Below are 144,179 nucleotides of genomic sequence, written 5' to 3'. Positions count from 1 at the left end.
ACGACGGACGCCAAGTGATGGCATGAGCTCACTTGTCCCGTTGTCCCTTCGGGACAGGTGAGCTAAAAAGAATAATATGATTAAAAAAAACAAGTCAACATCAACAAAAACAAAAATATCAAGTCCAAAATATTTGATGAAAACTATGTATTCAGCCCAATCATGGACAGGACATAACTATCCGGAATTGTTTTAAGTTAATTTTTGAATAGAAGAGATTTTTGAAAGTTAAACGAAATATCGTTTTTTACAATCTTACCTCATAAAAATGTGTGTACATGAATAGAAAGATTGCAGTTTTATCACTTTATTGTCTTTACGATATAATCCATTCATCAGCGCTTTATTATATTATGATGTTGGAATCAGGTGAAACACAAATTGTTCCCGTTTACAGAAATGTTTACCTTCATAATTTGTCATCAAAAGGCTTTTATGATTATATTTTTTGCCTAATGCATAGAACATTATGTATGACGTTTGAATAAAACAATAAAGAAAGATATTTGAGGGCAGCGTTTGAATAAAAGGTAAACTGCATGCCACTCATGATCTGCATTTGATGTCAAATTTTCTGGTTAAAAGCTAAAATAAAAAAAAACTGCACCATACGACTTTTTGACGACCAATCTTTAAATTCAGGTTTAATAATTTTTCTAAGACTGTGCCAATTTTTAGTAGTATACCCTGATGTGAAATTAAAGTCCTGAAATAATCGACTTTTTCCTATTCCGTCACCGCCCTATGTTATCCAATTATTTTAATTTATATTTATCTTCTTTTTCCAATTATTTCAATTTCAATTTATCTTCTTTTTCCATTAAGGCTGTTTTAATTTAATAGCACCAGCATGGTGTACCTTCAGTTCAAAACTGATCTTTATCACTGCAAAATTTCCTTAAAATTGCCAATTCAAGGGCAACAAGTCAACAACAGGTTGTTTGATTCGTCTGAAAATTTCAGGGCAGGTTGATCTTAATCTGATATTTCTAGCCACGGCAGTCTTGTTGGTAGGCAGGCAGGATTGGGAAAACATTTTTAAAACTAAATACCCAATGGTGATTGTGGCCAAGTTTGGTTATTTTGCCTAGTAAAGAAAAGATTTTTGTAAAAGTTAACAAAAGACAACGGTCGATTGACGTCAAGTGATGAGAAAAGCTTACTTGGCTCTGATGGGCCAGGTGAGCTAAAAACTTACCATAAAGTTGAAGCCAACAAAAACAAAAAAATAATAATAGTTTTATTAATAATACAATTTTAACAGAAATATTATACACATAAACATCAACTTAACTTTAAAAGTACCTGAATGGTAGACCCTAGTCCATTTTCTATGAACTAGTACACATTTTAAGTGAAGCCTGTCTCCGAGTGCATGCTTATCTCGCTGAGATTAAGACTGGCTGGTGGCCGTGTCTGCTTTTTTCTCTTTGCTCTTTGGTGGGGTAACAATGCGATCTCCTTGACAAATTCCCAGTTTCAAATCTTCCATGAGTGTGAGGAAATTAGTCTAGTTTATACACTAATAGATTCCTTTAAAAAGGTGCTTAAGGATTATGTACTCTTGTGTTGATTCAAAGCTGAACATATGGAAATTTTATAGAATTTACAGCATTTCCCCTTGTACTCTCATATTTGGCAATTCAGTGACTGATAGATAAAGGACTATTGCCTGCAGTGCTAGCATTGATTTTATTAAAACAAGTGTATTAATCTTTTAGTTGGTTAAAACAAATATAAATATAGCCCAAATCAAGTACACATTTTATGATGCGCTCGACTTAGGAATATCCAAAAATCAACGCCACTTTGCTTATTATATATTGAAATGATAGGGAATTTGAAAAAAAAATGTCTGTTATAACCTAAATTTAAGTGATTGCCGGGATTAGGGTTGCCGGATGGAAAATAAATATATACACCATTCAAACGAAACATAATGACTGTGGTTGCAAAAATCAAGGTTCCTGAGTTACTTTGATAATCGAAGCGAGAGGCTTTTAACATTGCAGTATAAAATACAGGCTAAAATGGCTGAAACGTCAAATTTGCAAACTTCGTGTTGTAAGTTGGTTAACAAGGTCATTACAAAAACGGGTTGGTTTAAACAGTATTTATTGATGAAAAATTACAAGATATATATTACAATGTGACTTAAATTTTAAATATGGGATTCGGAAACAAGTTTTGAAAAACTTTTATAAATCCCTCTCCCTTGATGCAACAGGTTGCCGGGATAAAACTTGAAACCTAAATGTCCAGAGAATACAAGTTCAAACCTTGTATATGTAGCTGCTGAACTATAGGTTCCCACGTAAAGTTAAAATGCTTCTATTTCAAGAAGAATAAACTCACGAAAACAAGACAAAATCACTTAATTCGCGTTCATTGTTTTGATTTCGACCGCATGACAACTTTACGGAAATATCAGAGTGATTATAAACAAGTACTCTGTGACGGGCAACCGTGTTTTAAAGATTTAAATGATATCAAGCCAGTCTAGTTCATACTATTATCACGTGTTACAATTCTCATTTACATATTACTTATTAGCAGAAGTACTATTCATTTCTGGCTTTGGTGATTCAGCACGTTTCTTTTTTAATTTAAAGGTAATTGAGAACTTTTTTACACAATAAATGTAGCACACCATATACAAGCCAGTGAGTCGTCTATGTTTTAAATTTTATAACTTAAATCAATTTCTAAAAATCTTGATTTATTTGCCACAAAGTCCCCTTTTTCTATTATAAATGCAATGAAAAAGTAAACAATAATGATTTGCACGAAGTTTCCCCTTGATATATTTAAAAAAAAAATCTCTGTTGTCCATTATATTTGTTGTTTTGATACTATTGTCGTTTGAAAAGTTTGTACATAACTGGTTAGAGAAGGGGTCGTAAACATTAACCCTACAATAGTAATCTCAGGTTACTTACCCACTTTGGGATACATCAAATCATACTCCCTCCAGTTTATATATCTGTGCTTTTTAAGCTTAACAATCTTATTTTTTCCTTCCATCAATGTTTGTTTCAGCTGATCTGGATGTATTTCACGGTCAAATATCTTTCTTATGACAGGTTCTGCTACAATTTTCAGTAAGTGGCATAGTTTAATATACTTTGTGTCCTCTGAAAAGAAATCAGGTTTTAATGGCTTGTTAGAAAAATAAATAAGAAATTAGACTAGCACAGTATTTGGCCTCAAATAAATCATGCTGGTTTTTTTTCAAAAATGACATTTTTGTTTAAATTTTGAAGAATAAAAGCAAGACTAGTATACTTTTTTTTATTTTTAATAAATGTCATCTTTAAAATGAAAACACATGGAATGGACATCGTTTAAATGTGAATAAAACTGTTTTCTCATGCATATATTTAATTTACATCAGAGATGACGGAGATCTGAAACAATAAATCAATGAATTAATAACTTATCTGGTATCCCGTAAGATATTATTGTTCTACGTAGGCAGCCAATTAGACACTGTACATCATTGTGGGTCCTCTCAATATTTGTCCAGTTTGAATGTCTGTCTACGACCAACAGGGTATTGACGCCATAATGAAAAAAATCTGCACACACACATTGGAAAGGGGAAAACGGGTAAACAGGTGATGTTGCTTGAGCACATGGTTGTGATGGTGCCATTCGATTACATTGATTACACTCATAATCTCATTTCGTAAAGTAGTGATACATGGGGTTATTACAGACTGACAACTCTCTGCTCTTGACATCCTTGATGTTACACCTTGGTGTGCTGAGTGGAGTATTGCCAATACATGTTTGCGGAGTGCAGGTGGAATTACGATGCGATTCTTATATACATAACTATACCACCTACTGTGTAGTTGTCGCCTCGAAATGGAAAAATTCACAAAGTTCAGAAGCATTTCATGACGGAATTCAGGCATTCAACTCTCAATTATATGAAAGATTGTTAAGTGTTTATTGACGAGGTGCAGCAAGCTGAATTTTCTCATCTGAACATACATCACAACGAACGTCTTTCATAATTGAGGACAAGAGATTATGTTGAATAGTCTGTAAAGACAAGGTATCAAATTGGTTGCAGTCTTCTTTTATCAATGCTTTCTCATCAATTAACTTCAATTCCTTTGAATAGTTTCCTGTTTGGTTCCACGAAACAGCATCAGCAGAACAGTATTTTGCTCCAGGGACATGCATCATTCAAATGTTTTTTCCTTGAGATTTGTAGCCTGGTATTTGAAATCTGGCCAAGTGATCTGTCACCAACAATTTTTAGTGATTGTTTTTGATCGACGGCAATAATGAGTTCTTCAGTGCAAGGGATTTGTATAACCTTTTGTATAACAATTTCAAACGTTTGCTGTTATGAGTTTATTTTTTTTTCCAATTTTGGGTAAAAAGACCGATTTCATTAATTGTATCTATTTCAATGCCAACAATGAGCAAATAGGAAAGTCAGGGAGCCTATCGTCTCAGAGTTGCATCTTTTAAGGCCGATATCAGTGAAAGGTTTAAAATTTGTCAGTCACTATTTTCACTTTTCTGTGACCATAATTGATGGTCAAGGTCATACCTATAGATAAACAATGACGTTTCTGGTCAAACTTTTAAAAAATATTTAAATGACTATAGAAGCATACCTTTGCTATCATTGATGCTGTTGAAAATTTGGAATTGCATACATGGCAATTAAAGAGGTATGAAAAAGTGTTAAAATTGGACTATTTCGCAGTGAAGTTCCAACCTTTTTTTTCATAAAAGCTTGAAACTCTCTTCTTTTCATTGGGCTACTCTTCCCTTTTATTAACAATATATATATATATATATGGATACATCTGTTGTAGGGTTGTCACTGACTCAGACGTACTTATGAATATAATTATTTTCTGTGACTGTATCTTACATTAATTTGTAGGATCCTTTACTATAGATAAGTAAGCTGATCTGTAACAATAACATCTTCATGCCTTATATATCATGTACTGTAGTACGCCGCTAGATTAAAACTGACGTGGAAAGGTAACACATGCCCACCGAAAGCTCTTTTTATGAGAGCCTAGGTGGTCGTGTGGTCTAGCGGGACGGCTGCAGTGCAGGCGATTTGGTGTCACGATATCACAGTAGCATGGGTTCGAATCCCGGCGAGGGAAGAACCAAAAATTTGCGAAAGCAAATTTACAGATCTAACATTGTTGGGTTGATGTTTAGACGAGTTGTATATATATATATATATCATAATTTTTGGTATTTAAAGCATATATTTGAACTCGCTGTTGTAATAAGCCATATAACCTATGTCATGTTTAACAAATTTTTAGAATGGTGCAAGCGTCTTAACCGATGTTCGGTTTGATTTTTTTATTGTATAAATTTCAAGATTAAAATAGTTTAATCTAAGAAGACTTAAAGATGATTCATTCAACATCATCATCTGACTGAGGAAGGATATCTGTTTTCCGAAATATTTATAAATAATTCCATTTATAGTTACCTTTTTGTATTTGGAGTTGTTGTGACACTATTTTAGGCGTTTATATAATTTATATAATAACTCGTAACGATCCAGAGCCTTAGTGGGGAAACTCGTTGACTACTATTCAGACGTTTTATAAATATAAATATATCTATTTTATATATAAATACATGTAGCTAGTATGATTAACTGCAAATGTATCTCTTTTTCCTCAGAAAAGGTAAACAGCAGAAGACAAAGGACATATTCCTGTTGTAAAAAACTGTTTCATCCTCTATATATCGGTTGAGACATATTATTAAAATAGACTTTTTTTTTTATCCAATTTGGAAATTAATGAGCAACTCAAAGCACACAAAATGTGATCACATGTAGAATAGGAACTGCTAACAGCTTAATTGTTTTTCCAGATCACTTTAAGTCAGTTTTATTTTAGATTAGTGTTTCTTAGTCTTTAGTCGTCTATGTAATGTTTTGTAGACGTTCTCTTCATTTCATCGATTTTAATTTTTTGTCATGGTCTTTTCAGTTTACATCTTGCATGCTAATTAAACGCCACCCCTAATATTTTTTGTTCATTAAAATGATTTGTTAAAGGGGCAAGATTTGCAAAGAAAAGGGGTAAAAAATAACTCATCCAAGCTAAGACACTTCCATAATCAATTCAAATTTAAATCTGATACATTACAATAAGCAAATGCAAATGTCTTTTAGACTTTTGTAATTTGGATACATGACTTAGTAGGAAATAAATCAAATATGAAAGTTTGAGCCATATTTGGGATGAATAAATATGGCAGTTAATGCCACTTGAAGAATAAGGACTACCTCACACAAAGGAACATCTATTTATAAACAGTAATTGTAATACTTCTACATTTCTAAATGAACACAAAGTATATTACCTATAATTAAATGTGCTCCACTTGCTTTATCTGTTACTTTAAATGAGTAGTATCCTTTGTCATGTATTGTTACACTGGGAATTTCTAAGTTATGAATTCTTCCATGAACTGTTATTATTCTGATTTCAGAAGACTCCAGCTCCATTCCATCTTTTTTCCATTTCCCAGTAACATTTTCCTGACTAACCTCACATGTAAATGTTACTGTCTCACCTTCAATGCATTTTTTGTCTTTAAACGTATTTATGAATGTAACTGAAAGAAAACAAACAAATTCATGTTGTACTAAAATACTGACAAAGAACATATTTGTTTTCCTAATGATATTACGTGCTTCTATAATATCTTATAGGCGCAAAATATGAAATTTTAATTCTTGTATCTATATGAGTTTATTTACAACCACTGGTGATGCCACTGCTGATGGATTTTTCTTTCCCCGAGGGTATCACAAGCATATATGTCATAATAATAAATGAACTGTTAACAAAACTTTGAATTTTTAAAATAATAAGGTTTTTCTACCAATGAAATAGATTACCTTAGCTGTATTTGGCGAAACTTTGGGGAATTTTTGGTCCTCAATGCTCTTCAAATTCGAACTTTATTTGGCTTTTTAAACATTTTTTGATTCGAGCGTCACTGATGAATCGTTTGTAGACGAGACGCGCGTCTGACGTAAATATAAAATTTTAATCCTGGTATATATGATGAGTTTATTTACATGCCTTTGAGTAAACTTCTAATATTTAATTTTTTTTACAATACAGCTTTTTAGTCAATAGATATAGGAAGATGTGGTGTGAGTGCCAATGAGACAACTCTCCATCCAAATAACAATTTAAAAATTAAACCTTTATAGGTTAAAGTACGGCCTTCAACACGGAGCCTTGGCTCACACCGAACAACAAGCTATAAAGGGCCCCAAAATTACTAGTGTAAAACCATTCAAACGGGAAAACCAACGGTCTAATCTATATAGTGCATAGATTTACCAACAGTATAATTTTATCAGATACTTCTTACAATCATTAAAATAAAAGGGTGACTGGGAAATAGAAGTATGTTCACTCTTGATTCATTTCAAACTAAAAGACGAATAGAAAGATTTGGTATTGATTTGTTCCATAAAAAAGAATGACCATGGTAGATAGAACTTGTCTAAGAGAAGCCCTTATCCTACTTTGTACACAATCCCTTTGATTCAAACAAAAAATTTGACAATATCTAGATGCTTAGCTTGTTTCATGATTGACAACATATTTGTTGGAGGACGTGTTTTGCAACAAACTCTCGGCATTCCAATGGTGACTATAAATTGTGCGATTCTTTTTATTTTATTCCTATAAGGCTGACTTCATACAGTCACTTATTAGGAACCAAAAAATAAGAAGTTAGCAATATCCTTATATTTTACTCTCCGCTATATAAATGATGTTCTCTCACTTCACAAAATGATTCAAAATTTGCTGAATGCATCTATCCCATCTAAATAGAGATAAATGAATCAAAAATTGATACAACAGATACAGTTAGGTCTACCTCATATCTTGACTTTCATCTAGAAATTGACGATGAGGGTCGGCTGAAAACATGATTTTACGACAAAAGAGATTAGTTCAATTTATATGTAGCAACATTTCAGCAGTGCCTGCATACGGCGTGCATACTAGTATCTCCCAATTGAAACGATATTCGAGGGCTTGTGTTTTATATCATGATTTCACTTATAGAGGGTTTCTGCTCACTTGTAAGGAAACCATTAAACCAAGAGTTACAAATAATGCAGTTGGAATCATTCCTTCGTAAATTTTACGAACGCCATCCAAGTTTGTTGACCGTTATGGAATATACGTTTCACAGATGATATCGGATATGTTCATTTTGTCGTAACTACAATCCTGTTTCCTTTTCATGACTGCGACCTACGGAATTAGTCTATTTACCAGGTTTTGTAATGACACGAGCAACACGATGGTTGCCACATGTGGGTCAAGAATTAATTACCATTCTGGAGAACCTGCGATCACCCCAGTTTTTGGTGGGGTTCGTGTTGCTGAATCTTTAGTTTTCTATGTTTTGTTTTCTGTACTATTATTTGTCTGTTTGTCTTCTTATTTTCATTTTATTTTCGATCCATGAGTCAGAATGTCTCTCTAGTATATTTCTTCCCTCTTTGTCTTGTTCTGACCAGCAGTAAAGCCTTTGCCGAAGTAGGGCGTCTGTTTGTTTGTACGAGATGAACATGTGCACAGTCACATAACTAGTGAGGACGGGGATATTATATGTTATTCAGGTCTCAGACAGGGTATATACTGTGACATTCCTGGCTTAGAGTTTATACCCTTTCTGAGACCTGAATTACACATATATTACTGATTACCCCTGAATTAATGTTATTTTCCAGTGCAGGTTTTTGTTCACAACACATATAAGTTGATAACCCTAATATGTTCGGCATACGTGAAGGATTTTCTAATTTGCTGTGATCATAATTTTATGGTGTATGTAATAATTTATAATAACACTTTTAACATTAAATTAAAGTATTAAACGTGTAAATTGCGTGTTTTTGTATTACAAATGTATTATTAACTGAAGCACGTCATTATTTTCCCTCTGTGAGCCTCTGACAATCTGATAGCTTTTGACTACGTCACATAGTAACCGGTGTTGTGATGACGTTTTTGAGGTTCCAATTGGGGATAAAAACGTCGTATATACCCCGGCAGTTTCCAGAATATACACTGACATCTCTGTGTTGTTATCAAATCACAAACCTCGACACATTTGTAATCCGTAATATAAAACCATATGCCTTGTATAGAGCCAGTACCACGCTCTCCTCACATTACAGACTATTATCGGTGTTTAATTAATGCACTGGGAAACCCTAAAAAGTGGAGAGGGATAAATATAAGTTGCTAAAACTTGTATCCCAATCCTCTATCAAATAAATTTGTTTAAACTAAATCCAATACATCAAGATCAGACCTAGAGTCAAGTACATGCAAAGAAATCAATAACATTTTAAATACATTGCTTCTTATTACATCTCAATTACATATTTTTCACATATAATTATTACATCACATTTACATTCGAAATGTTATATTTCAACTACTTTTATCATCAGACAGTTTTATGACAAACAAGAGCTATATAATCAAGAATAAATTCTCAAATAAGACGTCAGACTGAAAAAGATATCAATATATATGCACTTTGAATAGCGAAAAAAATGTACAACATTTATTTAAAAAACAAATCATACTTCAAATGTCATTCTTCCATTTAATCGTCATTTATTTTGCTATGCTGTTTTGTATGGGGAAAATAGATCCAGATTTATACAAACTTTGTTTTATTAAAACATTTGGTTTTGAAGTTCTCCTAAAATGTTGATTTTAATTTTCAAGGTTTTCTTATGAAACCATTTTACAGTTTTCATTTATTAAAGAAGAGTTAATTTATAAGGTCGCATTTTTCAAGTATATTGACTCCATTCTTGTATGTTTTAACTGCTGTTTTTAAAATTTGAAGAAATTGTTTAAAAATTATCCGTATGTACAGATTTTAACGAATGTCCATAATTATAGTTTTATGATATAAGGCAAAAACGACACTAATGATTTCGGCCTAAAGTTATTTGTAGAACTTTTCTTACTGACCAGCTGCCCCTAGGTAAATATTATTATGCACATTTTGTTAAATTGTTGGATAAAAGCAGGAAGATGTGCGTGCTTTATTTTTCACGAAAAAAATATTTGACTGTAGATATTTATTAACCTGAGAACAATATTTATTGAAAATATTTTAATAATTATATATATTAATAAAAATATAATTGCATATTGGTAATCCGTTTAATTATCTATTTATATGTCATAATGAGGATGTTACAAGATTAAGACACAATTACATCCCAAATAACCATATAATTTGTATACCCTTTAGACAAAAAGACAAACTCGGAAAAGTCATATACTTGATGTAATGTATTGAAATTGTTTATCTTTAAAATGTCATAACGGAGCTTTATAAATATTAGCACGATACTTTAACTGATGCAGATCTGTTTAATAGTGTCTTATGATGTGTGGTATTTGTATTTGTTTATCAGTTGTTTTAAAACTATGAAACTGTTCAGACGACTTTATGATCTCTCAGGCAAAAAGTAGCTCTTTTACAAATAATAGATAGGGGTGCCCCCGGGCATCAATTGACCCCCCTTTTCAGATAATCTAGATTTTAAAAATGTATATATGTCGTGTACAAGTTGCGTTTTTGTACAGGTTATAACATGTACAAAAATATTGTACATGTTATAACATGTATAATGCAAAAATACAAGTCATAACATGTACAAAAGTACCTCATACATGTTATAACCTGTACAACATATTGCTTAAAAATGGTTCTAACTTGTACAAAATTTAGGATAAATCTTAATGAAGTAAAATACACACTTAATACTCACCAATGCATAAAGAACAACAACAATAAATAGGCAATAACGTGTCTCTTTCTGTAGAGGACAATGATCACATAGTTACAGAAATATATGTTTCATGACGTATGTTGGCAAAATGTACTTTCATGTGATTGCATGTTTTATGAAGTCTATCATGGCTTAAATAAGTGTGACACTATTTACTAAAAGCTTGCATTTCCTCAATGACAATTACATTAGATACTAGTAAATGTAACTAAATTCTTCCCAAAATTTTAAGAACGATGCCTTATAATATTGGGTAATACTCTTCCCTCTCGTTTTATAGCATGCAAAGACTAAAACAATGTCTTATATGCTTACCCTGTAAAATCAAGAGGGAGCTGAAATAGTTTTCATTGCACCACATTTCATTATAAATATCTTTGGATCTACTCTTCAACATTTTTGGCCTTCAGCATGACTTATGTAAATTTATAACTCAATTTTTTTTATAAACTATAAGATTATTTCATGAGACGAATGTCATTTTTATGTTTTAAATCTATATCCTCTACTTTGAAAGCATGTATTTGTGTCCTTTGGGTGTTGTCTGCTCCTTGAGCGGGTGTTATCTTTTAGACACATACCCCATTTTCATTCCCAATTTTATTTGTAGACACATCTGTCCTGGCTATCCTCTTATGTCTTTTAGTGTCAACTAGAATGAAAGTATTTTACTATTGCCTTCAACACTCACATTTACAATTCATCAAATAAAGATATGTCCATAGATAGTCATAAGAGAATCATAAGACACGTCCTAAGATATACATGTATCTTATGAAAAGTCTTAGGAATGCTTCGTAATACCGAACCCTGGACATTTACTGTATCAAAAAAGGACAAAACACTCTAACATGAAGGAATAATAAAAGAGTTATGAAATATTATTGATGTCAATAACATCTGTTGCGATAATAGAAACATATCCTTATTTTGATATTGTACAAGTTAAAACCATTTTTAAGCAATATTTTGTACTGGTTATAACATGTATGAGGTACTTTTGTACATGTTATAACTTGTATTTTTGCATCATACAAGTTATAACATGTACAATATTTTTGTACATGTTATAACCTGTACAAAATCGCAACTTGTACACGACATATATACCTTTTTGTAGGTCATAATGTACATAGTAACCGTTTCCCAATTTTGAGTATGAGTGATTCAAGGACATGCAGGAGCGGACAACAATCACACTCTTGCCTAAACCTATGTTTACATATATTTTCAATCATATGAAAACATATGTTGTAATTTTTCCTGTGTAGATATACTGACTGGTGTTGTGGTGAGATGATTAAGGTCGTGAATGTTCACATGACAACATGTAAATACGTCTCGGCAATAAAGTTTATCATCATGTTTTGGAGATTTTGTGGACTCACAGTACCACTCTTTAATAGCAGATTTGTTCTCTGCTGTTTTGAAGCACCGTGTAAAGACAAACTCGGTGAATAGTTTCCTGTTATTGACAATTCCAGCAACTCTTAAAGATATATCTTGATGATATTTGTTACGTCAAGTATCCAAGATTCTGTAAATATACTGCTAAAATTTACCATTTGAACTTAATTTCGATAAAATCAAATATAAACATAATCATTGTCCTTTTCTAAATTCAGATATTTTTCCTATGCCAAGTAAGGAATATGACAGTTGTTTTCCATTCTTTTGGTGTTTTTTTTATATTTTTATTTTCCAATTTAACAATTGACTTCCTGTTATATTTCTTTTTACACCAGACACGATACATAGCTGAACTAGCTGCCAGTACCAAGGAAATCTCTAAGATTTGTAATTAGTCTTTTATTTTTATTGTTGTTTGGGATAAACTAGCGGCTCTCAAGAGCCTGTGTCGCTCACCTTGGTTTATGTGCATATTAATCAATGGACACAGATAAATTCATAACAAAATTGTGTTTTGAAGATGGTGATGTGTTTGTAGTTTTGACTTCTCTGAACATTCTTGTTGCTACAATTATCTCTATCTATAATGAAATTGGCCCAGTAATTACAGTGGAAAATATTATCTGAAAATCTACAAAAATTTATGAAAAATGTATAAAAATGAATATAAACTTTGCTGAACATTCTTGCTGGTTACTGTTTATCTTTATTTATAATATTATTCAAGATAATAACCAAAAACAGCAAAATTTCCTTAAAATTACCAATTCAGAGGCAGCAACCCAACAACGGATTGTTTGATTCATCTGAAATTTTCAAGGCAGATAGATCTTGACCTGATAAACAATTTAACTCCGCCAGATTTGCTCTAAATGATTTGGTTTTTGAGTTATAAGCCAAAAACTTCATTTTACCCTATGTTCTATTTTTAGCCATGGGGGCTATCTTGGTTGGTTGAGTTATAAGCCAAAAACTTCATTTTACCCTATGTTCTATTTTTAGCCATAGGGGCTATCTTGGTTGGTTGGTTGGTCACCAAACACAATTTTTAAAGTAGATACCCCAATGATAATTGTGGCCAAGTTTGGTTAAATTTGGCCCAGTGGTTTCAGTGGATTTTTGTAAAAGATTACAAAATTTACGAAAAATTGGTAAAAAATTACTATTAAGGGCAATAACTCCTTCAGGGGTCAACTGAATATTTTGATCATGTTGACTTATTTGTAGATCTTACTTTGCTGAACATTACTGCTGTTTACAGTTTATCTCTATCTATAATAATTTCCAAGATAATAAGCGAAAACGGACAAAATTTCCTTAAAATAACCAATTCAGGGGCAGTAACCCAACAACGGGTTGTCCGAATCATCTGAAAATTTCAGGGCAGATGGATCTTGACCTGATAAAAAAATTTACCCACATGTAAGATTTGCTTTAAATGCTTTGGTTTTTGAGGTATAAGCCAAAAACTGCATTTTACCCCTATGTTCTATTTTTAGCTGTGGCGGCCATCTTGGTTGATTGGCGGGGTCACGCCACACATTTTTAAAAAAAGATACCCCAATTATGATTGTGGCCAAATTTGGTTTAATTAGGCTCAGTAGTTTCAGAGGAGAAGATTTTTGTAAAAGATTACAAAATTTACGAAAAATTGGTAAAAAATGACTATTAAGGGCAATAACTCCTTAAGGGGTCAACAGACCATTTTGATCATGTTGACTTATTTGTAGATCTTACTTTGCTGAACATTACTGCTGTTTACAATTTATCTCTATCTATAATAACCCAACAACAGGTTGTCCGATTCATCTGAAATTTTCAGGGCAGATGGATCTTGACCTGATAAACAATTTTACCCACGTGTCAGATTTGTTCTAAATGCTTTGGTTTTTGAGTTATAAGCCAAAAACTGCATTTCACCCCTATGTCCTTTTTTTAGCTGTAGCGGCCATCTTGGTTGGTTGGCGGGGTCACGCCACACATTTTTTAAACTAGATACCCCAATGATGATTGTGGCCAAGTTTAGTTTAATTTGGCCCAGTAGTTTCAGAGGAGAAGATTTTTGTAAAAACTAACGCCGGACGACGACGACGGACGACGGACGCAAAGTGATGAGAAAAGCTCACTTGTCCCTTTGGGCCAGGTGAGCTAAAAAGGAATATGTTCACTACCACGTCCGTCCTGTTTTTGTATGATGTTTTCCTGTTTTGTATCCATCTGATAAGTTCATCTTTTTGAACAGTTTGCTCTTGTAGTATGCATTCTGTTACATTTTCCATATAAGGAAATACCTGTTCCAAGTCAGGAATATGAGAGTTGATTTTAATTCACTAAATTTGTTTGAGTTTTTGATTTTGACATTTGATAACGAACTTGCCGTTTTTATTTCCCATAGACTAGAGATCAGTATTGTTGTTATCTTACTTGCTAGCAATCATACCACATCTACCTTTTTTAATATTAAAGTCGGACGAAACTTTATACATTAACTAAACATATACTTGACTTATAATCAAGAAAATCAAAACAGATTTAGAATTGACGAAACACCGATTTAAAGTTTTGTCATTCTTGAGTGATTGTACCTTATTCAAGGAAAATGAGACATTTACATAAAATGGTTCTACATGGATTCAGCTTTGCTAAGATTATTTGTTTTCAATGAATTGCATCAACACAACTAGATTTGTTTTTGATGTGGGACTGGCTTCATACATTATTGAACATTTGCATATTATTATATACTCAATTCAGTATACTTGGATGGTTTACCTTCAATGTTATGCATTCTTAAAATATTTTTTTTGACGAAATCTATAACTTTACTAATTATTATTAACCAACTTACTACAATACTAGAACACACCCGTGATATCGCGGGTCCGTGACTGAAATAAAGTATATAACTATGCGCAAAACTTATTTTTGTATTAGTATTGTCATCTGATAAAGTCATGCCGATTATAAGATAGTTATCACAGTTTTCTCTGCTTTCAAATCTTTCTGTTTGAACCCGCCCAACTGGAACTTATCAATTATTGGTTATATTAATTATTTGGAAAACAAAAGGTCCTGGGATGGAGTATTTTTTTAATCAACAGCATTGTCCTATATTAGTTATAAATAAAGTTGAATTCTTTGATTCGCTGTTTTACGTCATGCCAGCTAACAAATTGAAAACTGTACCTATACGCCTTATTTTTAGTATTCGTATTGTTATCTTATAAAGTCTTACTGATTAAAATACAACAATAAGTTACAATTTGACAATTTAGTAGTGTCAACCCTGTGATTATGACCCGTGTGTATAGCATATTATATCCTGAATACACCGTTTGGTGGTGCGCCTGATCAAATGCGGAACGTACAGATAAGGTAAGAAGTAACATATGAATATACTATTGGAATCGGTATAGGACTCGACCCGGAACTTCTTAATTATTGGCAATATTAATTACGTGGAAAACAAAAGGGCCTGGAGTGGTGTAAATTTTAATCTACACCTTTGTACTATATTAGTTATATATAAAGTTGAATTCTTTGATTCGTCGTTTTTGATGATGACGGCTGACAAATTGGACCTCGTAATTTTAGTATTATAGATGTTTAGAAATTCCCATGCTTTATAAAAGGAAAATTTCAACATCTGGTCATTATGAACGGAGAAATTGCTACCGCCAGTCATTACGAAATCCGAAATAACAACCGTGCATTACGAAATCCCAGTCATGCATTATGAACAGATGAAACGGGACATCGATTAAATCAAAATGTCGTTTATTTCTTTAAATAAGTGTGACATTTGTTTATTTTTTTTTAAACTTTATATCATAATTTTGATGTTCATTGTTTTGTAACGACTTGAAAAGGAAATATTTCACAGCCTTTTTCGAGTACGACTTTCGATTATTACTGTTTCATTTCCGTTGTTCAATACTCAGAATGCAGACTTTAAAAATAGTTAAACTGTCTGATTTATTCTTCCCAGGTACTTTATATTTGCTAGATGAAATGAATTTTAATAGCAAAAAATTAAGTACTTGGATGAGAAATCAGAAATTACATCTGATAGTCACAATGTTGACTAAAATTAAATTAAATTTAATCGCTTTTGACATATTTCGTGGCGGTCAGTTGTTTTGGATTAAGGAAACCAGATTCGCCGGAGAATGTTCTTGACCTTCGATAGGATATTTTACAATCCTAGTCAATTAAGATTGAAGTCGAGTGCATCGGAGTTCGAACTCACAACCTCAGTGTTGACTTGCCGGTGATTACAGTAGTAGAACCATTGAAACAACTTGGTCACCGAGGAACCTAAAATGTATACAAGTTAATTTATAATTCCCAATAAAGATAGTACCTAAAAGCGTATTTGGCTGAGAAGAGGACAGCCAATTCCTTCAAGGTTGATGAATAAAAGTCAATTTATCAACTAAAAAAAATACTTCTGGTGCAATGAAAGTTTATGACCACCTCTCGTTGCTAATAATTCTACGCATCTCCTCGTCATGTATGATATCACTATTCTTATGTTGCAACATCTGTCGGAGCTGATCAAGGGTTTGACGCGGAGATTGACGCACACGTTTATGATACAGTTGGTCCCAAGCGGAAGCAAAATGTTCAGTCCGGTAGACACGAGTTCTTCGATCATATTTCGGAAGCATAAAACAGAACTCATCACTGAACCAAATTCCCCGCAAGTTGCGGAATGTCCAGCTCCTCAATCTGTTGCACTATCGTATTTTTATCCGTCTGTTTCACAGTTTAAAAATAGGTCAAAAATACGGCCTCCTGGTCTAATGGCTTGTTGCGGCAGTCGATTGTGGACAGTTTGTGAGCTGACTCTTCTCAACCTTGGTATCCTAACTGCAGCCGCAACGGTTTGATTCTGTAGATGACATAATCGGGTGAAGCAATCTTGTCAATGAGATGTAAGGTCATGTCCTTCTTAGTAGTTAGTCTGCTGGTATCTGTGTTAAATTCTCGAAATTGTGATCTGGTCAACTTTTTCAGTTTTTGCTTCTTCACTTTGGGACACTATATTGACAAATATACGTATTTTCGTGAATTTTTCTTATTTCCCGTGTTTACAATCAACCGTCTTAACTGTCAATACTGAGTATTTAACAAATAAAAGCTTACGATGGTTTGCTATCTTTGAGTTGAAGCCTGACTACGTATATACTGAGCACCACAGAAGCACTTTTTATAGAATGGCACATTGCATCTGTGGCGATTCCTTACTTCTAATTACTTTTTATCAAAATCAAGAATTAAATTTGGTAAACATATGTTTTCTATTGTTTACACCTCAATACGAATTAAAAAAAATCTGGTATTTCCACTTTATTGATAATAAATGAGTCTAGTAATGTCATCGTGTGAAGTAAAGGGTGTATACGAATCAAAATAATTTTAATAGTTTAGTTTTAAGATTAATTTTAAATTAGTAAGTCTGATCAAATGACGAGCTAATAGATTGCTTATAGACTGCGTTCTCTTTCACATGTTACACTTGCCTCATACTGCAATAGACAAATCAATTTTATCACAATAAATGAAGAAAAAAAATGTGTGTGTGTGAATATTTGTTACCATCAGGATCCATTGCATGCATTTCTTCTGGTTCGCTGTTCTTTTTCGTTTTGTCCTGAAAAGACCAAAAAATACTTTAATTGTTAGCAAAATAACAGAAAAGATTACTATGGGTATAATCAAAAAATTTTGAATATTGGATTGAGTAACTGACAGGGAGGGCATTTAACCTTCACGATATTTGTTAAATGTCCTAATATTTTATACGGGTCATATTATTACAACTCCATGGATGAGATGACCAGGATAATGACGAACGAACGTACGAAAGCGTAACTTGACGAATCATACGAAGCGGGAGCGGTAGTTTATACAAATTAATGAATTAATCCAACATAAAATCGTCAAAGTGAAAGAAATTGCATGGTTCTGCATGTAGTTTAAAGAAATATTACCTGTTTATAAGCTTACTCAAATCATAAATGGCTTAATGTTTACTACAATAGTAAAAGGTGCACTCGATATGCAAGACTCTGTTTTAAAAATTTAAGGCCCAAAAGTGTTTTTGGGGGTTAATGGTGAAAGCATAGATATCAAAGTTTACCATATTGATATAATTTATTTTTAATTTTAAATCTTCTTTTCTTTTCCGAAATTTATCTATCTTGCCCCTAGACAAGCCAGATAAGGCCGATTGATCAAATCAGAAATAAATTCCTAAATTTTATTTTTTTAAGTATTTTGCATGTCGTAAAAGGGGTGCTACAAAAATAGATATTGAAGTTTATTACTAGTGTATCGATAATTTTAATAAAAACTACTCGTATATGATATCGTTACATACGTAACACTTTTAAACGTCTTTTATCGCTAAATCATGAAAACCATTTAAACTTGGTATATATAATGCATTTTTCTATATTATCTTGATTGCATCCGAATAGAATTCAAACATATACTCTTGTATGCCTAGGAAATTACATTATTAAAAGTTTAGAAATAAGATCCAGATGTAGACAAAATATATGAAGTAATATGATATTTTATTGTTATAATATTTAATATAACAGTTATACAAAACACATGTTGTGTTAGGCTCTGATCCTGTTCATAACGTTATAGTATGTATTAGTTTTCTTTTTTGCTTCTTCCAATCATATTGTGTTGTAAAATGATGCCCTTTATGGGTTCTTGATTAGATTAATAAAATTCTTATCTTATCTTATCTTATAAATCATTACATAACAACACCTTTTGGTTTTAGGTACGTTTGTAAACATACAATTACCGCTCCTAATACGTTTGTTCTTCGAGATAGGTTCGTTCGTCAATATCCTGGTCATCTCTATTAGATGTTTCCAGATTTGCTACGTATCAGGTACGGTTGGTACGTAACACAACCGTTGGTGCTGTTTGGGAGGTTTCACTTAATGCATGAGATTAATGTATGTATCATGATGAAAATAGAGAAACCCAATTGCATATCAGTGATAAAAACCTTAATCTTTTATTTTATTACGATTTCACTGCTTCTAGAAAACCTTGCACGTGATTTTATACGATAAAATTTATTTTGTGCAAAAGAGAATGAATCAAACAGTCCTTACTGGAACAGAGTTGCCTCGACCTTTATATTCTAAATATAGATTTGCGTTTCTGTATGGCTATGTTTTTGTTTTCTGTATAATAGTAAAAGGATTAGAATAAAAAATGTTTTCTAATACTTAAATATTAATTAGAATAATTGGAAATTACTTATTAATAATATCTAATATCTTACTTGTACCTTACTGGTGTCGTTAATGACTACATAGACAGATCCAGGGGAAGGGGGCTTCCCTCCCCTCTGTTTCGTGGCAAAAAATTGGTTTATTATATTGGGAATCACTGAAGCATGGATGGAGCGCCGCCTCCCCCCTTCATTTTATGAAAAGTTCTGGATGCGTCACTGAACTAGTACACGTGCTAATGGCAAACATGAGTACGTTGATTTCTCATTAAAATATTTTTTTACTAATTAATTAAGCTATCTTTTCGATCATTTGATCAACATTCTTTTCATAAAACGCAACCCACATTGTAAAACTATCGATTTATCTTTTTCCTTATATTTTGTTACTGAACTTTTTAATAAAATTGTTGATTATATTAATTACTTAAAGAATGAATATACATTTTATGACACTATCGAAAACCATTTTTTGAGTCGAAATATTTATCATCACGATGTTACTTCATCGTGTTAGCTTATTATTATTATGTTACTAAACATTGTTATTACATTAATAATTGCAAATATTGTCGCAAGTCAAATTGTGTATTGCACGTGTCTGCGAGTAGTATAATATAATCAACGAGGGGTAATGTTAAACCAATATCCATCCATTAATCCTTTTGTCGTACAGCATTGCCAAAAAAACTTCATACAACACCGCGAATTTGTTCACTGATAACGGCAATAATTTAACGCTATATTTACACTTAATCTAATTCAATATGAATATGTTTTTCTAACTCTTCGTAATGTTCTACTGGAAATACTATGTTGCTTTGTAATGTCTTTTGCGCTATTTACACTGATTTATGGACTCCGAATTAAGGATCATTTTCATCGGTTGGTAAATGGTTCTTTGTAATTTGTTCAGGTTTGTATATACTTTTCTCTAATTCTATGGAAATTTATCCTTTTTCGAACCCATTGTATAAAAAAATTTAATCAACGTGTGGTTGCTGGTGATCTCAGAAGATCATTGGATGATTTAAAGGGTCATGACCTTTTTGGCTGACTGGATGAACCAAAATATGATAACAGGTGTTAATGAAATTGACAACTTCGTGCAATGTGAAAGGCACTCGAAGGGGATTTTTCGGTAAACAAAAAAGAAAATGTCTTTTTAATCATTAGAGAAACAGATTCTTACATAGTTACTCGTGGATTATCGGATTTATCCAATCTCGATAGTTAAATTATAAATTTTAAAGTACTCGCCGAGGCGGCTCGAACTTTAAAATTGATAATTTAACTATCTCGATTGGATAAATCCGATAATCCACTGGTTTCAATGTAAGAATCTATATGTATCATGAATGCAATCTAACTTAAAATAGTTTTAACTCCAGTTTTTCTGAGTTTTCTCTCCCGGCTTACTGCGAAAAATATATATGAACAGTTGTGTTTTAAAAAAGGGCATGTTTCTAAAATTTATAGAGCATATTGATTTCATGAGGGTTTATTTTATAAAGAAAAACTTTAAGCCCGACGGTTAAGATAATTGTCCAAAAAGGAAGGACGCCAAGTAACTTCGATATCAGCCATATCTCTATGCATAATTGTTCAAATTGAAGATGTAAACGACCTTGTATTTTTTATAACTTCATTCCGGACGTCTGAATTTTTTTCTATCTTTATTCAATTCTTCAACATATATATACAACAGATATATTACATATTACACAAAATTACCACAAGGCAATGTTATTAAGTATAATGAAAAACATGTATAATCACTACAATAATTAGATATCAAACGGTTTGTCACCTTCGGTTTCTAGTAATTAAACAATAAACAATACAGAGTTAATCAGTATGTCTCTGTGGACTTTATTATAGACAAGACAAGACAAGACAAATACTTTATTAGAGTCTCACCTCAAAATTGACATACATTTATACATTTATAAAATTACAGTAATATTTAAAACAACATGAGCCACTCTAAAAAAGTTATATCTTATATCTTTATCCCGTCACAAGTGTACACAGGCTTATACGCTCTTCATAGAAGAAAATTTGGTTTTATATTAATTTTGTCATTTTTCTTTTGTTATTAAGGTCAATTTATTTTGTTCAAATACATTTTATTTGATCATGTTTTCTATAAATTTACCAAAATATACAAAACTTTAACATTTTATAATGATACATAAAGTTATTACAAACAAAATTTATAAAGTTTTAAATTTGTTTTGTAATTAAGCTTATTTGTATCTATGTAGTTTCACGGGGAAATAACTCTTAACTATAAACCTTTCGTACCGACGGTTACTTGCAACGGTTGCTTGAAAGCATAATCGAGTGCACACACTATTGTTTCCTACGAATACAAGAAGAAACCACATGATATTAGTCCCAAATTACAGCCAAAAATTCTCAAAACAGTTCTGCATATGATTCCTAAAACATTTGATGATATAAAGTGTATACATCAATCATTTTCAAAAGTTAAATGACGGCTCCCACTTCGTACTACGGTTGGTACGGTAGCAAATCTGGAAACCTCTAATAAAACCTTTTCAATATCTCTCGACACCGACTAATGACACCTACAGTTTACAGGTAAAATGGATGGGTCGTCTCAAAGACAAAAAAACATCACGATTCTCATTGCGTAACATATTGGATTGGCGGTTATATACTGAGTTAACTATATAGCTTCAGAATATATATTAACCAAATAAATAAATAAATATATATCTCTATCATATAATCTTCTTATTTTGTATGTATTTAGAAATAATTTCATGTTGAATTGATAAAAAAAATTATACTGCAATCATTATGCATCCCTTCAATTTAATGATTATGTGAGTCTTCACCAAATATTTGCCGCATGCTAATAACGATCAATTTGTTGGTGTAATAGGTTTTATGAAATATTTCAAAATTTGTAAAAAATAATTACTTTCAAGACTGTCCGTCCGTCCGTATCACACTTGTGAAAACGACCAACTTGATGTTTTTTTCACCGATCTTTACCTTAGTTGATGTACATATTCAATTTCTGGAGCGAAAATCACATAATGATTGTTAAAGTGAAAGGAAAATGTCACATCTATTTTTCATCGAAGGACTTCTCCGCTTCAAGATATCTGAGAGTTGATGTTTTTCCTTGATGAATTTAAAAAAAAAATATGACTTCCTGTTTCAAGGTTACAACATTTAAGAAGTGCATTTTTTTTGGTATTAAATTTATATTTTAAGTTGTTGGTTTATACTACAGGGTTTGTTTAAAACATTTCAAACTCTTTTTGGACAAGGAAACAACATACCGTGTCCCTTCGTCGTAGTGTCCTTCCCCCGTTCCTGAAAATGACCTGTTGGTTTCTTACAAGACGATAACATTGTGTTGATTTTTTTTAATACACTGCCATTGATATATTTTGTTTTGTTTTCATCGGGTCAATATTTTTTTCTCTATGTTCAATTTCGGTATAAAGTTTTGGCTATAGAATAAAAAAGACAAATGAGCCAAAGAGACAACAACCCGACCATAGAGCAGACAACAGCAAAAGGTCAACAACTGGTCTTCAATCAGCGAGAAATTCCCGCACCGGGGGTGTCCTTCAGCTAGCCCCTAAACAAATATATATACTAGTTCAGTGATAATGAACGACATACTTAACTCCAATTTGTACACAAGAAACTAAAAATAAAAATCATACAAGACCAGAGGCTCCTGACTTTATTACTGATCAAATATTCACTAAAATAAAACATGATATGTTCTTTTCATTTTTCCAAATTCCAACAGGACAGCTAGAAGCTCAACGTCTTAAAACATGAAATGTGACTTAGATAAATTAAAAAATCCATGTCATTTGGACTCTGAAGGAAAGTTGTATCATTGTCAATGAAAGCAACAAAATCAATAATGATCTCCCTTTTTTAATTTTTGAAACGACCCCTCACATTTTACCTGTCGTAGTCGTTCTCAACTGTAGGTATCGAGAGATATTGAAAAGGTCTTATATAAGTGACTACGACATTGTTATGATTATAACCTATCGTCAGTATGAAAGAAATTAAAAGTGGTTCATATATTCATCCGTATAAAAGCGGCACATGTATTTTATTTTATCCTTATATTTTTCATCATGCCGGGTACAAGACAATTGAGTTGCTGCATGCATAAAGAACTTAGAATATTACTTAAAACAAAATGTCAGTATAATATTTCGACCCCACTATTTGAAGTTAACAAAACATTTATTTAATTCTTTTGACGAAAGGTTTGTAAACTATACAAATCATTGTTTTTACGTTCGTAGTAACATAGTAAATTCCATTGTCGGTCACCCGTGTCAATTCACGTGCACACTGACTACATTGTTGTTGTATTTAAATCTTTCAGCCAATGAAATTAGACGTAACAAGTTGTTTGTTTATACCCAACTGCGGCCAGGCTTCGCGATAGGTCGTGCGACATAATCAGACAAACAAACTTTATTATATTAACTCTCTAAGGAACGATCGTTTTCACTCGTCAATTCAAACCTTCGACCTCACACCTGCAAATATAGAACACACGTACTTTAACGTTGAATGGACTGATTAATGTTCACGTTGCTGGTCAAGATCGTCTAAAGCTTCTATCGTCGTATTCGCATACATAAATAAATAAATAAATAAATAAATAATCTTTATTTTAAGAGGATGATCCCATTAGTTAAAACTAATCTTCCTGAGAGTCCTCAAAATAATAATAACATAGTTATAAATACAAACAGTATAATAAAGTTATATTATACACAATATACAATTGTATTGAAATAATAATGAAAATGCATATTAATTTGCACAATTGATGAAAAATTTGTAACATTTTGTTTTAAAAGATACAAGTGTATCACTCATTTTGATTTCATTTGGTAAACTGTTCCATATTTGAGAACCTGAATATGTAAATGTTTTCTTTAAAAAATTTGTTTTTGGTTTTGGAAGATTTAATAGTTTTTCATCAGCTGAACGTAAGTTATAGTTTTGATTATTGGTAAAATGAAAATTTTCTTCTAAATAGTTAGGAACCATGCCATTAACTGATTTAAATACAAGTATTGCCTTTTGGTATTGAATTCGTTTTTCCACATTTAACCAGTGTAAACTTTTAAACAATAAACTGGATGATGTCATTATGTCAGCTTCTACTATAACCCTAGCAGATTTCTTTAATAATTTATTAAGTTTATTTATTTTACTTTCACAACAACTTCCCCATATATTGCAACAATAATCAAATAATGGCAGAATATAAGCATTAAAATAGATAATACGTATATGCATAGGTAAATATTTTCTTATCTTTTGTAATAAGTTGATTCTATTTGATATAGTAATTGACATTTTATCTATTTGCTGATTCCAATTTAAGTTTTTGTCAATATATAAACCAAGTAGTTTTTCACAATCTACATTTTCTATTTGTTCATTTGAAATATTTATATCTAAACTGTTTCCAGTTAAACAAAGCCTTTGTTTTGAACCAATAATCATTGATTTACACTTTTTGGCATTTAATTTCATACAATTTTGCAAACACCAGTTTTCAATAACATGAATATCATTTTGAAGGTTAGAAGCTATCTGAATTACATGATTCTATTAGACTAATAACAATGCTATAGCTTAATGTGCATGTGAAATTCATTTTTGTTATAATTTTCTGCAATTAATTGGTAGTAAAGTTTAAACTTTAAAATCTTAACAGTTAAAATATTCAATTTGAATATCTCCTCTAAATCAAGGGACGACATCAAAAGTTTAATGTAGGATAAAAAAAACTCAATTCACATATTTTTTTTCATTGACACACCCAAGTTGCTTATCCTGCCTTCTCTTTTACTCAATGGACTCGATGAATTAACGTTGTACTTGAAAAATGAAACTGTATACTTTACTACAAACACTTTTCATATTGTTTGCAAAGTTTTAGGTATTCTTCATAGAATAGTGATTTTTTTCTGATTCCATTAACTTGAAGAAAAAGAAAAAAAATCCGAAATTGTAAGTAAATTCATAACATGTAACACGCTTTGTCAAGAAAAAATGGAGATGGACAATCACGGCACAGCGGATAATTAAATGAAGTTTATACAAACGATATAATTCATGAGGTTTTACTATTCTCGGTTGAAAAAACGAACGTAAAATATATATTGTAAATATTAAACCGTTGTTTTTCCCGTTTGAATGGTTTTACACTAGTAATTTTGGGGCCCTTTATAGCTTGTTGTTCAGTGTGAGCCAAGGCTCCGTATTGAAGGCCTTACATTGACCTATAATGGTTTACTTTTATAAATTGTTATTTGGATGGAGAGTTGTCTCATTGGCACTCACACCACATCTTCCTATATCTATGTAAATAGAAACAAACAATGTCTGTATTCATTAAATCATTTAAATGTATTTATAAAAAGGTGAGTTTCATCTTGTACATACATTTAGTCTTCCTTAATTTCTTGATATTTTTTCATACATTTAGTCATCCTTAATTTCTTGATATTTTTTTATCAGTTTATCATACACGTTTCGTTTTGTATTTTATTTCAACAACATTGTTATGCAACTCTATTGTTACAGTATAAATTTAAAAAATAAATATTCACTCATTCCTAATCGAAAACAGTACATTTTTATGTAATAAAGAAGATGTGGTATGATTGCCAATGCCACAACTCTCCACAAGAGACCACAATGGCACAGAAATTAACAACTAAAGGTCATAGTACGGCTTTCAATAATGAGCAAAGTCCATACCGCATAGTCAGCTATAAAAGGCCCCAAAATGACAATGTAAAAACAATTCAAACGGGAGTTGTTCCTTATAAACTACGACATTTCCCACAAGTATTAATATCTATTTAGTTCCAAACATGCGAAAGAAATAATCTTCACTGAATTCCTTCAGGTGCACAAATGATACGATTAGTTATTTTGTTTCTATCTTTGGGGAACAACTTCCTCCTTTTATGGTAGCTACTGTGTGTATGTTTTTAGCATGAACTAAATGTCAGTGCAACCCATCATTAATTATTGTAAAGCAGGATCAGTATTATGAAATACTTTATAATTGACTACGACATTGTAAGGATTATAACCTATCGTAGGTATGAAAGAAATTAAAATAAAAGTGGCCCATTTATTCATCCGTATAAAAGCGGCACATGTATTTTATTTTATCCTTATATTTCTCATCATGCCGGGTACAAGATAATTGAGTTGCTGCATGCATAAAGAACTTAGAAACTCAGTAGACTATTTCGACCACACTATTTGAAGTTAGCAAAACATTTATTTAAATCTTTTGGCCAAAGGTTTGTAAACTATACAAATCATTGTTTTTACGTTCGTAGTAACATAGTAAACTCCATTGTCGGTCACCTGTGTCAATTCACGTGCACACTGACTAGACTGACTACATTGCTGTTGTATTTAAATCTTTCGGCCAATGAAATGAGACGTTACAAGTTGTTTGTTTATGATACGCCAGAATGTTATCAATGAACTATCAAATGCTAAACTTCACTGCATATCACTGTAAATACCCTATGGTGGGGACCATCTAAACAGTTCAGATAATCATTCATTATAGTTACCTGTAGGAGATTGTTTGACACCAGGCAGAAGTTAACGAACAATAGCTAGCGAACAATAAGGCGTAATATCGAAATACCAAAAAAACCAGAATAAGACAACAATATTCAAAAAGGCAGAAAATCCGTCAGAATATAGCAATTTTAACTCAATTTTGAAATGCTTTTTATCCCATCCATTGATAAAACAAGTCACATCTCTTTTTATGCTAAAAACAGGGGGTCGGCCTATTCCGGGATATCTAGAGAAAAATAATGAGGAGTGTCACGGGGTATGACTATATAGGTCTTGTAGAGGAGAAACAGGCGCTTCTTTTGCGGCTAGTGATCGAAGGGCGCTATGTTAAAAAATGTGAAACCAGTGCTCAAAATTTGAAAAAAATGACGAAAAACAGGGGTGTCGGTGTAAACCAGGGCTTCTAGAAAAAATAATGAGGGGTGTCACGGGGTATGACTATATAGGTCTTGTAGGGAAGAAACAGGCGCTTCTTTTGCGCTAGGTATCGAATGACACTATGTTCAACCTTTGAAATATGTGTTAATATCTATAATATATATACGGTAAAGCTACTATCTATATTTACTTTGTATACATATGATACATTTGTATAAGTTCAAATAACTTCAAATTATATAGTTCAATATATACATGCAAGATAATTTCTATACTCATGCTGTCATCTGTAATTATAATATACTATGTATAATTGATGCTCCTGTAGCTCAGTTACTGCGTCTGATTAATAAAGTTTGAAAGTTTGAAAGTTTACCACTGGCAGTTGAAACGGGTAGGTAGGTAGATACACCAAGCTAAAAAATTCTTTAAGGTAGCACAATACAAAGCTTTTTTTCACTTCCAATCTCCAACCTTTAAAATGCTGTTGATTTCTTAAAACTGCATATAAATTGATAAAAGAGGTAAACATAGATAAATAAAAGATCGATCTTTTCAATGAATGCAATATTTTTGTTATGCTATCATTATGCAATTAATGGCAAAATCTTGGTCAGTTCACTTGAATGAATTTAGCTCTGTCATCTCTATAGTTACACAAGAAATTTTAACGTTATCTTAATCAACACAGCAATATCTACAAAATATTGTCCCAAATTATTGATATCGTATTCCATTCTCTCATAAATATGTAATAAGTGTAAACAGCCTAACCACATAACAGAAGATAATGTATGATTAGGAGTAAAACTTGATCTAAACATTCTATACAAAATCTGAGACACCCTTTTGTAGATAATGGCTCTAGGAGCTACATATCATAAAATCAACCCTCTCGGGGGATCCATGAAGTAACTATTTTCAATTGAAAGTGGAAATTTCTTGTAAAATTTTGTAGACACAGTTACCCTTATAATTGATTACATAATTGATGTATTTTACTAACATTGCATTAATTTGAAAGTGAAATCTGTAGCTATCCATAGATACCACTTTTATAAATTTTCAAGCATTATAAAAAAAGTTACAGCATTTTAAAACTGGGGAATTGAAGGTATAAAATCTTTGTATTGTGCTATCTTAAATGAGCGTACTTGCAATTATTGTACAGATAAATGTGTTGAGGATGAAAAACATTTTCTGTTAGGGTGCGAATTTTATGCAGATTTAAGATAAAATTTAATGAAGAAATCTTGTGATATTTGTGACACTTTTAAAGATCTTCATTTACAGGACACATGCTTTTTTTTAATTGTCAAATGATGCAATTTCACCATTTTTAGGTAAAACTTTATATCTTTAATGTTATATAATATGTGTTATATTTTCAAAGTGTCTCTTAAGTCAGCAATTTGGCTGGGTACCAATATTCAAATTGTATTATTTAATGTTTAATTGTTATCTCATTCTGACACTAATAAATTATACTGATTCTGATTCTGTTAATGCGTATTTATCATGGAAAATATGGAAAATTGTTTTTTTTTCTTTTCTCGCTTTCGTCCGCTCTGTTTATTGATAGTGTTATGCATTCAAAACGGATTAATAGGATTTCCCATTGGATATTTTTTTTTAGACTTTTAGCATTTCATAAATTATATTTAATTTAATTGCTTCTTGACATTTCGCCTAATTTGCTTACAATCATTGTCAACATTTAAGTTCGCTACACAAATAATTTGTTTATAAGATTCAACTAAAAGACATGTGGTAAATGCATGATCATCTTATAAAATCTATCCGAACTATTTTTGCGAAGAATTTTACTTTATTCTGTGCTATGAACCGTCTCGAACATAAATATATTTCAAAATTCAGATGCTTCGATTTAAAAGTTCCAGTAGAATTGGGAAGATGGTATAACATTCCAAAAGATGAGAGGACATTTTAGTCTCTGATGCATGATTTTTTACTATTAATTGGTTTTGGCTTTTAACTAGCTGTCAGTAACTGCGAGTACTCTCAAATCGTATTTTCTTTTTAATTCGACCTGTTGATACTGTTTATAATGCTTTTTTGTCATTTTTTATTTATATGGATCTTGGCTGTATACCAGCTTTGATTATTTGTAATATCTTCAATTTTTCACTTATTCTTACAACATTTGTATAAACTTCAAGATTATAAAAAACCGTTTTTTTTCTAAAGTGAACATTGATTGGTTAAATATTTCTCAGTGTGTTTGAATTTGTTTTATAGCCTTTTGGTCATGACTGTTTGTCTCTAATATTTAATTAACTGTGCATTTGTATTCAGATATCGCAGATCAAATTTATTCGTTCTTTGTGTAATCATACGTTTTTTGATTGAGTTAAGTCTGCTAATTGATATTTTATCGTATGTTTTTATATGTTGTGATGTTATGCTATTGTTTCAGAAAAAGGGAGAAGGTTTGGGCCCATTAAAACGTTTAATCCCGCTGCAAATGTTTGCACCTGTCCTAAGTCAGGAATCTGATGTACAGTAGTTGTCGTTTGTTTATGTAATATATACGTGTTTCTCGTTTCTCGTTTTGTTTATATAGATTAGACCGTTGGTTTTCCCGTTTGAATGGTTTTACACTAGTAATTTTGGGGCCCTTTATAGCTTGTTGTTCGGTGTGAGCCAAGGCTCCGTGTTGAAGGCCGTACTTTAACCTATAATGGTTTAATTTTTAAATTGTTATTTGGATGGAGAGTTGTCTCATTGGCACTCACACCACATCTTCCTATATCTATGTAATTTGTGTTTAACTGCAATTGGCAATGAATACCATTATTTATTTGAATGCAATTCTTTATTAGTAAAAAATATTAGAAATCAGCATATTCCAGAGTATGTGAAATATCCGAGTGAAGCAAAAATGAAAAGACTACTGTCATTGACTAATATTAATGTACTTAAAAACGTATCTTTATTCATTTCAAAGTTAACTAAAATATTATAATATAAAGTAAAGTAATTTTCTATATACATGTATTTCATTTCTAAGTTGTTTTATTTATTTATTTAATTGTATGTGATTGTATTTTGTAATTTACCTCTTGTTTCACATGTCAATGTGACTGAGTGTTTTTAAAATAAAGCATATTGTATATTGTATAAACATGAAGTGAGAAAAAAGGTTATTTATTTTTCTTTTCTTTTTTTTAACAATCCAGTTCATATATTTATTTTCGTATAAACTCTGAACAATAAGTGTATGACAAATAATATAAACATACACAAAATACATTTCACAAACAAAACTATAAGAAAACATTAGTCATAAAACATAAAAGTAAAAAAGTAAAACAATCTATCTATATGATATATAAATATGTTTTTATAGATAAATCAAGAGTCCGCTGTCCTCAGATCAAATGCTTGTTTAAAAAAGGACCCTAAGCTTTCTACTTCTTTTGAGGTTGATGGGCAAAGAAGATATTTATGTTTTTCATTTTCTTGCCAGGACATAAAATATGTATTAATTCTTTTCCTATAAAGTTATCTCTGAGTTAGATTTTTTTCCTACTGTATAAAATAAGATGAGCTTCATCCTCCATTTTATTACAAGATGTGCATAGTCTATTTGGGCGTATTGCATTTCCGCTAATTTTTCAAAGTCCCAATACTACGTTTCCGCAAATTAAAAGTATACGTTTCAGCAATTTGTATTTATTACTTTTCCGGAAATTTACCTGGTAAATTGCAAATTAAAAATATTTAAATATATAAAAGATAAGATTTCCACCAACCATTTGGGCATCACTTCGGCTCCTGACCCCGAGGAAAAGAAAACAACAAATGGTGCCGAGTCTTTTCGAACGAGCAGTTTTCCGTTAGCCATCCTAACAATTTTGTTTTTATCGATGTGTTATTGAAACTGCAAACAACATCTTAAGATGAGAGCACTAACTGTCAAGCGGCACCTCTTCGCAAATATGAAAAGGAAAATATGGACTTCCTTCTTGAACAAAATTCAAAACTTGTAAACGGTCAATGTACTACATTGGACTTTGTAAGACGTGTTGGGTACACATACATGTATTCTGCCAGAACTGACCTATGACATCTTATCAAGATACATCTGATAAGTGCTGACTTTTGAACAAACGTTTGTATACATTTTAATAATGAATTTTACTTGCATGCTGTGATGACCTTTAACTTAATACATATGTATGGCTTTGCTTGCAATGCAATCAACAGGTATTCCTTAATTATTTGCGGAAAAGTTATAATTCATTTTTTCCGGAATAGTTCGTTTTTTTTTCGGAAAAGAAAGATATTTATTTGCGGAAACGTAAACTTTTTTTTTGCGGAAACGTCATCTTTTTTTTCCGGAAAAGTAATGCCAATTTGCCGAAACGTAAAACACCGGTCTTTTTCTCTCGTTTTTTTTAAATGTGTTCTCTTTTTCTATCATAATATTATAGTCGCTAATTCTCATTTTTGTTATATTACTTCTTTTTTCAAAACATTTACAGTGCAAGTAATTTTCCATTTCCAAATTTTGCTTTAACTTAAATATAAATACAATTTACTTTTTTTTATCTTTTTTTCAAAATATTGTTCAAATATATTTGTTTAAACTTAAAGAATTGTTTTTAAGGTGCTTTTTTTATAACAATTTTAAGTATTTTTTTCTTTTGTTTCCCTCAAGAATGGATACGTCCAAGTTTAACTCTTTCAAAACACAAATTAATCAAATTTATTGCACCTTTGCTGTTAACAATTTACTTAATCCCCAGCTTCAACTTAGTATCCCTTAAATTAGTTATTGAGTATTTAGGGAAACTCAAAGTTATTATATAAAGTATATCTGTAAAGTTTGTTATATTTATAAACTATATTAGAACAGTTCTACATAATACAATTTTATACCGGAATACGGTACGGTACGTTTCTTAGCCTATACTGTATATTTATATTTTTAATATTAACCGCGGAATTGATGAACTTTCAATCAACTTCTTTTGTTTGATCATAGAAATAATCATTTACTGTTAAAAATGAAGTTGTACACATAATGTGCTAAAAAGCAATATTCTAATCTCATCATCTAAGACTTCTTATTTCACAATTCAGTGGTGTAAACAAAACAAAAAAAGTTTAAAATTTACAGCACATTTCAGTCAGTATGTAGCTAATGGTAATATCTTTGGTTAGCTTGCTTGTTAGCTGAACCGTGAAGTCATTGTTAGGTAAGGTAAACTACCCTCCTTTAATAGTAGACTAGCCCAACAGATAAAAAATCTATCTCTCTGTAGGACTAAGCTACTTTAAAAGGAGGGTAGTTTACCTTACCTAACAATGACTTCACGGTTCAGCTAACAAGCAAGCTAACCAAAGATATTACCATTAGCTACATACTGACTGAAATGTGCTGTAATTGTCGACTGACAGTCATGCTATCAGTATCATTTTTTTTCTTTCTTGCTTCGTGTTTAAGGTTGCACTGTGACTTATAGAAGAAGAATATCAACTAAAGCGCTGTACCTTTGCTTATTTATCTTTTTTTTTTGTCGTGCTTGTACTAATTTGTTCCATTGACGGATAACTTATATCCTTTGTTTTGCTATCAGTTTGCTGCACGAAATGGTAATTTATGACCATGCTCTACCTTATCTGAAATAAGGCTGCTTTTAGTCGACGAATTAGGAATCAAAACATTATCTCTTAAGAAAAATTTCTGATCGGTACTTACCTCGTTAGCAATCATCATCCAAGGCATATATAACATTTCTGATTGATGCACCTTCTTATGCTCTTCGCAGCGATATTCCTTTAAAATTATCAAGTCTTTATAGGACTTGGTATCAACATAATAATGGCCTTCACTGCATTTGAAATGCAGTTCATATGATATTTTCAAATCATATCTCTTTATTATGGTTTCTGTTAATGTTATAAGACCTTCTCGGATCTCGCTACATACGCTTCCTAAGTCTTTGTTTACAGTGGAAAATGACAAAAGCTGAAGAGCAATTCTATCGGAAGACATTGTTACCAATAACTTTTCACATCTAGACGTATCAATGTTAAATGTACAAATTCCGCGGAATAATTCATTCTCCAGTATGTTTTTTTCATAATTTGCGACAAACCAAACGCAAAAATGATTGAAAAAGGCGGGTGGTAGAAACGAAAATTTCAGACAAAGCCAGGAAGTTCTTTTACAGTTTGGTTGATCAACACCAATATTTTTGCATACTTCTTCGAAAGTTGCATTTGGCATCATGCATGGCATTATATATGCCGATGTTTCAAGTTTTACTAATATGTCAAATTTTTCCATTACTTTAATCAAATGTTCACTTTGTTCTGAAAACTTCCTTCCACACTTTGCCTCGAAAAGTGCTTTTATCAAGGATTCAGATATGCAACCGGTTCGTAAAAACTTCGTCCAATCCGGAGTGCACTGCAGTGTACTATCAATTTTATCTGACACTAAACAGCGAAAAGCATCTACCAACCATTGTGGATTCAAAATTATGAAATCATGTATGTCGTCAAAAAAAATAATGTTTCCTATCGTATGCTGGAAACGAAGATATAAAAGCACGCCCTCCTTATCTAGTATATTAATATCACGGCGTTTAGCCAATTTCAACATTTCAGAAAAGTTGATAAAACTTATTCCTTCTTTCTTGTAAGCTTCAATCAAATGTTCTAATATAATCCATTTTAACGGCATTAATTGGCCCCAATTTTCCATTTTTCGCGCTGTTGCTGATATTTTCAGTTGTAACTTTTCAAATTCCAAATTATCATCCGTTTTATTTGATAACCAAATAATTTCTCGTAAATGATAATATCTGCTTTGATATCCTAAAACTTTGTCTATCTGGGTTTGTAGTTCTCTTTTTCTGTCCTCAAACGACTTTCCCTACAACACGATGAAAAAAATATTCTTGATAAACAAATCGGTTAATAGGATGGTTATAATAATTCGGTTTACTGAATTCTATTTTTTTCTTAAAGAGTAGTGATATAAAAAGTCTTTAAGAAGAAGTGGCCCGAGATCACAGTTATTTCGTAGTGCATTTCTTTAAGACAATAATTCAAATTAAAAACAATCGCACCTGCTCCACCTCAAAAAGAATTTTTTTAGTGTAGTGTACTACTATTAGGACAAATTATATCAAAATTATAGAAACTTCTCCCAGCTCTATCTCAAAATATTGACAAGTCTATGTTATGGGGGTCCAAAACCAGTTTGACAGCTTCACATGTTATAACATCTTTACTTTTTTTTTAAATAAACCAGATCACTCCTTTACATAAAGATTCAACACCCAAATTTTTCTAACATATAATTTTATCCCTGTTCTCTATATTTCATGCATCAAATATCAAGAAATAAAAGTGGAAAAGTGTATACAAAAAAGGCAGATTATACGTCTTATTCGTTAGACAACGAAAACCAAAGGACGGCAAATGAAAATTTTTGATTGGGATGTGGTATTTTGGTTATCAACTTTCAAAAACTTAATTATGATATGATCACAGCTAGACATCTTAACGAAAGACCTGCGTATTGTTACAGAACTCAAACTATGACTACATTTAGTATAACTTGATCTATTATTATGTGTATCGCTAGGCCTTTTTGTGTCAATAGAACAATGAACAACGCAGCACCGTTTCTAAAAAGTAACATATTAGAACAGCTGTCATTGTTTGAATGTTCACTAACGAAATCAACCAAATGTTATTAACCTAATACACAAAGCTTATTTCCATAAACATAGATCAAGTGCGAATATGGATAACACCACTTTAACGTTCTTGAGTAATCTTGATCCTTTATAACGTAATATGCAAGCGGGGCATAATCTGTGTCCTCTGGTAAAATCTCTACGATTTTTTATACTTTGACGGGACGTATTATGGTACACAAATGTCCGGCGTCTGTCTGTCTGTCTGTCTGTCTGTCTGTCTGTCAATTTTGCGCCCGTCCCAAGTCAGGAGCCTCTGGACTTTGTTAGTCTTGTATGATTTTAAATTTTAGTTTCTTGTGTATAATTCGGAGTTTAGTATGACGTCCATTATCACTGTACTATTATGCATATTTTTAGGGGCCAGCTGAAGGACACCTACGGGTGCGGGAATTCTCGCTACATTGAAGACCCATTGGTTGCCTTCGGCTGTTGTCTGCTCTATGGTCGGGTGGTTGTCGCTTTGACATATTCACCATTTCCTTTCTCAATTTTATGGTGTTTTTTTTCACATGTCGCACTGTATCTGAAAAAACGATTCTTGATTATGACTTGAAACTTTAAACACTTCGATGTTATAATTATCTCATTATCTGTATACTTTTTGATGTTGATTCAAAATTTGATTTTTGAATTATTGTGTATTTTGTAAAAAAAGGGGGAGGATTTTTTTTACATGTCGCGCCATATCTCAAAAACGATTTATGATTATTGCTTAAAACTTTACACAGGTTTTTGTTATATTAATCTAAAGATCTGTACACTTTTTGGTGATGATTCAAAATTTCATTTTTGAGTTATTAGTACAAATGTATTTTGTAAAAAAGGGGGGTTATGTGTTGTGCCGTATCTCAAAAACGATTTTTGATTATTGCTTACAACTTTACACTCTTCTTTGTTATATTAATCTAAAGATCAGTATACTTTTTGGTGATGATTCAAAATTTCATTGTTGAGTTATTAGTATTTTGTAAAACAGGGGGGGGGGGGGGGGTTTACATGTCGCGCCGTATCTCAAAAATAATTTATGATTATTGCTTAAAACTTTACACTCTTCTTTGTTATATTAATCTAAAGATGCGTATACTTTTTGGTTTTGATTTAAAATTTTATTTTAGTAATATTTAGTTTTTTGTAAAAAAAACAAACAGGGTGGGGGTTTCACATGTCCCGCTGTGTCTCAAAAACAATATATGGTAATTGCTTAAAACTTTTTCAGAAACTATTTATGATTATTGCATAACACTTCCACACAAGACGTCAGGCGTATCATGCGCTCATGTCATGGCGCAGCTGTTTATTTGTTGAAATAAAACCGCTTGATGTGTTGTAAGGTGGTTAGAGCTCCAGAGTGACAGGTTAATAGATGTGGCTGACTTACAAAGAGCGAAGAAGACGAACAAGGGTGTATACAGCAACGGGCACCGATATATCTAGTAGAAGCAGTGACTATCACGGCGACAATTGTATAGGCATAATGAGAGTTGCAGGAGCTCAACAAGGAAGATCCAAATGGTTATAAAACTTCCTCATATGTTATGGGAGTTTCTTCTACTTTCTTTCTTAAAAATGACACCACCAAACCAGATTTGTCACTGGATTGGTACTAATGTTGAATAGCAATATATCTAAGTTTTACCGTCCCCTTTTTCTTGCGTCCGTACAAATTAAGCTTATTGCTTTTGTCATATATGTGCACAACATTGTGTTTGTAATCAGTATTTTCCATAGATTTGATATGCAGTAGTCAAATATTTGAAGATAATTTGGTGAATCCATGGTAAAAACCTGCATCTATATGCTTTAACCTATTGCAAAAAGGGGGTTAAAATATCACATATTTCCTCGAAATGTGGTCAAAAGAAGTATTTCAATCCTTCTGAGTGATACTTTTTCTGAAACTTTTTACATTTATATATCAAGACATAAATAAAAATCCTTTGTTATTCGTTTCATTATTTGTAAAATTGCGTCCAACAGATCGTGTGATAAAAAAGATGTTTGTAAACATGAGGCCCCGCCGAATTTTTTTGTCCGTTCTCAGTCAGGAGCCTCTGGCCTTTGTTAGTCTTGTACATCTTTTTTAATTATAGTTTATTCATATGATTTGGAGTTTATTATGACGTTTCAAAGAACTAAAATTGAGAATGGAAATGGGGAATGTGTCAAAGAGACAACAACCCGACCAAATAAAAAAAACACAACAGCAGAAGGTCACCAACAGGTCTTCAATGTAGCGAGAAATTCCCGCACCCGGAGGCGTCCTTCAGCTGGCCCCTAAACAAATATATACTAGTTCAGTGATAATGAACGCCATACTAATTTCCAAATTGTATTGTACACAAGTTCATATTTGTATTTAGGTACCAGCTGTTACCCGGCTCCGGGTGCGGTGTTTTCTCGGTATGTTGAAGACCCATTGGTTGCCTTCGGCTGTTTTTCTGCTTTTCGGTCGGTTGGTTGTCTCTTTGACATATGCCCCATTTCTTTTCTCAACGATAAGGTATAGTTGTTAATATCTGTTTCAATTGGTGTCTATTGGAGTGTTGTCTTATTGGCGATTTTCCCACATCTTATTTTTATACTATAAAGATTACTGAACTGAATGAGTTTTATTGCACAATCACTTTCATATTTGAAAAAATCTCCATGGCCAAAATGCAGGATCTACTTTCCCTTCCGAAGCACCTAAGATCATCCTAGTTTTTTTAAAAGGTTTCGTTTTGCTGCGTTTTTAGTTTTCTATGTTGTGTTGTGTTGTGTTCTATTCGTCTTCTCGTCAGATTTTGTTATTCGCCATGGCTGTGTCGGTTTGTTTAAAACCCTTTGAATATGATATTTTTTATCTCTTTTTTTAACCCTCTTTGGACAAATGCAGACACTTACTGTACATGGTAAATGTATGCGGAATCAATCTTGTGTACAGTTAAAATAAACATTTGCAATATAATTTTGCTGAAGCAAAGTTATGAGAGTTAATCAGATCTGCAAACCCTTTTAGAGAATCGTGTAGCAGTCATGTTTACTCGGGTAAGACTGTGTAGAGATCAAAGATATGTCGAATATGGTCACATAGAGATCGGGTAAATTTGAGTTGGTATTGGATAAAAAAAATTAATAAAAGTCACAGTGATCTGGAAGCGCTCTGGTAAAGTTCGAGTTAATATGACAACAGGTTGGCGTTAAACAGGTAATGATCGGCTTTTAGTCGAGCAAAGGTCGAAATGATCGACTACTGATCGGTAAAATATGTGTATTTCGACCAAGTTCAATCTCTACACAATCCTTTCCCTACCTATTCGAATGCTTCTCGACGAATTTCCGATCTCTTCTCAAGTGACTGGCTTCTCGATCCTTACTTGAATGTTTTTGATATATTTTGATTATTCCTACCATCTCGCGATCCCTAGATGATCTTTATTCAACTAGCTAGACCAAATGCACTATACTCGATCTTAACCCGATCTCGACCAGACCAGATCGACTTGCTCGTAAAGGGGTCAAGGGATAGTCGGGAATTGGTCGGGTATGTACAATTTCAGTATAAGAAAACGTCTGAATGTGTTATGCCCCGATGTTGATTGAGCCAGACCAGTCTCCCGATCACTTAATATGTCTTGACCGGGCTTGATCGAGTTGGTCTGATCGGCAGTGTGAACCGAGCTTTAGATACTAGTATTCTTTAGTAATATTTTTTTCTCGATATTCCGAATGACACTCATGTTCTCTATTCTATCCCAATTATCTAACAAGTCAAATATTAATAAAGTCTACCCCAGAAATAGAAGATAACAGGGTTTGCAAAACGTTTCGAACTGCTGGTCCGTTATGCTGTTTAAATTTAAATTATCATGTTTATACTTGAATAAAAAAAAAAATTCCTTCATGTCATCTTCTATAAAATTGAGAATGGAAATGGGGAATGTGTCACAAATAGATCTCAACCCTCCATCTATACATTTTGTACCTCTAACAAATGTAGAAAAAACAAACGCATAGTAAAGCTCAGTTTAAGTAAAATCCGAGTCCGATGTCAGAATAAGTCAAAAAGGAAACAAAACAAAATGACAATAAAACATAAATCAACAAAGGACTTGCACTTAAAATTATCATGTTTATACTTGAATTTAGAAATAATTCCTTCATGTCATGTTCTATAAAATTGAAAATGGAAATGGGGAATGTGTCACAAAGAGACAACTATCCAACCATAGAGCAGACAACAGTAGATGGGTCTTCAATGCAGCGGGAAACTCCCATATGCGGAGGAGTCCTTTAGCTAAAATAAAATAAAATTGAGAATGGAAATGGGGAATGTGTCAAAGAGACAACAACCCGACCAAAATAAAAAAAACACAACAGCAGAAGGTCACCAACAGGTCTTCAATGTAGCGAGAAATTCCCGCACCCGGAGGCGTCCTTCAGCTGGCCCCTAAACAAATATATACTGGTTCAGCGATAATGGACGGCTTACTTAACTCCGAATTTTACCCAAGAAACTAAAATTAAAAGTCAAACAAAACTAACAAAGGCAAGAGCTCATGACTTGGGACGGACACAAAAATGCGACTGGATTAAACATGTTTTTTGAGATATCAACCTCCATCTATACTTCTAGCAAATGTAGAAAAAATCAAACGCTCAAAACGGATAGTAAAAATAAGTTTAAGAGACTTCCGAGTCCGATGTCAGAATAAGTAACAAAGGAAACAAAACAAAATGACAAGCTCCAGGCCTGAATTACACTGATTGATTATCCCTCCCATTGCTCGTTTCAACAATGGTATTATTTATATTTGTCGATATTTTACACTGAACAAAATGCAAAATATGTTCCAATAATATTTACGTTGTCTTAGCAACCGTACAATCTTTATTAAAAGTTGTCTTACTTATACTGTTTGTGATTAAAAATTTAAACCATCATATTTTCAGTATTGCCAAACATTATTATTTTTTTAAATTTTGCTGTATCCGGACCACTCTGATACTCTGGCCTAAACCAAATATTTAAAAGTAATGGATGTTCGAAATGAATGACAAACGACAACATTGTCATTTTTTGAATGAGAAAAATGAAAACACTTTCGTTTTTCGTTTTGGTTTTTAAGAAATCAAAAACGAAAAATGAAAACATTTTCGTTTTTTGTTTTTGATATTTCAAAACGAAAACGAATGGACGCACATATACACGGACCTGTTTGAACATCTATAGCATTTATCAATCACCAATTAAGGGGACAGACCTTTTTTCAGGAAGATAACTTTTTAAAATCATTTTTGCGTTTGTAAAAGTAAGTTTCATCAATGTATTGTAAGTATTTACCTGAATCTGATGGGAAATAATCTATATAACATACGATCTTAGAAAATATTTATGAAAATGGTTGACACAAACGTACTAATGATTTGTAGAGCTTTTCCCCTTAACCTAGGTCTACCCCCTTAAAGAACATGCATTGTGCCTACATAATCATTACCTTTTCATATTTATCTGTTCCAGTAAAAACTATAAAAATAGGAGGGTCCAATAGATTATTTTTTCCTGATTCAACTGCTTGATGGCAGTGGATGGTATCAAACCAAAATTCAATATACTCTGAAATAAGAAAGTACCTTGTGAAACATGTGTTTTTTTTATGTTAACAATAATTAATAACCACAACCAAAATCAGGATCATCCACTAGCCTTACATATCATTCACATAAATAATGACACGTTACTGGGTTTTTTTCACAGTATGGTATCCAAATAATATGGTTAGTTTAAATTCATTTTAAGTACCAGTTTTCAGATCCCATGAGACTTTGTGCAACTTACAGTCTTTCAATGATTACATATGATTTCTAATATCATATTATAATTTTGTGTACTTTACAAACATTCAGAAAATTATCTACCATTTCGTACTTGCTTTTGCGAACGAATCAGGTTTAAATGGTTTCAATCAGTACACGATATTTCGTGGTTAGATAAATGTTTGTCATTGTTTGCTTTATTTTAGCTGTATCAATGTATTTATATTTATAATGAGATTTTTACCTCCAACTGTTTGAAATTTTGCAAAATTCTGCTTAACGTCTTGCTTCAAAATATCGTCAGCCATATCGGCAACTACCAGGTATACTGCACTCTTTGTCAAAAATGCCTGATGTGTTGCATAAAATTCTTTCTGTCCTGCAAAGTCCCATAATCCACATAATGCATAATGATTCGAGGATTGTTTTGAAGTAAACCTCTTAGATTGCACATCAGACATCAAATCCGAAACTGCAGAGAAAGGCTCGTGTTGATGTTCTTTCAAAGTCTTCTTGGTTTTAATATCAATTATATTTCTGTTGCCTTTCACATTGTCCTCCCTGTCGTTTTTCATCTTATCAGTCTTTTCTAATTTTTCAATATCGACTTCTGTGTCGTTTCCTGACACATTGTGCAGACGATTGATACCTGGCACATTTTTATTACTTTTGTCTAGTTTTGAATCTAACGGTGAAGATAATGAATTATATTCATGCTCATGTTCTTTGTAGGTGTTCTTTGTGTCAACAATGGTCACATTTTTGTTGTCTCCCAAATTACTTAGAACATTTTGTGTTATTCTGTTAAAGCTTTCATTCTGCCTTTCAGGGTGATCGTCAGGTTGTCTGGATTCATAATTTGATACTACATCGTTATAAACACTAGAATTTTCTGTTGAGACATACTTTTTAGGTGGCTCTTTTTTAATTGCTTTCTCAGTTTCCATGCTTTGACTTTCTTGTATCGCTCTCTGATATCGACTTGCCTTATCATCAGAAATATCTGGAAAAAAATCAATCAATCTACTGTTGTGTGTTAAATGTCCATGTTTCCTTTTACATTTTTATATTTGAGTTTATACTTATTCGTTTAATTAAGGAATGACTGTAATATTTTTTCTGTCTATGAAGAAATAACATAAAAAATTTGGTGCACACTGAATAACGCACGTAGCAGGTTATTTAACAGTGTGCACCATATTTTTTATGTTATTTCGAATAGACAGAAAAAATATTACAGTCATTTCTTATAATCTAAATCAATCTAATTCTAAATTCCATAGAAAACCATGAAAAACGTTGATAACGTCACCATCACATGACTTAAGTATGTCAATGTGCTCATAACAAAATAACGTCAGCCTATCAGAAGACGTGCTACATCCAAAATTAAATTATTAATTCTTAATAGAAATCCAATCAGTTTGGTTTATTATCATTGTATTGCACACACCCTAAAAGCATTTTTGATGGTCGTTCTAACATGTCAAATGGTTTCGTGAATTTCAAGTCTTTTTTAAATTGTGTGGCGCCGTTATATGGTAAACATGACAGAAGTTTTCTCTAATAATACGCTTTTATTTCATATATCATAAAGAAGATATGATAGTAAACATACACCTGTGTTAATAATCTTTATGAATTTACATAGTTTAATCAATTCTGATTTGTTTTTGAAGACATAATCTGATTGTATTTGACAATATTTGCATTTTTTAAATAATAATTTGACAGACAATGTTTCCTGTTTTCTTCAAAGTATTTACATTCTAAATATAATGCATTTCATCACCAATATCATTTTTATTACATAGAAGACAAATTCTATTGTTTCTAACTATATTGTTCCATCTACCCTGTTCAATAGGGAAATTGTGATTTGTGGTCCTAAATCTACACAAATCAATAGCCAATTTGTTCCCAAGAATTCCAAAATAATCTTCTTTTCCAAAAAAATCTTTAAAAAGTTTGTAATTTATTGCTTTTGGCGAGTTTTCAAGTAAAGAATGCCAGACTTGTACATACTGATCTTTAAGTCTAAGTTTGATGAATGAAACTAACCACTTACAATTTATAAATGATTGCGTTTCCCATACATTTGGGATACCACATTCGTTCAGAATAGTCTTTATTCTGTTTAACCATGAAAAATTCGCATTGTCACTAATAGACATGTGATAACACAATTTATATAAAATATATCATAGTTTTGTCTCTTTACCAGAGTTTAATTTCCCCCAAAATGAAATCAATCTAGTTTTTATGTCCAAGTCTATAGGATATCTCCCAAGCTCCCCATAAATCATATTAGAGGGTGTAGATGTTTTCAGACTTAACAACAATTTACAAAATTTTAGATGTATCCTTTCAATCATGTCGTTATTGCCAATACCCCATACTTCACAACCGTACAGTAGTATTGGCTTTACCATTTTATCAAATAAATCCAGCTGACGACATATAGAAAGATTATGTAGTCGACCTAGTCTTAACACTTCTTACAGAGCCTTGGTAGCTTTTTCTACATTAAACTGTTTTGTTTTATTAAAGTTGCCTGTTCTTGTTAGAACTATTCCTAAGCAGTTATATTCATCAACAATATCCAGTTTTTTGCCATTAAATAAAAATTGAAAATCACATGATGGCCGTCTTCTTGAAAAAAACCACGACCTTTGTTTTATCAACATTAACTTTTAGCTTCCATACATCTGTGTAATCTTGGAAACAATCTAAAAGTTTTTGGAGTTCAGATTCTGATTCGGCCATCAAAACAGTATCATCAGCGTACAAAATGATAAAAAGTTTTAAAAAATGTCAAGTTTTTCCTCAAGCTCTTTTGACACTGATTTAAGGCCTTCTAGGTTACAATTTTTGCAAAAAAGAATCAAGATCATTTAAAAATAAAGAAAAAAGAAAAAGCGATAAATTTTCGCCTTGTCTAACCCCGTTACTATACATGGGAAGAAATCAGATAAGGCATTGTTATATGAAATACATGACTTTGTACCTTGATACATATTTACAATTACATTATACATACATCCATTCATATTATTCAAAAGCATTTTGTACCACAGTGCATCTCGCCATATCGTGTCAAAAGCCTTTTTGAAATCGACGAATGCACAAAATAGTTTTTCCTTTTTTAATTTTAAAATTTCAAACAATGTATGAATCACAAATAAATTATCGGTTGTTGAGTAACCTTTCTAAAACCACATTGGTTTTCGTTTAAAATCATGAATTCTTCAGAGAAAAGATTTAGTCTCTCGCATAAAATTGCGGTGAAAAGTTTCCCCCATACAACTTAAAATGGTAATTGGTCTAAAAATTTTAGGGTCCAACTTGTTACCTTTATTTTTATAAACAGGCTTAATGTAACCAAGTAGCCAACTGTCAGGTATAATACCAGTGCGAAATATAACGTTAAATAATTTTTCGTAAAATTCAATGAATAAACTAGCTGTAGACTTGATATATTCATTTATTATACGATCATCCCCTAATGATTTATCATTTTTCAGGTTTTTGATCCCCGTAAGAATTTCGTCTTTAGAAATTCTTCTGTTTAGATTTTCATTAAGCCTATCGACATCATTCGGGTTTACAGTTGGAATATTTGCATTTTCTTCAATTTCTGGGGCGGCGTTCAGATTTTTGAAAAAATCGAATAATTTGTTGATAGGGATGTCAGGTTGGGCTCTCTTTTTTCTACTGTTAATTAATTTCCAATACTCTTTGGAGTTATTGGATCTCAATGTCTTTATTTTTTTCGCCATTTTCTTTCTGTGAGCAATAATTGCTTTATCTAAAGTTTTTTTGTATAGTTTCTCCGAAGATTTCATAATTTGACGATTTTATATGCTTCAGATCTAATGTACTTAAATTTTCTTTATAGTTTGCGATAATTTTGGCGAGCAAATTTACGATCACAATCAAACCATTCTTTATCCAATTTTACAGGCTTGTTTTTATCTTTCTTTAACCCGCTAGTTTTGGTTACCCCAAATGTTGCCCTAGCAGAATTCAAAAATAAGTCACACATGTTATTAACAATCAGGTTCATTTCATTTTTTGTCCATATTTGCTTCAACTTTATTAATATCTTCAATTAGAGCGTAAATCTCTTCTACATCTATCCCATTTTAGTACTGCAACCAGAGCTCATTTTTTAAAACTTTAATGGTCCGGAAGAACACACACCTAAATTATATATCGATGGAAAGAGGAAAACGTGTACAATAAGAAAAGTTGGGTCGTAAAAATCCAGAGTGGTCACAATTTGGTGAAATTGAGGTCAAAGGTCAGACCTAAAAATATCAATATTTCAACCACAAGGACAAAAAGGAGAAATATTCTGATATCTATTCAATAGAATGCTACAAAAACGATTCAATTATAAGCATATACTATAAACGATGCTAAAACGACAAATTTGACTACTTATAAGAAGAGCTGCCATTACAAAATAGCGTTGATTTGGAACCTTCTGATTTTTTTCCATTTAAGACATAGCAAAAGAAGAAGTGGCCTTGACCTTTTCACATCCATAAACTTTCGTATTGTGTATAATGTTTCGCTAAAGTATATAACAGAATTATTTTCTAAACTATAAAACACCAGTTTATGAAATTATTTCAATATTTTTTCTATCTTTGAAAAAAAACAAAAATCAAGCGCTGAAACAGTGTTTTTAATTTTGCATCGTAAAGGTTGTGTATATTGTGAAAATTATTGTCTAGTTATAGATAAATATATATTGTATATTTGCAAAGCCTGGACAGAGCAGTTACAACACAACATATACTATAGTCACCCGAGGCGAATGCGAGGTTTAAAAAAAATGAGTGTAAAACAAAGCCAGTTTAGTGCATGAACATTATTTTAGTGGGATAATCCTTGTAAAAAAGTTAACTGAATATTTGTTTAAGGGAAGGATGAAAAATTATACAATGCAATACCAATTTTCTAATGTTGTAATTCAAAATCAGTCATGATCCTTATTTAACTTTTTAAAAGCGACACACAATAGCTCAAGTATTCATTAAATAGGGACATAAATCAATCTCTTAGTCATCATATGAGGATTCAGTACGCGTATTAGCATTACAAGATACTTTCCTTTTTTATAAGAACAAGTTCGGCGCAGGACAGAGTTTGTTCAAAGTAAACACAGTTTTTGAGTACATTTGCTCTCTGGAGCGTAATTACCGTCATGGTTCGGTCAAACTCGTCATATACAGTCTTACCTTTGCATAGGAAACATAAAAGCAATGTGAGTACAAAGTTTCGATCAATGTTCGTGACACATATTCCCATATGCATATGCATGATATATCTGCAATACCAATCCCAAATGTAATAGGGCGAATGTTGCTACAGAAACGATTGATTTTCTAATAGCCATACATTTACGAATTTTTTGTTATCTTTAGGGACAGTATACGGTTCAGAAGCGTTTTTGTGTTATTTTTTCATCAATTAACTTACAAATGAACTTTTGAGCCTAGGTTCAGTGTTGAAGACCGGACCGTGATCTATAATGGTTTACTTTTATAAATTGTGACTTGAATGGTGTGTTGTATCATTGGCACTCATTCCACATCTTCCTATATCTATGAAGAAGCTATGCTGGCATCTTTTCCATAGAAATACCAAAAACGAGGACATAGCTCATAAGAACACTGGTGGCAGGGTGGAGTAATTGTTCTTCTTTTCATGTATCCTTGATTTTTTCAGACACACCTTGGTGTAATTCTGAAAATGGCATCCCCTATATTGAATTCAGAGTTAAACTCTATATTTCATATTCCTTGGCCCCCTGTGTCTGAGTTGTTAGGTGTTACAATATCTAGTAAGTTCTGGAGTTTTGCAGTTTGGTTAGTATCAGAGACAATCTTGGGTAAAAGTGATCGGTATATGTAGAGTATGTGCTACATGAGAAAGGCTTTTCTAATGAGAGAACAAATCACATCACTATCAATCGTTATTAATGAACTGACAGCAAGTTCAAATTCTAAATTTTCAGTAACTATTTTACTTATTGCACAGGTGTTGAATTCAATAAGTACTTGGTTATGCATGGATAAATGATTACTCACATTAATAAGTACAACTTAAAAGACTGTCAACACGTTTAGAGGACTCAGTTTTGTGTAGTTTTCTGTTTTTCTTTTACACAAAAACCTTGTTTTCATATTTAAACTACAAGGAAGAAACTGAGCGCGAGATCGTATAAAAGTGTCCGGTTGAGAAGATACAAGTCGATCAGTTTGATCACATATATGGATTTCTGTTGTTTCTAATTTAAAGTTCCCTATGGGTGACTGGGGAAACGAAATATGGTCACTTGGTCTTCTCCGACTGGCAGTAAAAAGGAGTGTGGCGTCCATTTTGCTGTGCGGGATGTATTAAGTTCGCAGTCACGTCCGGTCATAATGGGTACGTTAAATCCGACGCCTCGTGTTAAAGGAGGGCCACGTTCTTTGCACGTTAAAAACCCTTGCAACAACTCTTTGAGGGGTCGAAAGGTGGTCTGTTGCAATGGAAAATTTTGGTCCCAATCATTACCATATATACCATCATTTTCCAGTGGCAGTCTAAAATTTCCCGACCATCATCCCGAATGGCCTTTATTATGACAAAACCTACCTTTTGTTTTTATTGTTAACTTGTTCTCGTCCTGAACATGCATGAAATATTTGACACTGGACATAAGTAACCAACAATCAATCAATCAATCAATCTAATTTTAGGACGCACCAATTGTGCCTTCTGGTGCACGTCTCATAACATCACTGATGATTCGCCAAAGGAAAGCAGAATATCAAGAGAAATTGGTTTTAGCATCACCTTGTCACACACCAAATCTCTGCGAAACTAATAGTACTTTTCCCCCGACCACTTGCATGCATATTAATTGCTGTGAGGTTAAATGTATTTTCACACACTATCAACTAGTCATTATCCGGAAAAACCTCTTATCCGAAGGATTTGGTTAACTTTTATAAAAAGTCAAAATTTTATTAACAAAAATATAACTTATTTACAGAAAATGCACAAGAGAACTACTATATATATTCAAATCACACAAAAATGAATTAACTTCTCCTACAAAATCTACATAAACACATCGAAACTATCAAATTGATTGTGAAGGAAAAAATAAATGCTGGAGTTGATTGACGGATAGGAAATTTCCGTAATTAAAAAAGGTACAAATGATGTTTTTATTTTTGAGTTTTTGACAATATTGTTTAGAATTTGCCCAACACAATTTGCATGTAGTATCTCAATAATATGTTTTGTCCTCTCAAATGTCAAATACTGTTTTTGAATCATACGTTTTCTCGTTTTCAAAGAAAAACGCGTTAAATTTCTATCTAAAAAACAGCCAACTTTAAGTTTAAAAGTTTTACTTGGAGATGGTATTATATGTATGTCTTTATCATTTCGAAGATCCTTGATGATATGTGCATAGAAAATATTTACGAAAGTAGAGGGAAATTAACCCAAAAAATATATTTTTGGATTTTAAGGTAACTACCCAAAACCGTAAACTGAGGAGTACCCCCATTAAAGAGATAAAATACAAAAATGTGACCATAGAAACTTTTTACGACCCGACGGAAATTAAAATATAGATATTATTCTATCATTTAAAACAATTTGCAGCCGTGTGTTATTCCGGACCATTAAACTCGTTAACTAAGCGTCTTTTTCGATGTCAGTTGCAGTACTATTTTGAAAATCCACAATTTTACCATTCCATTGTGGTAAGCGGAAGAAGGGATCCCCGTAGACCGCCCTACGTCACGATTCATGAATTATGCATATTCTATTTATAGGCTATTTTTAAATGATTCGGAAAATACTAATGCTAAAAATAGAATTTTCTGAACATGTAATAAAATTGAAAATGGAAATGGGGAATATGTCAAAGAGACAACAACCCGACCATATAAAAAACAACAGCAGAAGGTCACCAACAGGTCTTCAATGTAGCGAGAAATTCCCGCACCCGGAGGCGTCCTTCAGCTGGCCCCTTAAAAAATATATACTAGTTCAGTGATAATGAACGCCATACAATTTTCCAAATTGTACACAAGAAACTAAAATTTAAAAAATACAAGACAAACAAAGGCCAGAGGCTCCTGACTTGGGACAGGCGCAAAAATGCGGCGGAGTTAAACATGTTTATGAGATCTCAACCCTCCTCATATACCTCTAGCCAATGTAGAAAAGTAAATGCATAACAATACGCACATTTAAAATTCAATTCAAGAGAAGTCCAAGTCTGATGTCAGAAGAACTATCTTAAAAAAGACGATGCAAAATCATTAACTTTCATGGAGAGTGGTAGAGGGTTATTTTCGTGGAACGTGATCGCGTTTTTTTATTTCACGTTCAACATGTTTTTATACCTTTTTATTTCAAGTTCAGTCGTGCAAAACAGCTAGGTGTTCAACATGTTCTGCTTATGTAATTTTTATACGTGCTTCGTGATTCAAATGCTTATTTTGCGTGCTCAGTATTTAAAAAAAATTAATCAAATACTAGACAGGGATCGTCAACATGGTCAAGAACGAAATTGATTTAATTGTGTTTCCGTGATAAGAAATGATGAGGCGGTAAGGTCAATGATGTTGTTCATTTATTTGCATTTTAAAAGTTCAGAATATCTTTATATACTTTTTTAAAAGCTGTAAATTATTTGTATCATAAATGTGTACACACTAAACAGGGAATATTAAGTAAAATAAAGAGTTCATATATACACGAGGACAGTGACTCAATCACAAAAGGTTCACCATGCAAAAAGTCTTTATTTTTCGTGCAACGTTCATGTCAGAATCTATTTCACGTTCAACGTAAAATGGTGTCTTAAATAGGAAAATGTTCAGCATTACAGTAGCATATAGCATTGTGCCCTCATTAAGCAAATACATATTCCTTTTTAAGATATATATGATATTTCACATATATATGACACACTGAGTAGTGGTGCCTTAATTATGTTGTAAAGACTTGCAAATGTCCCATGGCTTTGAATATAATTAGAGTTAATAATATTGTTATACCGCTTAATAGAGTACTTTGATGTAGGCAAATTGAAAAAAAAACCCATGTAGCTTACACGTTCTTAGACACGAGACATTTCTTTTACGAGGTGTGAGGGGGTGGTGGTAGTGGTGGGGGTGGGGATGCTGGTCTTTGTTTCCCCTGTTAATTGTTTATAATGAAGCTAAATGTTCTATAAGGGCGTTCTACATGCTCTTCTGGGCGGTATACATGATCCCCTGTTGTCTGAACCTTATATTTCTACTATAGAAAGTTCTATAGGATCTCCTATATTGTTTGTTTATCATGTATATATTAAAGGACGTTCTACAGGATCCCCTGTTGTCTGAACATTATATATAAACTATAGAACGTTCTTTAGGATACCCTATTGTTTGTTTTTGATGTATCTACTGACGACATTCTACAGGATCCCTTGGTCGGTCTGTGTGATATTCTGCTTTCCCAACATTATGTATCTACTACAAGACGTTCTAAAGGATCCCCTTTTGTATGTTTTTCAAGTATATACTATAGGGCGTTCTACAGGATCCCCTGGTCGGTCTACGGGATCCCCTGTTTTCTCAACATCATATATCTACTATAAGACGTTCTATATAATACCCTATTGTTTGTTAATCATGTATAAACTAAAGGACGTTCTACATGATCCCCTGTTGTCTGAACATTATGTATAAACTATAGAACGTTTTTTAGGATACCCTATTGTTTGTTTTTAATGTATCTACTCGGACGACTTTCTACGGGATCCCTTGGTAGGTCTGTGTGATCCTCTGCTTTCCCAACATTATGTATCTACTACAAGACGTTCTACGTGATCCCCTTTTGTATGTTTTTCAAGTATAAACTACAGGGCGTTCTACAGGATCCCCTGGTCGGTCTACGGGATCCCCTGTTTTCTCAACATAATATATCTAATATAAGACGTTCTATATAATCCCCTATTGTTTGTTAATCATGTATATACTAAAGGACGTTCTACATGATCCCCTGTTGTCTGAACATTATGTATAAACTATAGAACGTTCTTTAGGATACCCTATTGTTTGTTTTTAATGTATCTACTGACGACTTTCTACGGGATCCATTGGTCGGTCTGTGTGATCCTCTGCTTTCCCAACATTATGTATCTACTACAAGACGTTCTACAGGATCCCCTTTTGTATGTTTTTCAAGTATATACTACAGGGCGTTCTACAGCATCCCCTGTTTTCTAAATATAATATATCTACTATCGGACGTTCAAAGGGCCCCTGTTGTTTACTTTTACAAGTACATGTATATACTATAGGGCGTTCTACAGGATCCCCTGTTTTCTCAACATAATATATCTACTATAAGACGTTCTATATAATACCCTATTGTTTGTTTATCATGTGTATATTAAAGGACGTTCTACAGGATCCCCTGTTGTCTGAACATTATGTATAAACTATAGAACGTTTTTTAGGATACCCTATTGTTTGTTTTTAATGTATCTGCTCGGACGACTTTCTACGGGATCCCTTGGTAGGTCTGTGTGATCTTCTGCTTTCCCAACATTATGTATCTACTACGAGACGTTCTACAGGATCCCCTTTTGTATGTTTTTCAAGTATATACTACAGGGCGTTCTGCAGGATCCCCTGGTCGGTCTACGGGATCCCCTGTTTTCTAAACATAATATATCTACTATCAGACGTTCAAAGGACCCCTGTTGTTTGTTTTTCAAGTATATACTATAGGGCGTTCTACAGGATCCCCTGGTCGGTCTACGGGATCCCCTGTTTTCTCAACATCATATATCTACTATAAGACGTTCTATATAATCCCCTATTGTTTGTTAATCATGTATATACCAAAGAACGTTCTACAGGATCCCCTGTTGTCTGAACATTATGTATAAACTATAGAACGTTCTTTAGGATACCCTATTGTTTGTTTTTAATGTATCTACTCGGACGACTTTCTACGGGATCCCTTGGTCGGTCTGTGTGATCTTCTGCTTTCCCAACATTATGTATCTACTACAAGACATTCTACATGATCCCCTTTTGTATGTTTTTCCAGTATATACTACAGTGCGTTCTACAGGATCCCCTGGTCGGTCTACGGGATCCCCTGTTATCTAAACATAATATATCTACTATCAGACGTTCAAAGGGCCCCCTCTTGTATGTTTTTCAAGTATATACTATAGGGCGTTCTACAGGATCTCCTGGTCGGTCTACGGGATCCCCTGTTTTCTCAACATAATATATCTACTATAAGACGTTCTATAGGACCCCTATATTGTTTGTTTATTATTTATATACTAAAGGGCGTTCTATCGGATCCCCTGGGCGGTCTACAGGATGCCCTGTTGATTGTTTTTTATGTTTATACTATAGGGCGTTCTACAGGATCCCCTGGTCGGTCTATAGGATCCCCGTTTATTTAAAAATATATATCTACTATAAGGCGTTCTACATGATCCCCTGGACGATCTACAGGATCCCCTGTTTGCTCAACATGACATATCTACTATAAGACGTTCTATAGAATCCCCTATTGTTTGTTAATCATGTATATACTATAGGGCGATCTACAGGATCCCTTGGGCGGTCTACAGGACACCCTGTTATCTTTTCATTATATATCTACTATAGGACGTTCATAAGACGTTCTATAGGGCCCCCTGTTGTTTGTTTTTCAAGTATATACTATAGGGCGATGTACAGGATCCCCTGGGCGGTCTACATGATCCCTTGATTTCTCAAAATAATATATCTTCTATAAGACGTTCTATAGGATCCCCCTTTGTTTGTTAATTAAGTATATACTAAAGGGCGTTCTACGGGATCCCCTGTTTTCTCAACATCATATATCTACTAAAGGACGTTCTATAAGACCCCTTGTTGGTTGTTTTTCATACTATAGGGCGTTCTACAGAATTCCCTGTTGTCTTTACATTATAACATTATAAATCTACTATATGACGTTCTATAGGATCCCCTATATTGGGCAGTCTACAGGATGCCCTGTTGATTGTATTTATGTTTATACTATAGGGCGTTCTGCAGGATCCCCTGGGCGGTCTACAGAATCCCCTTTTGTTAAAAAAAATATGCATCTGAGATATGAAATTATATAGGGGCCCCTGTTCTTTGTTTTTCATGTATCTATTAGAGGGCATTCTATAGGATCCCCGTGACTGTCTATAGAATCCCGTTGTTTGTTAATCATGTATCTACTAGAGAACGTTCTATATGATCCCCTGTAGGATCACTTCTTGTTTAATAATCGTGTAGCTGCTATACGGTGTTATATTGGATCCCGGGCCGGTCTATAGGATCCCTGGTTATTTTTATTATGTCGGACATGATTTTTCTCTCCTTTTTCTGTTACGATTTAATAACTTACACTACAGTTAATTATTTGGAATTTTTGTTAAAACTAAATTACACACTCAAAGTTATTACTGATGTTTGAAGCTTTTATTTGAATGGATGCAGCCTGCATTAGACGGTATCCGGTATGCGGGGAGAGGGAGTTTCGGTGGTTGAAACCCCATTTTTTTTTTCCATTTTTTTTTTATTTTGTGGACGTCCTGCCAATTTCTTTATGTACCTGTTCCAATTCAAGAGCCCGTATTTCAGTGGTTGTCGTTGGTTCATGTCTGTCATATATGTTTCTCGTAAATTGTTTTATTATGAATTAGACCGTCAGTTAAATTCGAAAGGTATTGATTCTTATTTTTCATGTCGGGACCTTTTATCGCCGAGTATAATTGCTTAAATCTAATTTTTTTTTTAAATTTGACAATTATATCACATCTCCTTATTTTTATATTGAAAATATAAATGAGGTTTGATAGATATTTTTTTCACTAAAAACAAAAACTGTTTCGTTTCCTTTGTCGGATGCTATATAGTTGCAGAATATTGAAAGGTTCCTGAATCATGACATTGATATGAAAAAAAAAAATATGTTGAAGGATTTTGTGTTTACTCTGTCTTTCAGATATCAAGTCCTCTCCAATCCTAGATAAAATTTGATTTAATGGAGCTTTTTCTACCAGTAGCTATAGCTTGTAATAAACAGACATCTCATTTGAAATTATACCACATCTTTTCATTCTAATATCATGTTTATTTACATATACGTGTCTTTTCTTGGATCCGTGGTTAGCTACCACCATTTCACATTCGAATTCCTTTATCAAGTTACAATATCCCGATCCTTTAATAAAAAAATCTTTGTTGTATTGTTCAAATATGTATTCATTATCTTTTTTTTTAAATTGCTGGTAAATAATATATTAAGTAAAATTCAAAATATGCTAATTACTCTTTTAGCATCTAGTCACCTGTCGGTATATATAAATATTTAGTTTTGTACGAGGATTATTTTCATTTTCATTTTAGATTAGATTCTTAACATATTAAGTACTGTCCTTTTCTTTTTGTCTTGTATACGTATTCAGTGGTTGTTTGCTTAAGTGTTACGTATTTGTTTTTCGTTAATTTTTTGTACATAAATAAGCCGTTTGTTTTCTCGATTTGCATTGTTATTTCGGGGCATTTTATAGCTGACTATGCGGTATGGGCTTTGTTCATTTTTGACGACCGTACGGTGACCTATAGTTGGTAGTTTCTGTGTATTTTTGGACTTTTTTGGACAGTTGTCTCTCTGCAATCATACAACACCTTTTTTATATCTATTGTACACATTTTGTTTTTGCCTCTGATATAGTCACCTTAAAAGGGTTCCTTGATAGAATCTCAATTGTCAAAATGACTGGTTTTGTGCTTATCTTCACTTCAAATACCATAGATAAAATTGAGAATGGAAATGGGGGGTTGAAATTTTGAATGGGTTTTAAATTTCGGAGTTTTAGTTTGACGTCCATACACCTAATCGCTATTTATTCCATTCCGGATAAGTTCTCAAATAACACAACTTTTTCATCCAGTTGAAGCTATCTGGGACCCTGTTTAAACAATTCACCATGCATGATACTTTTTAATGAGACCTGTTTAAACTACCGTAAATACTTCAAACAAAATATTTTCTTACTTCAATTTTAATTTCGAAAAAAGTGGATCATACTATATCAAAATTTCTTGATGATCTCTTTCTACAGTTTTTTCTCCCTCAGCTCACTACTGATGACCTCCATTTTTCGGCCGGTGACCTAAACAGGAAGTTGTATAAATGACTGTATTTCCAGGAATGGACTAAATAGCGATAAGGTGTATTAGAGAATTTTAGGTTTTTGACGTACGTAATACGTTACATACCTTAACATTCCAAAAAATACTCATTGTTATCTCCCGTTGGCCATTTAACTTGTAAATTAAACAAAAATCATATACTTCACTGTGTCTAAAACACACCGGCAAAATTTGCTCGGACTCGATGCTATCTAACATCCGGCACAATGACGGAACACCAATAGACAAAAGAAAGGTAGGTTTCTCCTTATTGTTTTATTCTTTTTATGATATCGAAGAATATATATACATGTACAACTATTTTCTATTGTGAGATGCAATATTTTCTACAACCGTTCTCTATTAACGGAGAAATAAGTCAAAATGCATGTCAAAATGACAAATTGAGTGAACCTTGCCTCGAAATTGTTTAATTTCTCGTTAAATTGTTCACATTGTACGGAAAGAAAGGTACGGGAAGATAGATATTGACACGGAGATTGCAAATTAAGTTATTATGAGCATCTCATTAATTGTATCTCTGTGTATGGAACGAAAGAAAAGGGTCATGTCAAATTAAAATAAACCGGTTTCGTCAATGTTGTTACTACACAATCACCCGGTTTCGTCTATATATATCACCCGGTTTGGTTGGGTTTTTTAACAAACAATTTATGAAAAGCAACTTTGGCACGGATCTGAACATTGTATTTCGAGAATTTAAATATATATTTATTGTAAGGTAAACTTGGCGTGTTAAAATCTATTTTAAACAGGCACTTTTGGACATAGTTAATTATGATAATAGACATTTTCCTAATGAAAGGCGTATCCCTTATTTCACTTAACTTCAAATTAATTTTAAATGGAATATAAATACTCAATAGCAAACACTGGTATCTAATTATTTTGTAACATTATTATATTTTCTTTGTTTATAATAGTATGTAAAGATGAAAAATAAAAGTATGTGTTTTGATTGTGCCATAATTTTAATTTACTATACTAAATTATATACACTATGCATTCAATCATTGACGAACAGTCCCAAACCGACTATAGTCTATACTGTTCTGCACAAGTTTATCATGCATGCAGTCCTGTTAGATTTTCTGGTACTATATATACTGTGTTCCTTGCGCACTAAAGCAAGTTTTCACACTTAAGCATCCATAACATAGCAATGAGATTTGTAACTTTCTCCCCGTTTCTGGTAGGCACATTTATTTTCCTATAGGCATGTTTTTCACATTATTTTTACAGTTCAAATTTAACTTTTTTTTACATCTCAAATTCATCTTTTTTACAGTTCGAATTCAATTGAAACTTTAAGATAACTTTCGAAAACAATATCTGACAGTATTGTATTTACAATGTGAATAAAAGTTGGTTTGCAAAACATGACCGTCATTTATATCTAGGTCTTATTTAGAAGAAGTGACGGTAACCACTTATCCCATACACATTGACAATGAGACAACTTTCTTTTAGACAGAAAAATGATGTTGAATTAATCAAGTTTAGGTCACCGTATGCCTTAAACAATGAGAAAAACACACAAACCGTATGAAAGCAAGCTATAACAGGGCCCTAAATTATAAATGTAAAACAATTCAAACAAAAAAACTACCTGCCTATTTTATGTTCAAAACACATATGGTATAAAGCAACCAAAGACAACCATGGAATTACAAGCCTGTGACTCGGGAAATGGACTGAGTCAAAGTGTTGTCGCTGACACAAACAGGACAACAAATTTACAAATAATAAAAAATGATGAATAAACCTTAACTCGTCCTATAGCAGAGCCTTTATAGTAAATTCGCGATTTGTGCCAAAACTTGTATCATAGTTAAAATTATCCATTAAATATGATAAATATACCTGTATTCGCAGTTTACTATGAAATCCACTATCACTGAACTAGTATACATATTTATTAAGGGGCCAGCTAAAGGACACCACCGGATGCGGGAGTTTCTCGCTTCATTGAAGACCCATTGTGGCCTTCGGCTGTTTTCTGCTCTATGGTCGGGTTGTTGTCGCTTGGAATTTGTATGATTTTTTCATGTTTAAATGCCCCCCCCTTTTTTGTTTTTGTTTTACCAAAAAAAATTCAATCCCTCTAAACCAAAATTTTAAACATCACCAAAAATTAAACAGACATTTATAGTATTTATATAACTAAGAAGTGTATAAAGTTTGATGCAGTTATAATACTTCGTTTTTGAGATATGGCGCGACATGTTAAAAAAAAACCCACATTCCTGTTTCACTTACATGTTCTGTAACTCAAAAAGATTTAATTTGATTTTCACTAAAAGGTTTACAGATCATGTTAAATTTTAAGAAAATAAGATAAGCTGTCCTGAAGTTACGGTGCGACATGTTTTTGGGGGACAGACGGATAGATAGACGGACGGACGGACGGACAGAATGACTGATAGATGGAGGAACGGACGGATGGAAGAACAGACGGTTAGACGGTTGTATACAATAATACGGCCTGTCAAAATTGGGACGGGCGTGTAAAAACGCGAAGAAATGGAGAAAAAAATCGTAATTAAAGGTCATTAACACATGGCAAGAGTAAAATCTCTTTGTTCTTACTGTGGTATAATCTGGATAATGCACAGCTAAGGTGTGCATTAACTACCTCAGATAAACTGCACAGTTCAAATCTATTTTTACCTTTAGGGGCGGTTCTAGGATTTTGAAAGGGGCGTTGTTCTATCAAATTAAAAAAAAAATCCCCGAGTGAAGCGAGACTAAAGACAATATTGACGATTTGAAGTTTAATTTATTATGAGAAACATAATCCACTGACATAAGCCGATTTCCCGGGTGTCCCTGTTTTCTCATTTCTTACAATATTTTAATTCGGTATACACTTTATAAGATAAGTGGCGAATCTAGATGACGTATATGTTGCACGCCTCGACCCCACCTTTGGTTGCCAAAACTTTATTGATTCCTGTATTTAAAGATTTTGTAAAGCAAAAAATAATCAAAATATTGTTCGACTCGCTACGCTCGGCGGTTCGAAATACGCCCACTTTGAAATAAACTGAATTCGTCTGTCCGTATATATTGTCAAAATATATTGATCAACATCAGTGTACGATCATCATAACACAATGGCGACAGTGCAGACTCGGTTTTTTTAATAATGTTAACAAAATAATTATTATTGAATTGTATCGATGACCTAAGACTATTATACTAATTTGTACATAGCAGTATAGTGATAAATAACTTTTATTTTAATGCATGGTAGTTGTAACCCTACATTCATTTTCTATGCCGATTATGCATGCATATACATTTGTCTTATTATCAACGTTTATCCTTAAGAAGATTTATTTTTAACGATGGTAGAAAAGATTACATACATGGAATAATTAGATTACTTATAAAGGTGTCCATTCTTTTGTGCGAGAAAATCACATATCAATTGTGTGTTTCGACTTTTAAGACCGTAAACTTTAATTTCAAGTTTAAAATTGTTCAACATATTTTCCCATAACTTATATAGAAAAAACATATTTAGAGAGCTTTAATCTCAGTATGCTGTTAGAAAATTTCGGAATGCAAAGTAAAATTAAAATATATGTGTCGGCTATAAGAGTATGAATTTGCTTATTATTTATTTGAATCTGAGACTCATATAAATAATAAGCCGCTGTCCGGTGTACGATCTTGTTTTCGAACTACCCACAAAACTCCTTTTGAACGCTGAAGTTAAATAATCAATTCTAATGTAATGCGATTATGATTTTTTTTATTTGACCAAACCGGGTTATGCATTTTGAAATCTATGACGAAACCGGGTTGTATACATTGACGAAACCGGCCAGTTCGATTTTGACATGACCCATTTTTTTTCGTTCCATACACAGAGTTACAATTATTGAGATGCTCATAATAACTAAATTTGCAATCTCCGTGTCAATATATATCGTCCCGTACCTTTCTTTCCGTACAATGTGAACAATTTAACGAGAAATTAAACAATTTCGAGGCAAGGTTAACTCAATTCGTCATTTTGACATGCATTTTGACTTATTTCTCCGTTATTAGAGAACGGTTGTAGAAAATATTGCATCTCACAATAGAAAATAGTTGTAAAATGTATATGTATATATATTCTTCGATATCATAAAAAGAATAAAACAATAAGGAGAAACCTACCTTTCTTTTGTCTATTGGTGTTCCGTCATTGTACCGGATGTTAGTAAGCATCGAGTCCGAGCAAATTTTGCCGGTGTGGTTTAGACACAGTGTACTTTGACGTACGTAATACACCTTTTAAAACTTGGTCGTTGTAAAATTGTGTTTGTCTCCCTTTTTCCATTTAGTTCAAATCTATTTAAAATAGCGTACTCTACGACCGAACTTTTACACTAGTATTATATCCGAACGTAAGAAAATGCCAATTTTGTTCGCAGGGGACACAGGTATATTTTGAATGATATGCAGTTAACAATTTTTTCCTATTTTCGTGCTAAAAGAGTTTCTTTTCAACTAATTTGTGAATATCACGTTCCGCGTTCAGAGAGTATACGGAAAAATTAGTTTTTGAACATATTTATTCTAAAAAGGATAAAGTTGATCAAAGATGAAGGACATTTTACAAGTTCAGTAATTTAGGTAAATAAAATATATACATGTAGGGTGTAGTGTTTTTTCTAATATTTAGGCATATTGAAATACCCGGATTATTTTATCATTAATTTACTAGATAGTTTTGGGTTTTATTTTATTTGATTGTCATTACATGAGTAAAGGCTTTTGATAATATTTGTAAGAATACCAAACATATTTTTTTTGTCTTATGATTCAGTTTTTATCTATTTTTTTAATGAATGATCTGTGTACTTAAGGGGCTCCGTAGTGTCGTGTGTGCCACAATCTATCAAGAAAATTATTACCTGGAAAATTCACTTTGGTAAGTGAAAAAACCATATCGCGGTGTGATAAATTTGCCATGTTTAGAATCCTTTGAAGGATGCAGATTCGAGAGTGTCAACAGGTTTGTTACGAACGGACAGACCTACGGACCGACAGCACGATTGAAGGTAGCATTGTGTTGATATTACCCTTCGAAGCATCCCTGGTGAAAGGTAATTACTCTAGAAAAAAGTAAGCTGTCGCGGGAAAAGAAAAGGTCGGCGATTCGAATAAAAAATTCAAAAGCGAGATACGGTATCAAATGGTGCAGAATTGGATATAATATCTCAACCATTTATGTCAACGAAGCGTGACTTGATGTTAAGATTATTGGACTTTTTTACGACAATCAGCGTATATACTTAAGAAATTGACTGTCACATAGTTGAACCATGCCAAGTAGGGTTTTCGGAAATAGTGATCTTTATATTTTTTTCCTGTTGCATTGCCTAAGCGACAACGTAAGCTGAATGGAGCAGCATATTTGATTCGTTTAAAATTTCTGTCGTTTCAATTTGGGTAGAAATCAGACCATATCTGCTTAATGATAAAAGAGGGACAAAAGATACCAGAGGGACAGTCAACTTCATAGATTGAAAATAAACTGACAACGCCATGGCTTAAAACAAAAGGACAAAAGGACAAATAATAGTACAGAATACATAACATAGAAAACTAAAGACTAAACAACACGAACCACACCAAAACTGGGGTGATCTCAGGTGCTCTGGAAGAGTAAGAGATCTGTTCCACATGTGGCACCCATCGTGTTGCTTATGTTATAAAAAATACGGTAAATAGTTTAATTCGGTAGTCCACATTCGTGAAACGATGACCCCGAGCTTTGCCTTTTTTAGTTGGTTTTTAGGTTGATTTTCTTTTCCGAGTCATTATCTTATTTTTTTTATTACTAATATATCATTTATTTTCAGTATAACATGTTTATTTTAAATTAAACTTGATGCACACAAATGTTTTCGAAGTGACGACGTAAAAAGTCTTTAACATGTTAACTGACTGAGAAACAAAAAAATGTTTAGAATTTTCAGTTTTTACAATCCAATTTTCAGATCACAGCCCGTGCTGTAATGTATATCAGTTGTGTCTGTTTAAATCTCACTCACCTACACGAGTTGGTATAAAAAAAAATGAAAAGGAATCGTACTTTTTAAATTTACCGCAAGGACTGTAATTTGAATATTGACTGACAAGGTTTTTAAATATTGACAATTTTATTTTGTAAGAACGAAATAAAAACAAATCTTTCATGGCCTTATTCTGCAACATTAGGAGCAGCTTGTTCTTCACCAAGATCATTTATAAATTCATCCCTTCTCTTTGCAAGTACAACACATCATTCAACAATACACGAGAGTTAACCTTAACACTAGTCAACCTGTTGACCTATGCATGTACCGATTTTCAACATGTCGACCTGTCAATCTGTTAACATTGAGTCTTCATACTTGTCAACCTGTCGACCTATGGATTCATCGACTTTTCAACATGTCGACCTGTCAACCTTTGAACCTTTACACTTGTCAACCGATCAACCTATCATGCATTTATCGTCTTTTCAACAGGTCGACCTGTCAACCTGTCGATCTTAACACTTGTCAAGCTTGTAGACCTTTCTATGGTCAACTTGTCAACCTTTTTAGTGTAAACATGTCGACCTTTTACCCTGTCAACTTTTGTACAAACATGACTACACCTATTTACTTCTTTAACTTCTGTATCCTTTGGGGGACTTTTGTATATAAAGGACACAAAGAAGTACGTATGAAATAGATTTAGTTGTTATATTTTACTCTCAATATAAAATAACGTCTGCCACCCGCAGTAACAAGAAAAAGAGAGAGAGTTAATATCAGTCCGGATACGGAATAACCCTTTCCGATTCCGGAGTGATACAGATACCAGACTGTGAACTAGCAACCATTATTTATAACGAAATATGTATATATAACACAGTATCGTTTATCTTAATTGTCTTGACCTTCAATGATGAGGTATAGTCAAATAGTTGAACTCCTTTCCGTCAGTTCGATAGAATGTCGACCATGCAGACGTATTTGTATTCTGGTATAATTAAGTCGATAATTCGCTCAGAGAAGAAGGAAGACGGACACAAAGAAGTATTGACGTTCAAATACCAAAAACGTTTGTGGTAAATTATTTTTTTGTAAATGTGTTATATTTTTATTTTTTGTACACCTATTACTTTCGTCCATTGTTTTTGATAAGGATGCAACCCCTTCTTTATCGTTAGGGGAGGGGTGCATGGATAAACTTAAAGACGAAATTTTTATTGAGCCTATTTTGTCCAAGCTTGCCAACCTATGCTTTTTTCTATATTCCAATCATCTTGTTTTGCGGCCATTTTTTGGTTCTGCCCTTTTTGTAAATACTTTCAAAACTTGGTTTCATCATAAATTCGAGGGTCCTGAATATTTATTTCAAATTTGATCTATCCCCCTAGAAAATAGATATGATTGTATAAAAAGAACCTTATGTGTAACTCATAAATATAGAACAACCATACATTGTCTCGACTCGATATCAATGCTTAGAAACAGCCTCGCTTTCTTCATGTTTCTAAACCTGTACCAAATAACATTGATTTTTCAAGACAATGTATGGTCATTCTGTATTTAATGTATAATTATTAAGTCATCGATCATTTAGATAAAAAAAAATATGGGGGAGGGGGAGACCCTGTCTGACGTGGAAATTTTGTTTTGAATATTATCTAATAGGCAGAAATATCTTTATTTTAAATTCTCATCAACCCCGACTCCCTCACCCACCGGCCACACCCAAAAACATCGAAGTGTCCGTGACGGTTACATAAATGTTATTTAAGAATTAAAACAAAATTATACCTATCCGACTGTTCAAAATCTGAAATACAGAACCGGCGAAGGGAGACAACCACAATTTATATTATGTCTTATAAGTCCGTATAATTGTTAGCCTAAGTTTCTGGCGTTAACGTACGTAAGTTTCGTTTGAAACGTAAAATCCTCTATTATCACTGACCTAGTAACATAACTGTTTAGGGGTCAGCTGAAGTACTCCTCCGAGTGCGGACGTTTCTCGCTGCATTGAAGACCCATTTCTGGCCTTCTGTTGTTGTCTGCTCTGTGAACGGGTTGTTGTCTCTTTGGCAAATACCCCATTTCCATTCTTAATTTGTATTCATTTTCAATTGAATATTTCTTGATATTGTGCAATATCAGTACTTTTTTGCTTTTAAATAGAAATCAGAAATAATCAATGTGAAAAATGGAAACTTTTAGGAAACAAAACCAAAACTTACGACCCCCATTTTTTTGTTAACTTCCCTCTTAATAATAAGCCCCCATGTCAATCCCGGTTGTTCCTTAGTGGTATGGAAAATAGAAAAAAGCTTGTTTTTGGCCCATTTGGTCCCTATCAATCCCAACCTTCCATCTGTGTTTTTTAACCTTGTTTTTGAATTTTTATATGAAAATTAAAAAAACAATTACAGTGTTGTCGAAACACAATGGATGAACGTTGTTACCTGAAAGTTTTTCACAACTTCTTATTATTTTTTTTACAATTTAATATAAAACAAAATCTTTGCTTTTTACTCTTTGGATAAGATATGTTTGTCTGAAATGATTTGACAGATGCCCGATAATGTTTGGAATCGATAATAAACTATATAACGTACTTTTATCAATCTTCCATTTGCCATCTTCTATGTCGATTTTGCATCGACGAACTACAATGTCAACACCATCTGTACTTTTTACATCCTTGATACTTTCATTCAGTAATCTTCGCATTAAGGAAGTCTTTCCAACCGAATCCTTCCCAACAATCATTATTCTAACAAAATATCTCTTTTCCAGTCTTAAATTGTTTATCAATTCGATAAATCTATTTCTGTCACTCTCTTGTAATCGCTTAATAGCTTCTGGTAAAACTGAAATAAAATTACATAATTTACAAGTTAAAGGATACACACTAGAGGAATGGGAGTCATCACAATGGGCCTGCTGTATCAAGGGAAATATAAAACGGAAAGTCCATTAAAAAATTGCAAAACTGAAAGATAAAACACATCAAACGAATAGATAACATGTCAAAAATCACAATAACAAAACTAAAACCACAATAAATTCGTTTTTGACGATTTTGTTAATTGTGATCCCTTTGATTTCAATATGCATCAATTTTATAATTCTGACTAACATTCAAAATCTGAATACATGATAAAAAACAAATATTTTCATTTTTTTTTTTAAATCAAACAAAGTTTAACTTTGGAATTGATTGAAAAAAAATGAAAATTTGGCTCTTGACTTTTAAAATCTCAATATTTGCTTAGATTTGTTTTTGGTTGAAATCAAACTAAGTTAAATGTTGGATACTTTAGACCTTAATATGGACCAATTGGAAACTGGACCAAACATTAATAGACTACTAGATTCCGTAAATCAAAGAACCACCATACTTCTTTTTTTTTTATGAAATCAAACAAAGTTTATTTTTTTACCATTCAGCCCTCTATGTGAACCAGAAAAGAACCGAGCACAAAATCACGAATTCAAAAACACGGTTAGATACGGCATATTGCAGAACCACAAGAATTAAAGGCTTTAATTAAACCCAATTTGAATTGTTCAAGAAATAAGCAATGTATATGAAGTATTAAAAAAGTATTTTTTATGTCACCTTTTTCATAAACATTTAGAGCCATGACCCCAAAATCAATCATAACCTTCCTTTTGGTGTGTGAAGCTGTATGGTGAAATATCAGAAAGATCATAAAAAATTTATTATTCTCTAAGACGAAAAGAACATGTTTTGTAGACTTAATGCTAAATGGTTAGGACAAAAAAAAATCAAACCTAACATTTCTATTGTTGTAAAGAACTGTGTGTAAAAAAAACATTCATTTGAGATCCATATACTTATACTCAAGTTATTGACTTCTCACAAGGAAAATGATCGGTTTTTCCCCCCTTTGGCTCTTATCAGTGATCAGATACGACAATAAACCCGAAATTGATCCCAACCTTCCTATTTTGGTATAAAGCCTTATGCTGACATTTCAAAGAGATACATACACTTATACTCAAGTTATTGTTTGCAACCAAAAATCGGACGACGACACAGATATCGACTCAACATAATACAAACAGTTGTGGTCGTAAAAAAATGGTCTAATCTAAAAGAATAATTCCATAACCTCTTCAACCACACATAATGGTAAAAATAAGAGGAATTTGTCGTTCAGTTCACGAGGGTAAAAGTACCACGATAGTACAAAAATAGTCAAAGTTCATAACTCCCGTAGTAATATAAGTTATACTTGGTGTAATCAGGGGTGTACAGAATCATACACCCTTTGGATATGATACGTCATAAATTCGTAAAATCATAAAAAGATGAAAGCAAGAACGTGTCCCTAGTATACGAATGCCCTACTCACACTATCATGTTCTATGTCCAGTGACCATTGATAATGACAGACGTACGGACGAACAAACGGACGCACAGACCAGAAAACCTGCTATCGTAGATTCGTAGGTAAGCCATAAAATGTGCATAAATAACTTAGCTTAGTAAGAGTTCCAAATGGTGAAGTTGAAAGCATCCCTTCGTAAATTTTACAGACGCCACCACGAGTTAATTGACCATTATGGAATAACTGTTTCACAAATGATATCGGATATGTTCCTTACGTCGCAACTACAATTCCATTTCATGAATGTGACCTAGCGAATTTGACTATTTACCGGATTTGTTATCACATAAGCAACACGACGGGTACCACATGTGGAGCAGGGTATGCTTACCCTTCAGGAGAACCTGCGATAACCCCTAGTTTTTTTGGTGGGGTTTGTGTTGTTTATTCTTTAGTTTTCTATGTTGCGTCAAGTGTGCTGTTGTTTGTTTGTCTTTTTCATTTTTAGCCATGGCGTTGTCAGTTTGTATTAGATTTATGAGTTTGCCTGTCCCTTTGGTATCTTTCGTCCCTCTTTTAGTAAAATCACATGCATTGGTTCAATAATTTGGATAATATTAGAATTACAAGAAACTACTTTCATAGAACTTTAATGGTACATTCCTTAAATTTGTATTCGGGCTATTGTCGATATAAGGCAGTCTGGGTCAACTAATCGTTAGATATTTTTGTGACGTTGATAATTACATTGTGGACTTTGTAAATGATATGCAGATCAATAGAAGACACTTTAACTCCACCACCACAGAATATTAATGATTATTCCCCTAAATATTTCACACTTTTCAAGAGTAACACGCGACTTGAAGACAGACATAGAGTAATCGTAATTGTAATCGTAATCGTAATCTAATCAGCTGTAATCGATTTAAGTATGCAGTGTAAACCTATGTAATCAGTTATCATACAATTTCTGATAACAAGTAATCGTAATGTAATCGATTACATTGTAAAATAAACAGGGTTAATCATGATTACTTTAAGATAACATTAAAACTACATACATGTGATTACTAAGTCTTACTGATTACGAATCTTGTGTATACGAAACTGAAGTTATTGATAGACAATATAAAAAAAGGAAGATGTTAAGCTTGAATAAATGATGGATTACTGTTAAATGTAATAATCATGACATTCATAAATAGGAAACACACGGAAGATATAATATAACATCAAATATTTTCCCCAACAAATAACATAAAGGATCAGGCCCAAGACCACAATTAATGACCCCGCTTTTCGTTATAGTTCCTTTTAATTAGAGTGTATTTTTCCTTATTTTTTTTTCTTTCCTTTCCTCACTCATTTCTTAATTCTTTTTGGGTGGAAATAAAAGAAGAGAGGTCAAATAAATTTTTGGATGTTGTATTAACTGATTTTGATATGGAATGAGTGATTAGGCCAAGTGCAAAAAGGTGATATTTACAGTTTTCGGAACATCTCTTGACTTGTCGATAGGGGTATGAATGTGTATTAGCTAAATTTGTAAAAGTGATTGCTTCAATCTTTCTGAATTTTGGATATATATTTGGACTAGGACTTTACATTTCACACACAATTTTTTTTAAAGTGCATGGTGCAATTTTTTTAATGATTCAAAAGGTTATAAAGAACTGATTGAGAAATTAATTGTGGTCTGTGGCCATCATAACACACCGTGCATAACATTATTGTTGTACCGGTACACGATATCGGCGTCTCATTTTTTTTGTTTTTGACGTATTTTCGTGTTTAATTTTGGCACATTCATTGGAGGCACCAAATAAACCAAAATAAAACTACAACCCTTTTACGGTTTATAACAAGCTTAGCATAACCAAGTTGGACATGTAGAATTGAAATGTGTTTGTTTTTTTGTAAACATATTATTAAAGGAATTTACTTTTCAAATCAGTGAGATTTAGCTCTTGTGATATAAGAATATGTTTTGAACGCATTTTGTGTTCCTTGATAGAACACTTCTGAAATAAGTCCTTAGATTGACATACCTGTATTCGGCAAAATCTTTCGGAATTTGGATCCTCAATGCTCATCAATTTCGTACTTTATTTTGGCCTTTTTTTTTTCTTTTTTTTTTTTTCTGGCGTAAATACAAAATTTAATCCTGATATCTATGATGAATTTATTTCCAATTCCTTTTAAGTTTATGCAATAATTTTATATAACTACACGGAAATTCAACAGCATAAAACATTAAGTATCAATTTCCTTTGATGGTGGACATAGACATGATAAATTAGCCCACTGAGAATGAAATTAAGAAATGAATCTATTTTTTTTAATTTGTATGACATTAGTTTTTTCTGAAAATAATCTGATATCTGCTTCCTAATTATATCAAGTATTTTACTATTTTTAATTTAATAATAAAAAAATGTTGTTTTCAGGAAGGGTGGAATTGTACTGCCTAATGAGACATGGGTCTATAACGGTCAAACAATGGATATTGTGGAACAATTTTGTTATTTAGGAGTATTAATACTGTATAATTGTAAATTTCTTAATACACAGAAACATTGTGCAGAACAAGGTAGAAAAGCTATGTTCAGTATGAGAAGAACTACATCATCATTATGTTTAAATGTATTTACAATGCTTAGTCTTTTTGATACTTTTGTTAGTAGCATATTAATGTATGGGTGTGAAATATGGGGAGTACACAAATCTCCATGATAGAAAAGGTCCATTTGGACTACTGCAAAATGTTATTAGGTGTCAAAAGAACGACCTCAAATGTGATGGTCTATTTTGAATTAGGTAGTTTCCACTGCAGTATGAGCGTAATTATAGAATGCTTAAGTTTTGGTTCAAAATTTTAAATAGTGACAATTGTATATTAAGGTCTTGTTATAAAGAACTTGTGTTAAATTGTTCAAAATGTATGCATTGGGCAACATATGTAAAAAGCATGAAAAGATTGATATATAGTCTTGGTATGAATAATTTGTGGGATAATCAGTGGTTGTTAAATGTAGACAGCTCATATTTGCCTTTGATAAGACAGCGTTTGTTTGATCAAGCTAACCAAGAGTTACAATTTTTATTAGATTCTTCTTCAAAGTGTAGATTATATAAGTATGTTGTAACAAATGTAGTTTTGCAATTTTATTTACAGAAATGCATTCCTGTACTTTTTCGTAAATGCATAACAAGAACTCGTTTGTCTTCACATAAACTTTGTATTGAAACTGGACATTATGTTGGTACTAATAGAAATGAAAGAAATTGTATTTTTTGTGATTTAGGGGTAATAGAGGATGAATTTCATTTTATTCTTCAATGTAGAAGATATACTGATTTGCGAAAAAAATATATAAAAAAATATTACTGGTCTAGGCCATCAACTTTTAAATTAATAGAATTATTATCTGGTGAAAACACAAAACAGCTTTGTAACTTGGGAAAGTATATACATTTCTCTTTTAAATTAAGAAACAGTTTATTGTAATAAAACTTAAAAGATATTTTGTATTGATGAAACTTCTGACGTCATCTATTGTTTATTATGCATATTGTTTTTATTGTTTGTAATATGCCATATGTATATAAATAAATATATATTTTATTATAGTGTCACATATTGATTGACAATATTTACAAATCACAGTATACAATAAAACAATCAATACCCAGTCATAAATTTGACTTATGAGACACTTAACACATGTTATTACTATACTATATATAAAAATATTAATTTTCGCGAACCATTTAGGTCACGGAAATTCCAAAATATGGCATCAGTAAGGAGAGTTGTGCAAATAATGTGAATACACAGAACCCCCATCCAAATTATCTTTAGCTAAAAGTATTCATCATTTTCTATTTTATATGTACTAACAACATTCCATTTTTCTATAATTTCGATTGAAACATTCCAAAATCTGAGTTAAAATCGATCGAATGCCCCAAATAAACATTGTCTGATTGGTTGAAGTACTGTGGCGTCGATGATTAGCATAATAAGCCTCGATGTAAAGCACACGCTTCACATGAATAAGGAGAGTTTTACAAATAATGTGAGTACACAGATCCTCCATCCTATTTATATTTTGCTGGAAATGTTGCAGTGTTCATCATTTCTGTTTTGATTCTGCTCACAACATTCCATTTTTTCTATAATTCCGATTTAAATATGTGGAACCCGCAATAAAAATTAGATATGTCCTATTTTTAGCTATAATTATGAACATTAACGCCAGGCGAGTGTGAAACGTCTAATACGCATAGATATCTGATAATTATCTAGGTATATAATACATATTCTCACTTCGAAATAGTTGCATTGCCATTTGATTTTATTATCAATAGTCATGAGGACCAATTTAAAAGTCGGCTCTACACCTTCAAGTGGTTTCCCTGTACCCTGGATTAATAGATTGTACGTGCGCATGCGCATGCGCATTTCGTATTTTAAGTTCATTACAATAAAAGTTGCAAGAATTTGGCCAACGCAAGTTTGTCCCTTTTCATACTTCATATAAGGGTATAATATTGTATTATATTGACGATTAATTCACTCAATATCTTGATTATATCCAGGAATGATTTAAAATTTAAATATTAGTATAGCCATTGGTGTTCTATATGGATGTGTCCGGTACCTAAACAATGCAAAAAGAGATTTGCAGTATAATTTATTTATTTAAGAAAATTGAATCTGATTGAATTTTCAATTGTGTCATTTGTCATGTGGTCATTTATATTAAATCAAGCATATATGTTAAACTGAATTACTGTATTCAGTATTTGTAATTTATCGTTGTGTCCATGTGTCCGGACACAAAATGCATGTCAACTATATTTTGCACCGAAACCTTGCCACTAATGATAAAAATAGATGGCCTCAATGATCTTATAGCAACGCAAAAAAAATCCGTTACCCTGAGTTTTACAATGTTACATTAGCCTGGGATCCGGCCCAATCTAGCTGCGCGTCGTAAGGTCAAGATTAGCCAGGATCCCAGTCTAAATTATAAATGTTACATAAACCAACCAAATCACACATACAGAACTTTGCGCTCAAATGTAATTCTTGATAATTATACGGGTAACTTCGTTTACGAAAATTTATACACACTTTATCATTAACATATTACCTGGCTTTTGCATATTCACGTTTTTTTTTATGCTGAACTGTAGTCGAATTCAATTCTATACATTTTTTTTTACATGAAGCAATAGGAGTAAGAATATTTATTTCGCGCCAATTTAACCAGCATCATATCAATCAGCAAAATTATTTACCGGTATTTTTGTGAAATTTCAGTTCTATAGGTTATCAATTAGAGAAATTTTGGTAAGTATTACTTATTTATGTTAAAGGTTCTACTGATGTGCTTCTCTAGACCTTTTTGGCGGTCCGTTTTATCCCATTTATCTCAATACTATCTCCGATGACAGGAATGTCAACTCGACCTATTCGTGTCGATCTATTTGATGAAATAATTTCTTCTTCAACGGTTCATGCATTATTTTCGTATTTTTTGATAACCAATCACATTCACGTTGCATGTTTGCATGAAAATGGTTATGTACATGTATTACTATTAGTGAATTGTAAGGGCGATGCAGCATGCGAGCTCAGTGCGCGATCACGTGACATTATTATTTGTAAACAAACATGCTCCCCGTGTAACACGTGTCTGAATTATCCTTTCAAAGTGTTATGAATCTTTCAATCACTATTTTATGATATTTTTCTTTTTGTTTTTAGGTTTGCATATCAGTAGTGCAAGTGAATTAGAAATAGTTCCGAGTTGTGTGTGTTTTTTTTTTTAATAGTCTATAGAATTAGAAGGTAAGTCTACATAAGTTATATTTACATGTAACTAAAGTCTAAAAAGATGACTCCACTTTCCCTCTATATTTAAAATCCGCTTACCAATTTAAACAGCATTTGCTCCCCTTGAACGCTAATTTGCCCCTTCCCCGTCATTTCCCTATAAATTTGCTCAACAGTCATACTTATAGTCCATTTACATTAACGGCTGATTTGTGATTTTACCATCTTAACTGAAATTTTCATATTGTACACATTTGACCATTCAGTATGAGTTCCCATGTTTTTTGTCTTATATGAAGGAGGTTTTAGGTCATGTTTTCCTAAACATCTTATTGCTATTTGTCTGTCTGGATTGTTAAAACCACAAAATAAGATAGTGAGGAATATGCAAGTTTTCAACAATCTCGGAAATTACACCTTATTTAATTATCGCTATTTAGTCCATTAATCTGGGAAAAACAGTCGTACACTGTATGTACAACTTCCTGTTTGGGTCATGCGCCCGAAAATAAAGGTTTTTTAGTAGAGAGCTGAGGGAGGAAAAACTTTAGAAAGCGATCATCAAGAAACTTTAATAGAGTATAATCCTCTTTTTTTCTAAATTAAAATTGAAGTAAAAAAATATTTTGTTTAAAGTATTTACAATAAGTTAAAACGGGTCTCATTAAAAAGTATTGTGCATGGTGAATTGTTTCAACGGCCCCCAGATAGCTTCAACTGGATGAAAAAGTTGTGTAATTTTTGAATTTATCCGGTATGGAATAAATAGCGATTAGGTGTATTGACATCCACGAAAAAATATAGGAAGTAAGATACATGTAACTCCCCTTTAGGTTTTGATAAATATTGGATATGACATTAAGAAGTTATAAAACTTTATTCTTTGAATATGTTTCTAACGTAACATGCTGCTGCATGCACGCTTAGTACTGCTTTTTATACGTCCGTCCCGTCTTTACGTATTATGGTATACAAATGTCAGGTGTCCGTCTGTCTGTCCAGCGTAAACATGTGGCACCGTAACTTGAGAACGACTTATCCAAATTTCATGAAACTTAATATAGAATATAGTTGTTTCTTATGATGGTCACATGATCTGTACTTTTTGGTGATGATTCAAAATTTCATATTTGAGTTATTGAGTATTTATCACGTTTTTTCAAAGTCCGAATCCATAATTAGTTTCAAAAACTGGAAGTGTGCCATTTGGCCACAGACCACAATTAATTTCTCTATCATTTCTTTAGAACATTTTGTATCATTAAAAAAATTGCACCATGCACTTTTGTCAAATTTTTTGTGTGTCTTATGTATAGCACTAGTCCAAAAATATATCCAAAATTTAGAAAGATTGAAGCAATCACTTTTACAAATTTAGCCAATATACATCCATACCCCTATGGACAAGTCGAGAGATGTTCCGAAAAACTGCATATATGACCTTTTTGCACTTGGCCTAATAATAATAATAATAATAATTCTTTATTTAAAGAGGGTTACACAGTTAGCTATAAAGCTAATGTTCCCTGAGGTCCTCATGAAATACAAGAATCACTCATTCCATATCAAAATCAGTTTAAATACAACATCCAAAAAATTATTTCACCTCTCATCTTTCCTTTCCATCCAATAAAATCTAAGAAATGAGTGGGGAAGGGAAAGAAAAAAAATTAAGGAAAAATACACTCTAATTAAAAGGAACTACATTCGTGAATTTTTGGAAAACAAATAGTGTGATTTGTCAAATTCAGCTGATTTTTTAATCGTCTGGAAAAAAGTGTACATTTTTAATTTTATGAGGGGGGGATAATCCCGAGCTTAAAAACACCCGATCCCGGAGTCCCGATAAAGGTCCTATCCCCCCTCTTTTATTGCCTAATCTAAGAATTACTGTTTAATCTTCATTTGGCAAGAATACTTCAATAAGATACCCCTTTTTCTACCCTCATACATGTATATGATATGGACAGATCATATGTTATCCTATGTCATTTGAAATTGTGACGCCAACATGGATTCTTCCCCCCCCCCCCCCTTCTTCATAATGACCATCTTGACCATCTTAAATGAAAAAGTTGAGATGTAAAACTATGCTTGAAACACATGTGTCACTCAAACGACTTTAAAGTAGTCTCCCTGATCAATTACTTACATAAAAGTCAAAGGATAATTCAAGTTTTTAATCGGAGATTTTTCTTGCCCTTTAACATTTATTGTCACAACAACAGCTTTCTTTTCTAAACTATCTTTACATGGAGAGGAGACGTCAAAAGAGTTCTTCAAACACGTGAGGCCAAAAGTGGTAAATAACTCCTGTATGTGACATTTAGTGGAAGCCATTCAACCATATCATTTTGTCAAACAATTCAATCAACACCTTTATTAATTAGTCCTTTGTTGTGGATAGCTGTAAATTGCAATCAGCTGATAATTGATTTTCTGTCAAAATCTTAATGAGGTCATTCAAGGTGAATTCAGAGTATTGTCTGATAAGTTTAAGTCTGAGAAACTCGAAAAAAAAGTAAATAAACAAGAAGGAGGAAAATAAATCTTTCTATATTTCTTTCGCCAAATTCTTTAGCAAATGACGAATTTTTATCGCCACAAGTATTATTTTTACGCTAATTGGGAAAATGGCGACCGCCAGCGGAAACCCCGTGTAAGGACACCCTATCAAGCTTGCGCTCGTGTTGTGTTAAAACATTTTTAGTATGCTGCAACTACCAATAATAGAAAAATAAACAAATAATCAATATTGTAGAATATCATTGGTTGAAGAGCCAATGATTTACATACATGTATATACATAAATATATCAACCATAAAATACAACTAATTTAATTTACAACACAACTGTTGGAAAAAACCTTTATGTCTATCATGTATATAACTTACCTCATTCTAGTCCATTCAACTGACAGAATCGTGTAAATTTCATGAATTCTTTAATATCATGTACATGTTTAATCATGGACTATTCTTTTATATAGCAATATCTGTTAGCCATTTAGAGGTCTTTTGCATTTAAAGTTCAGTTTAAGTGAGCTTATTTTGCGAAAACGAAGTCAATTTCCAGATCATAGTTTACATTTTCTTTATATTTTGCTGTGTCAAAATAACCTCAATATCAAGGACAATATATAGACCCAAAAACCGTCTATCACATTCTACACATGAGATTTTAGCAGGAAAGACTGTGATTGGAGTATTTAACCATTGCAACTTTTTAATTTGATCTCCTCCACTAATTGAAGTAGAATATTTAATGAAGGTGTGTCCACAACTTATATAGAGTATGTTTATATATGTATAGAAATGATGTTGAGCCTGTTTTATAAATTGAAAAGGTTACATTTTCCTCCTTATTTCAAAATCTAAGCTTGAACCTCTGCGGTCTTACAAAGTTGCCCCCTGCCGGGAATCTGGTTGTAACATGTACAACAATCAAAGATCAACCCACACTAAACTGAATGTAATTGAAAGACATCTAGAGGTTGATATCAGAGGCGGATTTAGGGGGGGGGGGGCCTGCTTTTTGAGAAAAAAAACTGTTGCTTATATAGGGAATCACTGAATCATGACTTGAGCAAGCCCCCTCTTAGGTCATTCAGTGGGCCCCCACTTAAGAAAATTTCTGGATCCGCCACTGGATATACAGTATCTAACAGAAGATGAAATAGGGAACAATATGGTGAATTTTAGAGATTTATATTATTTCATGTACATGCATTTGAAATATATCAGATATATTGTTCGATATTTTTTAGTTCTAAGTTCCAAGGTGACCTAGCTTCCATTTTAAAAATCGGATTTAAATGCTAGTCTATCAGAGGGATTTTTCCTTTTAATTGGTTGTAGATATGGAATCTTATTTCACCATGAAGTCAGATTTGAAAATGACTTTGGGAATGAAGATGTTGTAAAGACTGAATGTCAGTTTTAGTTTTATATACAAACATGTATGAACTTTATAATTTTAGTCTTGCATGTATATAATTATGTGTACAATACATATATCACGGCTTCTGACGGTGGCAATGGTAAATAGACACTGACAAGTCTTAGATCTATAATATTTTATAGTTTTGAATGTTTTGTCCATTGACTAAAACTAGGTGGAGGTTTGTGTGTTCTTATTTCCAACAGAGGTACACTCAAAAGAGGGACGAAAGACACCAAAGGGACAGTCAAACTCGTAAATCTAAAACAAACTGACAAAGCCATGGCTAAAAATGAAAAAGACAAACAGAAAAACAATAGTACACATGACACAACATAGAAAACTAAAGAATAAACAACACGAACCCCACCAAAAACTAGGGGTGATCTCAGGTGCTCCGGAAGGGTAAGCAGATCCTGCTCCACATGCGGCACCCGTCGTGTTGCTTATGTGATTACAAATCCGGTAAATAGTCTAATTCGGTAGGTCAAATTCATGAAAGGGAAGGGGATTGTACTTACGACGTAAGGAACATATCCGATATCATTTGTGAAACGGTTATTCCATAACGGTCAACCAACTCGTGATGGCGTCCGTAAAATTTACGAAGGGATGATTTCAACTTCACCATTTGGAACTCTTGGTTTAATAGCTTCCTTGTGAGCAGTAACCCTCTATCAAGAAAATCATGATAGGAAATGCAAGCACGGGAATATCGTATCAATTGGGAGATATATACCCCGTATGCAGGTGCTGCTGGAATGTTGCTACTTAGAAATGGAAAGTTCACAATTGGAAAGCTGAAATCATCTCTTTTGTCGTAAAGTTTTGTCTTCAACCGACCCTCATTGTCAATTTCTAGATGTAAGTCAAGATATGAAGCCGACTTAACTGTATCTGTAGTATCCTTTATCTCCAATTCGATGGGATAGATGCGATCCACATAGTCACCAAATTTTGAATTGTTTAGTGAAAGAACGTCATCTATATAGCGGAAAGTAGAGTTAAAGGATATTGCTAACTTCTTATCTTTCTTCCTAAGAAGTTCCTGCATGAAGTCAGCCTCATAATAATAAAGAAACAAGTCAGCAAGTAGAGGGGCACAGTTTGTTCCCATTGGGATGCCGACAGTCTGTTGAAAAACACGTCCTCCGAACGTAACAAATATGTTGTCAATCAAGAAATCAAGCATCTTGATAATATCGGTTTCAGAGAATTTTTTGTTTGAATCAGAATGGTTCTTTACAAAGTATGATTTATCCCTCCCTAAGACAAGATACTTGTATCTACGTTGGCCATTCTTTTTTATGAAGCAAAGTAATACCAACTCTTTTAATTTGTCTTTTAGTTTGGAATGTGGAATACTTGTGTAAAGAGTAGAAAAGTCAAATGTTTTAATACTGTTACAAGATGAAAGAGAGTTAGATTGTATGTACTCTAAAAGATCTTTGGAATTTTTAAGTATCCACATCTGATTCACGCCACCTCTAGAATAGGCAGTTTCACAATAACTTTGAAGCCCGTCTTTGATTGCTGATAAAATGGATGTTAATAATTTAGAAAGGGGTTTCTTGGAGCACTTGGAAGACCCAGCAATATACCGTTGTTTGTAAGGACACTTATGTAGTTTAGGTATCCAATACAGTGATGGAAGATCCAGTTCTTCATCTTTGGTTGAAATACCAAAGGAACAAAGAACAGACCTATGATTATCCAGGATTTCCTCTTTGGTAAGTGTCGTGAGGGTATATGTTGGGTTTCCAAGTGAATTGTCTATACCTAATTCGTTTATCAAGCAATTAATGTAATGACTTTTACAGATAAAAACGATGTTATTTGGGGCTTTGTCTGCGGGGACAACAACATATTCATCATGGAGGTCAGATAGGTGTTTAGCAACATTTGGATCTTTGAAGATTGACGTAGCATGGGCATTGATGGACCCATTCAGTTTCTTAATTCTGATTTGTATCAACATATATCAATATGTACATTAAGCAAATTGATAGTTTCTAGCTATAAATATATATATAGATACGGAATGATTATACAACAAGAAAGTTTTAACCTGTGTATATATACTTAAAATATGTTAAAAAAAAATCTTGTCTTTTTCAGGACTTCCAAATCCAACCATGTAGTATGGAATGTTGTTGAGATATGGTTTTGGTCAATGGATGTTAATGAAGGACATGTAGTACAAAGTATATCACTGGATTTAGCTCTATGTCTAAGTGTATTATTAAAGTACTTTGCTTTGAGCTCAGTTCATTGTTATGCAATTCATTCTTTGTGAAATAAAGATTTGACAGAAAACTCTCATGTACAAGGATTTGTCAAAGTAGTACCACCTCTATTTACAATGTAAGTATTAGGGAGATAAAAGCATTCTATTTTGATTTGAACCAAACATATTATATAAAAAAAAAAGAACAAATTTACCCAAGAATGCTACTCCCACTACTAGCAATATGATGCTAGGTTGTTTTAATACATCTGTAGACTGTACTGTCTACTTATGACTCGGTCCTGAGTGTAAATGGTCCTTCAACTATGTGGGGGAAAAATTATAAGGCCTATCTAGGCTTATCAATTTCTAAAACTATATTTCATTGTACATATTTGAAATTTTTATACAACCACAGAAATTTTTGCAGTTGAAATACATGTAGGTATCCTGTCGTCGTCTTCCCAAGACGGATGGTTTCCAGATAATAACTTCAGTATAAGTAAAAAGGAAGCCATTAAATATAACATAATATTTATAATCATAAAAGGAAGCTTGGGATTATTTTGGGGCGTTTATATATATAGTCCCTAAGGTTTATGAATAAGGGTTCCAAAGGTGCCCAATACACACATTAATCTTGTGTCAGTACAAAAAGTTGTGTATAAGTATTTCAATTGTTCTGAAACTGTACCATAATATTTAATACCATAAGTAGAAGTTTGGGGTCTATTTTGTGGGTTATGGGGCAAACAGTAGAGGAATTGAGGGCCCAAAATAAACATTTTTGTAGATTCAAGACAATAAATTGGAGTTATCTTTCTTTGTCCAGAATGGTTGTTGAATTAATATTACTTAAAACCATTGCTTTATGAAATCTTCTTTGAAAATTGGAGTTATCTCTCTCTGTCCAGAATAGAAGTTGAATCGACTTAAAATAATGCTATATATACAATATACAATGCAACATTCACTTTACTACCAACTGATTAATTTAAGCAGTCTTAAATAGCCATTCAGTGATTACAAGCACTTTGATAATCATTCTAGGGTTATCCCCTTTCACAAATGGAAAAATTTCTCAAGTTTGTCTCAACTAAATTTAGTGAAATGTGTATACAATGCTTATTACCGGTACCTCTAAACTCGGTTTAAGTTCAATTTTTAGCAGCTTCACTTTTACAGTTCTTGATTTATGTACCTGTATAACGTTATATGCTAGCGGAGGCATCATCACCATGACTGTATGACATTTACACTTTAATACTTTATGATGTATTAAAATGAGTAGTTGAATAATTACGGTTGCAAACTCCATTAAAAATTTGATTTGAGATCATTTTTATACAACCGCAAAAGTTGAAAACTTTTTGGTTGTACATTGGTATCACGTTGGCATCATCGTCTTCATCCAAAGACATTCGGTTTTCGCACTCTAACTTCAGTAAAAGTAAATAGAAATATATGAAATTTAGACACAAGATTTATGACCATGAAAGGAAGGGTGGGATTGATTTGGGGTATTTTGGTCTCAACAGTTTAGGAATAAGGGGCCAAATTAGCATTGTTCTTGGTTTTTGCTCTATAACTTAAGTATTACAGAAATCTATGATATTTTAACATAAGGTCTATGGCCACATAAGGAGGGTTGGGATAGATTTTGGTAATTTTAATTCCAACAGTGTAGGATTTAGGGGCCAAAAACAGGGTTTTTGAACAATAACTTTAGTATAAGTTAATAGAAATCTATAAAGGTTTATGACCACAAAAGGAAGGTTTGGATTAATTTTGGAGTTTTGGTCCCAAGGAATAAGGGGCCAAAATTAAACTTTGTTTGATTTCATCAAAAAAATGAATTAAGGTATTGTGCTTCTTTGATATGCCAAATCTAACCATGTCCAAATTCTTAATTTTAGGTCCTGTTTTCTAATTGGTCTACATTAAAGTCCAAAGGGTCCAAAATTAAAATAAGCTTGATTTTAATAAAAATTGAATTCTTGGGGTTCTTTGATATGGTGAGTCTTAACATGTACTTAGATTTTTGATTATGGGCCCAGTTTTCAAGTTGGTCCAAATCGGGGTCAAAAATTATTATACTAAGTATTGTGCAATAGCAAGAAATTTTCAATTGCGCAGTATTCTGCAATAGCAAGAAATCTTCAATTGCACAGTATTGTTCAATAGCAAGAAATGTTCAATTGCACAGTATTGCACAATAGCAAGAAATCTCCAATTGCACAGTATTGTGCAATATCAAGAAATTTTTAATTGCACAGTATTGCACAATAGTAAGAAATATCTAATTGCACAATATTGCGCAATAGCAAGAAATTTTCAATTGCACAGTATTGCCAATAGCCAGAAATATTCAATTGCACAGGATTGTCCCGTTTTCAAATTGGTCTACATTAAGATCCAAAGGGCCAAAAATTGAACTTTGTTTCATTTCAACAAAAATTGAATTCTTAGGATTCAAACGCATTGATCTCAGCAATTTCTTCACTGTTGTTCCCTCAATAACTGCATTAAACAGTTTCTAATCATTATTCATTCAAAACCATTTTATTATACCAATGCCTCACACACAACATATTATAGTATACTGTTGTCTATCAGTCCATCATCCATACTTCAGACAATAACTAGAAAACACTTCCCCCTACTTTCAAGAAACTTTGTTGAAATGTTTATATCTATTGACATTAGCTCCACATCGATTTTATAAATTTTAGAATTTTCATTTCCATGTTATGAAGAGAGATTTTATCCTTAAAAAAGAGAGAATTTTCCAATTTTGAACAATAACACAAAAATGCATCCATCACCTTTAATTAAACTTTGGGGAATTGTTTACACTATTGACCTAAGGTCCCTTTTGATTGTAATAAATTTCAGATTATACATTTCTGTGTTATGAATTTTTATATATGCTAAAAAAAATAAGGGATTTTATAGTTTTTGGACACCTATAAGTGCAGGAGTTTCTGGCTACATTGAAACCCCATTGGAGGCCTTCAGCTGTTGTCTACTCTATGGTTGGGTTGTTGTCACTTTGACACTTTCCTCATTTCCCATCTCAATTATTCACATAAACACTTCCACATCATTTTATAAAACTTGGGTGAATTGTCTATGTCTGTTGACTTCAGCTACATTCCAAAATTTAAAACAAGATTAACAACTACAGGTCCCCAAATAGCCTTCAACAATGACAAAAGCTCATACAGCACAGTCAGCTATAAAAGACCTTAAAATGACAAATATAAAACAAATGAAATGAGAAAACAAATAGACTAATAATTGTACAAAACAAAATAGTTCAACCTTTAAGCAAGCTTTAAAGGAATCAAGACATATCATGCGCTTAGAGTGCAGCTATTTACTAACAAACTCCATATTCAAACACTCAAACAACTAATTCATAGAGAGGGGTGGAAGTTGAAGCCCCCTTTTTATCAGTCAATGCATTTGAATGAAGACATGTACACATCAACTCAATTTGTTAATACACATTTCCAGTCTAGCTTTCAATACATTTGTAACGACCTTTAACCCCACTGACAATTTGCGTCTGTGTCCATACTTGTATACATTATTAATATAGTTTAACGGTAAAATTCATAAAATTATCATCAAAAAAGTTAAAACGTGTTTATGCGTTTAAAAGCATATATACTTGAGCAAAAAATAAAATCCGAAATGAATGTTGTTAAAAAAGTATGGAAATAAGTTAAAAAGAATAAAATATAATATATTCTAAGTTTTAAAATAATTTCATCTAATTAAAAGATTAACGATTACAATTCAATATTTTATTTAAGTCTCATATATATAAGTTACATATTTAATTATCTTATAAAAAATTAATCGCAGTGACTTTAAAATCATAAAATAGACTTTTACAACTAGTATAATAATTAAGAAAATAATTTTCGTCTCATAAAACTCTTATGTAAAAATTTCTTAAACATTTTTGAAAATCAGAACATTTCATTATTTCAACAAGTTTGACATCATCATTTAACATTGAGAAATTGTCAATATATTTTGAACATTCGAACAACAAATCAAACCTAATGTCATTATATAAGGAACATTGCAAAAGAAAATGTTTTTCAGATTCAACACTATTTAAGGAACAAAATTTACAAAGTCTGTTTTCTAAAGCTGTAGGCGGCCTGGTGTACCTGCCAGTCTCGATGGCTAACGGGAGCGAGCCGGCGCGGAACAAGGCTAGTCTAAGAGTACGTCTGTACGAGCGTGGTATAATTTGGAGAACGTATGTCTCGGCAAAATTGTTAGTTTTAAATAACCTGTACGTTCGAAGTTTGTTGCCATTTCGATGTCCACAATCATTGAATAGTTCACTTTGCCATTTATTATTCGTAAACAAGGTTTGAAACTCATCTTTCCATTTGTTTAAAACACTGTTCTTATCCGTTTTTACATTCCCTGTATCGTCAATAATGGCCCACGGAACGTGTGGTTTTCATTCATTCGCTCTTCCGGTCTTTCCTATCGATTTCCAAAATTCACTTTGGCTACTCGCATTCAGTTGGTCTTCAAGTTTTTGTTGTTCCTGGTACACATATTTCCTTTTATATTTCTGATTTAGCCTATCGAATTGATTTCTAACGCTACAGAACTCTTCTTTAAGTTTACGTTTGATTGTTTTTGATCCTTGAAATTTTAACCACTTTTTTTCTGATTCACAGACTTTGTTCCACTGTAGAGAAAGATTATCATTCCAATAAGGTTTGTATAAGGATTTCTTACGTTTTTGACTTCCATTTGTAAAATTCAAAACTTGCAATTTATGTTCCATTTCACTATGAATTAAAAGTTGAAATTCATTATACGCCGTTTGTACGTTTTGTGTGATTTGTATAGAGTTTTCAATTCTGATGATAGTTTCGTTTACTTTTTCGATAATTCCTATGTTTTTCAAAAAATCGTTCGGAACATTTGTCAATTTAAATTTGCGGTTTTGGACTTTCGGATCACTTTTTAAAACATCTATGTTCTGCGTTTTAGGTCCTCCAGGGATAATGACATCACAGACCAGTAATGAATGGTCAGGAATTTTATCCGGCATATGTTTTTTTTTCTGGACAAATTTTTTTTTCCGCCTAAGGCGAAAAACAATCTATTTTTTTCGCGACTAGTCGAAAACAATTTTTTTATTTCTATTTTAGCATTACAAATAGTGGCAACTGAGTGGCAACTGAGTGTGAAACAAACAAATTTTTTTTCTCAGAATCAAAAACAAATTTTTTTTTTCTCCAAAAACTGGAAACAAACTTTTTTTTCCAAAAAAAACCCATAGCCCCCCCCCCCCCCCCCAGAAAATCAAATGGTTGCTGCCTTAAACACTACGACTATCGAATTTATTTTGTTTAAGGATGTCAAAAGATGTGAACTTTAATTCTCGGATACTTTGTCAAAATACTTGCGAGTTCTCAAGTACTCTGATGAATCTTTAACGTCTATTGATAAGCTTAGATTTTAGGCTGGATGCAGTGTTTTATTATAACGTTGTGTAACATATTAACGAAAGACAAACAGACTACAACAATAAATTGATCCTCTTTTATGTGGATCGATCTTTTTTATTGTGTCAATCATAACAATAAATTACTGACTGCTGTGTTTATATATAACGTTTCATAATAGAAATTATTGTTTGTTTACGCGTTCATGAACCAAATTAGAAACATGCCAAATAAACCATAAATATTAGCATGTGAAAGTCCGACATAGTAGACAATATCAGTGGCGGATCCAGAAATTTTCATAGGTGGGGGCCCACTGACTGACCTAAGAGGAGGCCCGCTCCAGTCACGCTTCAGTGATTCCCCATATAAGCAACCAATTTTTTCCCCAAAAAAGGGGGGGCGGGGCCCCCTGCCCCCCTTAAATGCGCCTCTGAATATGTATGGACAGCCAACGGGTCAGAATTCTTTATTCGTCACTTGTCAATTCGTTACTTGTAACTGTGTAATTTCAAAATTGTTAATTCGTTGGCTTCCCATATATATATTTCATCTGTTTCCATTTAGTTTTTGTATAACGACTTCTCAATTAATTTATCAACAACCATATTGGACTTGAACTTACTGTTAAAAAAAGAAGATGTGTTATGGTTTCCAATGAGACAACTATCCACAAGAGACCTATCTGACACAGATATTAACAACTATAGGTCATCGTACCGTCTTCAACAAGGAGCAAAGCCCATACCGCATAGTCCGCTATAAAAGGCCCCGATATGACAATGTGAAATAATTCAGACGAGAAAACTAACGGCCTTATATAACAAGAGGCTCTCAAGAGCCTGAATCGCTCACCTTATTTTTTTTTGTTAAATCTCTCATCAATGATTATTTTGGCTTTTCAATTTATTTAAATGTTCTTTGAATCGTCATATTTTCTTCAAAAGCAAAAAAAAATAAATCATTTTCTCCTATGTTCTATTTTAGCCATAGGAGCTATGTTTCTTGACATACAAGGAAATAAAATATAAAATTTATACTAGATACTCTGAAACTCATTTAGCTTAAGTTTGGATGAAATTGATACAGCAGTTTCAAAGGAGAAGATTTTTTAAAACAAGTCAACATGATGAACAAATTGTGAAAAAAGTCTTTAAAGGGCAATAACTCTTTAAGGGGTCAATTGACAATTTTGATCAAATAGAATTATTTGTAGATCTTACTTTGCTTAACATTTTTGCTATTAACAGTTTATCTGTATCTATAATAATATTCAAGATAATAACCAAAACTGCAAAATTTCTTTTAAATCATCAATTCAGGGGCATTATACCTGCAAAACCAGTTACCCAATTCGGCAGAAAATTTCAGGACAGGTAGACCTTGACCTAATAAATACTTTAACTTCTTGTCTTATTTACTCTAAATGCTGGAGTTTTTGAGATATAAGTCAAAAACTGCATTTTACCCTGTGTTCTATTTTTATCCATGACGGCCATGTTTTTTGTCGAAATGGAAATAAAACACATACTTTATTTTATACACCCTACTGATCATTCAGTTAAAGTTTTAAATTAGTTGAATTTGGTTGAGTAGTTTTAGAGGAGAAGATATTTTAAAGTTAGCAAATATGATGAACAAATTGTGAAAAATTGTCATTAAAGGACAATAACCCCTTAAGGGGTCAATTGACAATTTTGGTCATATTAACTTATTTGTAGATCATATTTTGCTGATCATTTTTGCTGTTTACAGTTTATCTTTATCTATAATGATATTCAAGATAATGACCAAAAACTGCAAAATTTCCTTAAAATTACCAATTAAGTGGCAGCAACCCAACAATGGGTTGTTTGATTCATCTGAACATTTCAGGGCTGATAGATCTTGATCTAATGAACATTTTTATCCCATGTCAGATTTGCTCTAAATGCTTTTGTTTTTGAGATATAAGCCAAAAACTGCATTTGACCCCTATGTTATATTTTTAGCAATGGCGACCATGTTTGTTGATAGATCAAAACTTCGGATACAATTTATTCACTAAATAACCTAAGGAACATTCAGTTACAGTTTGGAAGTATTTGGCCTAGTAGTTTCAGAGAAGAAGATTCTTGAAATAGTTTACGACGACAGACGACGGACGACGACAGACGCCAAGTGATGGCATAAGCTCACATGGTCCTTTGGGCCAGGTGAGCCTAAAAAAATGAACGAAATACAAATATGTTACATATAAACATACGACACCACTGAATTACTGGCTCCTGATTTGGGACAGGCACATCCATAAATGATGTGGCGGGGTTAAACATGTAAGCGGGATCCCATCCCTCCCCTTACCGTTGGACGGTGATATAACAGTACAACATAAGAACAAACTATAAAAGTCAGTTGAAAAGATGGACAAAAATACAAGTGGACGTGGCAGGGAACTTGTACATTCCAACAACAAAAATATGCTAGGAGCAGATCTGAGAGTACTCGCAGTTATCTGACAGCTAGTTCAAAGCCACTAACAACTAATAAAAAAAATCATGCATCTAAGGTTAAATTATCAATCCGTACACATCCAACATCCAATGGATTTAGTAAAAGACGTCATAAAGAGTCAATGAAAAACTTGACCTTGTGCAATGCCAAGTTACAGGTACCGACATATTGTAGATCCATGAATGTGTATATTTATATAACATACTAGTAATATTTGTTTGATTTTTATTTACACTGATAACAAAATCAATATGTATACCAATAATCAATATTCAATGATATTATTACAGTGTTGAATTGGTAACTTAATTTACAAGAATCATTTCTAAATTTTAGGACGAGGTTAACAACATTTCAGTTAGAATGAGCATGTGCTATCCAGTTTAAATAAGTATCTTCAAGTATGTACAACCAAACTTCAAAACAAAATCTTTATATCTATGGTCAAATTTAGTTAAGGTTTTAAGTAATTTGTGGTAACAATATCCCTGGTTTAATAATTCACCAGTTATACACTGGTTGCGTTTCTTTAAAAACAAAATCAAAAACGTCACGACAGACAAGGGCATAGCGAACGAGCTGTGAAATATTAACACCGTAAGATGGTGCCAAAAGGAACATCCCCATGTAAGAATTGAAAATTAGCAATAGGGAACGAAAAATGTCACTTTTGTCGTAAATTTTAGTTTGGAGTTAATTACAGAAGTAAATTGAGAAAATTATCACTATCTGTTAAAAACAACATTGAAAACAAAACGAATTACTACAAGACAAGACAAGACAATGACTGCCGCGAGAAGACAATTACAATATCAGATCCGATTCTGGAAGCGGATAAGGGTAATCCTGGGTTTTGGATATCAACTAAAAAAATCAAGACAGGTGACAAAATGCATCTATGCATGGTAAATAAATATAACCAGATGCTCCGCAGGGCGTAGCTTTATACGACCGCAGAGGTTGAACCCTGAACGGTTGGGGCAAGTATGGACACACTATTCAAGCTGGATTCCGCTCTAAATTTGGATTGTGATTAAATAGTTGACACAGCATAGGTTTCTGACACAGAATGAATGTATTCAAATGAACTTAAAATTTTTGTTTTCTCTTAGAGCAATTCACTATGCTGTTGAATATTAATCCTCTCAAAAAAATGTTTGAAGAAATTTTCTTTTTATTTATGAAATTTCAAATGAGAAAAATTGAACCCAATATTTAAATTTATCAGTTGGTAGTAAAAAGTGAATATACATTGTATATTGTATATAACAAAGATTTAAGTTAATTCTGGACAAAGAAAGATAACCCCAAATGAAAAAAAATTCTTGCAGATATTTCTTGCTTACTATACTGGACAAAGAAAGATAACTCTTAATTAAAAAAAAATTGGCTATTTCACAATATTGTGAAATTAGATATTTCTTGCCATTGCACAATACTGTGCAATTGAAAAGACTTGCTATTGCACAAAACTTAATATAATAATTTTAGATCCTGATTTGGACCAACTTGAAAACTGGGCCCATAATCAAAAATCTAAGTACATGTTTAGATTCAGCATATCAAAGAGGCCCAAGAATTTAATTTTTGTTAAAATCAAACTTAGTTTAATTTTGGACCCTTTGCACTTTAATTTAGACCAATTTTAAAACTGGACCAAAATTTAAGAATCTACATACACAGTTAGATTTGGCATATCAAAGAACCCCAATTATTCAATTTTTGATGAAATCAAACAATGTTTAATTTTGGACCTCGATTTGGGCCAACTTGAAAACTGGGCCAATAATCAAAAATCTAAGTACATTTTTAGATTCAGCATATCAAAGAACCCCAAGGTTTCAATTTTTGTTAAAATCAAACTAAGTTTAATTTTGGACCCTTTGGACCTTAATGTAGACCAATTTGAAAACAGGACCAAAAATTAAGAATCTACATACACAGTTAGATTCGGCATATTAAAGAACCCCAATTATTCAATTTTGATGAAATCAAACAAAGTTTAATTTTGGACCCTTTGGGCCCCTTTTTCCTTAACTGTTGGGACCAAAACTCCCAAATTCAATACAAACCTTCCTTTTAAAGTCATAAACCTTGTGTTTAAATTGATACAGCAGTTTCAAAGGAGAAGATTTTTAAAAAACAAGTCAACATGATGAACAAATTGTGAAAAAAGTCTTTAAAGGGCAATAACTCTTTAAGGGGTCAATTGACAATTTTGATCAAATAGAATTATTTGTAGATCTTACTTTGCTTAACATTTTTGCTATTAACAGTTTATCTGTATCTATAATAATATTCAAGATAATAACCAAAACTGCAAAATTTCTTTTAAATCATCAATTCAGGGGCATTATACCTGCAAAACCAGTTACCCAATTCGGCAGAAAATTTCAGGACAGGTAGACCTTGACCTAATAAATACTTTAACTTCTTGTCTTATTTACTCTAAATGCTGGAGTTTTTGAGATATAAGTCAAAAACTGCATTTTACCCTGTGTTCTATTTTTATCCATGACGGCCATGTTTTTTGTCGAAATGGAAATAAAACACATACTTTATTTTATACACCCTACTGATCATTCAGTTAAAGTTTTAAATTAGTTGAATTTGGTTGAGTAGTTTTAGAGGAGAAGATATTTTAAAGTTAGCAAATATGATGAACAAATTGTGAAAAATTGTCATTAAAGGACAATAACCCCTAAACATGTAAGCGGGATCCCATCCCTCCCCTTACCGTTGGACGGTGATATAACAGTACAACATAAGAACAAACTATAAAAGTCAGTTGAAAAGATGGACAAAAATACAAGTGGACGTGGCAGGGAACTTGTACATTCCAACAACAAAAATATGCTAGGAGCAGATCTGAGAGTACTCGCAGTTATCTGACAGCTAGTTCAAAGCCACTAACAACTAATAAAAAAATCATGCATCTAAGGTTAAATTATCAATCCGTACACATCCAACATCCAATGGATTTAGTAAAAGACGTCATAAAGAGTCAATGAAAAACTTGACCTTGTGCAATGCCAAGTTACAGGTACCGACATATTGTAGATCCATGAATGTGTATATTTATATAACATACTAGTAATATTTGTTTGATTTTTATTTACACTGATAACAAAATCAATATGTATACCAATAATCAATATTCAATGATATTATTACAGTGTTGAATTGGTAACTTAATTTACAAGAATCATTTCTAAATTTTAGGACGAGGTTAACAACATTTCAGTTAGAATGAGCATGTGCTATCCAGTTTAAATAAGTATCTTCAAGTATGTACAACCAAACTTCAAAACAAAATCTTTATATCTATGGTCAAATTTAGTTAAGGTTTTAAGTAATTTGTGGTAACAATATCCCTGGTTTAATAATTCACCAGTTATACACTGGTTGCGTTTCTTTAAAAACAAAATCAAAAACGTCACAACAGACAAGGGCATAGCGAACGAGCTGTGAAATATTAACACCGTAAGATGGTGCCAAAAGGAACATCCCCATGTAAGAATTGAAAATTAGCAATAGGGAACGAAAAATGTCACTTTTGTCGTAAATTTTAGTTTGGAGTTAATTACAGAAGTAAATTGAGAAAATTATCACTATCTGTTAAAAACAACATTGAAAACAAAACGAATTACTACAAGACAAGACAAGACAATGACTGCCGCGAGAAGACAATTACAATATCAGATCCGATTCTGGAAGCGGATAAGGGTAATCCTGGGTTTTGGATATCAACTAAAAAAATCAAGACAGGTGACAAAATGCATCTATGCATGGTAAATAAATATAACCAGATGCTCCGCAGGGCGTAGCTTTATACGACCGCAGAGGTTGAACCCTGAACGGTTGGGGCAAGTATGGACACACTATTCAAGCTGGATTCCGCTCTAAATTTGGATTGTGATTAAATAGTTGACACAGCATAGGTTTCTGACACAGAATGAATGTATTCAAATGAACTTAAAATTTTTGTTTTCTCTTAGAGCAATTCACTATGCTGTTGAATATTAATCCTCTCAAAAAAATGTTTGAAGAAATTTTCTTTTTATTTATGAAATTTCAAATGAGAAAAATTGAACCCAATATTTAAATTTATCAGTTGGTAGTAAAAAGTGAATATACATTGTATATTGTATATAACAAAGATTTAAGTTAATTCTGGACAAAGAAAGATAACCCCAAATGAAAAAAAATTCTTGCAGATATTTCTTGCTTACTATACTGGACAAAGAAAGATAACTCTTAATTAAAAAAAATTGGCTATTTCACAATATTGTGAAATTAGATATTTCTTGCCATTGCACAATACTGTGCAATTGAAAAGACTTGCTATTGCACAAAACTTAATATAATAATTTTAGATCCTGATTTGGACCAACTTGAAAACTGGGCCCATAATCAAAAATCTAAGTACATGTTTAGATTCAGCATATCAAAGAGGCCCAAGAATTTAATTTTTGTTAAAATCAAACTTAGTTTAATTTTGGACCCTTTGCACTTTAATTTAGACCAATTTTAAAACTGGACCAAAATTTAAGAATCTACATACACAGTTAGATTTGGCATATCAAAGAACCCCAATTATTCAATTTTTGATGAAATCAAACAATGTTTAATTTTGGACCTCGATTTGGGCCAACTTGAAAACTGGGCCAATAATCAAAAATCTAAGTACATTTTTAGATTCAGCATATCAAAGAACCCCAAGGTTTCAATTTTTGTTAAAATCAAACTAAGTTTAATTTTGGACCCTTTGGACCTTAATGTAGACCAATTTGAAAACAGGACCAAAAATTAAGAATCTACATACACAGTTAGATTCGGCATATTAAAGAACCCCAATTATTCAATTTTGATGAAATCAAACAAAGTTTAATTTTGGACCCTTTGGGCCCCTTTTTCCTTAACTGTTGGGACCAAAACTCCCAAAATCAATACAAACCTTCCTTTTAAAGTCATAAACCTTGTGTTTAAATTTCATAGATTTCTATTTATTTATACTAACGTTATGGTGCAAAAACCAAGAAAAATGCTTATTTGGGTCCCTTTTTGGCCCCTTTTTCCTAAACTGTTGGGACCTAAACTCCCAAAATCAATCCCAACCTTTCTTTTGTGGTCATAAACCTTGTGTCAAAATTTCATAGATTTCTATTAACTTAAACTAAAGTTATAGTGCGAAAACCAAAAAAAATGCTTATTTGGGCCCTTTTTGGCCCCTAATTCCTAAAATGTTGGGACCAAAACTCCCAAAATCAATACCAGCCTTCCTTTTATGGTCATAAACCTTGTGTTAAAATTTCATAGATTTCTATTCACTTTTACTAAAGTTAGAGTGCGAAAACTAAAAGTATTCGGACGACGACGACGACGACGCCAACGTGATAGCAATATACGACGAAATTTTTTTCAAAATTTGCGGTCGTATAAAAACTATAATTGAAAACCAAAAGATATATGTTAAAGAAAGAAAAAGCAGAAAATATTTTGTACACCAATTTTAATGTCAAAATCCATTACAACGTGACAGCTGGGAACAGGTTATCTAACAATATATATGTTCCTGGTAACAGTATCAATTTTCCTTATCAGTGATAAATGTTGGTAATGCATGTCAGATGCTTTTCAAGTTAAACATATTACTGCAATTTCAAGGGGTATTTTTTTCTTCTCAATTTTGATAGGTCAGTTAAAATAGCTTGAAGATTCTTATATGAAAATAAAATGTGGTATGATTGCCAATGAGACAAGAGACCAAAATGACACAGACATTAACACCAATAGGTCATCGTACACCCTTGAACAATGAACAAAGCCCATACCGCAAAGTCAGCTATAAAAGGCCCCAATAAAACAATGTAAAACAATTCAAACAAGAAAACTAACGGCCCTATTTATATAAAAAAATTTAACAAAAAACAAATATGTAACACAAAAACAAACGACAACCACGGAATTACTGGCTCCTGACTTAGGACGGCACAAATAGTGCAACTTTATTATATGATACCTCAATGTAAGCAAATCATTTGATTTATAGGTGGAGTCCATTGGGCCACTGTACCTCCTCCTGTTTGATAACTTTGAAACGGATGAGATCCCTACCCCTCAACCATATACATTCATGTATGAGACTAAATAACTAATTAAATGAAATATAGGGGAAGTCCCTAGGGTCACCCCACCCCCTCATATTTTAGAACTTGGAAATAGTCAAGATCCCCACCCTAAACCATATTTATTCATGTATGGGACAATATTTATATAATAGTTCTTGAAAAACTGGTCATTATCGGAATAAATGGACTGCCCACAGTCAATTCCACTGTCCTACGGGCAGTCCATGTATCACGATAATGACCAGTTTTTCAAGAACTATTATATTTATTTCATTGAGAAACCATGTTTGGGAAAATTCTCATAAATTAAAAACGCCTAAAGCGAACTCGAGAAGTTGTACGATTTCTATTGCAAAGAGTGACGACCAGTCGTATTAATACTGCCATTCATTTTAGTGCAACTTTCAGTATATAAATTCTTAATTAAGTTCTCTTTAATTTTACCACTAACGAAAAAATGTAATTAACAATTCAACAACTTAAATGTAATATTAAAAACAGGAACATGTTTTATAAAAGGAACATCTTTCTCAACAGAGAAACCACGCCCCATCGGTCATTAACAGAGAAACCACGCCCCAACGGTCATTATCAAAAGGAAACCACGCCCCAAAAGTCAATATCAGACGTAAACCACACCCAAACGGTCAATATCATGTAAAAGTTCATTAACGACCGGTTTTCTGGTCCGTATTGTTCTGTTAATGACCGATGGAATTTATTACTGAAGATTAATGAATGTCATGTGACCCCTTTTTATCCAATAAGAGAATCTTATTATCAACCGATATGAAATGAATATTTAATCAAATGAAATATAGGGGGAGTCCCTGGGGGTCACCCCACCCCTCCTGTTTGAGAACTTGGTAACGGTCGAGATCCCCACCCCTAAACCATTTATTTTCATGTAGGGGAAATATAACAAATCAAATAAAATATGTAGGGGGAGTCCCTGGGGATCACCCCACCCCTCATATTTGAGAACTTGGAAATGGCCGAGATCTCCACCCCTAAACCATATATATTCATGTATGGGACAATATAACAAATCATATAAAATTTAGGTGGAGTTCGTGGGGCCACTCTTCCCCTTCCGGTTTGAGAATTTATTACGGTCGAGATCCACAATCTTAAACAATTTATATTTATGTATGGCCGGGACAATATTACAAATCAAATGAATTATAAGGGGGTCCCTATGGTCACTGTACACCCTACTGTTTAAGAACTTGGAAAAAATTTGAGATCATCACCTCTTAACCATTTATACAAACAAATGTACTCATGTATAAGACTATATAACAAATCACATGAAATATAGGGGAAGACCCTGTGGTCACCCAACCCTCATGTTTAAGAACTTGGAAACCGTTGGGATCCCCAACTCTAAATTAAATGAAATATAGGGGGAGTCCCTGCAGTCACCCCACCCCTCCTGATTGAGAAATTGGAAACAGTCGAGATTCCCACCTTAAAATTAAACTATATATATTCATGTATGAGAACTAATCAAATGAAAAATAGGGAGAGTCCTTAGGGTCACCATACCCTCTCCTGTTTGATAAATTGGAAACACATGAGATTCCCACCCTCAACCATATATATTCATGTATTGGACAATATAACATATCAAATGAAATATAGCGGAAGTCACTGGGGTCCCCCACCTCCTCCTGTTTGAAAACTTGATAACGGTCGAGATCCCCACTCATAAACCATACTAGAACACACCCGCGAAATCGCGGGCATTCAGAGCGTAGTTTAAAGTATATAAAGTGTTGTTGGAAGAATTTTGTAAAATATTGAATGACTGGAGAATTTCAGCAAAAGTATCATAGGTTATTGGGGACATGTATATTTTTTTTTTATCCCTCCTCCTCCTTTATTTCCAAATTCCAAAATTTTGGTTTTCTATCAATTTCAATATGAACATACATTTAGGATGTTATGAACATTTAAGAAAGGAGCCTGTAATTAAGTGGTTGTCGTTTGTTTATGTGTTACATATTTGTTTTTACCTTCATTTTTTGTACATAAATAAGGCTGCTTGTTTTCTCGTTTGAATTGTTTTACATTGCCATTTCGGGGCTTTTAAAGCTGAGTACGCGGTATGTGTTTTGCTCGTTGTTGAAGGCCGTACGGTGACCTATAGTTGTTAATTTCTGTGTCATTTTGGTCTCTTGTGGAGAGTTGTCTCAACATGGCAATCATACCACATTTCCTTTTTTTTTGTAATCAATAAATTTTGCATAGGCGGAATCAGGAGGGGGGGGGGGCTGGGACCCGCTCCCCCTTTTCGTGTGAAAAATTTGATTGATTATATAGGGAAGAAACTGAAGCATGACTGATGACTGGAGCAGGCCCATCTTAGGTCAGTCAGCCCCCTTTTTTACAAAAAGTTCTGGATCCGGCACTGTTTCGTAAAAGATTTGATGACTGGAGAATTTCAGAAAAGGTATCAAAAGTTCACATGAATAATTTTAGCGCTTTAATATCTGTACTATATTATGTACATTCATTACTATATAAATAAAGTGTATTTAGTACTTTCAATTCCAAGTTTACTAATCGATCCATGGTGGTCATTGATATAGTATGCAGACCCTCTCTTTTTAATAAACTCTGTGACCGCCGTGTATAATAAACTTGAAAATACACTTTATTCGTAGTATACATGAATGTTCAAAGTATACAGAAAAACGCAAACCGGAAGTCTAATCTGACTTAAAATTTCGTCCAATGACGGGACAATATCCGCATGCCTTTTGGTGTCATACCACCAATTAAAAGTCCCTATCTGTTCAACCAAATTTTGCAATTTTCACAGCTTTCTAAATATTTTACCTTGAGTTTAACTTCATAGAAACTAGGTATATCCTGAATTGTACAGGTGTCACCTTTCTGCATGCCAATTTTCAATATACATTCTAAATCATATAAGAAAGAAGAAAGCTTCCGAAAGGAGGTACCACTAAAAATAACCCCTGGTTTTCTGAAAATCTTAAATTAGTATACCATGGAGTGTATTAATCCTCAATTTTAAATGCAAACTCCTAGACAGATAAAATTTGGCTCAAAATGGTCTTGATATATTTCTCTTTCAACAAAAGTTTCATTTCTGAAATTAATTGGTTAGTTTAGGTGAACAATGACATCAAATGCACTATTTTTTGTCCGAGTAGGCCTACTTTCACATACGTTCTAAATTTGAGAGAGTAATTGGTGGTATGACACCTTTTTACTCGTTTTTCTCCCAAAATAACTGAATCTGAATAATCATATGAATGGATGACAAATGCGACTATGCACTGTACCCATAGGACACACAGGCGTGTTGATTAATTTATAGTGGAAAGAAGAGAAGCGACACACAAAATGAGGTCTTCTCGTTTAATAGTATAGATATATCCATGTATGGGACAATATAAAAAAATTACTGAAAATAGGGGTAGTCCCTAGGGTCACCCCACGCCCTCTTGTTTGTGCTTTGAGGACTTGTAAAAGATTGAGATACTGACGCCTAAACCATATTCATTCCTGTTCATCATTTCAAAAAAGATTGAATAACATACAATGCCAATCTCATAGGCAACACATATGCATATCACTTTGTCACTTTAACACCTGTCATTTTATTCCAAACTTAGACATCATGGACATGGAGTGAAGGTGGGAATCATTTACATTTTCTATGGACAGGTCAGTCAGACCTCACCATTGATCTCAATAGTAGTAAACATTTAAAATTGAGAATGGAAATGGGGAATGTGTCAAAGAGACAACGACCCGACCAAATAAAAAAAACATCAGCAGAAGGTCACCAACAGGTCTTCAATGTAGCGAGAAATTCCCGCACCCGAAGGCGTCCTTCAGTTGGCCCCTAAACAAATATATACTAGTTCAGTGATAATGAACGCCATACTAATTTCCAAATTGTACACAAGAAACTAAAATTAAAATAATACAAGACTAACAAAGGCCAGAGGCTCCTGACTTGGGACAGGCGCAAAAATGCGGCGGGGTTAAACATGTTTGTGAGATCTCAACCCTCCCCCTATACCTCTAACCAATGTACATTTGTCTGATTTGTGTCTCATAATTTTTGTACTGTACAACACAAACTCAGTTTTCTTTCCAGGGAAGCAAGTCCATTCATACTTTTACAAGCTTGTACTAAAGTCAACTTGAACTACTAACATTCAACTAATACGAACAATTACAATCAACTAGAAGAACTGCAATCATTGCAAGTTTGTACCACTGCTGACTCATGAAAGACTCATGACCATTCGTGGTCATGTGCGTTGCTATTGAAAACCTTGATAAAATATGAATTATTTGCCTTAGTGATTAATTCATTAAATGAACATAAATGTACAACTATATATGAATGTTTAATGTTTGTTCTTTAAAATCTTTAAAAAAAAGTTGAAGCAACATTGCCACAGTTTTCATAATTATGTTTGCCTTTGTTTTTGGTTAACTGCCTACAGTGCTTACAGCGCTTTGATTAAATATAGATAGGAGCTTGAGATTAAAAAGTGTATAATTTATACGGTGTTTAACTTGTTGATTTCGATTGCTACGTTTTCCATGAGACCTTTAATTTCTTTGTTTTTTATCAATAATATTCATGTAGTAGATGTGTTCCCTTGTCCAAGTATATTGTCATTTAGACCCGGGGGATAAGTTGTTTCAACTCGTTTAAACCAAGACAGTTCGATAATTTTACGGGAATCTTCAAATTGTTTATGCAATTGCCCTTGTTGTTTCTGGACCGTTTCGAGCGGTTGAAATCTCATTAATTCAATATTGTGGTTGTGTTTACCTTAATGTTGATACTTTATACTTTTGAATTTCTAAGGTTTTCGGAAGCGGTATAAAAGTTCCTGTGATCGTTTGAAAACACCCGTCCTGTTCGTGTTGCTCAGTCTTAAGTTTTCTGTTGGTGTTTATTTTGTACTATCGTTTGCCTTTACTAAGTGTTATCCATACACATGTACTTAGTATGTAAAAATCAAAAGGTTAAAGAATATTTACAATGCGATGATAAGATAATAGCAATATTTTGCTATAAAAGATGGACGAAAGATACCAGAGGGACAGTCGAAATCCTAAATCGAAAATAAACTATAAACTATCTATTTGCTGTCTTATTGAAAAATTTAAGTTTAGATGAAGTTCAAGATTATCTATTAGTTTACGAAATTGGTCATTGTCCTAAATTGAAAACTTCAACCAGAAATTTTGAAGTTAAATTAATAATCTTTAATTCATTCACCTCTACTGTATATTAGTTATAACAGATGTGTTGTATAAGTGCCGATGAGATAACTCTCCATCCTATGATAACAATTAATAAAAGTAAACCATTATAGGTCAAGGTACGGCCTTCAACACGGAGCCTTGGCTCACACCGAACAGCAAGCTATAAAGGGCCCCAAAAATAAGTAAAGTAAAACCATTCAAACGAGGAAACCAACGGTTTAATCTATATGTAAATGAATGGAGAAACGTGTTTGAAATACATAAACAAACGACAACTACTGTACTGATTCCTGACTTAGGACAGGTACACACATTTGCAGCGGGATTAAACGTTTTAATGGTACCAAACCTTCTCCCTTTTCCAAAACAATAGTATGACATCACAACTTATAAAAACACACCATAGAATATCAATTGGCCATTGAAGGCTTAACTCAATAAAAAAACGCAAATAAACACACAATGAACAAATAAATTTGATCTTCGATACCTGAAAGCAAATTCATAGTTAATCAAACTCATAAGGGATAAATAATTAAGGTCAAAAGTAAATAAACAGATTTAAACAATTTGAAAGTTAAAGTAAGATACCACTGTGAAATGTTATACAATTTATAGAAAATGCTAACTTTCTACTTTGTCACATTTAGCATGAACTCCGACAATTAGTGGACGGTTTTTTGATTTGTAGAATACAAAATAAAAGTAAAAGTTTACGAAATAATATATATCAAATTAAACTTACTAGGATTCAGGATCCCTTGTCTCATAATTTTCTGCACAATCGCACACATAACCACTGAAATTAGATGTTATGAAATAAAACAAATAAGGATATGTAGTAAGAGTCCCTATGCGAAACCGGTAAACATACAATAGAAAAAGGCAGATTCAAGCAATTAAAGGTTACTCTACGGTCTTCAACAATGAAAAATAATCATACCTTTAAGTCTTAAAAATGTTTTTAATAGCAAATGGTCTAAATTGTCTCACCCAAACACATTCTGTATGTTATTTTTATCGTTCGATGTGTTAAACAATTTTTAAAACATTTTATTGTTTGGGCTTTGCCCATTGTTGAAAGCCGTATGGTGACCTATTGCTGTTTATTTCTGTGTCATTTGGTCTCCTTTGGTAAGTTGTCTCATTGGCAATCATACCACATTTTCTTTTTCATATAAATAGTTAATGATAGAAATTTTTATGAAATCGTGAAATAATGCTTCAATTGTAGAATGGTTAAATTGTATGTTTTTTTTACAAAAGTATTTCATATATATTGAATAAAAACCTATTGTACAGAGAACAACTGATGGTCTATCTTTCCACGTCAATTTTCTAAAATGTAATAAGAAGCTACTTCCGGTTTACAAAAGAGTTACTTTTTGTGTCCAATCATTAATTTCTTCACAAGGATTCATTAAATATAATATGTTTTTTTCATATATTTTCCCATGAAAAAAAGAGATAAATGCAACTCCCGTATCAGATAATGTTGTATTATACGATAGCTGTTTTCAAACTGATGCCAAAAATACATGGTTTCATTATATTTTTGCCATGTAAAGGGAGAAAATTAGATACTTTTGGTATATTGAAAGTCAAATCCGGTCTCAAATGAAAGGTTCATATATGTCAAACTTAAATATAAATGGTTTCTATGTACTTTTCTAGACTTGTAAAAAATGTATGCCAAATAGGTACCTTATGTATATTTGTAATGAACCAAGTTGAGCTAATAAACAATTAACTTTCATATATTAAAACATTTAAGGGACAATAACTCCTATACGATGTCATAAGGTTAATACAGACCAAATGCATCATAATTTTAACACAATAAAGCAAACACTTTGCACTTGTTCTTTTATAAATATCTATAAAAGTGTCAGAGAAAATGCAAAATCAAGGAAAAATTAAAGTCAAAATTGAGATCACGTTCTTGAACTTTGACCTAAACATAATTTTGTATGTGAGGACCCATTTTCCTGAAACAAAAAGATTCCTCTTATATACGTCTAACGGTTTATGAGATACTAAAGACACCGATAAATTTAAGTTTGTAAAGTTTGCTAACTCCTATATCATTTCACTGAATCGCTTCAATCTAAATTAACAAAAATTCATGAGGATATAATGAACAATTCAGCAAAAGAATTGTGTTGCTATCTTTTTTTTTTTGTTACGAAGGAGATGCACACACAAGAAAAACAGTGCATGGGGTTATAATTTTCCCGTCTTAGCAGGGTGAACTTTTAAAGCGTCTCCGATTTACGATAAATTTTAAGAAATATCTAAGCGACATATTGCGAAACTAAATTCAATCGCAAGAACAAATATGAAATTTGGCGGAAGAGAATTTTTTTTATGATCAGAACAAATAATTGGTCTTCACACCAAAAAGTGGGAACACCTTATAGTTAACAGAGATGCAGTATTAATAGAACAACCATGTAATATCTCAAAACATTAATTAAGTCTGTACTCGGCTCAACACAAGATATATATACTCGGATAGGTACTGAATTTTACCTGCTTGATTAAATTTTATCAGCAGATAGGTGTCGAACCATTATCATAATTGCCACTGGTGGTAAGCGGTAAGCGGATGGTCGTAACCGACAATCCGAAAATGGAAGACAACTCTTTTCCAATTTTCGGGAGGTAAAATGTTCATTTAAGCCAAACTGATTGTCTCATACACACTTATTGTGAGTGCGTTGATATCGAAATCAAACTTGATACGCAACCCTGGTATTCGAATACATCAACTTAATCTATCGATTAACCAGTTAATCGGTAAAAAAATTATCAGAGTAACCGGTTAGTCACAACTATTCGATTTGACAAAACTAGTTTTTATTGTTTGGTGAAATCAAGTTCTCATATATATCATAAAATGTTTTATTCCTTGAATGCCAACATCCTTTGATCTACTTACAATTTACCTGTAAAATTATGTTGGCATTCGAGGAATAGGTTATCACAACAAAAGTGAATGCTTTTCAAAACAATAATTCAAATTAAACAGAAAGGTATATTTCAGGTAGCTAAATTACATTCATGTTTGTGAAGTTGTTGAAAATTCATTTTTTTTTTTGGTGTAACTGCTTGAACCAATATGTTCTTATCTAAAAATAAAACTTTGAAATTGTTGCATAGCTAAGTCTTTAGACTTGGATGCTTTTTCGATGTTTCTATAGTTTTGTGTGCTGTAATATCCTTCTATTTTACTTGATGGAATTTTTCGAAACTTTGTACATACTCATACTTTTTTCATAGCATAAAAATTGAATAATATATTATTTGTTTGCAGACAGGGAACACAGAAAACAATGCATATAACTTAAGTCAACATATAAGCAGATTGACATAAAGCACTATAAATCTTCATATGTCTCGGAACATTGTTTAATACTAGTATTTTATACAAACAATTTTCATTTAACAGTCTTTACAAGTGTAAAATTTAATTAATTGTTCAATTAAAAAGTTAATATAGTATATTTACTAATACAAGATTCAATATGATATGGATTTTAATAAATCTCTAATATCCTTTTTTTAGTTTGAAATAATTGTATTTTACAAGAATTTCTTTAATTTTTTTTTTAAATATGTCTTATAAACATTTCCATTCACAAAATGTTTATTTTTGATAAAAAGTAATAAAAATATTTTTATTTTCTTTATTTCTTTAGAATTTGTGATAATTTAACCCTAAAATCTACTATATTTTTTTTTATCAAAAAGTGATAAAATGTTGCAATTTTATCAAGTTCTCTAATTAATTTTTACATTTAAATATTCATAAAATCATTTCAATGGTTATAAAAACACCTATTGTTCTTATAAACACATCTATTGAAATATTTTTGTTTGCATTCAAGGAATAGGTAACATATAAAATGTTGGCATTCGAGGACGACACCCATATAATGTATTCATTTAATAAAAGATACGTTTAAAACTCTTGACTTGCCTTATTCGAACCAAAACATTTGAAAAAATCGGAATTTTGATATTTCAAAACTTTAATCAAAATTCCAAAAAATAATATTCGAAAACTTTTTAAGAGTTTGAATAGATACATTGTATGTGTTACACGGACTGAAATTGTTTTATTATACGTTGTATTTATAAATTCAAAAAACTTCACAAAATATATTCATATAATATAAGACACGTTTAAAACTCTTGACTTGCATTACATGGTCCTATTTAATAAAGAGTTACGACCATCAAAATATACGTTACCACCATCCTCAACATTTATGTTGTTTTAGTTACGACCATCATGCTCGAATTTTGGAATGACTATTGTACGAAAATTGGAATGTTTTTATGTATCAAATTTTGTTTCAATATCAACGCAATAACAATTAGTATGCACGAGACAAGCGGTTAGGCTTAAATAAACCTTTACTGTAAGAAAATCGAGAAAGAAAAATTGTCCCGAGAGTAGTCTTCCATTTTCGAATGGTCCTACCATCCGTTTACCACCAGTGAATTGTAGCATTTAACAAGTATCTATACTATTAAACGAGAAGACCTAATTTTTGGTGTCGCTTCTCTTCTTTCCACAATAAATTAATCAACACGCCTCTGTGTCCTATAGGTACAGTGCATAGTGCCATTTGTCATCCATTTATATGATTATTCAGATTGAGTTATTTTTGGAGAAAAACGAGAAAAAAGGCATCCGGATATTGTCCCGTCATTGGACGAAATTTTAAGTCAGATTAGACTTCCGGTTTGCGTTTTTCTGTATACTTTGAACATACATATACAAAGAATAAAGTATATTTTCAGAATTCTATCTGCTATCATTTTCAAGTTTCCTATCCACGGCAGTCACATAATTTATTAAATAGAGAGGGTCTGCATACTATATCAATGACCACTATGGATCGATTAGTAAACTTAGAATTGAAAGTAATTGACACACTATATTTATATAGTAATGAATGTTCATAATAAACAGATAAGCGCTAAAAATATTCATGAGAACTTTTGATAGTAAACACACTACTTTATATACCTTTATCGGGACTGCGGAATCGGGTGTTTTTTTAAAAGCTCTTGATTTCGGAATTAGCCGTTTCGGGATCCGGGAATTTCTTTTTTCGGATTTCGGGACGTCAGGATTTACTTTGTATAAATTCGGGACCTCGGGATTTCGTTTTTTTTAAGTCCGGGATTTCGGGATCAGGACCCTTCCTATCCCCCCTCCAATATGACACAGATATTGACAACTATAGGTTACGGTACGACCTTCAACAACGAGCAAAGCCCATACCGCATACTCAGCTTTAAAAGGCCCCGAACTGACAATGTAAAACAATTCAAACCAGAAAACTAGCGGCCTTATTTATGTACAAAAAAAATGAACGAAAAACAAATATGTAACACATAAACAAACAACAACCACTGAATTACAGCTCCTTACTTGAATGTTCATAACATACTAATGTATGTTCATAACATACTAATGTATGTTCATAACATACTAATGTATGTTCATATTGAAATTGATAGAAAACCAAAAATGGGAATATTGGAAAGGAGGAGGGATACAAAAAAAAATATTTTCCTGTCCCCAATAACCTATGACTTATGATACTTTTGCTGAAATTCTCCAGTCATTCAATATTTTACAAAATTCTTCCAACGACACTTTACATACTTTAAACTACGCTCTGTATGCCCGCGATTTCGCGGGTGTGTTCTAGTGGATTTGATAGTTAAGAAGATTGTATAAAAAGAAAAATATACTTAATTGCAGGGATTAGTTCTGAATTTATTCAGTCTATCTTTATAACGAATCTCTGTTGTAAAAAAATTATATTATAATATTTAATCTGAAATTGAGAAGAAAGTACTTATAAATTTGTACCACACCACGAGAGAAAGGTTTTATTTTGAAAATCATATTTCTGCCTATTTACAGCTTCCTGCAACTCTTTTTATATTGGCATTTTTATAAATTTACTGTTTGCAAAAGTTTTAATCATTCGAAATACGAAGAGTTTTCTTATCTCAGGCACATATATACTACCTTAGCCGTATTTGACACAACTTTTATAAGCCTGGTACCTTTGATAAAGTATTAGTCATCTTCAAGCCCCCGCCAAAAAATATCGGAATTCAACAATGACCTTCATTTATGTATTGGACGATATTATAACATGTTAAATACCCTTTACAGTATTTCTAAATTTAATTCCATTTCTTGATATCTAGTTAAAGTGAGTATAGTAGGGTATTACATGTAAGTGAAAAAAGGCTACTAGTTAACAAGTTGAGATAACGGAATAACACACGTCCAACTCTATTAGCACGTTATATGAATGTCGTAATAACGAGTTTCTAAATTTGGTGTTTCTTCATGATATTCCCAGATATTCCGTTAACAAAATATTGCACTCTTTGTCGTTGGTTGATTTAATGCTCAATATATAATTCAAAAACTTTAAGTATATAACGAAAACGGAAAAAACTAATCTAAGTTAAGTTTTTCATCAATTTTGGTCAGACGAAAATTTAATAGAGTTTTTATACTGATTATAACTATAATGCATTATTGATGATAGTCCTTTATGCGCCTAAAACTGTGCGTGTAACATAAGTCCATTTTAAGAAATTAAAAATGACAAACATAATGTACATCCCTATGTTTGCAATGATTGATTCTGTGTTACGGTTATCCCAATATGGCGGAGCCCAAAACAGGTAAAATCGTCATTTTGTAATTTCATTGTGTACACGCGTTCTTTTAAAGAATTACTCAGCCGCTAGGTTGATATGTACGATATTGTTGTATGTTTGTGTTCTTTATATCATATGTGACCTTGTTACCGAAATAATAGCCATTGGAAATTAACGGTTGATCATCGTAACTCCAAGAATTTTGTTTGTTTTGCTAACCGTAACTTGCTTATAAGATAGTCGTAACTTAGACATGATCATAGTAACTTGTTAGTGATGACCGTAACTTTCTCTATATGCTGATAGGCGAATATATGGAAATTATGTTTGAATGTTTGATAGTGTGGAAAGAAAGTGTATTCCTGATTGTCACATTTTTTGAAAATAATAGTCGGGTAAAAAAAAATATGAAATTTTGTCGGACAATAGGAATATGTTTGTGGGACAATTGGGAAGTATAAATGTTGGAAAATTGGGAATTGTTGTGTTAGTGATTAATTTGTAAATTGTAGTATGTTGCATTAAATTATAGGTTACTAATCAATGTAACTTATAAAAGATAAGGGAAAAATGGAACAAATAATACTGTTTACAGATTTTTCACATAGTTGGTACATTTGAAGTATCATTAAAAATAGAATATAATATGAAAGTCATTACATTTTGGTCTTAGATTCACATTTTTTTATAATTTGTTTTCATGGATTTGAAATAGCTGTAATACTTTCAGATCTGTACTTAGTGTCTCTGTTGTGGTGATGTATAAGTACCCCTCCACGTCCACTTTGTGTTTTTGTTAGATGCATTTCTGTTTGTACCCATCTGATGAAATAAACGGATTTTTATAGTTTATTCCTATGTTGTACTGTTTCAACACTGTCGCTTTGGAGGGTTGGGTATTTCAGTAGTTGTCGTTTAGCGTTTATTTTACATTCACTTTCATTAGTTTGTACATAAATTATGCCCTTAATTTTATCGTTTGAATTGATTTACATTTGTCATTTTTTTGGCTTTTATATCTATGTGGTATTGCCTTTTTTTGTTATCACTGAAGGCCGTATGGAGACATATAGTTATTAATTTCTGTGTCATTTTGGTCTCTTTGGGAGGGTTGTCTCATTGGCAATTGTACACCATCTCCTTTTTCTTTGGTTTTTTTTTATACAGCAGGTGACCGTGAGGGCATACAATATATTGCTATCGCCTAGATTTCCATTACGTTATATTCGTTTTTGGTTTTAATAAGGTCTATATGATAAATACACCGACATCATCTAAGTCAAAATAACATTCCTTATCGCTTGTTATAAATTAATTTTTTCTAAGGAATACTTATTTTTCAAATGTTTTGTTAAATATATATGTAAGTAAACAATCAATAATATCTATTCACACGTACAGAAAAAATGTGTTAACGCATGTGGAAGAATATCTCAAGAACGATTGCAAATCTTCTATAAACGAGGTGAAGATTATATACAGATACATGCAGAGTTATCGGTCAATGCTCTCTCGTTTGCGGAAAAATATGAATGCCTACTCAAATCCAATCTATAAGAAAAATCTAATTATTGCAGAAAAGTGTCCATCATGCACTTGCACTGCACTTTTATTAGTAGAATAGAAAGATATATAAATTGATGATAATTGCATATACATCTAACTGTTATATTCAAATAATATAATATAAACCAGAGTATACTGATTTGTATCGCTACAATATATCTATAATAGGTATACCAGTGAGGTTGAATTCCCTTACATTTATTTATCATTCACACAAGAACTTGTCTCAGAAAAAAAATTACACCTGTACATTAATCCCACTTTCATGTATAAAGATATGATTTTTGTGACAATTGCTTGTGACTATCCACAAGAACTTGCGGTCATCCGATGTTCAGTACTTCTGTACTTTGATTCTTTATAGTTGATGAAGAATCCTGTTGATTGCAAAAAAACAATTGGAATATTCGAAAAACAACCTTTAATAGTGATTCTTGAAAAGGCTGATCTGACAAAATTCTAGACAGCAGCTTTGTTATCAATAAAGAAGGTTGTTGAGTTTAGGTGAATCTGAGGTTTAGTTTGGTGTTAGAAGCCTGATGAGTTGAGCCTTTTTCAACTGATTTTGATAGTTCGTTCTTATTTTGTACTGTTATACCGCTGTTTTAAGTTAGGGGAGGGTTGGAATCCCTTTAACATGTTTTACCCTGCCAAATTATGTATGTATGTGCCTGTCCCAAGTCAGGAGCCTGTAATTCAGTGTTTGTCGTTTTCTACATTTGAAAATGCCTGTACCAAGTCAGGAAAAGGACAGTTCTTGTCCATTCGTTTTTTATGCGTTTTGTTTTTTGATTTTGCCATGTGATTATGGACTTTCCGATTTGATTTTCCTCTAAGTTCAGTATTTTTGTGATTTTACTTTTTGTTCTTGTGTTAAATATTTTTGTTCGTTCATTTTTTTTTACATAAATGAGGTCGTTGGTTTTCTCGTTTGCATTGTTTTACCTTGTTATTTCGAGGCCTTTTATAGCTGAATATGCGTTATGGGTTTTGCTCATTGTCTAAGCCCGTACGATGACCAATAGTTGGTAATTGCTAAGTCATTTTGGTCTCTTGTAAAGAGTGGTCTCATTGGTAATCATGCCATATCATTTTTTATATTCAATAGTGCAGAGAATGTTGTATTAACGACCTTGGACATCCCTATTAAAATAGAAAATTGTAGTGGAAACATCTCGCCATCAACCAGTTGGTGTAGAGTGTAGAATGTAAATGATTTAACAAAAAATGTATACCTCCTGTTTGTTTTTAAATTGCATCCATCATTTCTCTATTTATTTAAAAACTTTACAGTGAAAAATATGGTATTAATTTACAATTTACGTCATAAATAACGTAACATTGTAGATATATTTCATTTATCAGAATTCTTTATTTTTTTAATGAAATAAAAGTGCATTCATTCAATGATTTAAAAATATTTTTGTTATACTTTTATATTGAAATATTCCGTTAGCAGATGGTCACGACAAAATCAGTTACTATGATCATAAACATATTTTATACAGTTACGATTATCGTTCAAGTTATTTGTCCACAAGTTACGACTCTCTTCTTTTGCAGTTACGATGATCTTCCGTAAATTTTCAATGGCTATTATTTCGGTAAAAAGGTCACATATGATATTAAGAACCCACACATACAACCTGGCGGCTGAATTATTCTTTGAAACAACGTGTGTACATGGTGCAATTACCAAAATAAAAACCGATTTTACCTGTTTTTGGGATCCGCCATGTTGGGATGACCGTAACTGCAGTAACGGTGATCAGTTTAACACCAGTGACTATCAGGTTATTAACTGTAAGATTATTGTTTCTCGTTAATATTTCACGCATTTGAAAGTACTTACGGCATGCTAATAAACATATCCAAACCAATTGAGCTGCTAGGGCACGATATTTATCTACAAATAAACAAAGTTTTTATTGGTAAAAGTGATTTATATTACATGACATTTTCGAGTTTCCAATTCAGTCCTGACAAAAGTTAGTGTAATGGTTTGATTAGATCCATTGATATTCATTTTAGAAAAGTCAAATATTCGGCGTATATCTGCTGATGTAGACCATTCCACGTGAGTTCAATATGAGCATGTATAAACACTTGTTAACAAACGTTGATCCTAAAAGACTAAATAAACTATAAAGTTATTTACAGTTTCTAATAAATTTGTAGACTTATTCACATCTAAAAGTTCAATATTTTCAGACATTTCGTTTGCAGTTATCCAAAAATAGTTCAGTCTATGTTCCGTCTGATCAGTAGGTGGTATTTAGAGGTTCACCTGAACAATATACTAAATTGACTGACCAGCTACTAAACGATTCCGAATTGAATGCATGCAAATGGACTGACTATTATTGATATTACCATAGTGAATAAGTGAAAATTGACTAAAGGCTGAACGTGACTTACCATCATTCCATGATAGTCATCCTTAAGTTTTTTGTTTTTATGTCTAAAGATATAAATCAGATTTTGTTTTTGCTTTTAAAATACTTTTATCATGTAAAATTTCACATGTTGGTTATTGTATGTATGACACTGACGTTTGTAGTTGTGAATCGTATTTTTTCTGTGAGAGAAAAATCAGAATTTAATGAATGTATGAAAAGGATCCAAAGGAAGATGCATGGTGTGAGTGTTCAGAGGCAGAATTAAAATGATGAAGAATGTATCGATAAATGGAAAGTAACAAGTATGATTGGGGATGATTTATCAAAAACAGCAATACCATCATCTGTTGAAACGAACTTCCTGTCAATTTCTCTCACAAAGAAAGATATTATTCAGACTCAGAAGTTCAATTAAAAACAGAATTCTCTACAAAGTAAAAGATTTGTGTTTTTAGAAAGCAAATTGAAAAAACACAAAAACCTTCACATTAATTCTTTGCAGAAGGAACAGGAACATGTAAAAGTCACTTAATCGTGTGTATACAATATGGAGCAAACCAAATATCAGCACAATCTTCCAATGATTCAATGGATCCCACTGTTTTGTTTACAGCTCCAATTGGAACAGCTGCATTTAATATCGATGTATTGACAGTGCAATCGTAATTTTCAAACTAGAGACTCTAAAGAGCCAGTGTTGTTCACCGTGGTATGTATACACATCAAACAAGGGAAATTCGCAAACATTGAAGACAAGAAAAGACTTCATCACAAATATCTCCAATTTTGTTGATCTTGTACTACTGATCTTTTAGTTTCTATAATTTCTTCTTTAATTTTTGCTTAATACACGAAAGCGGGTAAAAAAATCATTAAAGGACAATCACTCCTATGAACATATCGGCAAAATTTGACTTGCTGATCAATTCTGTAATCTAAAGTGTTTATACATCCAATTTAATTCGAGTCACATAAGGCATTTTACTCAGGAAATGTTGCTCTTTAAACTATCATAGTTTTTATGATAATAGACAAAAATGACAAACAATTGTAAACAAAGGCAACAGTAGTATACCGCTGTTCAAAACTCCTAAATCCATGGACAAAAAAACAAAATCGGGGTAACAAACTAAAACCGAGGGAAACGCATTAAATATAAGAGGAGAACAACGAAACAACACTGAAATGTAACACACACAGAAACGGACCAAGCATCAGACAAAATCCCACGAGAATAACAAATATAACATCAAAACCAAATACATGAATTCGGGATAGACAAGTACCGAAAATTGTCATTTATGAGCAACAACCCATAGAAGAATTTGTCGAACAGTTTTGATCTAGATGTAAATATGGTAGAGCTCATTGTTCTGAACATTTTGCTCCTTCCTGATTTTCTCTATTTTTAACGGTTAATTTTTTTTTAGATAAAACTTGAAGTTTAATCCTCTGTTCGATTTTTAGCCATGTCGTCCATGTTGGTTGATACGGGGTCATCGGACACATTTTTGAAACTAGACACCCTATAAATGATGATTGTGGCCAAGTTTGTTTCATTTGTCTTAGTTGTATCAGATGTGAAGATTTTTGAATAAAGATTACAAAAAGTTACATCACATTGTAAAACTAATTATTAGGAGCAATGACTCATTTTGGTAAGTTGACCTATACGTAAATCTCACTATGCTGAAACTATTGCTGTTTAAAATTTATCTCTATATCTAATAATATTCAAGATAATAGCCAAAAAAACTGAAACAAATCTTAAAAATTACCAATTCAGGGTCAGCAACTCAAATCTTCATTTTACCCCAATGTTTCATTTTTAGTCATGTCATCCATGTTGGTTGCAAGGCGGAGAGATCAAAGACATTTTCTATATTAAATATCCTAATGATGATTGTGGCTATGTTTGGTTAAATTTTTCTCAATAGTTTCAGATCAGATTTTTGTAAAAGATTACAAAATTAAGGAAAAAATATTAAATTATTTACTTTAAAGGGCAATGACTCCTTGAAGGGTCAAGTGAAAAAAATCTACATGCAGACTTATTTGTAGATCTTCATTTGCTGAACATAGTTGCTTTGTGCAGTTTATCCCTTTCTTTAATGATAAGATAATACGAAACAAGAATGTGTCCGAAGTACACGGATGCCCCACTCGCACTATCATGTTCCATGTTTAATCAAATTGGGTAAAAAAATCTAATTTGGCATTACATTAGAAAGATTATACTTTAGGGAACATGTGTTCTAAGTTTCAAGTCGATTGAACACCAAGTTCATCAAAAACTACCTTGACCAAAAACTTTAACCTGAAACTTGCACTTTGATTTTCTATGTTCAGTGAACCATGAAATTGGGGTCTGATTCCTGAGAACATTTCGCGGCAGAAAGATATTCACCTGTTGAACATTTAACCCCATGTCACTGATTTGCTCTCAATGCTTTGGGTTTAGTGATATAAGCCAGAAAAAAAAATCGACATTTGACCACAATGTTCTATTTTTAGCCATGTCGACCATTTTGGTAGGATATGCTGGCTAATTGGACTTTAAAAGAATAAATAAGCTAAAAAAAACTGCCTGGAAAAGAGACATAAAGACAAACGAAGCTGAACAAAAAGGAACCAGTCAACAGGGAAAAAAGCGTACAAGAAGTCTAACCAGATGCTCCGCAGGGCGTAGCTTTATACGACCGCAGAGGTTGAACCCTGAACGGTTGGGGCAAGTATGGACACAACATTCAAGCTGGATTCAGCTCTAAATTTGGATTGTGATTAAATAGTTGACACAGAATAGGTTTCTGACACAGAATGAATGTGTTCTAATGAACTTAAAATGTTTGTTTTCTCTTAGAGCAATTCACTATGCTGTTGAATATTAATCCTCTCAAAAAAAAGTTTGAAGAAATTTTCTTTTTATTTATGAAATTTCAAATGAGAAAAATTGAACCCAATTTTTTTAATCACATCCCCCTTTCCCTTATTCCAAAACTAATCTCAATTAAATTTTCTAATGGAGTTTGCAACTATAACTACTCATTTAAATACATCATAAAATATTAAGATGTAAAAAAACTGCTTGTTATCACTGAATGGTAAAGATTATTTTAATTTATCAGTTGGTAGTAAAAAGTGAATATACATTGTTTATTATATATAACAAAGATTTAAGTTGATTCTGGACAAAGAAAGATAACTCCAATTAAAAAAAAATCTTGCTATTTCACAATATTGTGCAATTAGATATTTCTTCCCATTGCACAATACTGTGCAATTGAAAAGTCTTGCTATTGCACAATACTGTGAAATTGAAGATTTCTTGCTATTGTGCAATACCATACAATGGAAAATTTCTTGCTATTGCACAATACTTAAAATATAATAATGTTAGATCCTGATTTGGACCAACTTGAAAACTGGGCCCATAATCAAAAATCTAAGTACATGTTTGGATTCAGCATATCAGAACCCCAAAATTTCAATTTTTGTTAAAATCAAACTAAGTTTAATTTTGGACCCTTTGGACTTTAATGTAGACCAATATGAAAACAGGACCAAAAATGAAGAATCTACATACACAGTTAGATTTGGCATATCAAAGAACCCCATTTATTCAATTTTTGATGAAATCAAACAAAGTTTTATTTTGGACCCCGATTTGGACCAACTTGAAAACTGGGCCAATAATCAAGAATATAAGTACATTTTTAGATTCAGCATATCAAAGAACCCAACCGATTCATTTATTGTCAAAATCAAACTAAGTTTAATTTTGGACCCTTTGGACCTTAATGTAGACCAATTTGAAATCGGGACCAAAAGTTAAGAATCTACATACACAGTTAGATTCGGCATATCAAAGAACCCCTATTATTCAATTTTGATGAAATCAAACAAAGTTTAATTTTGGACCCTTTGGGCCCCTTATTCCTAAACTGTTGGGACCAAAACTCCCAAAATCAATACTAACCTTCCTTTTATGGTCATAAACCTTGTGTTTAAATTTCATAGATTTCTTTTTACTTATACCAACGTTATGGTGCGAAAACCAAGAAAAATGCTTATTTGGGTCCCTTTTGGCCCCTAATTCCTAAACTGTTGGGACCTTAACTCCCAAAATCAATACCAACCTTCCTTTTGTGGTCATAAACATTGTGTTTAAATTTCATTGATTTCTACTTACTTAAACTAACGTTATTGTGCGAAAACCAAGAATAATGCTTATTTGGGCCCTTTTTGGCCCCTAATTCCTAAACTGTTTAAACCAAAACTCCCAAAATCAATCCCAACCTTTCTTTTGTGGTCATAAACCTTGTGTCAAAATTTCATAGATTTCTATTAATTTAAACAAAAGTTATAGTGCGAAAACCAAGAAAATGCTTATTTGGGCCCTTTTTTGTCCCTAATTCCTAAAATAATGGGACCAAAACTCCCAAAATCAATACCAACCTTCCTTTTGTGGTCATAAACCTTGTGTTAAAATTTCATAGATTTCTATTCACTTTTACTAAAGTTAGAGTGCGAAAACTAAAAGTATTCGGACGCCGACGCCGACGACGACGCAGCGGACGACGCCAACGTGATAGCAATATACGACGAAAATTTTTCAAATTTTGCGGTCGTATAAAAATGTCTTCCGTTAACGTTTGACACTGGAAAAGGACATATGACGTCATACTGTATTGTGCACAAAACTAGATAAAGAAAGTCACATAACAAGAGGTTTTGTATATTTGCTAGTTATCAATCTCTTTGTGTATATACCTTTGCAGTAGAAGCAAGTGACCACAAATACGACTAACACAAAACTAAATTGCGGCAAGGCGATAATTTAAGAACTAATCTGGCTATATTGTCTTTAATTGCGTTATAAATTTAGATTATGCTTATCGAGGTCAAACTTACTAGTAGGAAGGTGGTGTAAGTTGTATTTGAAGTTGTCAAAGTCACTGTTTGTCAGCAGCTGTGAAGTATTCAACCTATATAACAAATACAAATAGTTATTACTTTTGTAATAAGCATTTGTACACACATTAAATCATACATTTAAAACAAATTACAAAGTTGCATTTTAAGATTGTGCAAGTTTACTTAAATTAAGTTTAATCTTCCGGGGTTATGTTTTTTTTCTATGTTTTGCTTTCATACTGCTTAATTCAAATTTGCATTTTAATTGGTTTCCTTATAAGTTAACTTTTTTCGACAGCATAATCAATGTTGTTTTCTTCTTTAAAACGTGTGTCTTGTGGTCTTATATACAAATCATTATTGTGCTTGTAAACTTGTGAAAAGACGATGAATGAAAGATGATATAATTTAAGAGTTTATTTAAAAAGACTCACACATCTTTTCGTTGATTGGACCAGTCGATTTTCATTTGATCATGGCATTTGGAATCTGGAAAAGAATAATTATGATACTTATTATTTTTATTCATTTTTTTCGCCACAGATTTCTTTTCCTTCTTAGATATTCTGTAAGCAGTTAAAATAGCATTTTAGCACCTGTCCCAGGTCAGTTGTCTCTGTCATTTGTTAGTTTTGTATTATTTTTAATTTAAGTTTCTTTTATTTATTTCGGAGTTGACTATGACGCCAATTATCACTGAACTAGTACACATCTATGTTAAGGGGCAAGCCGAAGAACGACTACGGGTGCGCGATTTTCTCGATGTATTGGAGACCAATTGGTGGCCTTCTGTTGTTTTCCGCTCTTTGGACGGGTTATTGTCTCTTTGACACATTTCCATTCTCATTTCTTAACAAATAAATACACGTTTTCCTGCCAGTTTTAATGAAAATAAGGATACTGTTCAATGTTTACAATAATTTCTTCATTCAAAATTAAGGATTTTCTTATCCCAGGCATAGGTTTCCTAAGCCGTATTTGGTACAACTGTTTGGAATTTTGAATCCTCAATGCTCTTCAACTATGTAATTGTTTGGCTTTTTAAATATTTTGATATGAGCGTCACTGATGAGTCTTATGTAGACGAAACGCGCGTCTGGCGTATAAATTATAATCCTGGTACCTTTGATAAATATTTACGTCAATTTTTATTTATTTTTAACATTTTTCAGTAGACACATCGGCCTAGAATAACAACCATCGTCTTGAAAAATTGAAAAGGCTTAAAACACACTATCGGGTTGAGAACAGAAATGTAGAAACTATTACTGATGATTATGTACATCTCAGTTTATCATCTACATTTGATATATAATAGCATAATGGTTCACTGACGTAAGGTTTTCAAATATAATTTAATATCAATAATAATAATCTATGATTCATTTTTCGTTGCGGAATATAAGGGCATCGGTGGCCGAGTGGTGGTAGTAAATACTACTTTGATCATTAGCCAGCCAACACTGTGGTTGTAAGTTCGAACCTCGCTGAAGCGGGAGCACTGGACTGAAATCTCAATTGACTAGGATTGTCAGTTTTCCAATCGAAGGTCGATGGTTTTATTCCAGCACTCCGTCTTCCGTCACGAATAAAACTAGCCGCCACGAAATAACCCAAACGCAGTGCTTACAAGTGGCGTTGAAAACCAAAAAAAATAATGTTGAGGAATATTGAAATAGTTATCAAAGGTACCAGGATCATATCATTTAGTAAGCAAGACGCGCGTTTCATCTACATAAGACTCAAACAAGTACAAAGTTGATGAGCATTGAGGATCTAAATTCCAAAAAGTTGTGCCAAATACGGCTAAGGTAATCTATACCTTGAATAAGAAAATCCTTAGTTTTCAAACATTTAAAGTTTTGTAAATCGGAAATCTATAAAAATGACCACATTATTGATATTCATGTCAACACCGAAATGTTGACTACTGGGATGGTGATACCCTCGGGGACGAAACGAAAAACACTCATTATTTTTCAAGCTTTTTCAATAAGAAGCTGATTAATGTGCTGCGTGATGAGCACTCTCGTGGTACAATTCTTGTCACATTTTTATTAAACTTATACTGTAGTTTAGTATATTTAGCAATATGTTGAAGATTTATAAAAAAGAAAAATTGGGGTCAATGAACAAAAATGCTTGCGTATACAATTGTAAGTTTGGTGTCTTTGATATTATTTTTGGTAAAAATTCAACGTTTTTGGAGTTAAATTCTAATTCATTTGTCATTTTGCAGTTTTACAGGTACTTCAATAAACATTTTTTTTTCAGAACTACTAACATTAGACATTTTGACTGAAACTTATTTTAGATGAAATGGAAGAAGATAGTTCAAAAGCCCCCGCGTTGCACATATTTTAAATATTGCAGGGTCAATAACTAAAAAAATACTTTTTCGTGGGTTCTTTATATCAATCTTAAGATAAAAAGTACGCGCGGTGAGAATAAAAGTTTTTTTTATTTAACAGCATGCTAAATATTTCAAACAGACCTTCATTGGCATAACTTATAGTTTTCAAAAACAAAATTATCCGTGAATGCGCTAACGAAGCCATTTTTTTATAGATTTAATATTTCCAAGTTAAGGGTCGTCAACCTTTTTAAAAAGAGTCGATCGTTTACCATCATATAACTTGTCCGAGATATTGCTATTATTAACCTATAGTATAAGTTTTATAAAGATCTGACAAGAATTGTGCCCGTTAGGGCGCTAGAGATGCAATTTTCTATAAATTAGTACTTCCAAGTATCATTACTTTTTTGTATAAATAGTCGATCTTCCACCAGTATTAAAACGTTTTAAAACGAGGTTGGGCTCAAAGTACGCGATGTGAAGCTGATATTATAGCACGAGGTCTATCATTAAATTATAAGAAACTTAAGACTCTTTATACAATACATAGACACGATGTTCGTTCCGATAAACAATGGTATACAGGAAACAATATTTACAAAGTAACTCTCTGTCACAGCAATTGTGAAAGATCAGGGTTTGATAGAAATATTTAAACATGTAAATGGATTGTCTTATTAAAAAAAGAAAAGATTAATTGCAAAGTAATTATTCAGGAAATATTTTTTTACACATTTGAGAACAGCTTGTTTTCATTTTTACACATGTTATTTGAGTGTTTTGATGTTTCAGATTCAAAACTTAGTGTTGATGCTTCTTACCAGGAAACCTGTTTTTAGTTGATATAAATACACTAATATGAATCTACATCATTTTAAGTTTGAAGAACTTGATTTCACATCATTGTGCCGAGAAATAAAAGAAGAAAAAGTTTAAAGAAGAAAAAAATCCAATAGTTTTACTTCACCTTTCAAGTCGATTATTATGATGTTTTTATTGGTGCCGATAAAGCAAGAGCAATCTTCGGTTGAAGGTTCACAAGAGCAATTGTTTTTCGGGTTCCTGACAAAAGTGTATCCTTTATCGGTATTACAAATACATGTTCTGTCGACTGTAGTGCTGCCGTTTTCATAAGTCATCTGGCCTTGGCTGTTGCAAATAGATTTAAGAAAGGTGCAGTCACTGGACCCATCTGTTTCAAAAATGAAAGGCTGATATCGGGAAAGATTGCATGTAGCTCTGTTTAAATTAGGCTGGAAGACGTACTTATAACCTACAAAATATAATTAAATTGAGTGTTTAATATGCTCACGTATACTAAACATATATCTCAAATGACAGTGTCTATCGTTATATACAATGCATTATACTTTCACCTTTGATGTAAAATAGTACTTTCGACCAGATTCCATGGATCTCGTGTAGTTAATTATTTTGAAGCTTAAACTACATGTATGAGGTCATTTATTGGCTAGGACATTCATCCTACAATGAATTTCTCAATTTTGTTTGCTGTATGGTTGATTGTTTTGTTAATGGACAGTTAAGTTTGTAGATAATAGTTTTGTTTCGAGGAATGTAATCTTGTTTTGATTTTTCAAACCTTTAAACTTTGCACGTAATTTAATTTAAAGGGACAGTTATAATTGTAATTTATTTAAGAATTAAATCATTCGGTCCCGTTGAAGTCAAACGAGGAAAAGCGCATTGAACGTACGAAATTTATTTAAGAATTTACTGCTGCTTTTTTTATATTCATTGGGGTATAAAAGCGTTGACCAAAGTACATTTTGTATGAAGCGCGGAAGCGTTTTATTTTAAAACATGCGCACGGTGAACGCTTTTCAACCCTATGAAACTACAAAAAGAAGCATTCAATGGTTATAATTACATTTTTAAGCTAGGATCATGAAAACACGATATCTTTCAAGTTTTTCTTTAATTTAGCCGTGCAATTTATTGTAGGACCTCTTCATCATGATTGTTACATTTCATTGTGTAATGAATGTCGGTGTCAGAAGGATGCGAGATTGCTGATAGCCAAACGAAATAACGTATCATAATGAAGCATACATGCAATGTAATTATAATGTTTTGTTTTCTTGGTCAATCATTGGGTCGATACCTCTGGTGGTGCACTAACGGTTCCAGAGGGTATCATCAGCGCAGTAGTCAGTTCTTTGATACTGACATGATTTGATATAACAAATGTTCCTAACATTGTCCGAAATTCTAAAGAATCTAAGGGGTCATCTTTCTCAGGCACATATAACCTAAGATGAATTTGGCTATTTTTTTAAGTCGTTCATTTGTCAATTATCTCTTCAACTCTTTTAGTTCTTATGCATGCATGGCTTTTAAATATTTGGCTTTGAGCGTTCCTGATTAAGGTAAATTCAAAAGAGTCTGACCGTTTGAGAATAAATTTTAATCACATAATCTATACGTTGATATAGATTATGTGATTAAATAGATTGTATTTGAACGTACAAGCTTTAAAAAATCATTTCTATAAACATTATAAGGATTTTGTAATATCCAATCTTTTATAGGATTCTACAGAAACAGCCGAATTAATTTATTTTAAAACAGAATCATTGTTATATGAAGGAAGTTAACGGTTTAAAAACCTTCAAGAGGTAAAAGCACGACTTAATATTTTATCAGTGACTCGTAATTTTGCATTGAAATCTAACATTATTACAGACAAGCGCATAGTGAACGAGAAGGATAAAAAAAAGGGACGAAAGATACCAAAGGGACAGTCAAACTCACAAATCGGAAATAAACTGACAACGCCATGGCCAAAAAAGAAAAAGACAAACAGACAACAATAGCACACACAACATAGAAAACTAGAGAATAAGCAACACGAAACCCATAAACACTAGGGGTGATCACAGCTGATCCTGCTCCACATGTGGCACCCGTCGTGTTGCTTCGAGCGTCACTGGTGAGTCTTTTGTAGACAAAACGCGCGTCTGGCGTTATACAAAATTTAGTCCTGGTATCTATGATGAGTTTAATAATGTTATAACAAATCCGGTAAATAGTCTTATTCGGTAGGTCACATTCATGAATGGAAAGGGGATTGTAGTTACGACGTAAGGAACATATCCGATATCATTTGCGAAACGTTTATTCCATAACGTTCAACCAACTCGTGATGGCGTCCCTAAAATTTACGAATGGATGATTTCAACTTCACCAATTTGAACTCTTGGTTTAATAGCTTCCTTGCAAGTAGCAACCCTCTATCAAGAAAAACATGATAAGAAATGCAAGCAATGGAATATCGTATCAATTTGGAGATATATACCCCGTATACAGGTGCTGTTGGAATGTTGTTACTAAGAAATGGAAAGTTCACAATTGGAAAGCTGAAATCATCTCTTTTGTCGTAAAGTTTTGTTTTCAATCGACCCTCATCGTCAATTTCTAGATGTAAGTCAAGATATGAGGCCAACTTTTGTGATATCCTTTATCTCTAGTTCGATGGGTTAGATGCGTTCCACATAATTTATAATATTACGTTGCAAGAAAGGATCAATATCAAACTGTCAAAACCCTCTGGTTGTAGTTAGAAAAAAGGCAACAGTAGTATACCGCTGTTCAAAACTCATAAATCCATGGAAAAACAAGAATGTGTCCACAGTACACGGATGTCCAACTCGCACTATCATTTTCTATGTTTAGTGGACCGTGAAAATGGAATAAATTCTCTAATATGGCATTAAAATTAGAATGATCTTATCAAGGGGAACATGTATACTAAGTTTCAAGTTGATTGGACTTCTACTTTATCAAAATCTACCTTGACCAAAAAATTTAACCTGAAATTTGCACTATCATTTTCTATGTTCAGTGAACCGTAAAATTGGGGTCAAAACTCTATTTGGCATTAAAATTAGAAAGATCATATCATAGGGCACATGTATACTAAGTTTCTAAAACTACCTTGACCAAAAATTTTAACCTGAAGCGAGACAGACGGACGAACGAACAAACGGACGAACGAACGGACAGAGTGACGAACGGACGCACAGACCAGAAATATAAAATAAAATATAAGAGGAGAACAACGACATAACATTAAAATGTAACACACACAGAAAAGGACCGAGCATCAGACAAAATCCCACGAGAATAACAAATATAACAGACAATAAAGATGACGACGTACGTGCGTTTTTAAACAACATTTCTGGAAAGTCAACTGTAGTCAATAGAAATATCCGGTATTGTGTATCAAATGCCCTACAGTATATTTATAACGTTGTTTTTTTTTATCTTGTGATAGATTTAGGTTTTAAAAAAACAGTGTGCAGACGCTGAAGATCCAGCTGTTTTGCTGATCATGATTGAATTTATGTTGCAAATCTTAGACAAAAAGGTTATACAACAATAATTACATAAACTAACTTTATCAATGAGGTCAATGTCAAAATTAATGAACTCTGTCTGACAAACAATTACACCTTGCTATCATTCCATATACCAAATATTATTGATACATTGCTTATCTATATCTGAATTACGAACTTGAAAACGAGCAACGGAGGACATTTAAGGAGGCTCGAGAGTATAAAAAAATCAGCAAATATTTAAACATATTTTTTTTCATCACTAATTTTATTAATTACACTATTTGTTACATGTATTACTTAAAGATATGGTACAAAAATCAAACAAAAAAATATTTAGTGTTGGCCCAGATAACTTCTAAAATGTTTATATCATTGAAATAGGTCCAAATTAAATGTCATTTTTTTGCATTAAAACTGAACTATTTATTTTACTCATCGATGACCTATATGTTTTATAATTTTTTTTCAAATAAGCTGTACTGTAACTAAATTATTGTAAAATAAAAGCGATATCTGTAATTTAGTTTCTTTTAATTTCAATATTACCTTTGTTCGCCTATTAGTTCTACAGAAAAAAAGTACCTGAACAAAAATGCATGCTTCTTTCGAAGGCAGATTGTGAGCTTAAATGAATGCCCCATATTTTAATTTTATTTTTCTATTATGTACACTACGATTATAAATGATCATATTAGCGCAAGATTTTTAACCCCCTTTTAACGAAAAGTTAAATAATCAATGCCCATTTTACAAAAGAAATTATGAATAATAAATTTCAATAGGTACAATATGAAAAAAATTTAGTTAGTTACAATACACTAGGAAGTTTTAAAGGTTATAACTCGAGTGTTACAAATCCATTCTAGTCTAGGCTCTTGATATAACCCCTGTGCAATACTGTTCATAACATTGGAGAAGGAACTGTTCAATTTTATTGTTTTGCACAATCGTCTACATTCTTATTTTCACAAATTTTGTTGTTTTCAATTTGATTGTTTTCTCTGTCTCCAATTATACGACTTGCGTGTAAGGCGATACAAAAAAAGTCGCCAAGTGGTCACTTCGTTGACCAAGACCTAGTCGTTTGAGTTTCATTGTGACAGTAGACAATGAAGCGCAACAGCGTTAACAAGCATCGACAATTTTACTTATTATTTACTGCGTTTTCCAAAGTTTGTCCAGAATTTAAGATGTCAATATTTTGATTTTGAATAACACATCGTCATTTTCAGTTTTAAGGAGATGATTTCTTTTTACCGTGCAGGAATATTTTAGAAACTATCCTGGTAAGCTTATCGATCCTTCAAGTAAACCAACTTTTTTTCGAGCATACTTTATTTCGACGCGTTTCACCATTTTAGTCCAATTCGTGACTATTTAACTTCGCGATTTTCTAACTAACTTGATGTAGTGTATGATAAAGAAACAACCGAGTTTTACATATTCGCGACCATATATTTTCACGTTATTTTTCTTCTCGCGAACGTCGCGAAAATAAGTTGCTTTACAGTACCTATTCAACAATGTAATTAGATCTTTCAATATTGTTTTATTGATATAAATATTGATTGTGTTACCAGTAAATTAAAGTAAACTAAATATTATATATTTGCCACAAGTTCATTGTTTTCTACTTAAGTTAATATAGAGATCGATCTTGTTACACCTTGTGATAAATGTATTTGGCAATCTCCAATGGCCGTCAGCAGGATTTAAAAACAGCAGTTGTTAGTCAAAAGCGTTTTGTTAAAATATACTTTTTTTACTCTTTTGGTCTATTTGGAAAATGTTGTTTCTACTGTATTTATTCCCCCTTACAACGAAATTAGTTTTTCATGCACACGTATAAAATATGCGGTTTTTATCTAACACAATCATAGGTTTGAACGTTCAATTTAGACTTGTTTATATTTTTTCGTTTGGGCTTTTATCATATTTTCTCTCCGGTTTATATGATCCATCCATACTATTTATACTCTTTACTCCGTAAAATTCAAGAGTGTATCCTAAATTGAGGTAAATTATATGGCCTTTCAAATACCGTTTCGATCCCTCAATGAAGAGACATTTATCGTCGAAATCTGGATCTGGTGTAAACAAGATTTAAGCACCTCATGTTTGTTGTTTATCATCTTGCCGCAAATTTATAGTTTTCTGTTTTGTATTAAATCAATATAAAGATCCATTTTGTTACATCTTTGTAATCAATTTATTTGTCTATCGTTAATGGCAGTCAGCAGGGAATTAGAACATCAGTTGTTCAACCTTTTAGTCAAAAGCGTTTAGTTAAAATATACTTTTTCACTCTTTTGGTCTTTTTGGGAAATGTTGCTTGTGCTGTATTTAGACCCCTCTACAACGAAATTAGTTTAACATGCACACGTATAAAAACTGTGCGCAATCAAAAGGTTTGAACGTACTTTTCAATTTAGACTTGTATATTTATTTTTATTTTTCTTGCTAGTTGTTATTGGCTTTGAACTAGCTTTCACTAACTGCGAGTATTCTCATATCAGCACTAAGTTTCTTTTTGTTGTTGGGGTGTACAAGTACCCAGCCACGTCGACTTTGTTCTTTTTATTAGATGTATTTCAATTTGTATCCATCATGCATCTGATGAGTTTATATAAAAAAAAGATGCGGTATTATTGCCAATGAGACAACTCTCCACAAGAGACAAAATGACACGGAAATTAACACCGTACGGACTATAACAATGAACAAAGCCCATACCACACAGTCAGCTATAAAAGGTTCCGAATTTACAAATGTTTTTGACAAATGACAAAATTGTTTATTTTCTGACTGTTCAAGCACGATTTTTCATTTTTATTAAAACAAGGGGCTGATAATTATATTTATAATACTTGAAAACATACCAGTTGTAAATTCATTTGTTATTATAAATAATACATGTATAGTCAAGTCATTATTTACCATTTAATCAGAATTAATCGTCATCATCTCAGTCAGGATTCTACTTCGTCAAAATTATCTCCCCATTACGCCAGTTCATTTTCACAATCGTAGAAATGGAAGCCATTGTAGGGATGACGCGCTGCCAATTTTGTTCTTGAAAACCGTTAAATATACACACATAGCACCATTACGACCCTTATATATCAGTTGTAATTTAAACGACAAATGTATCTACTAGCTAATGAGAATCCGTTTATGATCTTGTCGGCATTGATTCAGCTTAAAACTATTGTCTGATCGGTTGTCAGGTGGAATTTTCGAAAATTCTTAAACAGTTAAAAAAAAACAAATTAATATTTCGTGGAAGGGCAAACTAAAAATGTTCAGTGGTTGAAGATTATAAAACCTAGTTATCACACACACCAAAATATATTTTTTTCGAAGATATGCATTTTCATCATCCAACTTAAAAGACTGTCGTCAAGTACTTTTAGTAAAAAAAATAGCTTGTCGAACACACCTACTCTGTTTTTGGGATTCATTAGATAGGTATTACACTTGACCCATATATTCCATCTTTTTATGTTATAAAGCAACCTGTAGCTTTAATGCTTTGATATATAAGAATGGTAGAATCTGAAGCGAGATGATATAACAAATACTCTTGCTTTGTACGCTTTAAAGACAAAATATACACCTCAAACACGCCCTAACATAAAAAGATGCGCTCGATTTTCTCTTTTCGATACAATTGTTACCCATTTTTTTGAATTTTTTGTTGAGTCTCATAATGGAAGGGCAGATACGAAAATTACTGAACTAATAGATTGATATGTTCTCCGTCCGTGGTAAGATTTTTTTTAAATCGGAGGTTATGTATTTTCTTCATCCAACTTGATAGATACCTATGTCGTCGACTTTATATCTAATTGTGCAGCATTACTATGTAAAATTGAAAACTTATGCAAATGGTGTTTTTAAAATAAAACACAACGTAATTGTCGTTTTATTTGTTTCTATTTAACTTTTATTTTTTGTGTTACTATAGTAAACATTACAGAAAGCATTTATTTACTTCTCTAACAATAGGCTTCGATTCTTTTGTTCTATTTCAACTGGGTTTCCGCCTGCATCTGTGGAAATACATCTTCTGAATTCAAAACTGCGTATACATGTATACATACAAGATATTAAAGTTTTTGTCGTAGTTAGCCTTTTAAAAAGTATTTCAAATGATATATGCCGAGTGGGACGAGGCGAAAAAAATGAAGGGTTTTGAATTCGCTGAAGGCCCCAAGAAGCTTTCGACCTAATGATGCAAAATCACGCTTTTTGGGTGTTTCCCAGACCCTTTCTTAATCTTAAAGCACATAGTTACGTATGTGGCTGCTGCTTTTTTTAAACTCATGATCAAGTTTATAACAATAACTAAAACACAAAAGGAATGCTACACTAACAGAATATAGAAGGGCATTCAATGAACAAAGGACAAACAAATAAGAAACTTTGATCCCGAAAAAAACAGGAGCTACGTCTGAAGGAGAACAGAACTTGCTTCTTGCAAGACACTTGCCGTGAAAACAATTTGATATGAAGACAAGCTTATGGTTTTGAAATTTTCTACATGAGGCACCTGCTTGCTTGTAGTAACTGCCCTGTAATAAAAGTGAGGTAAGTGTTCCTGAGACAATATACCTTAAGTTAAATGAGACTCATTTTCAGACATTTCAAGTATTTTATTATTCATTTGGGAAGTGTTTCCCTATTATTTTTTTGGAAAAAAATTGAATTTTATGAAGAATCTGGTGACATCTCGTGCTTTCGAATAGACCTGCCTAGTTATTTATTTCAAGTCATTGCTAGTCAGGTTATTTATTTTCAAACTACCACAGAACAAACCATTTATTTTTGTGATTATCAAGGCTGAGTTATGTATTTTCTAAATCTTCCCCCTCCCCTTCCCTAGAATATCAAATGGTCGTCCCCTAAGACAAAATCTATCTATTTCGAATGATATAGTACTTAGCTTCAAAATTTCGTCGTAATTAAATCTACATTTTAGACAATAAGTTAATGCCTAGGATTTAAGCTTAATACCTAATTTCACTTATTGTCGCTAACATATACACATCATAGACTATCATAAGATAGACTGCTTTAGGAACAATATCTTTCTTAATTACTCTTTAAGTTTGAATAGATTTTTTTTAAGTACTTTACCAGGTGCTAAAATTCTAGGTCTGTTACATTTATCTCTGTATATATTAACTCCAAAAGTAACGTCGAATAAGCAGGTATAATTCCTTGGAGCAATACACTTAGATTTAGCCCGAATCTTCCAGTGAGCCTGAGATGGACAGGGGAAATCAAATTCTTCATTCATAGACACCTGCAGAAAAGATTAAGTAAACATGTGTTATAAATAGTTAATTTAAGACCAAGATGCATGAAGCAAAGTTCGTTTATATTCCATTATATTTAGATAGTCTTTCAACTTATGTTTTGTATATTTAATAGGTCTAAAAAAATCAGCCACATGCTGTCATGTTACGTACTAGAAATATACCCCTCGTAACAACTACATTTAAGAAATAAAGTGTCCTCAAAACCTAAGGCTATGACCATTCAATTCATATTCGACAAGTTTTAAAATGGCTTATAAATAAATGTCATGCATATCGTGACATTTTATCAATTCGTTCTGAATCAAATCGGCAAATTCAAATCAGTTCAAAGGAAAATTCATACATTAAATCAGAAGACTAAGTTTATGATATATATGTTGTGTACAAGTTATCAGTTGGTACAAAAAAATTATTTATTATATCTATACTAACTTATACAATAATTCATAATATGGACTTTTGTGGAGAAAAAAAAGCATTGATACACACCATTATCATTAAGGGACCATACAGTTACTGTACATTACAAATAAAAAAAATAGTTCTTCGTCATTCTTTTGGACAGATGATTGAATCATAGCATCGGGAATTGCATCTTTTGACTTTCACATTTATCTCTAAAACACTTTGCAACGGCTAATTACTTTGGGGTCAATTGCTTTAATAAGTGGCCAAAGCTCTATTTATTGTTTACACTCTTTTACCTGTTTAGTCATTTCCACAATTGATGTAATAGTGTAAACATGGATGGCATTGTTGATCACAAGGAGATTTTTGTCCAAAACGTTCTGAACCTAGCAGGGAATGATACACGAAAGAAAAATTGTGTGTACACCAAGGCCAAGCATAATGGCTTATAGTTAAATTAGATAAGACACTGATATTACAACTCCGATCATTCTTGTAAGGAAGTGTGCACTGTATGGACAATCTATCCTAGACTTATATCTTCCCAAGAAAACAAACCAGTAACTACTAGTATATATAGAATAATAGGTAGTTGAGTTTTTGATAATGACTGTACTTTAACCTATAATGGTTTAATTTTTAAATTGTTATTTGGATGGAGAGTTGTCTCATTGGCACTCACACCACATCTTCCTATATCTATAGCATGTGGAATATCTAGACGAGCCCGTTAGGGCGAGTTAAGATATTCAACATGATATAGTCAGTATCAAAAACTCAACTACCTATTATTCTATTTATCGGTAATTATGACGTCACGCAACGTTATGACGTCACGCAACACTACAAACTGCTCAGAGTCTGAATTGACCAGTTTTTGTGCTCGACCAGTAAAAGCGAGCACACATTTTACTTGACATTGTCTCGACTGAACTTAACTGTACTTAAGTGTACTCGACTAGGTCTCGACTGGACTTAATTAGTCTGAAATGGTCTTGACCAAGGCTCGACCTGTCTCGACCTGTCTTGACTAGTCTCGACCTGTCTCGACTACTCTTGACTCAGTCTGAACCAGTCTCGACTCAGTCTGAACCAATCTCGAACTGTCTCGACTAGTCTTGACCTTCAAATTTAGTTTTGACTGGTATAGATAAGCCCATCTAATTAAATTAAATATTGATCTCACAAAATTCAAGCTTATTATGTAGTTCGATTACTGGTTGTGAAATTAAAAAAAATTATTCTACAACAGGTAAAAATAAAAAATATTATATAAATTCAAATAGGCCTCTTTAATTTTTTTTACCAACATTACTTTAATTCGAAAATTTTACAGCAATACAACAAAAAGTAAATGAGATGGGATTCAGTAAGCTTTATATATATCTAAGATAGCTGCATAGTTTAATCAAAATCCAAGTTGATTTGAAAAAGTTATAAAAAAAAATTAAAGACCTTTAGAAGTAGTAAATAAGCAGCCTGGTGAATCGCATTCAAAGTTTGTAAGATCACGGTTAATAATTGAATTAAATTGGATTAAAAAATTACAGACAGTTTACCCTCTCGGTCTAAATGATAATATCATGGGAATTGGTAATATATCTAGAACCAATTCCGTTAACATTTTGGATATTGTTTCTAAAACTGTTCGTAAAAACCGTTCTCACGGTTGTAGAACAAATCGCAATCAAAGAAAATTTCGGGCTAATCATACCAATATTTCGGACCTAATTTCTATTTCAAAAAACAACGGCAGACATTATCTGTTAACCACACTCTGTTCGTTACCGGTTAATAAGTTAAATAAAATTTTGGAGGATTGCAACACAATTTCATATAGCAGTCCTAAGTATGAAATTGTTCAAATTATTATGGCATATTGTTATTCTAAATTATTTCCCAAAATTGATCGCCCTGAAGATCATAAAAAACATTTTATTAAAATTAAGTATGTCAATAAAACCTTTGATTTTGTAAATATTGCCGATATATTTAACGACCATTCTGTTAAATAACAAATTCCTGGATATTTTGACAATACTGAGCTACCTCTTATTTGTTATATTTACAAGAAATCTACCCGGAAATTTGTGTTTAATTATAGTCAATTGTGTAAAGATGTTAATATCAGTGAAAATAAACCTACTTCATGTAATTGCAGTAATTCCGAATATATTTATGGACCCATTTCCCATGTTATAACAGGAGATCTTAACATCGTTCAAGACCGAGAGTTAAAATCATTTCTCAGTAAAGGACCTAAATATCGTTCCCCGTCAATTATTAATTGGAATGAGTGTCGTAATATCATCCACGATTCACTGCATACTTACTGTATGAAATGGATAAAACGGGAAAAAGCTGACAAAAAATCTTTGGACCCTTTTTTTAATTCAGTAATGAAGATAGTTGATATACGTATTCAACATTTTAAAGAACATTTTACTATTAACAATAACCACAATAAACCTATTTCTCGTATCAAACATCAACTAAAATAACTAGCCAAGGAATTTGTTTTTGTCCCGGCCGATAAAGCTGCTAATAATATTATTATTGTTTGACATAAATTTTACATTGAGGTTCTGAAAAAGGAAATCACCAATTCACCAACATTCCAACTGACTCCATTTTCAGAAAACGAAATCTGTAACAAACATAAACTTTTAGCCACCGCTTTACAAGCAGAGCCAAATACAATGAAAGTCCCAACTATGTATTGGCTTCCGAAGCTACACAAAACCCCTTACAAATATAGATCTGTTTCGTCTTCAAGCCATTGTTCAACTACTAAATTGTCTATTATTCTTACCAGCAAACTTGGTACAATTAAAAACCTTATAATAAATTGTTCAAATAAGGCCTTCGAAAATAGTGGAATAAATTACTTTTGGAGTGTCAAGAACTCGTTGGAAGTACTTGATAAATTGCATGCTTATATTGGTAGTTTTGAATCTGTTCAAAGTTTTGATTTTTCTACCCTGTATACCACATTGCCTCACATTCCAAAAATCAGAATGTGAATATATATGTTCAAACTCTTTTAGGTAATTTTTTAGTAGCTATAAACAAAAAAACTATGTTAATTGGACATGTTTTGATACTATATATGCCCTTGAATTTTTACTAGATAACATTTTTGTTCGCTTTGTGGATTCCGTATATCGTCAGATTATTGGAATTCCAATGGGGACGAACTGTGCACCACTTATTGCGGACCTCTTTTTGTATTGTTATGAGTTACAATTTATGACAAAAAAAAAGCAAAGACCCATCAAAACAACATCTGATAAACATATTTAATAATACTTTTAGATATTTGGATGATATTTTGGCTCTCAATAATGACGACTTCAGTATGTATATTAATGAAATTTATCCTGCTGAACTTACTTTAAATAAAGCTAATACTAACAATGATCACTGCCCTTTCCTCGATCTTGATATCTATATCACTAACGGAAAGCTGAATACTAAAATTTATGATAAAAGGGAGGATTTTTCATTTCCTATCGTTAATTATCCGTTTTTAGATGGTGACGTTCCCTTGTCACCATCTTACGGTGTTTATATATCTCAACTTGTACGATTCGCTCGTGTATGTAACAATGTTTTAGATTTTAACGAGAGAAATTTATGTATTACTGAAAAATTATTACACCAGGGTTTTCGATATCACAAACTAGTCAAAACATTTACTAAATTTTATCATCGGTATAAAGACATCATTCGTAAATATAGCTCAACATGCAGACTTCTTATACGTTCAGGTATTTCACATCCAATTTTTTATGGAAATATTCTTTATAAAGCACAAAGGTGTCAGTATTCACCTCAGAAACTAACAAAACCTTTGAATAGACTTATTAAGAAGGGATATAATTACGATACTGTTGTCAAGTCATTAAAGATTGCATATTTTGGCGTTAATATTGAGTCACTGATAAGGTCTTTTTCTAAAAACAGTTGTTGGCATGACACGGGTTATGTTCTTCTCATATATGTTATGATGGTATGATATTAAACCCCTTACGGGAAGGATTGTGCCTGACGTTCATATGATGAAATCATAATCTTTCAGTCAGTTTAATTGAAGTCTGATGCTGGCATGTCAGTTAACTGCTAGTAGTCTGTTGTTATTTATGTTTTATTGTCATTTTGTTTATTTTCTTTGGTTACATCTTCCGACATCAGACTCGGACTTCTCTTGAACTGAATTTTAATGTGCATATTGTTATGCTTTTACTTTTCTACATTGGTTAGAGGTATAGGGGGAGGGTTGAGATCTCACAAACATGTTTAACTCCGCCGCATTTTTGCGCCTGTCCCAAGTCAGGAGCCTCTGGCCTTTGATAGTCTTGTATTATTTAAATTTTAGTTTCTTGTGTACAATTTGGAAATTAGTATGGCGTTCATTATCACTGAACTAGTATATATTTGTTATGGGGCCAGCTGAAGGACGCCTCCGGGTGCGGGAATTTGTCGCTACATTGAAGACCTGTTGGTGACCTTCTGCTGTTGTTTTTTTATTTGGTCGGGTTGTTGTCTCTTTGACACATTCCCCATTTCCATTCTCAATTTTATTTATCTTTATAAACCAATCACCAAAGTTTCATGATTTTTTCCCTTTATATTATGGGTTCTCGTAAATAAAGATATATTGCCCATGGTTTTTAGTTTCTTGAATAATTCTAAATATTTCAAAGAAGCTAGTTCACTGAACAGATTTATATAATTCATACCTGAAGAACTGTCAGTAAGACTAACAAGTGCATCATAATTTTAGGACTTCCTTCTTTGTACTTTGTTTAACATCTAAAATGAGAAAAGGTTACATACTTATCTAGAATAAAATAAAATAATTAACCTATGAATTGTAACTTTTATTAATTAATGATCCAACCTTTATAAATATGTACTAGAACACACCCACGAAATCGCGGGCATTCAGAGACTAATCGATCCACGGTGGTCATTGATACATTATACAGACCCTCCCTATTGAATAAACTCTGTGACCGCCGTGGATAGTAAACTTGAAAATGATAATGTCCGCGTCACACTGTCCCGATTTTTACGCCGATAGCAACACGATTATGGAAATTTTCAAAATCGGTACTGATCGTATCCAGATCGGGCTATTCGTAGTGCCAACTTTAACCATCGTAGAACCGTCGGCCACTTTTTCTAGCCTTCGGGAACAACTTCGGGAAGGGTTCTAATATTTTTAACATGTTAAAAAATCCCCGAAGGTGCGTCCGATGTTGAGGGTTCGTATTGAGTTCGTATTACCATCCTCACCATCGTAATGTCACCGGGAATGCATCTTTAAACATCGTATCGCATTCGTGTTTTCATCGTTTCCATCGGACACTTTTGACATTACGATGTCTACACGAATAAATCACGAAGCTACCCGAGGGTCTTACGATGGCAACACGACTTCGTGAAGACCTCGTAATCCAGTCATGTTGCCATCGAATAAAAGTACGAAAGCGACAAGATGGAACTACGACGGAAATAAATCCAGCTAAATGTAAGTTATTTTTCGCGCTAAAATACATTTAAAGTGTCATGCGCGATATGCACTGGTCAGTCTAATACGACAGTTAAGAAAGACGTTCACAAAACATGGAGCTCATATCATATGATTATATGAGAACAAGAAGGGCGACAGCGTTGTTTCTATTAATTCAAATGGAACAAGAAGAGCAGCTATTACAGGTTCAGGATTTACTATTACAAGTAAAATATTTTTAATGAAAATCATAAACGCACCTTGTACACCAACACTGCAGGTACATGTATATAGGGAAACTAACTTTTTCTTCATTATTCTGAATTTTTTATGTAACGTCTGAGTTGTTGTCACACGCATGTTTACTCCATAACCATTTTGTTTTCTATGTCATATTTTGCCGCATTTGTTGCTTTCCCCACATCCTTCCTTTTGTCTATAGTATTATGATATTCTCCTGGAAAGAGCTCTTTTTGAATATAAGGGATCAACGAAACCATTACCTTACCTTTAAGATAGATCAGTAAACATGGGCATAATTATGGGTGATTATTCAGACTAGTACACACATTTTACAGTTCAAACAAGGCAATGCCGAGCGTGACATCCCCTCGTATGTAACATATTGGGGACAAATATGGACACTATATTTGTATATGACACATGCAGAAAATGGTTAATTGAATATGCATATTTGATACATTAACATTTTTTTTTCAGAAATAAACCAAACATTCAGTTACTGGAAATACCTTTAATATTGTCTTTAGCACCAGCAGGTAAAAAATTGAGCAACCAATTTCCTGTGTATTATTTTATTTCAAGGAGAAAAAACAAGTCCATCTGCATGACCTTGACCTTTGGCCTTGAACGAAAAAATGTCAGATCATTACAAGGAGGAACAATATACCAAATGTGTTGAAAATCTTTTGGAGCACATTAGTTTTAGAGTGTCTACAAGGGTTATATTGCCTTGTATTACAACTGCCACTTTAACCTTGACCTTTGAACTTTAAAGTCAATAGCGCCCAAGATATTCTTAACGAGTAATACCATACCAAGTTTTGAGCATTTTGGTTCAAGAGTGTCCATAACAATTTTATCTACACCCAACTTACATGTAGTAGGCGAGGGGATGATAAACTAAGTTTTATAAGAATTAGACAAAAAAATCGATTTCCCGCCATGCATCGTAAGCTGTACACGACGTCTTTTAGACATCGTATGGCCATCGCGCCATCATCGTGTAGCCTTCGTGATCTATCGTGTAGGCTTCGGCTGAGATAGGAAGCTTACATACCCGTCTTCGGTTAGCCTTCGTATGTCCATATTTTGCTATCGTATATAATTTCGGCACCATCGTATAGACTTCGTTATTCATCGTACTTGCTTCGGTCACTTTTTGGTATTTTAACGAGATCGGGACCAACTTTGTACGAACTTACAATTTTCACATTCGGGTGTCCATCGTATATAAAAATCTGGACAGTGTGACGCGTACCGGATAAAACGGATAAACAAGATATACGAAAAAATTAAAGGCGACAATAATAATACATGTAAATCGCATTAATATTAAAAATGTTCTGTGTAACTGGTTTTAGTTGGTTCTTCAAAATGTCGCTAAAGGGCAGTGTCTAACCTGAATAACTGCTGCTTGATTCTGAAGATGTGCCAATACTCTAAGATCGATTTTGTCCGAGAACACAATTATTTCGTAGTGCATTTCTTTTAGAACACAAATGAAAATTAAAAAAATCCCACTTGCGCTTTGTCTAAGAAACTTTTACAGTGTGTTGTACTACTTTTGGGACAAGTTATATCAAAATTATAGAAAACTTCATCGGCTCTAACTCAAAATATGGACAATTTTATGTTTAGGGCTTATTTTGACAGCTTCCGAAGTGCTAATTTCCAACCTTTTTCAGCTGGACCAAATCACTCATTTCCTTTGAAGTTCTAGACCCAAATTGTTTTACAGTGTAATTTCACCCCGTACTTGCAATTTAGGGCATTAAAAATGCAGAAATAAATTTGGAAGGGGTATAAAAATCAATGGCAAATAACCCACTGTCAACACTAGGGACTATATTCGAAAATCAAGGGACGACAATTGTGGTCTCGGACGTCACCTAATATGAGTAATAAGAATTCATGAACCTAAAGAAATCTAATTGGCATTCCTGACGAGAAATTTTAATTTGGCATTTATCCTTTCCAGGTCCGTTCATCATCCGTTTTGTCCGTTAAACGTCCGGTAGGAGTCCGTTTCACATTCGTTCAACATCCGTTTTATCCGTTAGACGTCTGTTAGAAGTCCGTTGATGAATTAATCTACCAGACCTTCAACGGATGTATAACAGACATGTAACGGATACAAAACGGAAACGAAACGGACGAGTACCGTAAAAATGGACGCCTAACGGTTGTCCAAAGGACATTTTATCCGTTGGACGTCCGTTCAAAGTTTTGAACATGCTCAAAATTTTCCACCGGACAGAACGGACGTCGACGGATAAAACGTACGCTTAACGGACATGCAACGGATATGGACGGACGCTTAACGAATAAGGACGGACGCCTAACGGATAAGAACTGATTGAAAAAAAAGTTATCCGTTAGGCGTCCGTTCGAGCTATCCGGTAAGGTGTGACCGAGGCTTGAGGTATGGAAGATATATTCACCAACGGACTTCTAACGGACGTTAAACGGATAAAACGGATGTTGAACGAATGAGAAACGGACTCGTTTCGGACATATAACGGATAAAACGGATGATGAACAAATCTGAAACGGATAAATGGTAATTGAAAATTTCGCGTCAGAAATGCCAAGTATTGGTATGTCAGAATTCTTAAGGTTCATGAATTCTTATTATTCATAATCGATCTTAGAGTAAAGGCACGCCTTCACAATCAATCAGCTCTTATTCAGGCCAGACACTGCCCTTAAGTGGCATTTTGAAGAACTAACCAAAAACAGAAACATTTTGAATATTTATGCGATTTACATGTATTATTATTGTCGATTTTAATTTTTTCCGTATATCTTGTTTATCCGTTTTATCCGGTACGCTTCCATTAGGTGTCCGTTTTATGCGTTACTCGTCCGTTGAATGAACGTTCGACATCCGTTCTGTCCGGTACGTTTCCGTTTCTCGTACGTTGCATATCCGTGTGTGTCCGTTATGCATTCGTTACACGTTCGTTTTATCCGTTCAGTACATCAACGGACTCCCAACGGTGAAAATTTTGTCAACGGACAACTTTTATTTTAATCCGTTAGGCGTCTGTTCGTGCTATCCGGTAATGTGTGACCTGATGCTTAAAAACGGACGTCCAACCGATAAAATGTCCGTTTAACGTCCGGTTTGCGTCCGTTTTGTACGGCACTTGTCCGTTTCGTTTCCGTTTTGTATCCGTTACGTGTCCGTTATACATGCGTTGGAGATCTGGCAGATACATCACCAACGGACTTCTAACGGACGTCTAACGGATAAAACGGATGATGAACGGATCTGAAACGGATAAATGTCAACTGAAAATTTCGCGTCAGAAATACCAATTAGATTTCTTAAAGTTCATGAATCCTTATTATTCATAATCGATCTTAGAGTAAAGGCACATCTTCACAATCAAGCAGCTGTTGTTCATGCCAGACACTGCCCTTTAGCGGCATTTTGGAGAACAAAACAAAAACCGGTTACACAGAACATTTTGAATATTAATGCGATTTACATGTTTTATTATTGTCGACTTTAATTTTTCCGAATATCTTGTTCATCCGTTTTATCCAGTACGCTTCCGTTAAGTGTCCGTTATATGCGATACACGTCCGTTACATGTACGTTCGACATCCGTTCTGTCCGGTACGTTTCCGTTTCTCGTACGTTGTATATCTGTTGCATGTCCGTAATGCATTCTTTAGGTGTCCGTTTTATTTGGTCAGTACATCAACGGAATCCCAACTGATAGCAATTTTGTCAACGAACAACTTTAATTTTCATCCGTTAGTCGTCCGTTTGTCTTATCCGGTAAGGTTTGACCGAGGCTTAACTGTATTCTTCTGTTGGTTCCGTACATTTGAAGAACGGGAACATTTTGAATTTTCCTCCCGCAGAAATGCCTAAATGTTCGCTCAACGGAATTTGTCTGTACTCGAGTTGCCGTATTTGTAGTTTATGGATCCTGACCCGTTCACACATACTATTTCCATTTTGACCTATGTAATTTTCTTTCGATTTGACACTTGTTATACAATAGAGTAAATTTTCTGATTTGCAAGTCATATTTGCGTATACTGTAATTTCTTACCGTTTTTGAAATATTTCGTACTGCCGCTTTCTAAGTAATTATAATTGTCTCTGAAACATTCTCCACAACATGAATCGCAAATTTATACTGATGATATGTTTTTAACTATACACATGGAAAAAAGTATTGCAACACCTTGATTTTTTAAAACTTGAAAAATCAGCTTCTTTTTTTGATGAAATATAATAAAATATTTGTATAATATGCTTGAAACATAGTTTATGATAACATTGGCATTGAAACGAAAAAAAAATGTTTGGAATAAAAATGAATTATATAACCACAATTTTGATAACAAAGTGATGTGTTTTTTGTACAAAAAAATGCATTTTACAACTTTTACTGTAGTCGAACTTTACAATGTCAGACATTTCAAAATTAATCCTCAGATGACTGTTCACATCATGGTTGATTGTTATACGCCAAAGAATTAGTACTTTGTTCGCAGCCTCCATTCAAACGGATAACCGCATCTAAACGTCTACTGATTCCTGTCATAAATCGACTAATTTGTTGCTTAGGTAGCAGCAACAATTTCTAATGAAGCTCATTGTTTATTTCATGATGTGTTTGAACTGGGGTGTCCTTACGCACACTTTCCGCCCAATAGTGTCCCAAATATACTCGATATGGTTCAAATCCGGGCTACGATCGGGCCAAGGAAGATGTACCGAATTCCATTGGAACAATGGATCTTCCTCCACGATGGTAATTTCTAACTTTGGCGAGCTCTGCACTACATTGGATACGGGAAACTGTGTGTCTGTTTGTAAGCAAAGGTCTCCGAATGGTCTTTTCGCACGATAACCAGTAGCGATGAGTCGATCTCGAACAGTTCTTGTTAAAAGGCTCCTGTATGCCCACCACTCTCTTTTTAGGTTTGTCTTGTATGCAATAGTTTTTCTTCTGACCAACCTTCATTATGCTTGATTTTCCCTAGCAAATGGTATAGGGGGTCTTTATTTTCTCGGAAGGTCCTTAACATCGTTTATTGCCTGATTTTTATTCTCAAAACGACTTATAGTGGAACGGTGATGACCAACAATACGTGCAGTTGTTACAGCGACATCCCTGCTTCTTTCATGCTGATTGTAAAGATTGTTGCCAATCTTTAATTAAAAACAATATCTTTGAATTCTGGATATTAAATAATGACTAAACAAACTTTAAAAGTATCAGAGATTATTATTATCAACAATAATAAATACAGGTTAATGAAATACAATATGTTAAAACGTTTGAATGTGTTTTTCGTGTATGCGAAATTACCTCTTGGAATCTTAGATCTGTTTAAATTCCGTTTCCTTATTCGCAAAATCCGGTTTTTATAGTTCTTAGCACGCCTTATCCTTTAGTGTAAGAATATAGTTCGCTATCGGTCAAGGTTTATCATGTAAACAACTGCCAGTACGTACAGACATATAAATTAAAAAGAAAGCAATCACGATGTCATAAGTTCCGGCACCGATTCAACAATATCAAGCATGTGAATACAAGGAACTAAAGAAATGTAAGATTCATAACAAGCTAGAAAACAAAGATGTAATTCGAACGCCACATGTTGGCGGAATTTCGTAACGTTAAATCGGCAACTATCAAACTTGCCGGAAACGGCGTTACGTTTACTAAAAGGTACTGCCGCGATATTTAACGTTCACAACACTGCCCTCCATCAAAATATAATTTCATCTCGAAATTTGAATAAATACGAAATATTAAATCAATGTATACAACCAAACAAAATTTAAACAAACCTGCTGTCTCAATAGAATATCAAAATTAAGAAAATTTCTTCCTGTCTAAATCTCGAATATCGGAATAACCTACCACGATCTATGACACGTATAAATAATGATAAAATTGTACCAATGGCATACAAAACAATATACAATCATATAAATAATATCAACAAATGTCTAGTTATGTGTCTTTTCAATATAAATAAATGTTTTTAGAATTTTAGACGTCTTCTTTTTTCACCAACTTCACTGTATTTTTGGTTCGTCTCTTTTTATCCTCTTCTGTTCTTTGCTCCTTCTGTGTCCTCTTCTGTTTTGTTTCTCCTCATGTGTACTCTTCTGCTATTTCTTCCGTGTCCTCCAATCTTTTTGTGTATCTCGAATTACATGTTTTTTATTCTTAAGTTCATTCTTAGTTTGGTCTAAATCTGTTTTATGGAAACTTTCTTTCAGTTGACTTATCTTTTCCTTCTGACAGAACATGTTTCCATCCTCTTCTGTAACTATACCATTTACAATTTCTACAGTTACTGGAACATTTTCACTATCTTGTGTACCTAGAACAATTACAATTTCATTTGTAACGCTTACATTTTCTCCCGTAACCTTTATGTTTTCCTCATGTAACAGTTATATTTTCTACTGTTACATTTTCATTGTCTTCTGCAACATGTTGCAACAGTTCAGGCAACATTTGGACATCGACCTTGTCCGTCTGTATACCCTTGTTACTTGCACCTGTACTATTGTCTTTATATACATGCATGTCCTGCGTATATGCTATCATGGGTTTTTCGGTAACTGCCAATACCGGCTCTACCATTGAATCTCTGGTTGACAGGAACTGACTTCTGTCCGCTTCTTTGTAAAGTCCAGAATTGGTGTCCTTTTCTCTGACTCTGGCTACTTTCATTTCATCAATTAAGTCACAGCCTAATAACGTGTTCTCTTCAATGGGCGCTACATCAACTGGCCATTTAAAGATTTCACTCCCTAGATTAACTTCAACCCCTGTAATCCCTCCTGTTGTCAAGTTCTTTCCGACCTCAGCAACTTTCAAATTTCTTGCTGCTCTTTTTAGTATTGGCCGTTTACTTTCAGGAATCTGATTTTACAACTTCTCACTTAGAACCGTCACCTCTGCTCGAGTGTAAATAACTGCGTTCGTCGCAATCTTGTTAATGACCACTGGAACTGTAATGCTAGCTGCTGTCACCCGATCAATGATAATATTCACTTCTATCCTGTTGATCGTTTCTGCACTACCCATTACCTCCTCTGGTGTGTTCTCTGGTGTGTTCTGTTGTATTTCCTAAGACTCCTCAAACAACATCTCTAGGCTTAAATCTAGGTCCTGTATATCTAGGCTATCTTCTTCAAATGATCTCTTCATAACTAGTGTACCCACTGATGTTTTCGGTTCAACCAAATGCTCTTTCATTTGGCAAGGTTTCTCTTCATATTTAAAATTATTCTCTTTAATATTTTCTTCGCCATATTTAGGGGCTGATACTTGGTCGATAGTCTCAACCCTTAGCAGTTTAAAGACTCTTCAGTTTGGTTTTGACTCCTTTCATCATTCCTTACAAAACCACTTCTGTTTTCTTTATGATAGGGGCTTCTCTTTTCTTTTGGACAATCTCTTATGTAATGGCCATCCTCATTACAGTTAAAACATTTGAGATTCTTCATTTTGGTCGTACGGTCTCTATACACTTGCTTCTTTTGCCATGAACTACTGTCATAATCTTGTTGTGCATAATACTTTGCCATTTCTGTTTGAATGACTTTCTCTAGTGACTGGTTGATGGAGTCTTTCATTCCTCTTTCCAATTGTGTTAGCCTCTTCTCAGTTACATATTTTTTCCCACCAACTTTCCTTATTTCAATATCATCTTCTTATTCCTCTACATCAACAGTTTCTTGCGTATTCAGTTGAAGGATGTTTCTGTCTCTATTCCCTCTTTTATACGTTTCATATAAAGTGACCTGGTGAATAGCTTCAGTCATACTGGTAATCCTTTTTGTCAGTAATTCTATGGCAATGCTCTGGTCAGGTAATCCTCTTAACATGAACTCTCCACTCAATGTACTGTGACTGGTTGCGTCAATAGTAGGAACTGACCTTCTGCCTAGCATTTCTACTCTGGATGCATATTCATGACTGTTTTCTTTGCCCTGTTTTCTTAATGTGTGCAACTCTTGTCTCTATGTCTCTGGATATCCATGGTCACCAAATCTATTCGACATAGCTGCACATAGCCCAAAGATAGATCTTTTGGTCTCTGGTGAGAGGTAGGAAGCATAAACCATGGCCTCATCTTTAAGTGCTGTAACTAATTCAATGGCTTTAGTATCAGTATCCTATCTGTTGATCTCTGCAATAAGCTCGAATTGCATAAAATAGGCATTCCAAGGATCTCTGCCGTTGTAAAATGGCACTCTGTTTCTTCTTCCATTATCTATCTTGGAGTTTTCATAATTATGCTGCTGTTGCTGTGGTCTGCCATAGTGTTGCCTAGGTAACCAGTTTGGTAATGAGGAATTGTTTGGATACTGCTTGTAATCTGGACGTTGCTGGATTTCATGCATGATTGTACTCGTACCAGAATATTTTGGACGATGCTGGATCTCAGGTATTGTCATATCAGCATAGGCGTATGATGGTTGTTGCTGGGTCTCTGACAATGTTGTAGCCATGTTTGTATGTGTAGAACGTTGCTGGGTGTCTGGTAATGTTGTGGTATTATATGAGTAGGTTGGACGTTGCTGGGTGTCTGGCAATGTTGTAGTATCATATGAGTAGGTTGGACGTTGCTGGGTGTCTGGCAATGTTGTGGTATTACATGAGTAGGTTGGACGTTGCTGGGTCTCTGGAAATGTTATACTATTGCAGGAGTTTATGGAACGTTGCTGGGTCTCTGCAAAATAATTTTTTACTACTAATAACAGGATCAGATTTCATCTGAGTGAAATGTTGAGTATCATTCTTCATCTGATTTTTTTTCTTAAAATTTCTTAATGCCTCTATTTCTTGTCTCATCAATATCATTTCTTCACTCTCGTATGATTTCTGTAGGTTTTCATTTCTTAATGCCGCTATTTCTTGTCTCATCTCTATTACTTCATCACTCTCATATAATTTTTCTCTTGTTATAGTCGGTATAGTACTTTCACTCTTACTTTGAGTTGAGAACAGAAATGGATTTGTGCTTACTTCCCTTTGAATATTATTCGCAGTACTACTAAATGGCCTTGGGATTGTATTTATTTCCCCTTGATTTAAATTAATAGCCTGGTTTGAGGCTAAATAAATATGAGAAGTGACATCCCCAAATGAGCAGGTATCCATATTTGTAGATGCAACAGCACCGCTGCCACGAGTGTTAAGATTGTTGCCAATCTTTAATTTAAAAACAATATCTTTGAATTCTGGATATTAAATAATGACTAAACAACTTTTAAAAGTATCAAAGATTATTATTATCAATAATAATAAATACAGGTAAATGAAATACAATATGTTAAAACGTTTGAATGTGTTTTTATTTCATATGGGTTGAGAATAAGATTCTCTTATTGGATAATAAGGGGTCACATGACATTCATTAATCTTCAGTAATAAATTCCATCGGTCATTAACAGAACAAAACGGACCAGAAAACCGGTCGTTAACAACCTTTTACATGATATTGACCGGTGGGGCGTGGTGTCCATCTGATAATGACCGTTAGGGCGTGGTTTCTCTGTTAATGACATGTGGGGCGTGGTTTCTCTTTTTAGAGAGATGTACCTTTCATAAAAACATTTTCCTGTTTTTAATATTATATTTCAGTTGTTGAATTGTTAATTATATTTTTTCGTTAATTATAAAATAATTAAAGAGAACTTGATAAAGTATTTATATACTGAAAAGTTGCACTAAAATGAATGGCAGTATTACTACGACTGGTCTTCACTCTTTGCCATAGAAATCGTACAACTACTCGAGTTCGCTTTAGGCGTTTTGAATTTATGTGAACTTTCCAAAACATGGTTTCTCAATGAAATAAACATAATAGTTCTTGAAAAACTTCACTATCGTGATACATGGGCTGCCCGTAGGACAGTGGTATTGATTGCGACAGCAATAATGACCTCGCCTTCGGCTTAGTCATTATCACTATCTTAGTCAAAACCACTGTCCTATGGGCAGTCCATATATGGTAATGATAATGACCAGTTTTTAAAAAACTATTATATAATTCGTGTATGCGAAATTACCTCTTGGAATCTTTCAAAATCTGTTTAAATTCCGTTTCCTTATCCGCAAAATCCGGTTTTTATAGTTCTTAGCACGCCTTAACCTTGCGTGTAAGAATATAGTTTGCTACCGGTCAAGGTTTATCATGTAAACAACTGCCAGTACGTACAGAAATATGAATTAAAAAGAAAGCAAGCACGATGTCATAAGTCCCGGCACCGATTCAACAACATCAAGCATGTAAATACAAGTAACTAAAGAAATGTAGGATTCATAACAAGCTAGAAAACAAAGATAAATCACAGGCAAGTAGGATTGATATGATTCTGATAGGTTCAGATTTCATACCACTAGTAGAATGTTGTAAAATTAAACCTGCAGTTATTGATTCTACGGATCATCAAAGTGTTTTTATGAAGTTTAGAACAGGTGCATCAGAAAAGGGTAGGGGGTACTGGAAAATAAATAATTCTATATTAGAAGATAATGACTACATACAATTAGTTAATCAAGAAATGGAAAGCTGCTTTATGGGTAATCGTAATTTAAAAAACCTTGGTTTAGCATGGGATATATTTAAAATAAAGATAAGGGAGGCAACTATAGCTAATTGTAAATCTAAAGCAAAATTTAGAAGAGAAAACTTACGAACTCTTGAAAAAAAATTAGAAACAAAATTGAAAATAAGAGATGAACAAGAATCTGAGAATAACGTTTTAGATAAAGATATTGAAGAACTTGAAAATAATATTGCCAAAATTTATGAACAAAAGGCTAAAGGTGCTCAAATAAGATCACGATAGAAATGGGTTGAATTTGGGGAAAAAAATAACTCGTACTTTTTAGGTTTAGAAAAACAGAGACAGGCAAAAAAGTCAATCAATAAATTAAAAGGGGAAAATGGTGAGACTTTAACGGATCAAAGTGATATACTTAGTAATATTAGAGAATACTATAAAAAGTTATATTCGACGCAAAGCCCTGATAAAACATCGAGACAAAACTCGATAAAGAAATGGATAAAAATGATAAATCAATTTGCGATGGGGATATTACAGTAGAAGAATGCTCAAATGCTATTTATAAAATGAAACTTAATAAATCCTCTGGATTAGACGGTTTAACCGTTGAATTTTATAGAAAATTTTGGGATAACATAAAGTTCATAGTAGTAAACATTCTTAATATTGGATACAAAGCTCAAACACTTACATATTCACAGCGTACAAGTGTATTAACGATTTTATTTAAAAAAGGTGATCCATTGTCACTAGATAATTACCGTCCTATTTCTCTTTAAAATATTGACATGAAACTTCTATCGTACGCTCTAGCACAACGATTGAAAAAAATCTTACCAAAACTGATTAAAGAAGACCAGACTGGATATGTTAAAAATAGATTTATTGGTTTTAATCTTAGACAGATACAAGATATTATAGATTTTACTGATTTATACAAAATTGAGGGGGCTATAGTCTTTGTTGATTTTTCTAAAGCGTTTGACTCTCTAGAATGGAATTTATGTTTTCAGTTTTAAAACATTTTGGATTTAATGAATCTTTTATAAGATGGGTTAAGACTTTATATAGTGATATTCAAACATGTGTAATGAATAATGGTTGGATATCTGAGGTCTTTAAAAACACAAGAGGTATACGTCAAGGGTGTCCTTTATCTGCATTATTATTTGTTTTATCTGGGGAAATTATGGCTTCAAGATTAAGAAGCAATACTGATTTTAAAGGTATCAGAGTCAAATTAGATTGCAAAAATCATACTATAAAGATTTCGCAACTGGCAGATGATACTACTTTATTTTGTTGTTCTAAATATGATGTTCAAGTAGCTATGAATGAAATTGAAATTTTTGGTTCTTATTCAGGGCTGAAATTAAACAGAAGCAAAACAGAGGGGTTATGGGTAGGAAAACTTAAATCTTGTAAAGACAAAATTGAGGGAATCAACTGGAGCAATGGACCAGTTAAAACTCTTGGCATTTACTTTGGGCATTGTACGGAGGAATGCGATAAACTAAATTGGGAAAATAAGATTGAAAAGATGAATAAATTATTTTATTCTTGGCAAAAAAGAAAACTTATTATTTTTGGAAAATTTTTGATAATTAAAACATTAATTGTGCCCATTTTTACTTTTGTGGGATCTGCTTGCAGAGTTCCAGAGAAATTTTTAAAAGAAATAGAAAAAAGTTGTTTTAAATTTATTTGGGATAATAAACCTGATAAAGTAAAAAGAAATTCAATTATTGGTCCATATGAAAAGGGGGGTTTGAATATGATAGATATCAGAAGTTAGTTCACCGCTCTAAAAGCTATGTGGGTAAAAAGATTAGTAAATGATTGTGAAGGAGGTTGGAAAATTATACCTCAACACTATTTTTATAATTTTGGGTCAAACTGGCTAGTGTTTCAAACAAACAGTGGGGGTGAGACAGACGAAAGTATTGAAAACATCCCAGAATTTTATAAAGATATTATTAAATGTTGGAAATTAACTGGTGGAGGTCTAACAAAAAAACCAGAAACATTTACAGATATAGGAAAACAAATATTATGGAACAATAAATTTATTAAATTTGAAAATAAAGCTATATTTTTAAAATATTGGATTAAAAGCGATCTTATTTATGTAAATGATATCATAGATGAAAAAGGTTGTATTTCTCAAGACATAATTTTAAATAAACTAAAAAATAAATCAAACTGGATGGCTGAAATCAATTTAGTTAAGAAATCTATACAAAAAGACTGGACAGCAAAATATAAAAGTATTGTTAATATAAAAAGACACCAATTTACCTATAAAATTAGAAGCATTAACAAATAAACTTTTATATAAGTCTCTGATAAATAAAAAAATTGAACCAGCTATTGGACCCAAAAAATGGCTGCGTATATTTGATATAGATGATGTGTTATATCAAAACTATCTATATAAATTTTTATTCAAATATTTAAAAGAAAATAAACTTAGAATTTTTAGATGGAAATTACTACAACATATTCTACCTACAAAGAAACTTTTATGCAGGTGGAAAATTGTAAACAATAGTTCTTGCAATTTTTGTACACAAGAAGAAGATTATGATCACTTCTTTATACTGTGTCCGTATTTAAAACTTTTTT

Source organism: Mytilus trossulus, chromosome 2, assembly GCF_036588685.1.
Source record: "Mytilus trossulus isolate FHL-02 chromosome 2, PNRI_Mtr1.1.1.hap1, whole genome shotgun sequence".
Lineage (NCBI taxonomy): Eukaryota > Metazoa > Mollusca > Bivalvia > Mytilida > Mytilidae > Mytilus > Mytilus trossulus.
This window is presented reverse-complemented; position numbering follows the sequence as displayed.